The sequence below is a fragment of the Stegostoma tigrinum genome, chromosome 47 (genome assembly GCF_030684315.1).
Source record: "Stegostoma tigrinum isolate sSteTig4 chromosome 47, sSteTig4.hap1, whole genome shotgun sequence".
NCBI classification, from domain to species: Eukaryota; Metazoa; Chordata; class Chondrichthyes; order Orectolobiformes; family Stegostomatidae; genus Stegostoma; species Stegostoma tigrinum.
In genome coordinates, this window is record NC_081400.1 from 8,764,615 (window position 1) to 8,908,793 (window position 144,179).

The window sequence follows — 144,179 nt, forward strand, 5'->3', positions numbered from 1 at the left end:
ACAGTCTTACTGCTCTAAGAACTCTGCTCTAGGATGACTTAGTACCTATGTTTTTGTGAAGAAAAACTAATCAATAGCCAGCTATCAGTAAGACATAAATGAGAAAACCCTCACCCTACTCACTATTCTAGATATGCAAAAAAAGTAAGATTTATGTTTGACAAGACTTAAATAAACACTCAGTTGATTCCCAGCTCTGAGTAGTTCCAAATAGGAGTTCCCCCCAAGGTTAGCTGTGAATTTCACTGTTTTTGTTGTTCTCAGATCAAACTTTGTTTTCCAGAGCTGCTTGTAACTTCACAGTCAGTCAGCAGTGACAGAATTTTTTTTGATGATCTCTTTTGATGTTTCATGTTCCATAGAGGAGTAAACCAAATGCCCTTTTCTGACAATCCACAATGGTTTTAGATATTGAGTTGCAGATTTTTAATAAATTCAAATTCTGTTATCAGGCTGGTGTTCAAACCCCTTTCCCAGAACATCACCTGATACTGGCTCAGTGATATTACCACCATACCATCACGTCTCCCAATCAAAAGCAGAAAGATAGAATGGTAACAAAAACATAAATCGCTGGGAATAAAATTCAACGGGTCTAGCAGCATCTGTAGAGAGAAAACAGAGTTAATGTTTCAGGTCCAGCGACCGTTCTTCAGAACTCATTTTTCAAAGCTGGATGCAACTTGAGTTGGAATCCATGTGGGGTGAGCCTGAGCAAGAGGTAGTCACTGAGGAATGTCACGTGGCCATTGAAGTGAATTTTGGCAAATAGCTTGTCAAAAGCCAGGAGTGGCAACTAAAGTAATGATAGTGAACAAGATAAAAGATTAGAATAGAGATTCTGTGGGAGAGAAAAGCAGATCTTCAAGATGGGCATACCTGGAAGATATGTGGTAGTGGGTTAAACACTAAAGCAAAAAAAAACAACTACAGATACTGAAAATCAAAATCAAAAACATTTCTAAGAAGGAAGAAAGAATTAATTTGCTTTCTATTGTCTGAAAAGTAACTGGCAAGCTGTAATACATGTCTGTGTACAGCAGGATACAGGGAGTAGTCATTTGATGCCTTTATCAACCAAATGACAGGTGAAACTGAACTATTGATAATCTGCTCAGTGACATGGAGTGCAATTTATCTTAAAATACGCACATTTTTCTTCCTCAGTTGTGGATTTAGATCATAGTGACCCGTGTGAAGATCATGTTGTCCTGGAGCAGCCCTGGAGGAGTAAGAATTGTAAAGATACGGAATGCTCCGGAATGCTGATGTGTGATACCTATACTAATTATGGATGGTACAGATTTAAGAGGTAATTGACAATGCCAAAACCTGTTACCCATCCAAATTTCCCTTGAAAAAGTCAAAGTGACCTGTCTTTTTGAATGGTGTAGTTATTCTAGGCTGCTTTGGCACTATGGCTTAGCAGGGGCACATCAAACAACCACTGAGAAGTCCACCATATCACGAGGTGTTTGGAGTCACAGACGAGTCAATTTTACAGAATAAATGGTCTTGCTTCCACTAGCTGCTGTGGTGGATCTCAAACCCTGTCCTTCAAGCATTTCATAGATCTTTACATTAATACCTCAGTGAGATTTCTTATGAATCTGTCTCCTTCACAATTACTGCACCCCCTCCCTGCCAGTCTTCCTATCACTTAATACATGCCATGCATCAAGGGTCTGACTCCGATTCTTGTTTCAGTTCTGGCGGATGGAAAATGTCAGAGACTGTAATTCCAACACATCGCTGTTCTGCGTATTCCTCTGCTTGGTTACAAGGTATGTTTAGATGCTGTAATATCAGACTTGCACTTTTCATGTTGCTTCCATCTGTCACTAATTATAAACCTCATTTCAGGTTCTCATCCAGACAGAGTTGATGGAGAAGTGACAAGGACAATTTGTATTCACTGGAATGGAAACCCCTGCTATTGGGTGCATGAGATAAAGGTCAAAAACTGTGCCAGTTTTTTCGTTTACGAGTTAAAGTCATTATTCTACTGTGCTGCTTATTGCACAGGTAAATTGTGTATTTAAAATTGTCTGGAATGTTGACATTGGATATTCCTAACCACTGACAATATTAAGAATCAAACTTTTCACCTTTTTTGAGCCTAAATACTGACACGAATGTGAAATATTTAAAACAAATTGAACTATTCGCTGAAGCTTTAGGGCACTGGGGGTTTGTGGTTTTGTTATTGGTGTCCAACTTTGTAAAAATGTTATCCAGTTAAAATAGAATCAGACTAACAGATTGAAGAGTTAAAATTTCAGAGCTTAAGAATTAAGATAGAAAATGTATATAATAAATAGCTGTCGGTTTTTAGACATCTTTTTATTACAGTTAAATGCATCAGATCTTGAAAGTGATAGTAATTGAAATCTACTTTTGGACTGATGAGTACAAATGGGTTTCTGGTACTGTGTTACACCCAGGTGTGCTTATAATGCATATTATTTAGTCTTTAGTCAGTGGCAGTTCCACGAAAATGTAAAAATGTTTGAGTGTTGTAATCTTTGGCAAATCTTTTGGGAATATGTTGAAAAGCTGCAATCTAAGAAATCAAAAATACGTTGCTGGAATAATGCAATGGTAACAGTAATTAATGTTTACACCAAAAGTCAACATTCAGAATTGTAACTTAAGATTTTCTCAAAATTTACTTTTGTTTCTTATTATAGTTTAAATAAGTTTGCAGATGACATCAAAATTGGTGGAGCAGTGGACAGTGAAGAAGGTTATCTCAGAGTACAATGGGATCTTGATCAGATGGTCGAGGAATGGCAGATGCAGTTTAATTTAGGTAAATGTGAGGTGTTGCATTTTTGTAGGTAAATCAGGGCAGAACTTATACACTTAATGGTAAAGTTCTAGGGAGTGTTGCCGAATGAAGAGACTTGAGGTGCATTGGTTAGGTTACTTTTGGAATATTGCATTTAGTTATGGTCTCCCTGCCAAAGGGAAAAGTAGTATTAAATTTCAAAGGGTCAGAAAAGATTTACAAAGATGTTGCTGGGGTTGAAGGTTTAAAGATATGGGAAAAGCTTGAATAGGCTGGGGCTATTTCCCTGGTCTGTCAGAGGCTGAGTAGTGACCTTTCAGAGGTTTATAAAATCATGAGGGGCACGGATAGTGTGAATTACGAACAAGGTTTTTTTTCTCAGAGTGGAGGAGTCCAAAGCTAGAGGGCATAGGTTTAAGGTAAGAGGGGACAGATTTAAAAGGAACCTGAGGGACAAACTTTTCATGTGCTGTACAATGCTGAGTCTATCAGTTTATATCTCTTGTCCAGGAAGATGGCATGAAAATTTTGTTTTCAATGATTATAGGAGTTTGGATTCCTTAGACAAAAGACATTCAAAGTGAGATATTCTTAAAAGAAAGGCAATGAATGCTCAGTCTTGTCTGGTTAATATGCTTCTAGCAATCTCATAGGCTGTAGGTACCATGCCCAACCTTTATGACAAACAAATCAATGATTTTAGCATGATCAACAGCTGTCCAATCTCAGACCAATGTCTAGGGGAGAGGAACTAGTAAGATGGTTAATGTTGAGAGTCACACTGCTGAAATAGGTGAAATATGTAAAAAGCGTGAGTAAGTGGTTTGAAGAAAGGTAAGATCAAGAAGAAAGTGAAGGAGAGATAATGATGCCGGTGAGAACGTTCCGAAATCAGTAGCCACAGGGGATGGGAAGTGGAATATTCAGGAGAAGGAAGTAGTTTTTTCCTTCTAGTTCACTTGCGTCATTAGCTAGGCCAACATTTATTTCCCATCCCTAATTACCAGAGGCAGTGAAGAGTCCACCACATTGCTGTTGTTCTGGAGTCACATGTAAGGTAAACAAGTAAGGATGACAGATTTTCTTCCCTAAAGAATATTTGTGAAGCAGATGGATCTTTCCGACAATCAACAATCACTTCATGGTCATCTTTAGACTCTTGATTCCATATTTTTATTGAATTCAAATTCCATCACTTGCCATGACAAAATTTGACCGCAGTTTCCAAAAGCATTAGGTGAGTTTTGGATGAATAGTGTGGCGATAATACAACTTGGCCATTGCCTCCCCATCAAGGTGAAGTTGATAATGGAAAGTGAATGACATGGAGTGAGCAGTGAAAATGATGGAGACACATGTGGAGGACTGAGAAACATATAATGAAAGAGAGAATGTGATAGTTCAATATTTATACTGGTATGTCCACTAAGAGTGGGCCTGAGTCAGTCATTAAAATGTTATCATGTGGATGCTAAGGGAAGGGGATACAGTGAATGCTGGTGGGTTAATAGCATGGTCAAAAGATCTGGAATGTAATGATGTGTTGCGCAGTATTCACTGAAGGATCTGAACATCTGTAATACTGGACCATTCGCTGAAATCTCTTGCCAAACAAAGGATGTTCTGAACTCATCCTTATGCAGCAATTTTGTGTGTTGACTTATTTTGATTGTGATTCCAGAAACTTGTAGAATAATAGATTTCAATGGGATTGAATGTTTGAAGACAATTCGGACAGGATGACTGAATAAGAGTGAGATGCACTGACTGAGGAAAGTGGGATACAGTGACTGATGGAAGTGGGTTCTACTTGCTGACAACCGTTGGATGCATTGCAAGTGAGGCTTAGAATGTAGTGACTGAGAAGATAATAATTTATAGATGGAGGCATTCTGGATGAGGTGTCAAAGGGTAGGAAGATGTATTAAGAGCATGACCTAGAGACTAAATAGTGATATGCAGAAACAAAGGGGAGTCATTTGTAAAGATCAAACCAGATGCAATTTGGCCAGAGTGGAGTGAGAGCAGATACTTTCAGCTAAATCTCCCTCAGAATAGTGGGATGTATTCAAGAAGGAAATATGAAGAGCACCGGACCAACGTGATCCGATAAACGAAAAGATTGAGACTATCAAATCCTGGGAGCCCTGAATACTGAGGAAAATACTGCATTAGATTAAGAGAAAAGAAGGATTAGGGCAGATACCAAGAGTTCAAATCAGAACAAGCCCTAAAGGGGTTTAGAATGTGCATGATGAAACTTAAAAGAGTGGAGTAAGGATGTTGACAGGTGAAGTGAGGAAAAGTCCTAAATTATTTTAGCAGGTACATTCTTAATTGCAAAAGAGCACAATGGAAACATCGGGGCCCAAGACAGATCGTGGTGGTAATTTCTACTTGGAGCCAGAGAATATAGATAGGGTTCTGAATGAATATTTTGTGTCAGCATTCACAAATGAAAGGGACCAGATAAATTTCAAAATCAGGAAGAATGTCTGTGACACAATTGAAGAAATTAGCAATTACAGAAAAGAGATTCTGAGTGTTCTGGCAAGCTTAAAAGTAGATAAATCTCCAGACCGGATGAAATATATGTTGTTGAATAAGGCAAGGCAGAGCTGGTACTGCTTGCAAAAATGTTCACTTTCTCTTGGGTCACAATTCTTATCTTACACTCCAGTGTAAAAGGTCTCAGCCTATCCAGCCTCTCTGGTAATGCAAACCTTCCAATCTCAGCAACATCCAGTAAATCTCTTCTGTGCTCTCTCCAGCTTAATAATCTCCTTCCTATGACAAGGACCAGAACTGCATACAGTACCCCAGAAGAGACCTCAGCAACATCCTGTACAGCCTCCACATAACACCCCAGCACCTATACTCAGGGGTCTGAGCAATGAAGGCAAGTGCGTTCAACACATTCTTAACCACCCTATCTGTATGTGAGGCAAACTTCGAAGAATAAGAACATGAATCCCTAAGTTTTTCTGTTCTGCAACACTGTATCTGTATGTGAGGCAAACTTCGAAGAATAGGGAACATGAATCCCTAAGTTTTTCTGTTCTGCAACACTGCACAAGACCCTATTTTTCATTGTATAAGTTCTGCACTTGTATATTTTACCAAAATGCAATACCTTGCATTCATCCAAATTAAACTCCATCTGCCACTCTTCAGCTCATTGACCCAGTTGATCAAGATCTTTTTGTAATCAGAGATAACCTACTTCACTGTTTTGGTGTCATTCACAAATTTACTAACCATGAATTCCATATTGTCATCTACACCCTTTGTATAAATGACAAACAGAAGTGGACTCAGCATTGACCTCTGTGGAACAATGTTGGTTACAGGCCTCCTGTCCGAAAAAACAATTCTTCACCATCGGTCTCTGTCTCCGGCTGTTAAGCCAATTTTATATCCAGTTGGCAAGCTTACCCTGGATCCCAAGTGATCTAACCATACCAGTTCGTCTACCATATGGAATCTTGTCTCAACCTTTTCTAAAGCCCAAGTAAACAATATTTACCAATCTTCCCTCAGGTTTTAGGTTCCCATAGCACGTACTCCTAGACCTTGGAATGTCCCATCTGCAACATTTGGTCAAGTTCAACTCGGTAGGCCAGAAGACTAGCACATTTTAGGGAGATGAAAGAGCGACTTTCATCAGTTGATGGTTGTCCTGGTGCAGTTGATGTTTGCCTTGGTGTGAGTCCTGGGGAACAGACTGTAGAGTACAGTTCTGCATCATGGAGCTACTCAGGACGAATCTCGGCAAAAGCCACTAATTCTGTTTCCAGCCCTTCATTGCAAAGGTACATTCCTGAAGGAGATGTGTGACAATCTCTCCACCAGTGAAAACACTTTAAGGACAATGTATGGTGGTGCTTAGAGACCAGATGTGCGTAATGCATCAGATAGGTAGCACCCTTTTCATCTCAAGGCAAACTATGTCTTAATGATTCTTGGAAAGCTCTGGCAATGAAGCATTCTGTCAAATGACTTGGAGAGTTTGCCCAGGGAACCAGATGACTTGATTCACCTTTTCCTTTTCCCACAGAGTCTTGAGGAATTATGTGCTGACCCTCTCCCTGATTGACTTGTGGTAAAAGGGTTTCCTTTTGAGAATTTTTCACAAGGAACAGGTGATATAGAAGAATCTGACTGCCTGGAAAGTTCTGCAGCATCAAACTCTGACCCAATCTTTGCAACACTGAGGACAGGTATGGAGTGACACTTGTTTGCATATCAATGGTCTGCACACAGCATCATGCAACCACACACAAAAGTGCCAGCAAGATGACGGCCATGTCCAGTACATCGTTCCCCCTGATTTATTCCAGCTTGAGACATGGTGTACCTGTGGACGTGGTCCATTTTTGATCTTGAGATGAAGTGGAAGATATCTTGAGTGATTGCAATTTTGCAGGGTCAGCAAGTGGGCTAGACCTGCACCAGATGAAGCAACATCAACAGTACTTTAGACCTGATGGCCAGGTTTTCACACACAATAGAAAGGAAGTGGTGTCCTCATCTGCCCAGCTTCAGCCTCACCTTGGCAATATGCACCTCCCATGTTTTTGTGGCCACTCCCAACTAAATTCCCACCACCTCCAGATAATCTGCCCTGACAGCAAAGGAGATAAAGGATCATTTGGTCTAGTTTTCAAAGAACATAGCCTTCCTGTTGCTTAAATTTAACTTGCCTCCTGAGGCCAGTTCAAACTGGTCGCAAATGCTCACACGCCTGAGCACTGACAGTGGGTCCGGACAGAAGACAATGACAGCATTCATGTACAGGGATGCTTTGTCCTGTAAGCCTTCGCTGCCTGGAATAGTTACTCCTTTCAGGCTCGAATCCTTCCTCATGGACTTGGCAGAAAGTTCCACACAGCAGACAAATAAGGCAGGAGCAAATGAGCACTACCTCGCATGACACTAGATCTGACCAGAAAGCCCTCTGATTCCCAATTCTTGATGTTGGTGTTGAGCAATTAGATCTAATTGTGTATTCCTTACCCAAAAGCCATTTTGTAGAGCAGATCCCTGATGTGGGTTGCAATATCCTGTCAAAGTCCTTCTCCTGGTATAGGCTGATAAGGCAGGCTTCCACACCTCTGTTCTGGAAATAGGCAATTAAATCCCTGAGGAGAGTGATTCTCTCAGCGATCTTCCAGCATGGTTCAGCGCAGGTTTTGTCATTGTGAATCACTGATCCCGGAATAAACCTGACCTGGTTGGCAATGAGAAATAATGGGAACTGCAGACGCTGGAAAATCCGAGATAACAAAGTGTGGAGCTGGATGAACACAGCAGGCCAAGCAGCATCTTAGGAGCGCAATAGCTGACGTTTTGGGCCTGGACTCTTCTGATGAAGGGTCTAGACCCAAAACGTCAGCTTTTGTGCTCCTAAGATGCTGCCTGGCCTGCTGTGTTCATCCAGCTCACACTTTGTTATCTCTGGTTGGCAATGACCTTGGACAGAATTTTGTACTCTGGTTTCAGCAGTGAGAATGGTTGCCAATTTCTAATTTCCTTCCTGTCCATCAGAAAGGCAATAATACCTTTCTGCATGGATTCACACACACTGCCTGCCAGAACTGTGCAATCTAACACATGCAGCACATCCTGGCTCTTCAAATCCAACAGAGCTGAATACAGCTCTGGGAGTTTATTCCTCTCAAGGCACTTGAGGGCCTGAGTCAGCTCATGCTGGGAGAACAGCTGATCCATTGCCAATGTGCTGCAACCTAAGATCTCTGGTAGGGAGGCCATACTGTCAGTTGGTTTTGTGTCATACAGTCTGACATAAAAGGATTTGTTGGTACTCAGGATTTCACACTGAGATGACATTTCCAAGCCATCTTATTTTGGCTGCTGATCACTAAGCTCTCCCTGTGTACCATCTGGAAGGAGAAACCTGAGCATATCTCATCTTGTTCCGCTAGCAGATCCTGGACTGGAAGATTATCTTGGAAGCCATGGAGCCAAAGAGCAAGATTTGGCTCTTCACATTCTGGAGATCCTCCTCAACATCAAACCCCATTGTCTATAGCAGGAGTTGGTTCTGCATACTTTTCTGGAGTTCAGATAGATTTCCTTTGAATACTGTCATTGTCTTCCCTTCTTGACACCTTTGAGGATGAGAAACCTCTTGATATTCCTCTTGACTGTTTCCCTTTGGTCTAGTAAAGACTCAAAGAGGGGTTTCATGGTTCTCCAACATTTTTCATCCCTTTTGAGTTCGTCAATGCTTTCTAGGGTCCACAATTTCATTTAAAACTTCCGCATTCCCTTGTTTATGGTCCCGTAGGTGACAGTCAGCCAGCAAAATGGAGCAAAGTTGGAGCAGAAAACCAGCTTCACATCGGTGGATCTGACCAAGAATGCCTGGACACAAACAGGAAATGTATCCTTAGCTGGGCAGACCCACCTGACTGTGACCAGGTGTATCTATGCCGCACTCTGTCTGCAGGAGTGCTGAAGGTGTCATGCAGATTTAGCATCTTCCATCAGGATGTGGTTTCCAGGTTGTTGTCATCCCCTCTGAATCAACCACCACATCAATGATGAGTCTGACGTCTCTGGCCTGGGCATTGCCAGTACTTCATGCCCAATGACCCAGGTTTATCCACAATGGAGATGGAGAGGTGCTCCCATATACCCTTGCCTCACTTCAGCGATAAGCTCCTCCCAAATTTTTACGCACTCTCTGGCCCCTCTGAACCATATACCCAGCACCTTCAGGTAATCTATCCTAACAGTGAAGGGGATAAGGAATCAGTTGGCCCAGTTCCCAAGGAGCATAGCCTTGCTCTAGTTTTAATTTAACTTGCCTCCTGAGGCCAGTTCAGAGAGAGTCTGCTTCAGTGATGAGGCTGATCCTTGAGGCAGCTCCTACGCGTCTTTGGTGATGTGGTAGTCTGGCCTGGGACTCTAATGCCCCAAGATTTGGTGGCTTTGGTGTCAGATTTCTGCAGCAGTGAAAAATGTGGTTCTTGTCTTCTCCTTGACTTTGGAAACCGATGAGCCGTAGTGTAATCAAAAATGGACTTTGTCTTTAATTTTTTAGACATAATTTCTGTTATTAATATAAGTGCTGGTGTATGGTGACTTAAACCCTGTTCACTGAATTTTTTCTAACCTTCAAGTGCCAATAAGTTACTATTATGTTCTATTCTATTCTATATTCTTTAGTCACACATTCAATTGCACTACGCTCCCATTTCTGGCCTCATTAGCATATGTACTCCTGAGATTGGAATCTAAGTCCCTAAATTCCCTTTCCAGCACCTCATATCTCTTGTTGCTTATGACGTCTGTGCTAATGTGGACCTCATTCTCTGGCTGCTCACCCTCCCTGTTCCCTGCCCATTCAGAGACATCCTTGCCCCTGGCACCAGGGAGGCAATACACCATTCTGGAGTCTCACTGGCAGCCACAGAAGCACTTTTCTGTGTCTCCGACTGCAGAGACACCTATCTCTGCCACTCGCCTACATTTCAACCCTCCCTGCTGTACATCAGAGTCAGTGGCGGCGCCACTGACCTGACTGCATCTGTTCTTTTTCCCTGAAAGGCCATCGCTCTGAAAATGGTTGACTTGATTAAGTGGGGAATAGCCACAGAGTACTCCCATACTGTCTGCCCACCCTTCCAGGCTGTCACCTATCAAAGTGGCTGAACCTTTAATGTAATGACATCCCTGAAACTCCCATCTATAAAACTTTCTGCTTCCTGTATGCTCTTCAGTGAGTCCAACTAGTACTCCAACTGATCCATGGAGTCTGAGAGAAGCTGTAAGAAAACACACTTCCTGACTTGGGCGCAAGAGATAGTAGGAACTACCGATGCTGGAGAATCTGAGATAAGGATGCTACTTGGCCTGCTGTGTTCACCCAGCTTCACACCGTGTTATCTCCTCACTTTGGCTTTTAGGATGTACTCTCTAAGAAGATTAGATATAGTATATAAGGGGTGTAATGTCAATATTGATACTCAGGAAGGACAGACGAGTGTAAATTATGGACACTGCTATAAATAAAATGAAGCAACAGAAGGGTATCATGGCCAGTTAAATGCTGGATGTGTTATGCAGTAAATTTGGAAGTGTGGTTTTGATGGAATTGCACAGAAAACATTAAATAAGCAAAATGTCTGTGGATAGAGATTGATAGTGACTCAGAAAATGTAACTTAGTCTCTGAGAGAAGTGAGAAATAGACTTTGAGAGGAATGTGGTAGAATAGCTGAGAAGAGTGGTGGCAGGACTGGATGAGTTTCAGTGTCTGAAAGGCAGGGAATGAAATGATTTGAAAATATTCAATGTAGTGCCAGCATACACTTCATTGAGACAGAGTAGATGTCTTTTGATTTTCAGTGGTACAGCACAATAACGAGCGGTTCAAGAAGGCAGTTCACCACCAGATTCTCAAAGGCAACCAAGGATGGGCAATAAAAGCCGATACAAAGAGCGCGGCCCACATCCGACGAGAGAATTAAAAAAAAACATTGATAATTCCTGAACTGGGCATTTAACCAGTTGAGTTGGTGTCAACTCTAAAATATTTCTTCTGTGTTTCACTTTTGCTTTAGATCCAGACTCAGCACCAAGTGTTTTGCCTGCGGAACAATCAACCTGGCAATCTATTGAGCAGTCGTCACTTGTGCCAACAGGCACCACAACAACAGGTATACATCCAACTGGATTCATTTATTAAATTCAGTATCTGTGAGCGATGGCACACGGTCAACAATCGGTATGGGAGGGAGTGACTGACCAGAATGGCTAGCCATTGAAGGAGTTGGAGTTATTGAGTCATGATTCCAAGATGCAATGAAATTTAGGAGTATTTCAGCAATGTGGATTCTCAACTGAGTCACTTGTTTGGAGAAGTGCAGAAAATGTCACTGCATCGAGGAATGTCAGAAGGCATTTCATAGCCTGAGTGCCATAAGCGCATTGTTAGGCAGCACAAATGTGCAAAGGCATTCAAGGTGGTTATCAATGCAAGTGATTTGTGTGTCAGTGCTGCACGTTTGGAAGAAAATGATGAAGGGAAGAAAGACCTTTGGGTATTTTTTTCAGAGACAAATGAATGATCATCAGCAAAATATTTGCGGACATAAAAGGCGAATAACATTGCATCATTTATGTTGCCAGTAATGCGTTTGGGACAATTGTATAGACTGATCATAGTCCCATCAATACTTTGGGAGAATTTAAGGATGAAAATTACACACTATTCAGATGGAGCTTATTATTGCAGCCATTCATATTGTAAATTATACACATGGCAGGGTGACAGCATGTAAATGCCAATGCGTTATCGTATTTTAATGAAAGACAGAGGCATTCAGTAACATGACAAGAAAGGGCTGTAACGGACTATAATAGTGATTGTTTGCATTCATAAAGCCAGTAAAATGTAGATGCACTGTCCTAATAGAATTAGCTCCATTTTTTAAACCCTTTTGTGTTTTTCTATGTATGCCAATGGTTCATTATTCAAGGCGGGGAGGGGAGTTGAGGAAATACTGTGATTTCAAGAGGTGTTATTTGTTCTGATTTTAATTTGAAGAGAGGTTGAAAGACAGAGGTGAAATCCTGTCTGTTTGAATCCAATAAACAGCTTGTGAGGCCTTGAGGTTTATTTTCAAAGTTGGAATGTTAAAGGCAGCAAGAGAACCGATTATTGAGTTTGAGTTTTTCAGTCGCCGTTGCAGGGGTCTTGAATTTGAGGTTTTTAAGCTGCAGAACACATCACCCACTACTCTCTGTCTGAGTTTTCTCTGGACATTTTTCCTCCTGGACTGGAGAATTGCGTGTGAGACAATCAATTTTACTGAATTTGCCTTTGCTAAGCATGTGTTTCTGGGATGTTAGTATATTAGAACAGTTACTGTTTAGCAGTTAAATAATTTATTGTTCTGTCAAGTTTGCAGCAGGTAAGTTACCCCAATTCCTCCTTTAATTGGTTGTAATTTAAATATAGGATATGAATGAATTTGCATCAAAACTAGAGTTTTGACGAATTGAATTGCGTACAGAATGGAATGCCTGGCACTTGTCCTGAAAATAAGAAAATGTTTGGGACGAGGCTATCTTCTTAGTCTATTTTGAAGGTTCTGGTCAGGTAAATCTAAATCGAGGGTGAGAATAATTCAGAAAATGCAACTTAGATGCTCAGAAATTGTGAATATTCACTTCAAGACAAGTGCATTGTAATAGCTGAGAAGAGTAATAAGAGGAATGTGAGAGTTGCAATGAGTGAAAAATGGGGAATGTACTGATGTACAGATGTTGAATTTAGTGCCAGGATACAGCCCATTGAGGCAGAGGGGGATAGCTTTACCTGATAAGACGTGCAGAGCACAATGACATCAGCGTTTCAAGAAGACAGCAACCATCACCTTCTCATAAAGCATCAAAGAATGGGCAATAAAAGTTGTTTCAGCCAGCACTGCCCACATGCCATGAGAGAATTTACAAAAATGTAGAATGATGTTTAATACTTCCTGAAGCAGATATATAACGAGTTGAGTTGATCTCAGATCTAAAACGTCAACTTCTGTGTTACTACTTCAATTCAGATTCAGACTCATCACCAACTAATTTTCCTGCGGAACAATCAACCTGGGAATCTTTTGAGCAGTCGTCACTTGTGCCCACAGGCACCGTAACAACAGGTACACATCCAACTGGAATCACTTATTAAATTCAGTATCTGTGAGCGATGGAACACGGTCAACAAGAGGTAGGGGAGGGAGTGACTGACTGGAATGGCTAGCCATTCAATGAGTTGGAATTATTGAGTCATGATTCCTTGATGCAATGAAATTTAGGAATATTTCAGCAATGTGGATTTTCAACTGAGTCACTTGTTTTGATGAGTGCAGAAAGTGTCACTGCACAGAGGAATGCCAGAAAGCATTCCACAGCCTGAGTGCCATAAGCCCATTGTTAGGGAGCACTAATGTGCAAAGGCATTCAAGGTGGTTATCGCTGCGAGTGATGTGAGTGTCAGTGCTGCACGCTTGATAAAAAATGATGAGGGGAAGAAAGACCTTTGGATATTTTTTTCAGAGACAGTTGAATAATCATCAGAAAAAATATTTGATGATATAGAATGAGATTAAATTTTCACATTTATTTTGCCAGTAATGGGATTGGGACAATTGTACATCCTGATCATAGTCCCTTAAATATTTTGGGAGAATTTATGATGAAAGTTACAAACTATTCAGGTTAAACTTATTATTGTAGCCATTCAGTTTGAAAATTATACACATGGCAGGATGACAACACGTAAATGCCAATGTGTTATGGTGACTTTAATGAAAGAAGACGGACACATTCGGTAACAAGACAAGAAAGGGCGACAATGGACTGTAATAGTGATTTTTGGCATACTTAAAGTCATTGCAATGTATAGGTACTGTAGTGTACGAATAGAATTAACTCAATTTTTTAAACACTTCTCTGTTTTTCTATTGATGTCAATGGTTCATTTTTCAAGGTGGGGAGGGGAGTTGTGGCAATACTGTGACTTCAAGAGGTGTAATTTGTCCCGTTCTTTCTTTGACGAGAGGTTGAAAGACAGAGGTGAAATCCTGTCTGTTTGAATCCAATAAACAGCTCGTGAGGCCTTGAGGTTTCTTTTCAAAGTTGGAATGTTAAAGGCAGCGAGAGAACCGAATGTTCAGTTTGAGTTTTTCAGTCGCTGTTGCTGGTGCCTTGATTTTCAGGTTTGGAGTTGCAGCACACATCTCCCCACTAATGTCTGTCTGAGCTTTCTCTTGACAAATTTCCTCCTGCTCTGGAGAATTGTCTGTGAGACCATCAATTTTACTGAAATTGCCTGTGCTAAGCGTGTGTTTCGGGCATGTTAGTATATTCGTGTAATTACTGTTTAGAAGTTAAATAATTTATTATACTGTGAGGCTGGATGAACACAGCAGGCCCGGCAGCATCTCAGGAGCACAAAAGCTGACGTTTCGGGCCCAGATCCTTCATCAGACAGGGGGATGGGGTGAGGGTTCTGGAATAAATAGGGACAGAGGGGGAGGCGGACCGAGGATGGAGAGAAAAGAAGATAGGTAGAGAGGAGAGTATAGGTGGGGAGGTAGGGAGGGGATAGGTCAGTCCAGGGAAGACGGGCTAGCCAAGGAGGTGGGAAGAGGTTAGTAGGTAGGAGATGGAGGTGCGGCTTGGCGAGGGAGGAAGGGATGGGTGAGAGGAAGAACAGGTTAGGGAGGCAGAGACAGGTTGGACTGGTTTTGGGATGCAGTGGGTGGAGGGGAAGAGCTGGGCTGGTTGTGTGGTGCAGTGGGGGAAGGGGACGAACTGGGCTGGTTTTGGGATGCGGTGGGGGAAGGGGAGATTTTGAAGATGGTGAAGTCCACATTGATACCATTGGGCTGCAGGGTTCCCGTTGCAGGAACAGCAACACATATTCCGCTTGGGAACCCTGCAGCCCAATGGTATCAATGTGGACTTCACCATCTTCAAAATCTCCCCTTCCCCCACCGCAACTCAAAACCAGCCCAGTTTGTCCCCTCCCCCCACTGCACCACACAACCAGCTCAGCTCTTCCCCTCCACCCACTGCATCCCAAAACCAGTCCAACCTGTCTCTGCCTCCCTAACCTGTTCTTCTTCTCACCCATCCCTTCCTCCCACCCCAAGCCGCACCTCCATCTCCTAAATACTAACCTCATCCCACCTCCATGACCTGTCCGTCATCCCTGGACTGACCTATCCCCTCCCTACCTCCCCACCTATACTCTCCTCTCCACCTATCTTCTTTTCTCTCCATCTTCAGTCCGCCTCCCCCTCTCTCCCTATTTATTCCAGGACCCTCACCCCATCCCTCTCTCTGATGAAGGGTCTAGGCCCGAAACGTCAGCTTTTGTGCTCCTGAGATGCTGCTGGGCCTGCTGTGTTTATCCAGCCTCACATTTTATTGTCTCAGATTCTCCAGCATCTGCAGTTCCCATTATCACTAAATTATTATTCTGTCAAGTTTTCCAGATGTTATGTTATCCCAATTCCTCCTTTCGTTTTTTGAAATTTAAATATCGGCAAAAAATGAATTTTGCACCATGACTGGTGTTTTGACAAACGAATTGCATGCAGAATGCAATGCCTGGCACTTGTCTTGAAATCATGTTCGGGGCTATCTTTTTAATCTATTTTGAGGGGATCTTATCTGGACCATCACAGTAGAGGGTGATAATGACTCAGAAAATGCAATTTAGTCGCTCAGATAATTGGAATATAGACTTCAAGACAAATGCTGTGTAATAGCTGAGAAGACTGACCAGAGGAATCGGAGAATGTAGTGTTGAACTTAGTGCTAGGATACAGTCACTGAGGCGGAGTGGGAATGCTTTCCCCGATTCCAAATGGTAGAGCACAATGACATCAACAAATCTTGAAGACAGCAAACATCACCTTCTCATAGGCCAGAAAGAATGGGCAATAAAAATTGGTTCAGCCAGCACTGCCCACGTGCAATGAAAGAATTTACAAAAATATAGAATGATGTTTAGTATTTCCTGAAGCAGCTACTTAACGAGTTGAGTTGATCTCGACTCTCAACTGTCACTTCTGTGTTTCGACTTCAATTCAGGTGAAGACTCATCCCCAACTAATTTGCCTGCGGAACAATCAACCTGGGACTCTTTTGAGCAGTCGTCACTTGTGCCCACAGGCACCATCCAGTCCAACTGGATTCATTTATTAAATTCAGTATCTGTGAGCGATGGCACACGGTCAACAATCGGTATGGGAGGGAGTGACTGACCAGAACGGCTAGCCATTGAAGGAGTTGGAGCTATTGAGTCATGATTCCTTGATGCAATGAAATATAGGATTATTTCAGCAGTGTGGATTCTCAACTGAGGCACTTGTTTGGATGAGTGCAGAAAGTGTCACTGCACAGAGGACTGTCAGAAGGCATGTTGCAGACTGAGTGCCATCAACCCGTTGTTAGGGAGCACTAATGTGCAGCACCATTCAAGGAGGTCATTGGTGCGAGTGATATGAGCGTCAGTGCTACAAACATGGACGAAAATCATGAGGGAAAGAAAGTCCTTTGGGTAATTTTTTCACAGACAGTTGAATAATCATCAGAAAAAATATTTGAGGTTTTAGAATGAGACTAAAATTTCACTTTTCGCTAGCCAGGAAGGATTTGGGGAAATTGTATATAGTGATCATTGTCTGTTAAATATTTTGGGAGAATTTAAGTACGAAAATTACAGACTATTCAGACGGAGCTTATTATTGCAGACATTCAATTTGAAAATTTTCACATGGCAGGATGACAGCACGTAAATGCCAATGCGTGATGGTGACTTTAATGAAAGAAGACGGAAGTATTCGGTAACAAGACAAGAAAGGGCTGTAATGAACTGTAATAGTGATTTTTTGCATTCTTAAAGTCAATGCAATGTATATGTACTGCCCTGTCCTAATAGAATTAACTCAATTTTTAAATCCTTTTGTGTTTTCTATGTATGTCAATGGAACATTTTTCAAGGTGGGGAGGGGAGTTGTGGCAATTCTGTGTATTCAAGAGGTGTAATTTGTCCCGTTCTTTCTTTGAAGAGAGGTTGAAAGACAGAGGTGAAATCCTGTCTATTTGAATCCAATAAACAGGTCGTGAGGTCTTGAGGTTTATTTTCAAAGTTGGAATGTTAGAGGCAGCAAGAGAACCGAATATTCAGTTTGAGTTTTTCAGTCGCCGTTGCTGGGGCCTATAATCTGAGATTTGAAGCTGTCGCACACATCTCCCCACTACTCTTCTGTCTGAGTTTTCTCTTGAGATTTTTTCTCCTGGACTGGGGAATTGCATATGACACAATGAATTTTACTGAATTTGCCTTTGCAAAAGAACAGGTTAGGGAGGCAGAGACAGGTTGGACTGGTTTTGGGATGCAGTGGGTGGAGGGGAAGAGCTGGGCTGGTTGTGTTGTGCAGTGGGGGGAGGAGACGAACTGGGCTGGCTTTGGGATGCGGTGGGGGAAGGAGAGATTTTGAAGCTGGTGAAGTCCACATTGATACCATTGGGCTGCAGGGTTCCCGTTGCAGGAACAGCAACTCATATTCCGCTTGGGAACCCTGCAGCCCAATGGTATCAATGTGGACTTCACCAGCTTCAAAATCTCCCCTCACCTGTTCTTCTTCTCACCCATCGCTTCCTCCCACCCCAAGCCGCACCTCCATCTCCTACCTACTAACCTCATCCCACCTCCTTGACCTGTCCGTCATCCCTGGACTGACCTATCCCCTCCCTACCTCCCCACCTATACTCTCCTCTCCACCTATCTTCTTTTCTCTCCATCTCGAGTCCGCCGCCCCCTCACGCTATTTATTCCAGGACCCTCACTCCATCTCCCTCTCTGATGAAGGGTATAGGCCCGAAACATCAGATTTTGTGCTCCTGAGATGCTGCTGGGCCTGCTGTGTTTATCCAGCCTCACATTTTATTATCTCTGATTCTCCAGCATCTGCAGCTACCATTATCACTAATTTATTATTCTGTCAAGTTTTCCAGAAGTTATGTTATCCCAATTCCTCCTTTCTTTGTTTGAAATTTAAATATCGGCAAAAAACGAACTTTGCACCATGACTGGTGTTTTGACAATTGAATTGCATGCAGAATGGAATGCCTGGCACTTGTCTTGAAATCAGCGTCTAGGCTATCTTTTTAACCTATTTTGAGGGGATCTTGTCTGGACCATCACAGTAGAGGGTGATAATGACTCAGAAAATGCAACTTGGTCGCTCAGATAATTGGAACATAGACTTCAAGGCAAATGCTGTGTAATAGCTGAGAAGAGTGATTGGAGGAATCGAGGAATGTAGTGTTGAATTTAGTGTTAGTATACAGTCATTGAGGCGGAGCGGGAATGCTTTCCCTGATTCCAAATGGTAGAGCACAATGACATCAACAAATCTTGAAGACAGCAAACATCACCTTCTCATAGGCCAGAAAGAATGGGCAATAAAAATTGGTTCAGCCAGCCCTGTCCACGTGCAATGAGAGAATTTACCAAAATAAAGAATGATGTTTAGGATTTCCTGAAGCAGCTACTTAACGGGTTGAGTTGATCTCGACTCTAAAATGTCACTTCCATGTTTCGACTTCAATTCAGGTGAAGACTCATCCCCAACTGTTTTGCCTGAGGAACAATCAACCTGGCAATCTATTGAGGAGTCGTCACTTGTGCCCACAGGCACCACAACAACAGGTATACATCCAACTGGATTCATTTATTAAATTCATTATCTGTCAGTGATGGTACACGGTCAACAAGAGGTAGGGGAGGGAGTGACTGACCAGAATGACTAGCCATGGAAGGATTTGGAGTTTCTGAGTCATGATTCCTTGATGCAATAAAATATAGGATTATTTCAGCACTGTGGATTCTCAACTGAGTCACTTATTTGGATGAGTGCAGAAAGTGTCACTGCACAGAGGAGTGTCAGAAGACATTTCACAGCCTGAGTGCCATTAGCCCGTTGTTAGGGAGCCCTAATATGCAACACCATTCAAGGAGGTTATTTGTGCGAGTGATATGAGCATCAGTGCTACAAAAATGGACGAAAATCATGAGGGAAAGAATGTCCTTTGGGTAATTTTTTCACAGACAGTTGAATAATCATCAGAAAAAATATTTGAGGTTTTAGAATGAGACTAAAACTTCACTTTTCGCTAGCCAGGAAGGATTTGGGGCAATTGTATATAGTGATCATTGTCTGTTAAATATTTTGGGAGAATTTAAGTATGAAAATTACAGACCATTCAGATGGAGCTTATTATTGCAGACATTCAATTTGAAAATTTTCACATGGCAGGATGACAGCACGTAAATGCCAATGCGTGATGGTGACTTTAATGAAAGAAGACGGAGGTATTCGGTAACCAGACAAGAAAGGGCTGTAATGGACTGCAATAGTGATTTTTTGCATTCTTAAAGTCAATGCAATGTATATGTACTGCCCTGTCCTAATAGAATTAACTCAATTTTTAAATCCTTTTGTGTTTTCTATGTATGTCAGTGGTACAATTTTCAAGATTGGGAGGCGAGTTGTGGCAATACTGTGTATTCAAGAGGTGTAATTTGTCCCGTTCTTTCTTTGAAGAGAGGTTGAAAGACAGAGGTGAAATCCTGTCTATTTGAATCCAGTAAACAGGTCGTGAAGTCTTGAGGTTTATTTTCAAAGTTGGAATGTTAGAGGCAGCAAGAGAACCGAATATTCAGTTTGAGTTTTTCAGTCGCCGTTGGACTGATATAGGCAGGGGCCTATAATCTGACGTTTGAAGCTGTCGCACACATCTCCCCACTACACTTCTGTCTGAGTTTTCTCTTGAGATTTTTCCTCCTGGACTCGGGAATTGCATATGAGACAATGAATTTTACTGAATTTGCCTTTGCTAAGCATATGTTTCTGGGATGTTAGTATATTAGAATAGTTACTGTTTGGCAGTTAAACAATTTATTATTCTGTCAAGTTTTCCAGAAGTTATGTTATCCCAATTCCTCCTTTCTTTGTTTGAAATTTAAATATCGGCAAAAAACGAACTTTGCACCATGACTGGTGTTTTGACAATTGAATTGCATGCAGAATGGAATGCCTGGCACTTGTCTTGAAATCAGCGTCTAGGCTATCTTTTTAACCTATTTTGAGGGGATCTTGTCTGGACCATCACAGTAGAGGGTGATAATGACTCAGAAAATGCAACTTGGTCGCTCAGATAATTAGAATATAGACTTCAAGGTAAATGCTGTGTAATAGCTGAGAAGAGTGATGAGAGGAATCGGGGAATGTAGTGTTGAATTTAGTGTTAGTATACAGTCATTGAGGCGGAGCGGGAATGCTTTCCCCGATTCCAAATGGTAGAGCACAATGACATCAACAAATCTTGAAGACAGCAAACGTCACCTTCTCATAGGCCAGAAAGAATGGGCAATAAAAATGGGTTCAGCCAGCACTGCCCACGTGCCATGAGAGAATTTACAAAAATAAAGAATGATGTTTAATATTTCCTGAAGCAGATATTTAACGAGTTGAGTTGATCTCAGATCTAAAGTGTCAAGTTCTGTGTTTCTACTTCAATTCAGATTCCGACTCATCACCAACTGATTTGCCTGCGGAACAATCAACCTGGGAATCTATTGAGCAGTCGTCACTTGTGCCCACAGGCACCACAACAACAGGTATACATCCAACTGGATTCATTTATTAAATTCAGTATCTGTGAGTGATGGTACACAGTCAACAAGAGGTAGGGGAGGGAGTGACTGACTGGAATGGCTAGCCATTGAAGGAGTTGGAATTATTGAGTCATGATTCCTTGATGCAATGAAATATAGGAGTATTTCAGCAATGTGGATTCTCAACTGAGTCAGTTGTTTTGATGAGTGCAGAAAGTGTCACTGCACAGAGGAATGCCAGAAAGCATTCCACAGCCTGAGTGCCATAAGCCCATTGTTAGGGAGCACTAATGTGCAAAGGCATTCAAGGTGGTTATCGCTGCGAGTGACGTGAGTGTCAGTGCTGCACACTTGATAAAAAATGATGAGGGGAAGAAAGACCTTTGGATATTTTTTTCAGAGACAGTTGAATAATCATCAGAAAAAATATTTGATGATATAGAATGAGACTAAAATTTCACATTTATTTTGCCAGTAATGGGATTGGGACAATTGTACATCCTGATCATAGTCCCTTAAATATTTTGGGAGAATTTATGATGAAAGTTACAAACTATTCAGGTTAAACTTATTATTGTAGCCATTCAATTTGAAAATTAAACACATGGCAGGATGACACCACGTAAATGCCAATGTTTTATGGTGATTTTAATGAAAGAAGACGGAGACATTCGGTAACAAGACAAGAAAGGGTGACAATGGACTGTAATCGTGATTTTTGGCATTCTTAAAGTCATTGCAATGTATAGGTACTGTAGTGTACGAATGGAATTAACTCAATGTTTTAAACTTTTTTCTGTTTTTCTATTTATGGCAATGGTTTATTTTTCAAGGTGGGGAGGGGAGTTGTGGCAATACTGTGACTTCAAGAGGTGTAATTCAAGGGAGTAGTCACCTCGTTAGGGGTTTACTACAGGCCCCCCAATAGCAGCAGGGAGATTGTAGAAAGCATAGGTCGACAGATTTTGGAAAAGTGTGGACGCAGTAGGGTTGTTGTAATGGGTGACTTTAACTTTCCTAATATTGATTGGAACCTCCTTCGAGCAGAAGATTTGAATGGAGCTGTTTTTGTAAGGTGTGTTCAGGAGGGTTTCCTAACGCAGTACGTTGACAGGCCGACGAGGGGAGAGGCCATTCTAGACTTGGTGCTCGGAAACGAGCCGGGGCAGGTATCAGATCTTGTGGTGGGAGAGCATTTTGGTGATAGTGACCATAACACTCTCTCATTCTACATAGCTATGGAGAAGGAGAGGATTAGGCAGAATGGGAGGATATTTAATTGGGGAAGAGGAAACTATGATGCGATTAGACACGAGTTAGGAAGCATGGACTGGGAGCAGTTGTTCCATGGTAAGGGAACTATAGACATGTGGAGATGGTTTAAGGAACAGTTGTTGGGAGTGATGAGTAAATATGTCCCTCTGAGACAGGCAAGACGGGGTAAGATAAAGGAACCTTGGATGACGAGAGCGGTGGAGCTTCTAGTGAAAAGGAAGAAGGTAGCTTACATAAGGTGGAGGAAGCTAGGGTCAAGTTCAGCTAGAGAGGATTACATGCAGGCAAGGAAGGAGCTCAAAAATGGTCTGAGGAGAGACAGGAGGGGGCACGAGAAAGGCTTGGCAGAAGGAATCCGGGAAAACACAAAGGCATTTTACATTTACGTGAGGAATAAGAGAATGGTCAAAGAAAGAGTAGGGCCGATCAGGGATAGCATAGGGAACTTGTGTGTGGAGCCTGAGGAGGTAGGGGAAGCCCTAAATGAGTTTTTTGCTTCTGTCTTTACGAAAGAAACGACCTGTGTAGTGAATGAAACCTTTGAAGAGCAGGTGTGCATGCTGGAATGGATAGAGATAGAGGAAGCTGATGTACTGAAAATTTTGTCAAACATTAAGATTGACAAGTCGCCAGGCCCGGATCAGATTTGTCCTCGGCTGCTTTGGGAAGCGAGAAATGCAATTGCTTCGCCACTTGCGAAGATCTTTGCATCCTCTCTCTCCACTGGAGTCGTACCTGAGGACTGGAGAGAGGCAAATGTAATTCCTCTCTTCAAGAAAGGAAATAGGGAAATCCCCGGCAATTATAGACCGGTAAGTCTCACGTCTGTCGTCTGCAAGGTGTTAGAAAGGATTCTGAGGGATAAGATTTATGACCATCTGGAAGAGCATGGCTTGATCAAATACAGTCAACACGGCTTTGTGAGGGGTAGGTCATGCCTTACAAACCTTATCGAGTTTTTTGAGGATGTGACTAGTAAGGTTGATGAGGGTCAAGCTGTGGATGTGGTGTATATGGACTTCAGTAAGGCATTTGATAAGGTTCCCCATGGAAGGCTCATTCAGAAGGTCAGGAGGAATGGGATACAGGGGAACTTAGCTGCTTGGATACAGAATTGGCTGGCCAACAGAAGACAGCGAGTGGTAGTAGAAGGAAAATATTCTGCCTGGAAGTCAGTGGTGAGTGGGGTTCCACAGGGCTCTGTCCTTGGGCCTCTACTGTTTGTAATTTTTATTAATGACTTGGACGAGGGAATTGAAGGATGGGTCAGCAAGTTTGCAGACGACACAAAGGTCGGAGGTGTCGTTGACAGTGTAGAGGGCTGTTGTAGGCTGCAGCGGGACATTGACAGGATGCAGAGATGGGCTGAGAGGTGGCAGATGGAGTTCAACCTGGATAAATGCGAGGTGATGCATTTTGGAAGGTCGAATTTGAAAGCTGAGTACAGGATTAAGGATAGGATTCTTGGCAGCGTGGAGGAACAGAGGGATCTTGGTGTGCAGATACATAGATCCCTTAAAATGGCCACCCAAGTGGACAGGGTTGTTAAGAAAGCATATGGTGTTTTGGCTTTCATTAACAGGGGGATTGAGTTTAAGAGTCGTGAGATCTTGTTGCAGCTCTATAAAACTTTGGTTAGACCGCACTTGGAATACTGCGTCCAGTTCTGGGCGCCCTATTATAGGAAAGATGTGGATGCTTTGGAGAGGGTTCAGAGGAGGTTTACCAGGATGCTGCCTGGACTGGAGGGCTTATCTTATGAAGAGAGGTTGACTGAGCTCGGTCTCTTTTCATTGGAGAAAAGGAGGAGGAGAGGGGACCTAATTGAGGCATACAAGATAATGAGAGGCATAGATAGAGTCGATAGCCAGAGACTATTTCCCAGGGCAGAAATGGCTAGCACGAGGGGTCATAGTTTTAAGCTGGTTGGTGGAAAGTATAGAGGGGATGTCAGAGGCAGGTTCTTTACGCAGAGAGTTGTGAGAGCATGGAATGCGTTGCCAGCAGCAGTTGTGGAAGCAAGGTCATTGGGGTCATTTAAGAGACTGCTGGACATGCATATGGTCACAGAAATTTGAGGGTGCATCCATGAGGATCAATGGTCGGCACAACATTGTGGGCTGAAGGGCCTGTTCTGTGCTGTACTGTTCTATGTTCTATGTTCTAATTTGTCCCATTCTTTCTTTGACGAGAGGTTGAAAGACAGAGGTGAAATCCTGTCCGTTTGAATCCAACAAAGAGCTCATGAGGCCTTGAGGTTTCTTTTCAAAGTTGGAATGTTAAAGGCAGCGAGAGAACCGAATGTTCAGTTTGAGTCTTTCAGTTACTGTTGCTTGGAGCTTGATTTTCAGGTTTGGAGCTGCAGCACACATCTCCCCACTAATGTCTGTCTGAGTTTTCTCTTGAGATTTTTCCTCCTGGACTCGGGAATTGCATATGAGACAATGAATTTTACTGAATTTGCCTTTGCTAAGCATATGTTTCTGGGATGTTAGTATATTAGAATAGTTACTGTTTGGCAGTTAAACAATTTATTATTCTGTCAAGTTTTCCAGAAGTTATGTTATCCCAATTCCTCCTTTCTTTGTTTGAAATTTAAATATCGGCAAAAAACGAACTTTGCACCATGACTGGTGTTTTGACAATTGAATTGCATGCAGAATGGAATGCCTGGCACTTGTCTTGAAATCAGCGTCTAGGCTATCTTTTTAACCTATTTTGAGGGGATCTTGTCTGGACCATCACAGTAGAGGGTGATAATGACTCAGAAAATGCAACTTGGTCGCTCAGATAATTAGAATATAGACTTCAAGGTAAATGCTGTGTAATAGCTGAGAAGAGTGATGAGAGGAATCGGGGAATGTAGTGTTGAATTTAGTGTTAGTATACAGTCATTGAGGCGGAGCGGGAATGCTTTCCCCGATTCCAAATGGTAGAGCACAATGACATCAACAAATCTTGAAGACAGCAAGCGTCACCTTCACATAGGCCAGAAAGAATGGGCAATAAAAATTGGTTCAGCCAGCACTGCCCACGTGCCATGAGAGAATTTACAAAAATAAAGAATGATGTTTAATATTTCCTGAAGCAGATATTTAACGAGTTGAGTTGATCTCAGATCTAAAGTGTCAAGTTCTGTGTTTCTACTTCAATTCAGATTCCGACTCATCACCAACTGATTTGCCTGCGGAACAATCAACCTGGGAATCTTTTGAGCAATCGTCAATTATGCCCACAGGCACCACAACAACAGGTATACATCCAACTGGATTCATTTATTAAATTCAATATCTGTGAGTGATGGTACACGGTCAACAAGAGGTAGGGGAGGGAGTGACTGACTGGAATGGCTAGCCATTGAAGGAGTTGGAATTATTGAGTCATGATTCCTTGATGCAATGAAATATAGGAGTATTTCAGCAATGTGGATTCTCAACTGAGTCACTTGTTTTGATGAGTGCAGAAAGTGTCACTGCACAGAGGAATGCCAGAAAGCATTCCACAGCCTGAGTGCCATAAGCCCATTGTTAGGGAGCACTAATGTGCAAAGGCATTCAAGGTGGTTATCGCTGCGAGTGATGTGAGTGTCAGTGCTGCACACTTGATAAAAAATGATGAGGGGAAGAAAGACCTTTGGATATTTTTTTCAGAGACAGTTGAATAATCATCAGAAAAAATATTTGATGATATAGAATGAGACTAAAATTTCACATTTATTTTGCCAGTCATGGGATTGGGACAATTGTACATCCTGATCATAGTCCCTTAAATATTTTGGGTAATTTATGATGAAAGTTACAAACTATTCAGGTTAAACTTATTATTGTAGCCATTCAATTTGAAAATTATACACATGGCAGGATGACACCACGTAAATGCCAATGTGTTATGGTGATTTTAATGAAAGAAGACGGAGACATTTGGTAACAAGACAAGAAAGGGTGACAATGGACTGTAATAGTGATTTTTGGCATTCTTAAAGTCATTGCAATGTATAGGTACTGTAGTGTACGAATGGAATTAACTCAATGTTTTAAACTTTTTTCTGTTTTTCTATTTATGGCAATGGTTCATTTTTCAAGGTGGGGAGGGGAGTTGTGGCAATACTGTGACTTCAAGAGGTGTAATTTGTCCCATTCTTTCTTTGACGAGAGGTTGAAAGACAGAGGTGAAATCCTGTCCGTTTGAATCCAACAAAGAGCTCATGAGGCCTTGAGGTTTCTTTTCAAAGTTGGAATGTTAAAGGCAGCGAGAGAACCGAATGTTCAGTTTGAGTCTTTCAGTTACTGTTGCTTGGAGCTTGATTTTCAGGTTTGGAGCTGCAGCACACATCTCCCCACTAATGTCTGTCTGAGCTTTCTCTTGACAATTTTCCTCCTGGCCTGGACAATTGTATGTGCGACCCTCAATTTTACTGAAATTGCCTGTGCTAAGCGTGTGTTTTGGGGATGTTAGAATATTCGTGTAGTTACTGTTTAGAAGTTAAATAATGTACTGTTCTGTCAAGTTTTCCAGCAGTAAAGTTATCCCAATTCCTCCTTTCTTTGCTTGTTATTTAAGTGTAGGATATGAACTCATATTTCATCATGACTGTGTTTTGACTAATCGAATTACATGCAGAATGGAATGACTGGCACTTGTCCTGAAATTTAAAAAATGCTCAGGACTAGGCTATCTTCTTAGTCTATTTTGAAGGTTCTGGTCAGGTTGATCAAAATCAAGGGTCATAATGACACAGAAAATGCAACTTAGTTGGTCAGAAATTGTGGATATTCGCGTGAAGACAAGTGCATTGTAACAGCTGAGAAGAGTAATCAGAGGAATGTGAGAGGTGCAATGAGTGAAAAATGGGGAATGCAGTGATTTACGGGTGTTGAATGTAGTGCTAGGATACAGTCCTTTGAGGTAGAGTATGATTGATTCCCCTGATTCCAAATGATAGAGCACAATGACATCAGCGTTTCCAGAAGACAGGAAACATCACCTTCTCATACGCAACAAAGAATGGGCAATAAAAGCTGATTCAGCCAGCACTGTCCACGTGCCATGAGAGAATTTACAAAAATGTAGAATGATGTTTAATATTTCCTGAAGCAGCTACTTAACGGGTTGAGTTGATCTCGACTCTAAAATGTCACTTCCGTGTTTCGACTTCAATTCAGGTGAAGACTCATCCCCAACTAATTTGCCTGAGGAACAATCAACCTGGCAATCTATTGAGCAGTCGTCACTTGTGCCCACAGGCACCACAACAACAGGTATACATCGAACTGGATTCATTTATTAAATTCAGTATCTGTGAGTGATGGTACACGGTCAACAATCGGTATGGGAGGGAGTGACTGACCAGAACGGCTAGCCATGGAAGGATTTGGAGTTTCTGAGTCATGATTCCTTGATGCAATAAAATACAGGTGTATTTCAGCAGTGTGGATTCTCAACTGAGTCACTTGTTTGGATGAGTGCAGAAAGTGTCACTGCACAGAGGAGTGTCAGAAGACATTTCACAGCCTGAGTGCCATTAGCCCGTTGTTAGGGAGCCCTAATATGCAACACCATTCAAGGAGGTTATTTGTGCGAGTAATCTGAACATCAGTGCTACAAAAATGGACGAAAATCATGAGGGAAAGAAAGACCTTTGGGTAATTTTTTCACAGACAGTTGAATAATCATCAGAAAAAATATTTGAGGTTTTAGAATGAGACTAAAATTTCACTTTTCGCTAGCCAGGAAGGATTTGGGGCAATTGTATATAGTGATCATTGTCTGTTAAATATTTTGGGATTAAGTATGAAAATTACAGACCATTCAGATGGAGCTTATTATTGCAGACATTCAATTTGAAAATTTTCACATGGCAGGATGACAGCACGTAAATGCCAATGCGTGATGGTGACTTTAATGAAAGAAGACGGAGGTATTCGGTAACCAGACAAGAAAGGGCTGTAATGGACTGTAACAGTGATTTTTTGCATTCTTAAAGTCAATGTAATGTATATGTACTGCCCTGTCCTAATAGAATTAACTCAATTTTTAAATCCTTTTGTGTTTTCTATGTATGTCAGTGGTACAATTTTCAAGATTGGGAGGCGAGTTGTGGCAATACTGTGTATTCAAGAGGTGTAATTTGTCCCGTTCTTTCTTTGAAGAGAGGTTGAAAGACAGAGGTGAAATCCTGTCTATTTGAATCCAGTAAACAGGTCGTGAAGTCTTGAGGTTTATTTTCAAAGTTGGAATGTTAGAGGCAGCAAGAGAACCGAATATTCAGTTTGAGTTTTTCAGTCGCCGTTGGACTGATATAGGCAGGGGCCTATAATCTGACATTTGAAGCTGTCGCACACATCTCCCCACTACACTTCTGTCTGAGTTTTCTCTTGAGATTTTTCCTCCTGGACTCGGGAATTGCATATGAGACAATGAATTTTACTGAATTTGCCTTTGCTAAGCATATGTTTCTGGGATGTTAGTATGTTAGAATAGTTACTGTTTGGCAGTTAAACAATTTATTATTCTGTCAAGTTTTCCAGAAATTATGTTATCCCAATTCCTCCTTTCTTTGTTTGAAATTTAAATATCGGCAAAAAACGAACTTTGCACCATGACTGGTGTTTTGACAATTGAATTGCATGCAGAATGGAATGCCTGGCACTTGTCTTGAAATCAGCGTCTAGGCTATCTTTTTAACCTATTTTGAGGGGATCTTGTCTGGACCATCACAGTAGAGGGTGATAATGACTCAGAAAATGCAACTTGGTCGCTCAGATAATTGGAATATAGACTTCAAGGTAAATGCTGTGTAATAGCTGAGAAGAGTGATGAGAGGAATCGGGGAATGTAGTGTTGAATTTAGTGTTAGTATACAGTCATTGAGGCGGAGCGGGAATGCTTTCCCCGATTCCAAATGGTAGAGCACAATGACATCAACAAATCTTGAAGACAGCAAACGTCACCTTCTCATAGGCCAGAAAGAATGGGCAATAAAAATGGGTTCAGCCAGCACTGCCCACATGCCATGAGAGAATTTACAAAAATAAAGAATGATGTTCAATATTTCCTGAAGCAGATATTTAACGAGTTGAGTTGATCTCAGATCTAAAGTGTCAAGTTCTGTGTTTCTACTTCAATTCAGATTCCGACTCATCACCAACTGATTTGCCTGCGGAACAATCAACCTGGGAATCTTTTGAGCAATCGTCAATTGTGCCCACAGGCACCACAACAACAGGTATACATCCAACTGGATTCATTTATTAAATTCAATATCTGTGAGTGATGGCACACGGTCAACAAGAGGTAGGGGAGGGAGTGACTGACTGGAATGGCTAGCCATTGAAGGAGTTGGAATTATTGAGTCATGATTCCTTGATGCAATGAAATATAGGAGTATTTCAGCAATGTGGATTCTCAACTGAGTCACTTGTTTTGATGAGTGCAGAAAGTGTCACTGCACAGAGGAATGCCAGAAAGCATTCCACAGCCTGAGTGCCATAAGCCCATTGTTAGGGAGCACTAATGTGCAAAGGCATTCAAGGTGGTTATCGCTGCGAGTGACGTGAGTGTCAGTGCTGCACACTTGATAAAAAAATGATGAGGGGAAGAAAGACCTTTGGATATTTTTTTCAGAGACAGTTGAATAATCATCAGAAAAAATATTTGATGATATAGAATGAGACTAAAATTTCACATTTATTTTGCCAGTAATGGGATTGGGACAATGGTACATCCTGATCATAGTCCCTTAAATATTTTGGGAGAATTTATGATGAAAGTTACAAACTATTCAGGTTAAACTTATTATTGTAGCCATTCAATTTGAAAATTATACACATGGCAGGATGACACCACGTAAATGCCAATGTGTTATGGTGATTTTAATGAAAGAAGACGGAGACATTCGGTAACAAGACAAGAAAGGGTGACAATGGACTGTAATCGTGATTTTTGGCATTCTTAAAGTCATTGCAATGTATAGGTACTGTAGTGTACGAATGGAATTAACTCAATGTTTTAAACTTTTTTCTGTTTTTCTATTTATGGCAATGGTTCATTTTTCAAGGTGGGGAGGGGAGTTGTGGCAATACTGTGACTTCAAGAGGTGTAATTTGTCCCATTCTTTCTTTGACGAGAGGTTGAAAGACAGAGGTGAAATCCTGTCCGTTTGAATCCAACAAAGAGCTCATGAGGCCTTGAGGTTTCTTTTCAAAGTTGGAATGTTAAAGGCAGCGAGAGAACCGAATGTTCAGTTTGAGTCTTTCAGTTACTGTTGCTTGGAGCTTGATTTTCAGGTTTGGAGCTGCAGCACACATCTCCCCACTAATGTCTGTCTGAGTTTTCTCTTGAGATTTTTCCTCCTGGACTCGGGAATTGCATATGAGACAATGAATTTTACTGAATTTGCCTTTGCTAAGCATATGTTTCTGGGATGTTAGTATATTAGAATAGTTACTGTTTGGCAGTTAAACAATTTATTATTCTGTCAAGTTTTCCAGAAGTTATGTTATCCCAATTCCTCCTTTCTTTGTTTGAAATTTAAATATCGGCAAAAAACGAACTTTGCACCATGACTGGTGTTTTGACAATTGAATTGCATGCAGAATGGAATGCCTGGCAATTGTCTTGAAATCAGCGTCTAGGCTATCTTTTTAACCTATTTTGAGGGGATCTTGTATGGACCATCACAGTAGAGGGTGATAATGACTCAGAAAATGCAACTTGGTCGCTCAGATAATTGGAATATAGACTTCAAGGTAAATGCTGTGTAATAGCTGAGAAGAGTGATGAGAGGAATCGGGGAATGTAGTATTGAATTTAGTGTTAGTATACAGTCATTGAGGCGGAGCGGGAATGCTTTCCCCGATTCCAAATGGTAGAGCACAATGACATCAACAAATCTTGAAGACAGCAAACGTCACCTTCTCATAGGCTAGAAAGAATGGGCAATAAAAATTGGTTCAGCCAGCACTGCCCACGTGCCATGAGAGAATTTACAAAAATAAAGAATGATGTTTAATATTTCCTGAAGCAGATATTTAACGAGTTGAGTTGATCTCAGATCTAAAGTGTCAAGTTCTGTGTTTCTACTTCAATTCAGATTCCGACTCATCACCAACTGATTTGCCTGCGGAACAATCAACCTGGGAATCTTTTGAGCAATCGTCAATTGTGCCCACAGGCACCACAACAACAGGTATACATCCAACTGGATTCATTTATTAAATTCAGTATCTGTGAGTGATGGTACACAGTCAACATGAGGTAGGGGAGGGAGTGACTGACTGGAACGGCTAGCCATTGAAGGAGTTGGAATTATTGAGTCATGATTCCTTGATGCAATGAAATATAGGAGTATTTCAGCAATGTGGATTCTCAACTGAGTCACTTGTTTTGATGAGTGCAGAAAGTGTCACTGCACAGAGGAATGCCAGAAAGCATTCCACAGCCTGAGTGCCATAAGCCCATTGTTAGGGAGCACTAATGTGCAAAGGCATTCAAGGTGGTTATCGCTGCGAGTGACGTGAGTGTCAGTGCTGCACACTTGATAAAAAATGATGAGGGGAAGAAAGACCTTTGGATATTTTTTTCAGAGACAGTTGAATAATCATCAGAAAAAATATTTGATGATATAGAATGAGACTAAAATTTCACATTTATTTTGCCAGTAATGGGATTGGGACAATGGTACATCCTGATCATAGTCCCTTAAATATTTTGGGAGAATTTATGATGAAAGTTACAAACTATTCAGGTTAAACTTATTATTGTAGCCATTCAATTTGAAAATTATACACATGGCAGGATGACAGCACGTAAATGCCAATGCGTGATGGTGACTTTAATGAAAGAAGACGGAGGTATTCGGTAACCAGACAAGAAAGGGCTGTAATGGACTGTAACAGTGATTTTTTGCATTCTTAAAGTCAATGCAATGTATATGTACTGCCCTGTCCTAATAGAATTAACTCAATTTTTAAATCCTTTTGTGTTTTCTATGTATGTCAGTGGTACAATTTTCAAGATTGGGAGGCGAGTTGTGGCAATACTGTGTATTCAAGAGGTGTAATTTGTCCCGTTCTTTCTTTGAAGAGAGGTTGAAAGACAGAGGTGAAATCCTGTCCGTTTGAATCCAACAAAGAGCTCATGAGGCCTTGAGGTTTCTTTTCAAAGTTGGAATGTTAAAGGCAGCGAGAGAACCGAATGTTCAGTTTGAGTCTTTCAGTTACTGTTGCTTGGAGCTTGATTTTCAGGTTTGGAGCTGCAGCACACATCTCCCCACTAATGTCTGTCTGAGTTTTCTCTTGAGATTTTTCCTCCTGGACTCGGGAATTGCATATGAGACAATGAATTTTACTGAATTTGCCTTTGCTAAGAATATGTTTCTGGGATGTTAGTATGTTAGAATAGTTACTGTTTGGCAGTTAAACAATTTATTATTCTGTCAAGTTTTCCAGAAGTTATGTTATCCCAATTCCTCCTTTCTTTGTTTGAAATTTAAATATCGGCAAAAAACGAACTTTGCACCATGACTGGTGTTTTGACAATTGAATTGCATGCAGAATGGAATGCCTGGCACTTGTCTTGAAATCAGCGTCTAGGCTATCTTTTTAACCTATTTTGAGGGGATCTTGTCTGGACCATCACAGTAGAGGGTGATAATGACTCAGAAAATGCAACTTGGTCGCTCAGATAATTGGAACATAGACTTCAAGGTAAATGCTGTGTAATAGCTGAGAAGAGTGATGAGAGGAATCGGGGAATGTAGTGTTGAATTTAGTGTTAGTATACAGTCATTGAGGCGGAGCGGGAATGCTTTCCCCGATTCCAAATGGTAGAGCACAATGACATCAACAAATCTTGAAGACAGCAAACGTCACCTTCTCATAGGCCAGAAAGAATGGGCAATAAAAATGGGTTCAGCCAGCACTGCCCACGTGCCATGAGAGAATTTACAAAAATAAAGAATGATGTTTAATATTTCCTGAAGCAGATATTTAACGAGTTGAGTTGATCTCAGATCTAGAGTGTCAAGTTCTGTGTTTCTACTTCAATTCAGATTCCGACTCATCACCAACTGATTTGCCTGCGGAACAATCAACCTGGGAATCTTTTGAGCAATCGTCAATTGTGCCCACAGGCACCACAACAACAGGTATACATCCAACTGGATTCATTTATTAAATTCAGTATCTGTGAGTGATGGTACACAGTCAACAAGAGGTAGGGGAGGGAGTGACTGACTGGAATGGCTAGCCATTGAAGGAGTTGGAATTATTGAGTCATGATTCCTTGATGCAATGAAATATAGGAGTATTTCAGCAATGTGGATTCTCAACTGAGTCACTTGTTTTGATGAGTGCAGAAAGTGTCACTGCACAGAGGAATGCCAGAAAGCATTCCACAGCCTGAGTGCCATAAGCCCATTGTTAGGGAGCACTAATGTGCAAAGGCATTCAAGGTGGTTATCGCTGCGAGTGACGTGAGTGTCAGTGCTGCACACTTGATAAAAAAATGATGAGGGGAAGAAAGACCTTTGGATATTTTTTTCAGAGACAGTTGAATAATCATCAGAAAAAATATTTGATGATATAGAATGAGACTAAAATTTCACATTTATTTTGCCAGTAATGGGATTGGGACAATGGTACATCCTGATCATAGTCCCTTAAATATTTTGGGAGAATTTATGATGAAAGTTACAAACTATTCAGGTTAAACTTATTATTGTAGCCATTCAATTTGAAAATTATACACATGGCAGGATGACACCACGTAAATGCCAATGTGTTATGGTGATTTTAATGAAAGAAGACGGAGACATTCGGTAACAAGACAAGAAAGGGTGACAATGGACTGTAATAGTGATTTTTGGTATTCTTAAAGTCATTGCAATGTATAGCTACTCTAGTGTACAAATGGAATTAACTCAATGTTTTAAACTTTTTTCTGTTTTTCTATTTATGGCAATGGTTCATTTTTCAAGGTGGGGAGGGGAGTTGTGGCAATACTGTGACTTCAAGAGGTGTAATTTGTCCCATTCTTTCTTTGACGAGAGGTTGAAAGACAGAGGTGAAATCCTGTCCGTTTGAATCCAACAAAGAGCTCATGAGGCCTTGAGGTTTCTTTTCAAAGTTGGAATGTTAAAGGCAGCGAGAGAACCGAATGTTCAGTTTGAGTCTTTCAGTTACTGTTGCTTGGAGCTTGATTTTCAGGTTTGGAGCTGCAGCACACATCTCCCCACTAATGTCTGTCTGAGCTTTCTCTTGACAATTTTCCTCCTGGCCTGGACAATTGTATGTGCGACCCTCAATTTTACTGAAATTGCCTGTGCTAAGCGTGTGTTTTGGGGATGTTAGAATATTCGTGTAGTTACTGTTTAGAAGTTAAATAATGTACTGTTCTGTCAAGTTTTCCAGCAGTAAAGTTATCCCAATTCCTCCTTTCTTTGCTTGTTATTTAAGTGTAGGATATGAACTCATATTTCATCATGACTGTGTTTTGACTAATCGAATTACATGCAGAATGGAATGACTGGCACTTGTCCTGAAATTAAAAAAATGCTCAGGACTAGGCTATCTTCTTAGTCTATTTTGAAGGTTCTGGTCAGGTTGATCAAAATCAAGGGTCATAATGACACAGAAAATGCAACTTAGTTGGTCAGAAATTGTGGATATTCACGTGAAGACAAGTGCATTGTAACAGCTGAGAAGAGTAATCAGAGGAATGTGAGAGGTGCAATGAGTGAAAAATGGGGAATGCAGTGATTTACGGGTGTTGAATGTAGTGCTAGGATACAGTCCTTTGAGGTAGAGTATGATTGATTCCCCTGATTCCAAATGATAGAGCACAATGACATCAGCGTTTCCAGAAGACAGGAAACATCACCTTCTCATACGCAACAAAGAATGGGCAATAAAAGCTGATTCAGCCAGCACTGTCCACGTGCCATGAGAGAATTTACAAAAATGTAGAATGATGTTTAATATTTCCTGAAGCAGCTACTTAACGGGTTGAGTTGATCTCGACTCTAAAATGTCACTTCCGTGTTTCGACTTCAATTCAGGTGAAGACTCATCCCCAACTAATTTGCCTGAGGAACAATCAACCTGGGAATCTTTTGAGCAATCGTCACTTGTGCCCACAGGCACCACAACAACAGGTATACATCCAACTGGATTCATTTATTAAATTCAGTATCTGTGAGTGATGGTACACGGTCAACAAGAGGTATGGGAGGGAGTGACTGACCAGAACGGCTAGCCATGGAAGGAGTTGGAGTTATTGAGTCATGATTCCTTGATGCAATGAAATATAGGATTATTTCAGCAGTGTGGATTCTCAACTGAGTCACTTGTTTGGATGAGTGCAGAAAGTGTCACTGCACAGAGGAGTGTCAGAAGACATTTCACAGCCTGAGTGCCATTAGCCCGTTGTTAGGGAGCCCTAATATGCAACACCATTCAAGGAGGTTATTTGTGCGAGTAATATGAGCATCAGTGCTACAAAAATGGACGAAAATCATGAGGGAAAGAATGTCCTTTGGGTAATTTTTTCACAGACAGTTGAATAATCATCAGAAAAATATTTGAGGTTTTAGAATGAGACTAAAATTTCACTTTTCGCTAGCCAGGAAGGATTTGGGGCAATTGTATATAGTGATCATTGTCTGTTAAATATTTTGGGAGAATTTAAGTATGAAAATTACAGACCATTCAGATGGAGCTTATTATTGCAGACATTCAATTTGAAAATTTTCACATGGCAGGATGACAGCACGTAAATGCCAATGCGTGATGGTGACTTTAATGAAAGAAGACGGAGGTATTCGGTAACCAGACAAGAAAGGGCTGTAATGGACTGTAATAGTGATTTATTGCATTCTTAAAGTCAATACAATGTATATGTACTGCCCTGTCCTAATAGAATTAACTCAATTTTTAAATCCTTTTGTGTTTTCTATGTATGTCAGTGGTACAATTTTCAAGATTGGGAGGGGAGTTGTGGCAATACTGTGTATTCAAGAGGTGTAATTTGTCCCGTTCTTTCTTTGAAGAGAGGTTGAAAGACAGAGGTGAAATCCTGTCTATCTGAATCCAGTAAACAGGTCGTGAAGTCTTGAGGTTTATTTTCAAAGTTGGAATGTTAGAGGCAGCAAGAGAACCGAATATTCAGTTTGAGTTTTTCAGTCGCCGTTGGACTGATATTGGCTGGGGCCTATAATCTGACATTTGAAGCTGTCGCACACATCTCCCCACGACACTTCTGTCTGAGTTTTCTCTTGAGAATTTTCCTCCTGGACTCGGGAATTGCATATGAGACAATGAATTTTACTGAATTTGCCTTTGCTAAGCATATGTTTCTGGGATGTTAGTATATTAGAATAGTTACTGTTTGGCAGTTAAACAATTTATTATTCTGTCAAGTTTTCCAGAAGTTATGTTATCCCAATTCCTCCTTTCTTTGTTTGAAATTTAAATATCGGCAAAAAACGAACTTTGCACCATGACTGGTGTTTTGACAATTGAATTGCATGCAGAATGGAATGCCTGGCACTTGTCTTGAAATCAGCGTCTAGGCTATCTTTTTAACCTATTTTGAGGGGATCTTGTCTGGACCATCACAGTAGAGGGTGATAATGACTCAGAAAATGCAACTTGGTCGCTCAGACAATTGGAACATAGACTTCAAGGCAAATGCTGTGTAATAGCTGAGAAGAGCGATGAGAGGAATCGGGGAATGTAGTGTTGAATTTAGTGCTCGTATACAGTCATTGAGGCGGAGCGGGAATGCTTTCCCCGATTCCAAATGGTAGAGCACAATGACATCAACAAATCTGGAAGACAGCAAACATCACCTTCTCATAGGCCAGAAAGAATGGGCAATAAAAATTGGTTCAGCCAGCACTGCCCACGTGCCATGAGAGAATTTACAAAAATGTAGAATGATGTTTAGTATTTCCTGAAGCAGCTACTTACCCGGTTGAGTTGATCTCGACTCTAAAATGTCACTTCTGTGTTTCGACTTCAATTCAGGTGAAGACTCATCCCCAACTAATTTGCCTGAGGAACAATCAACCTGGCAATCTATTGAGCAATCGTCACTTGTGCCCACAGGCACCACAACAACAGGTATACATCCAACTGGATTCATTTATTAAATTCAGTATCTGTGAGTGATGGTACACGGTCAACAAGAGGTAGGGGAGGGAGTGACTGACTGGAATGGCTAGCCATTGAAGGAGTTGGAGTTATTGAGTCATGATTCCATGATGCAATGAAACACAGGATTATTTCAGCAGTGTGGATTCTCAACTTAGTCACTTGTTTGGATGAGTGCAGGAAGTGTCACTCCACAGAGGAGTGTCAGAAGGCAAGTCACAGACTGAGTGCCATCAGCCCGTTGTTAGGGAGCTCTAATGTGCAAAACCATTCAAGGAGGTTATCGATGTGAGTGATATGAGCATCAGTGCGACAAACTTCAACGAAAATGATGAGGGGAAGAAAGTCCTTTGGGTAATTTTTTCAGAGACAGTTGAACAATCATCAGAAAAATTGTTTGAGGATATAGAGTGAGACAAAAATTTCACATTTATGAAGCCATTGATGTGTTTGGAACAATTGCATATACTGATCATAGTCCCTTAAATATTTTGAGAGAATTTAAGGATGAAAATTACAGACTATTCAGATGGAGCTTATTATTGCAGCCATTCAATTTGAAAATTTTCACCTGGCAGGATGACAGCACGTAACTGCCAATGCATTATCGTGACTTGAATGAAAGAAGAGGGAGGTATTCTGTAACAAGACAAGAAAGGGCTGTAACGGACTCCAATAGTGTATATTTGCAATCTTAAAGTCAACACAATGTATATGTACTATACTGTACTAATAGAATTAGCTCAATTTTTTAAACCTTTTTGTGTTATTCTATGTATGCCAATGGTTCATTTTTCAAAGTTGGGAGGAGAGTTGTGGCAATAATGTGTCTTCAAGAGGTGTAATTTTTCCCATGCTTTCTTTGAAGAGAGGTTGACAGACCGAGGTGAAATCCTGTCTGTTTGAATCCAATAAACAGCTCGTAAGGTCTTGAAGTTTATTTTCAAGACCCTATACAGACAACAAATAAAACGAACGTCATCTACAAAATACCTTGCAAGAACTGTGACAAACACTACATTGGACAAACTGGCAGAAAGCTAGCCACCAGGATACATGAACATCAACTAGCCACAAACCGACATGGCCCACTATCACTCGTATCCTTACATACAGATAAGGAAGGACACCACTTTGATTGGGTCAACACATCCATCCTAGGACAAGCCAAACAGAGACATGCACGAGAATTCCTAGAAGCATGGCATTCCAAACGGAACTCCATCAACAAACACATTGATTTGGAACTAATCTACCATCCCCTGAGAAAAAGAACAGGAAATGACATCACCAACCCAAGGAAACCTAACCAGATAAGTAGAAAGCGGGACATAACACCAGCGCTTCGTCGGAGGCTCACTGATGATGTACCTAGAATGGTGACGAAACGTCTGAAAACTAACCTCCCAACTCAGTGAGCAAACGCACATCCAGAACCTCAACCTGAGCTACAAATCTTCTCAAAACTCATTTATCTTCAAAGTTGGAATGTTAAAGGCAGCGAGAGAACCGAATGTTCAGTTTGAGTTTTTCAGTCGCTGTTGCTGGTGCCTTGATTTTCAGGTTTGGAGCTGCAGCATACATCTCCCCACTAATGTCTGTCTGAGCTTTCTCTTGACAAATTTCCTTCTGGTCTGGAGAATTGTTTGTGAGACCATCAATTTTAGTGAAATTGCCTGTGTTAAGCATGTGTTTCGGGGATGTTAGTATATTCGTGTAGTTACTGTTTAGACGTTAAATAATATATTATTCTGTCAAGTTTTCCAGAAGTTATGTTATCCCAATTCCTCTTTTCTTTGTTTGAAATTTAAATATCGGCAAAAAATGAATTTCGCACCATGACTGGTGTTTTGACAATCGAATTGCATGCAGAATGGAATGCCTGGCACTTGTCTTGAAATCAGGGCTATCTTTTTAATCTATTTTGAGCGGTTCTTGTCTGGACCATCAAAGTCGAGGGCGATAATGACTCAGAAAATGCAACTTAGTCGCTCAGATAATTGGAACATAGACTTCAAGACAAATGTCATGTAATAGCTGAGAAGAGTAATGAGAGGAATCGGGGAATGTAGTGTTGAATTTAGTGTTAGGATACAGTCATTGAGGCGGAGTGGGAATGCTTTCCCTGATTCCAAATGGTAGAGCACAATGACATCATCAAGTCTTGAAGACAGCAAACATCACCTTCTAGGCCAGAAAGAATGGGCAATAAAAATTGGTTCAGCCAGCACTGCCCACGTGCCATGAGAGAATTTACAAAAATATAGAATGATGTTTAGTATTTCCTGAAGCAGCTACTTAACGAGTTAATCTCGACTCTAAAATGTCACTTCTGTGTTTCTACTTCAATTCAGGTGAAGACTCATCACCAACTAATTTACCTGAGGAACAATCAACCTGGCAATCTATTGAGCAGTCGTCACTAGTGCCAACAGGCACCACAACAACAGGTATACATCCAACTGGATTCATTTATTAAATTCAGTATCTGTGAGTGATGGTACACGGTCAACAATCGGTAGGGGAGGGAGTGACTGACTGGAATGGCTAGCCATTGAAGGAGTTGGAGTTATTGAGTCATAATTCCTTGATACAATAAAATACAGGTGTATTTCAGCAGTGGCGTTTCTCAACTGAGTCACTTGTTTGCATGAGTGCAGAAAGTGTCACTGCACAGAGGAGTGTCAGAAGGCATTTCACAGCCTGAGTGCCGTAAGCCCGTTGTTCGGCACCCCTAATGTGCAACACCATTCAAGGAGGTTATCGATGCGAGTGATATGGGCGTCAGTGCTCCAAACATGGACGAAAATGGTGAGGGGAAGAAAGTCCTTTGGGTAATTTTTTCAGAGACAGTTGAATAATCATCAGAAAAAGTATTTGCAGTTGTAAAATGAGACTAAAATTTCACATTTATGAAGCCAGGAAGGATTTGGGGGATTGTATATGGTGATCATTGTCCGTTGAATATTTTGGGAGAATTTAAGTATGAAAATTACAGACTATTCAGATGGAGCTTATTATTGCAGCCATTCAATTTGAAAATTTTCACATGGCAGGATGACAGCACGTAAATGCCAATGCGTGATGGTGACTTTAATGAAAGAAGACGGAAGTATTCAGTAACAAGACAAGAAAGGGCTGTAATGGACTGTAATAGTGATTTTTTGCATTCTTAAAGTCAATGCAATGTATATGTACTGTACTGTACTAATAGAATTAACTCAATTTTTAAATCCTTTTGTGTTATTCTAAGTATGTCAAGGTGGGGGGGGAGTTTTGACAATATTGTGTCTTCAAGAGGTGTAATTTGTCCCGTTCTTTCTTTGAAGAGAGGTTGAAAGACAGAGGTGAAGTCCTGTCTATTTGATTCCAATAAACAGGTCGTGAGGGCTTGAGGTTTATTTTCAAAGTTGAAATGTTAGAGGCAGCAAGAGAACCGAATATTCAGTTTGAGTTTTTCACTCGCCATTGCAGGGGCCTATAATTTGAGGTTTGAAGCTGGAGCACACATCTCCCCACTATTCTCTGTCTGAGTTTTCTCTTGACGTTTTTCCTCCTGGACTGGAGAATTGCATGTGAGACAATGAATTTCACTGAATTTGCCTTTGCTAAGCATATGTTTCTGGGATGTTAGTATATTAGTATATTAGGATAGTTACTATCCCCTAGACAGGATCTTGTCTGGACCATCACAGTAGAGGGTGATAATGACTCAGAAAATGCAACTTAGTCGCTCAGATAATTGGAACATAGACTTCAAGACACATGCCATGTAATACCTGAGAAAAGTGATCAAAGGAATCTGGGAAGGTGTTGAATTTAGTTCTCAGATATTGACATTGAGGCATAGTGGGAATTCTTTGCCTGAATCCAAAACATAGACCTCAATGACATCAACAAATCTAGAAGACAGCAAACATCACCTTCTCATAGGCAACAAAGAATGGGCAATAAAAGCTGGTTCAACCAGCACTGCCCATGTGCCATGAGAGAATTTATGAAAATACAGAATGATGTTTAATATTTCCTTAACGAGTTGAGTTGATCTCAAATCTAAGGTGCCTCTTCTTTGTTTCTACTTCAATTCAGATTCAGACTCAGTACCAACTAATTTACCTGCAGAACAATCAACCTGGCAATCTATTGAGCAGTCGTCACTTGTGCCCACAGGCACCACAACAACAGGTATACATCGAACTGGATTCATTTATTAAATTCAATATCTGTGAGTGATGGTACACAGTCAACAAGAGGTATGGGAGGGAGTGACTAATTAGAATGGCTAGCCATTGAAGGAGTTGAAGTTATTGCCTCATCATTCCATGATACAATGAAATTTGGAGTAGTACAGCAGTGTGGATTCTCAACTGAGTCACTTGTTTAGATAAGTGCAGAAAGTGCCACTGTACAGAGGAATGTCAGAAGGCATTTCACAGCCTGAGTGCCATAAGCCCAATGTTAGCCAGGCCTAATGTGCAAAGCCATTCAAGGTGGTTATCGCTGCGAGTGATGTGAGTGTCAGTGCTGCACACTTGGAAGAAAATGATGAGGGAACAAAAGACCTTTTGGGTATTTTTTTCAGAGACAATTGAATAATCATCAGAAAAAGTGTTTGAGTATATAGAATGAGACTAAAATTTCACCTTTTGTTGCCAGTAATGGATTTGGGACAATTGTACATCCTGATCATGGTCCCTTAAATATTTTGGGAGAATTTAAGGATGAAAGTTACAGACTATTCAGGTTAAACTTATTATTGTAACCATTCAGTTTAAAAATTATATACATGGCAGGATGACAGCACGTAAATGCCAATGCGTGATGGTGACTTTAATGAAAGAAGATGGAGACGTTCAGTAAAAAGATGAAAAAGGGCTGTAATGGACTGTAATAGTGATTGTTTGCATTCTTAAAGTCAATGCAATTATATGTACTCTACTGTACTAACAGAATTAATTCCACTTTTTAAACCCTTTGTGTTATTCTATGTATGCCAATGGATCATTTTTCAAGGTAGGGAGAGGAGTTGTGGCAACACTGTGTCTTCAAGAGGTGTAATTTGTCCCGTTCTTTCTTTGAAGAGAGATTGAAAGACAGAGGTGAAATCCTGTCTATTTGAATCCAATAAACAGTTCGTGAGGCCTTGAGGTTTATTTTCAAAGTTGGAATGTTAAAGGCAGCAAGAGAACCGAATGTTCAGTTTGAGTTTTTCAGCCACTGTTGCTGGGGTCTTGAATTTGAGGTTTGAAGGTGCAGCACACATCTCCCCACTACTGTCTGTCTGAGTTTTCTCTTGACATTTTTTGTCCTGGACTTGAGAATTGCATGTGAGACAATCAATTTTACTGAATTTGCCTGTGCTAAGCATTTGTTTATGGGATGCTAGTACATGAGATTAGTTAATGTTTAGCAGTTAAATAATTTATTATTCTGTCAGGTTTTCCAGCAATTAGGTTATCCCAATTCCTCCGTTCTTTGGTTGTAATTTAAGTATAGGATATGAATGAATATTGCATCATGACTGGTGTTTTGACGAATCGAATTGCATGCAGAATGGAATGCCTGGCACTTGTCTTGAAAATAAGTAAAAATGAGGGCCTGGGCTATCTTTTAAATATATTTTGAGCGGTTGTTGTCTGGACCATCAAAGTAGAGGGTGATAATGACTCAGAAAATGCAACTTAGTCACTGAGATAATTGGAATATAGGCTTCAAGACAAATGTCGTCGATAGCCAGAGACTTTTCCCCAGGGCAGGATTGACTGCCACGAGGGGTCATAGTTTTAAGGTGGTAGGAGGAAGGTATAGAGGAGAAGTCAGAGGGAAGTCCTTCACCCAGAGAGTTGTGAGTGCATGGAATACTTTACCAGTGATAGTCGTGGAAGCAGAGTCATTAGTGACATTTAAGCGACTGCTGGACATGCACATGGACAGCAGTGAATTGAGGGGAATGTAGGTTAGGTTATTTTATTTTTGGATTAGGATTATTCCACGGCACAACATCGTGGGCCGAAGGGCCTGTACTGATACAGACATTGAGGCGGAGGGGAATGCATTCCCTGATTCCAAATGATAGAGCACAATGACATCAGCGTTTCCAGAAGACAGGAAACATCACCTTCTCATAGGCAACAAAGAATGGGCAATAAAAGGTGGTTCAGCCAGCACTGCCCACGTGCCATGAGAGAATTTACAAAAATACAGAATGATGTTTAATATTTCCTGAAGCAGACACTTGACGCGTTGAGTTGATCTCGACTCTAAAATGTCACTTCTGTGTTTCGACTTCAATTCAGGTGAAGACTCATCCCCAACTAATTTACCTGCGGAACAATCAACCTGGCAATCTATTGAGCAGTCGTCACTTGTGCCCACAGGCACCACAACGACAGGTATACGTCCAACTGGATTCATTTATTAAATTCATTATCTGTGAGTGATGGTACACGGTCAACAAGAGGTAGGGGAGGGAGTGACTGACTGGAATGGCTAGCCATGGAAGGAGTTGGAGTTTCTGAGTCATGATTCCTTGATGCAATGAAATATAGGAGTATTTCAGCAGTGTGGATTCTCAACTGAGTCACTTGTTTGGATGAATGCAGAAAGGCTCACTGCACAGTGGCCAACTGAAGTGTCAGAAAGCAGTTCACAGCCTGATTGCCATAAGCTCAGTATTAGCCAGCCCTGATGTGCAAAGCCATTAAAGGTGGTTATCAGTGAGAGTGATGTAAGTGTCAGTGTTGCACACTTGGACGAAAATGATGAGGGGAAGAAAGACCTTTGTGTATTTTTTTCAGAGACTGTTGAAAAATCATCAGAAACAATATTTGAGGATACAGATTGAGACTGAAATTTCACATTTATGTTTTTGGGGCAATTGCATATACTGATCATAGTCCCTTAAATATTTTGGGAGAAATTAAGGATGAAAATTACAGACGATTCAGATGGAGCTTATTATTGCAGCCATTCAATTCGAAAATTTTCACATGACAGGATGACAGCACGTAAATGCCAGTGCATTACTGTGACTTTAATGAAAGAAGACGGAGACATTCGGTAACAAGACAAGGAAGGGCTGTAATGGACTCCAGTAGTGTATATTTGCAATCTTAAAGTCAACGCAATGTATATGTACTGTACTGTACTCATAGAATTAACTCCACTTTTTAAACCCTTTTGTGTTTTCTATGTATGTCAATGGTTCATTTTTCAATGTGGGGAGCAGGGTTCTAGAACATATAACATAGAATGTTACAGCGCAGTGCAGGCCCTTCAGCCCTCGATATTGTGCTGACTTGTGGAACCAAATTGAAGCCCATCTAACCGACACTATTCCATTATCATCTACATGTTTATCCAATGACCTATTAAATTCCCTTCAACTTGGCGAGCCTACTGCTCTTGCATGCACGTCCTTACTACTCTCTGAGTAAAGAACCTACCTCTGACATCTGTCCGATATCTATCACGCCTCAATTTAAAGCTACGTCCCCTTGTGCTAGCCATCTCCATCCGAGGAAAAAGGCTCTCACTGTCCACCCTATCTCATCCTCTGATCATCGTGTTTGTCTCTATTATGTCGCCTCTTAACATTCTTCTTCTCTGTAATGAAAACAGCCTCATGTCCCTTAGCCTTTCCTCATAAGCCTTTCCTCCATACCAGGCAACACCCTGGTAAATCTCCTCTGCACACTTTCCAAAGCTTCCACATCCTTCCTATAATGCGGTGACCAGAGCTGTACGCAATACTCCAAGTGTGGCCACACCAGAGTTATGTACGGCTGCAACATGACCTCATAACTCCGAAACTCAGTCCCTCTATCAATAAAACCTAACACACTGTAGGCCTTCTTAACAATCCTATCAACCTGGGTGGCAACTTTCAGGGATCTATGTGCATGGACACTGAGATCTCTATGCTTATCCACATTGTGTCAATACTGTGACTTTCAGAGGTGTAATTTGTCCCGTTCTTTCTTTGAAGAGCGGTTGAAAGACAGAGGTGAAATCCAGTGTATTGGAATGCAATAACCAGCTCGTGAGGCCTTGAGGTTTATTTTCAAAGTTGGAATGTTAAAGGCAGAAAGAGAACTGAATGTTCAGTTTCAGTTTTTCAGTCACCGTTGCTGGGGCCATGAATTTAAGGTTTGAAGGTGCAGCACACGTCTCCCCACTACTGTCTGTCTGAGTCTTCTCTTGACATTTTTCGTCCTGGACTTGAAAATTGCGTGTGAGACAATCAATTTTACTGAATTTGCCTTTGCTAAGCATGTGTTTCTGGGATGCTAGTATGTTAGAATAATTACTGTTTAGCAGTTAAATAATTTATTATTCTGTCAAGTTTTCCAGAAGTTATTCCAATTCTTCCTTTCTTTGTTTGTAATTTAAATATAGGAAAAAAAATGAATTTTGCACCAAGACTGGTGTTTTGAGAATCGAATCGAATGCAGAATGGAATGGCTTGCACTTGTTTTGAAAATAAGGAAAAATGAGGGTCTGGGCTATCTTTTTAATCTATTTTGAGCGGTTCTTGTCTGGACCATCAAAGGAGAGAGTGATAATGACTCAGAAAATGCAGCTTAGTCGCTCAGATAAGTGGAATATAGACTTCTAGACAAATGCCATGTAATAGCTGAGAAGAGTGATCAGAGGAATCGGGGAATGTAGTGATTAAGAGGTGTTGAATGTAGTGCTAGCATACAGTCAGTGAGGCGGAGTGGGAATGCTTTCCCTGAATCCAAATGGTAGAGCATAATGACATCAACAAATCTAGAAGACAGCAAACATTTTTCGGGAGGAGAGCGAGAGCGAGCCATAGAGAGCACCAGGAGGCTGCCGGGAAGGTAAGGGTTTTTCTTCCCACTTTAAAAAGCTTACCTCGAGCGGGAGCGGTCTTCATTTTCGGGAGGAGAGCGAGAGCGAGACAGAGAGAGCACCGGGAGGCTGCCGGGAAGGTAAGGGTTTTTTTTCCCACTTTATAAAGCTTACCTCGAGCAGGAGCAGTCTTCATTTTCGGGAGGAGAGCGAGAGCGAGACAGAGAGAGCACCGGGAGGCTGCCGGGAAGGTAAGGGTTTTTTTTCCCACTTTATAAAGCTTACCTCGAGCAGGAGCAGTCTTCATTTTCGGGAGGAGAGCGAGAGCGAGACAGAGAGAGCACCGGGAGGCTGCCGGGAAGGTAAGGGTTTTTTTTCCCACTTTAAAAAGCTTACCTCAAGCGGGAGCAGTCTTCATTTATTTGGGCAGCGGCTAAACCCGAGACACTACATGTGTAGTGCCTCCCACCCGCCCTCCTCCTCTAACCAAACAAAAAACTCGATGGTGTGTAGATAAGGTGAGGCTTTTTATATTTCACGTTTCTTTATACATATCGTGTGCTTGCCACAAACTTTTTGGTTCCTTTTTCATTTATCTAAATTAAGTTTAATAATGTCAGGAGATCTCACACCCGTGTTGTGCTCCTCTTGCTCAATGTGGGAGCTCAGGGACAGGGCTGATGTCCCTGACTCCTTCGCGTGCAGGAAGTGTGTCTAGCTGCAGCTCTTGTTAGACTGCATGACGGCTCTGGAAGCTGCGGATGGACTCACTTTGGAGCATACGTGATGCTGAGGCGTCGTGGATAGCACGTTTAGCAAGTTGGTCACACCGCAGATTAGGATTGCTGAGGGAGAAAGCGAATGGGTGACCAAAAGGCAGAGGAAGGCAGTGCAGGTGTCCACTGCAGTCATCTCCCTCCAGAACAGGTATTCCGTTTTAGATACTGTTGGGGGAGATGGCTCACCAGGAGAAGGCAACAGTAGCCAGGTTCATGGCACCGTGGCTGGCTCTGCTGTACAGAAGGGCGGGAAAAAGAGTGGAAGGGCGATAGTCATTGGGGCTTCAATTGTAAGGTGAGTAGATAGGGGGTTCTGCGGTCGAAAACGAGATTCCCGAATGGTATGTTGCCTCCCAGGTGCACGAGTCAGAGATGTCTCCGTTCGGCTGCAGAACGTTCTGAAGGGGGAGGGTGAACAGCCAGTTGTCATGGTGCATATAGGTACCAACAATATAGGCAGAAAATGGGATGAGGTCCTGCAAGCAGAATTTAGGGAGTTAGGAATCAAGTTAAATAGTAGGACCTCAAAGGTAGTAATCTCAGGATTGCTACCAGTGTCACGTGCTAGTCAGAGCAGAAATGAAATAATAGCCAGGATGAATGTGTGGCTTGAGAGATGGTGTAGGAGGGAGGGGTTCAGATTTTTGGGACATTGGAACCAGTTCTGGGGAAGGTGAGACTATTACAAATTGGACAGTCTACACCTGAGCCGGACTGGAACCAACATCCTTAGGGTGCTTTTGCTAATGCTGTGGGGGAGGGTTTAAACTAATGTGGCAGGGGGATGGGAACCAAATATTGGACAGAAAAGAGGTAGTAACGAAAGACTGTAGGGAACTAGATAATGGAGTCAGTAAGACTAAAGGGAACAGTAGTCGGGGAGCAGATGATGAACACAAAGGGACAGGTGGTCTGAGGTGCATTTGTTTTAATGCGAGAAGTGTAGTAGATAAGGCAGATGAGCTTACGGCTTTAATCGGTACCTGGAAGTATGATGTTATTGCTATTACTGAGACTTGGTTGAGGGAAGGGCATGACTGGCAACTAATTGTCCCAGGATATCGATGCTTCAGGCAGGATAGAGAGGGAGGGAAAAGGGGTGGAGGAGTTGCAGTACTGGTCAAAGACGATATCACAGATGTACTGAAGGAGGGCCCCATGGAGGACTCAAGCAGTGAGGCGGTATGGGTAGAGCTCAGAAATAGGAAGGGCGCAGTAACAATGTTGGGGCTGTACTACAGGCCTCCCCACAGTGAGCGTGAGATAGAGGTACAAATATGTAAACAGATAGTGGAAAGGTGTAGGAGAAACAGGGTGGTGGTGATGGGAGATTTCAATTTTCCCAACATTGACTGGGATTCACTCAGTGTTAGGGGTCAAGATGGAGCAGAATTTGTAAGGTGTGTCCAGGAGGGTTTTCTAGAGCAGTATGTATGTAGTCCAACTCGGGAAGGGGCCATACTAGACCTGGTGTTGGGGGATGAACCCGGCCAGGTGGTTGAAATCACAGTAGGGCACTACTTTGGAAATAGCGACCACAATTCCGTAAGTTTTACAATACTCATGGATAAGGATGGGAGTGGTCCTAAAGGAAGAGTTCTAAACTGGGGGAAGGCTAACTCTACCAAGATTTGGCAGGATCTGAGGAAAGTAGATTGGGAGAAACTGTTTGAAGGTAAATCCACATTTGATATGTGGGAGGCTTTTAAGGAGAGGTTGATTAGCGTGCAGGAGAGACATGTTCCTGTGAAAATGAGGAATAGAAATGGCAAGATTAAGGAACCATGGATGACAGGTGAAATTGTGAGACTAGCCAAGAGGAAAGAGGAAGCATACATGAGGTCTAGGTGACTGAAGACAGACAAAGATTTGCAAGAATATCGGGAATGTAGAGCGAATCTGAAACGAGGGATTAAGAGGGCTAAGAGAAGACATGAGATATTGCTGGCAAATATGGTTAAGGAAAATCCCAAAGCCTTTTATTCATATATAAAGAGCACGAGGGTAATTAGAGAAAGGATTGGCCCACTTAAGGACAAAGAAGGAAAGTTATGCGCTGAGCCAGAGAAAATGTGTGACATTCTTAATGAGTACTTTGCAACAGTATTCACCAAGGAGAGGGACATGACAGATGTTGAGGTTTGGGATAGAAGTTTGCTTACTCTAGGTCAAGTTGACATAAGGAAGGAGGAAGTGTTGGGTCTCCTAAAAGACATTAAGGTGGACGAGTCCTCAGATCCGGATGGTGTCTATCCCAGGTTACTGAGGGAAGCGAGAGAGGAAATAGCTGGGGCCTTAACAGATATCTTTGCAGCATCCTTAGACACGGGTGATGTCCCGGAGGACTGGAGACTTGCTAATGTTGTCCCCTTGTTTTAAGAAGGGTAGCAAGGATAATCCAGGTAATTATCGACCGGTGAGCCTGACGTCAGTGGTAGGGAAGCTACTGGAGAAGATACTGAGGGATAGGATCTATTCCCATTTGGAAGAAAATGGGCTTAACAGTGATAGGCAACATGGTTTTGTGCAGGGAAGGTCATGTCTTACCAACTTAATAGAATTCTTTGAGGACGTGACAAAGTTGATCGATGAGGGAAAGGCTGTCGATGTCATATGCATGGACTTCAGTAAGGCATTTGATAAGGTTCCCCATGGCAGGCTGATGGAGAAAGTGAAGTCACATGGGGTCCAGGTGAGCTAGCTAAATGGATAAAAAAAAACTGGCTAGGCAACAGGAGACAGAGAGTAGTAGTAGAAGGGAGTTTCTCAAATTCGAGACCTGTGACCAGTGATGTTCTGCAGGGATCTGTGCTGGGACCACTGTTGTTTGTGATATATGTCAATGATTTGGAGGAAGGTGTAGGTGGTCTGATCAGCAAGTTTGCAGATGACACGAAGATTGGTGGAGTAGCAGATAGTGAAGGGGACTGTCAGAGATTACAATAGAATCCAGATAGACTGGAGAGTTGCGCAGATAAATGGCAGATGGAGTTCAATCTGGGCAAAGGTGAGGTGATGCATTTTGGAAGATCAAATTCAAGGTCAAACTATACAGTAAATGGAAAAGTTCTAGGGAAAATTGATGAACAGGGAGATCTGGATGTTCAGGTCCATTGTTCCCTGAAGGTGATAATGCAGGTCAATAGGGCGGTCAAGAAGGCATATGGCATGCTTTCCTTCATTGGACGAGGTATTGAGTACAAGAGTTGGCAGGCCATGTTGCAGTTGTATAGGACACTGGTTCGGCCACATTTGGAGTACTGTGTACAGTTCTGGTCGCCACATTACCAAAAGGATGTGGACGCTTTGGAGAGGGTGCAGAGGAGGTCCACCAGGATGTAGCCTGGTATAGAGGGTGCTAGCTATGAAGAGAGGTTGAGTAGGTTAGGATTATTTTCATGAGAAAGATGAAAATTGAGGAGGGACCTGATTGAGGTCTACAAAATCATGAGGGGTAAAGACAGGGTGGATAGCAAGAAGCTTTTTGCCGGAGTGGGGGACTCAATTACTCAGGGTCATGAGTTCAAAGTGAGAAGAGGAAAGTTTAAGGGAGATATGCGTGGAAAGTTCATAACAGAGTGTGGTGGGTGCCAGGAATGCGTTGCCAGCGGAGGTGGTAGACGCAGACACGTTAGCATCTTTGAAGATATATTTGGACAGGTACGTGGATGGGCAGGGAGCAAATGGACATAGACCCTGAGAAAATAGATGACAGGTTAGACAGAGAATCTTGATCGGCGCAGGCTTGGAGGGCCGAAGGACCTGTCCCTGTGCTGTAATTTTCTTTGTTCTTTGTTCAAACATCACCTTCTCATAGGCAACAAAAGATGGGCAATAAAAACTGGTTCAACCAGCACTGCCCACGTGCCCTGAGAGAATTTACAAAAATATAAAATGATGTTTAATACTTCCTGAAGCAGATATTTAACGAGTTGAGTTGATCTCAGATCTAAAATGTCTCTTCTGTGTTTCTTCTTCAATTCCGGTTCAGACTCATCACCCACTAATTTTCCTGCACAACAATCAACCTGGCAATCTATTGAGCAGTCGTCACTTGTGCCAACAGGCACCACAACAACAGGTACACATCCAACTGGATTCATTTATTAAATTCAGTATCTGTGAGCGATGGTACACAGTCAACAAGAGGTAGGGGAGGGAGTGACTGACCAGAATGGCTAGCCATGGAAGGAGTTGGAGTTTCTGAGTCATGATTCCTTGATGCAATGAACTACAGGAGTATTTCAGCAGTGTGGATTCTCAACTGAGTCACTTGTTTGGAAAAATACAGAAAGTGTCACTGCACAGAGGAGTGTCAGAAGACATTTCACAGCCTGAGTGCCACAAGCCGATTGGTAGGGAGCCCTAATGTGCAAAGGCATTCAAGGTGGTTACCGATGCGAGTGATATGAGTGTCAGTGCTGCACACTTGGACGAAAATGATGAGGGGAACAAAGACCGTTAGGTATTATTTTCAGAGACAGTTGAATAATCATCAGAAAAAATATTTGAGGATACAGAGTGAGACTAAAATTTCACATTTATGAAGCCAGTAATGGCTTTGGGCCAATGTATATACTGATCATAGTCCCTTAAATATTTTGGGATAAATTAAGGATGAAAATTACAGACTACTCAGACGGAGCTTATTATTGCAGCCATTCAATTTGAAAATTATACACATGGCAGGATGGCAGAACATAAATGCCAATGCGTTATCGTGACATTAATGAAAGAAGACGGAGGTATTCGGTAAAAAGACAAGAAAGGGCTGTAATGGACTGTACTAGTGTTTGGTTGCATTCTTAACATCAATGCAATGTATATGTACTGTACTGTACTGTATTAATAGAATTAACTCCATTTTTAAGCCCTTTGTGGCTTTCTTTTTACGTCAATGGTTCATTTTTCAAGGTGGGGAGGGAATTTGTGGCAATACTGTGATTTCAAGAGGTGTGCTTTGTCCTGATTTTTCTTTGAAGAGAGTTTGAAAGACAGAGGTGAAATCCTGTCTGTTGGAGTCCAATAAACAGCTCATGTGGTCTTGATGTTTATTTTCAAAGTTGGATTTTTAAAGACAGCAAGAGAATCGAATGTTCAGTTTGAGTTTTTCAGCCGCCGTTACTGGAGCCTTGATTTTGAGGTTTGAAGTTGCAGCACAAATCTCCCCACTTCTGACTGTCTGAGTTTTCTCTGGACGTGTTTCCTGCTGGACTGGAGAATTGCATGTGAGACAATCGATTTTACTGAATTTGCCTTTGCTAAACATGTGTTTCTGGGATGTTAGTACATTAGAACAGTTACTGTTTAGCAGTTAAATAATTTATTATTCGACCACTTTTTCCAGAAGTTAAGTTATTCCAATTCCTCCTTTCTTTGTTTGTAAATTACATATAGGAAATGAATGAATTTTGCACCAACACTGGTGTTTTGACAATCGAATTGCATGCAGAATGGAATGCCTGGCACTTGTCTTGAAGTTAGGGTCTGGGCTATCTTTTTAATCTATTATGAGCTGGTCTTGTCTGGACCATCAAAGTCGAGGGTGATAATGTCTCAGAAAATGCAACTTAGTTGCTCAGATAATTGGAATATCGACTTCAAGACAAATGCCGTGAAATAGCTGAGAAGAGTGATGAGAGGAATCGGGTAATGTAGTGTTGAATTTAGTGCTAGGACACAGTCATTGAGGCGAAATGGGAATGCTTACCCCGATTCCAAATGGTAGAGCACAATGACATCAACAAATCTTGAAGATAGCAAACATCACCTTCTCATAGGCAAACAAGAATGGGCAATAAAATTTGATTCAGCCAGCACTGCCCATGTGCCACGTGGGAATTTACAAAAATACGGAATGATGTTTAATATTTCTGAAGCAGACACTTAATGAGTTGAGTTGATCTAACATGTCTCTTTTGTGTTTCTACTTCAATTCAGGTTCAGACTCTGCACCAACTAATTTTCCTGCGGAACAATCAACCTGGCAATCTTTTGAGCAGTCGTCACTTGTGCCCACAGGCACCACAACAACAGGTATACATCCAACTGGATTCATTTATTAAATTCATTATCTGTGAGTGATGGTACACGGTCAACAAGAGGTAGGGGAGGGAGTGACTGACCAGAATGGCTAGCCATTGAAGGAGTTGGAGTTATTGAGTCATGAATCCTTGATGCAATGAAATATAGGAGTATACCAGCAGTGTGGATTCTCAACCGAGTCTCTTGGTTGGAGAAGTGCAGAAAATGTCACTGCATCGAGGAATTTCAGAAGGCATTTCACAGCCTGAGTGCCATAAGTCCAGTGTCAGCCAGCCCTACTGTGCAAAGGCATTCAAGGTGGCTACCAATCAGAGTGATGTGTGAGTCAGTGCTGCACGCTTGGATGAAAGTGATGAGGTTTTTTTTAAAATCAATTGAATAATGACCAAATAAAATATTTGAGGATACAGAGTGAGACTAAAATTTCACATTTATGAAGCCAGTAATGGGTTTGGATCAATTGTATATCCTGATCATAGTCCCTTAAGTATTTTGGGAGAATTTAAGGATAAAAGTTACAGACAATTCAGGTTAAACTAATGATTGTGGCCATTCAGTTTGAAAATTATACACATGGCAGGATGACAGCATGTAAATGCCAGTGCGTTATGGTGACTCGCATGAAAGAAGACGGTGACATTCGGTAAAAAGACGAAAAAGGGCTGTAATGGACTGTAATTGTGATTGTTTGCATTCCAAAGGTCAACGCAATGTAGATATACTGTACTGTAATAATAGAAATAACTCCAATTTTTAAACCCTTTTGAGTTTTTCTATGTATGTCAATGGTTCATATTTCAAGGTGGGGAGGAGAGTTGTGGCAATACTGTGACTTCAAGAGTTGTCATTTGTCCCGATCTTTCTTTGAAGAGACAATGAAAGACAGAGGTGAAACGTGTCTATTTGAATGCAGTAAACAGCTCGTGAGGTCTTGAAGTTTATTTTCAAAGTTGGAATGTTAAAGACAGCAAGAGAACCGAATGTTCAGTTTTAGTTTTTCAGTTGCCGTTGCTGGGGCCTTAAATTTGTGGCTTGAAGCTGCAGCACACATCTCTGCACTACTGTCTGCTTGAGTTTTCACTTGACATTTTTCCTATTGGACTGGAGAATTGCATGTGAGACAATGAATTTTACTGAATTTGCCTGTGTTCAATATGTGTTTCTGTGATGCCAGTATATTAGAATAGTTACTATTTAGCAGTTAAATATTTTATTATTCTATCAAGTTTTCTAGAAGTAATGTTACTTTGTTTGTTTGTAATTTAAGTATTGGATATGAATGAATATTGCATCATGACTGGTGTTTTGACAAATCGAATTGCATGCAGAATGGAATGCCTGGCACTTGTCCTGAAAGTACGAAAATGTTCGGGACTAGGCAGTGTTCTTAATCTATTTTGAGAGGTGCTGGTCAGGTTGTTCAAAACAAGGGTAATAATGACTCGGAAAATGCAACTTATTCGCTCAGAAATTGTGAATATTCACTTTAAGACAAGTGCATTGTAAAAGCTGAGAAGAGTAATCAGAGGAATGTAAGAGTTGCAATGATTGAAAACTGGAGAATGTGGTGACTTCCAGATGTTGAGTGCAGTATCAGGATACAGCCCATTGAGGCGGAGTGGGAATGCTTTCCCTGATTCCAAATGATCGAGCACAATGACATCAACAAATCTAGAAGACAACAAACATCACCTTCTCATGCGCAACAATGAATCGGCAATTAAAGCTGTTTCAACCAGAACTGCCCACGTGCCATGAGAGAGTTCACAAAAATACAGAATGATGTTTAATATTTCCTGAAGCAGACACTTAACGAGTTGAGTTGATCTTGACTCTAAACTGTCACTTCTGTGTTTCTACTTCAATTCAGGTGAAGACTCAGCACCAAGTAATTTGCCTGCGGAACAATCAACCTGGGAATCTTTTGAGCAATCGTCAATTATGCCCACAGGCACCACAACAACAGGTATACATCCAACTGGATTCATTTATTAAATTCAGTATCTGTGAGTGATGGTACACAGTCAACAAGAGGTAGGGGAGGGAGTGACTGACCAGAATGGCTAGCCATTGAAGGAGTTGGAGTTATTGAGTCATGATTCCTTGATGCAATGAAATATAGGAGTATTTCAGCAGCGTGGATTCTCAACTGAGTCACTTGTTTGGAGAAGTGCAGCAAGTGTCACTGCACAGTGGAGTGTCAGAAGACATTTCACAGCCTGAGTGCCACAAGCCGATTGGTGGGGAGCCCTACTGTGCAAAGGCATTCAAGATGGTGCAGCACACATCTCCCCACTGTGTTCATCCAGCCTCACATTTTATTATCTTGGAATTCTCCAGCATCTGCAGTTCCCATTATCTCCCCACTTCTGATTGTCTGAGTTTTCTCTGGACATGTTTCCTGCTGGACTGGAGAATTGCATGTGAGACAATCGATTTTACTGAATTTGCCTTTGCTAAACATGTGTTTCTGGGATGTTCGTACATTAGAACAGTTACTGTTTAGCAGTTAAATAATTTATTACTCTACCATTTTTTCCAGAAGTTAAGTTATTCCAATTCCTTCTTTCTTTGTTTGTAAATTAAATGTAGGATATCAATGAATTTTGCACCAAGACTGGTGTTTTGACAATCGAATTGCATGCAGAATGGAATGCCTGGCACTTGTCTTGAAATCAGGGTCTGGGCTATCTTTTTAATCTATTTTGAGTGGTTCTTGTCTGGACCATCAAAGAAGTGGTTGATAATGTCTCAGAAAATGCAACTTAGTTGCTCAGATAATTGGAATATAGACTTCAAGACAAATGCCGTGTAATAGCTGAGAAGAGTGATGAGAGGAATCGGGTAATGTAATGTTGAATTTAGTGCTAGGACACAGTCATTGAGGCCGAGTGGGAATGCTTTCCCTGATTCCAAATGGTGCAGCACAATGAGATTAACAAATCCAGAAGACAGCAAACATCACCTTCTCATTGCCAGACAAGAATAGGCAATAATATTTGATTCAGCCAGCACTGCCCTTGTGCCATGAGAGAATTTACAAAAATACAGAATGATGTTTAATATTTCCTGAAGCAGACACTTAATGAGTTGAGTTGATCTCAAATCTAACATGTCTCTTTTGTGTTTCTACTTCAATTCAGGTTCAGACTCTGCACCAACTAATTTGCCTGCGGGACAATCAACCTGGCAATCTTTTGAGGTGTCGTCACTTATGCCCACAGGCGCTAAAACAACAGGTTTGCATCCATTTGGATTGATCTATTAAATTCCATAACTGTGAGTATTGGCTCACGGTCAACAATACGTATAGAAGAGAGTGACAACTTAGAATGGCGAGCCATTGAAGGAGTTGGAGCTATTGAGTCATGATTCCTTGATGCAATGAACTATAGGAGCATTTCAGCAGTGTGGATTCTCAACTGAGTCACTTGTTTTGATGAGTGCAGAAAGTGTCACTGCACAGAGGAGTGTCAGAAGGCATTTCACAGCCTGAGTGCCATTAGCCCGTTGTTAGGGAGCCCTAATATGCAACACCATTCAAGGAGGTTATTTGTGCGAGTGATATGAGTGTCAGTGCTGCACACTTGGAAGAAGATGATGAGGGAACAAAAGACCTTTAGGTATTTTTTTCAGAGACAATTGAATAATCATCAGAAAAAGTGTTTGAGGATATAGAATGAGACTAAAATTTCACCTTTTGTTGCCAGTAATGGATTTGGGACAATTGTACATCCTGATCATAGTCCCTTAAATATTTTGGGAGAATTTAAGGATAAAAGTTACAGACTATTTAGGTTAAACTTATTATTGTAGCCATTCAGATTGAAAATTATACACATGGCAGGATGACAGCACGTAAATGCCAATGCGTTATCGTGACATTAATGAAAGAAGATGGAGACATTCAGTAAAAAGACAAGAAAGGGCTGTAATGGACTGTATTAGTGATTGTTTGCATTCTTAAAGTCAATGCAATGTACATGTACTGTTCTGTACTAATGGAATTAGCTCCATTTTTAAACCCTTTTGTGTTATTCTATGTATGCCAATGGTTCATTTTTCAACGTGGTGAGGACAGTTGTGGCAATCCTGTGTATTCAAGAGGTGTAATTTGTCCCAATCGTTCTTTGAAGAGAGGTTGAAAGACAGAGGTGAAATTCTGTCTATTTGATTCCACTAAACAGCTCGTGAGGTCTTGAGGTTTATTTTCAAAGTTGGAATGTTAAAGGCAGCAAGAGAACCGAATGTTCAGTTTGAGTTTTTCAGTCGCCGTTGCTGGGGCCTTGAATTTGAGGTTTGATGGTGCAGCACACATCTCCCCACTACTGTCTGTCTGAGTTTTCTCTTGACATTTTTCGTCCTGGACTAGAGAATTGCATGTGTGACAATCAATTTTACTGAATTTGCCTTTGCTAAACATGTGCTTCCAGGATGTCAGTATATTAGAATAGTTACTGTTTAGCAGTTAAATAATTTATTATTCTGTCAAGCTTTCCAGCCGTTAAGTTCTCCAAATTACTCCTTTCTTTGGTTGTAAGTTAAATATCGGATATGAATGAATTTTGCATCATCACTGGTGGTTTGACGAATCAAATTGCATGGAGAATGAAAAGCCTGCCACTTGTCTTGAAAATATGAAAATGTTTGGATCTAGGCTATCTTCTTAATTTGTTTTGAGAGGTTCTGGTCTCGTCCCTGAAAATGGAGGGTGATAATGACTCAGAAAATGCAACTTTGTCGCTCAGGAGAGTGGGATATAGACGTCTAGACAAATGCCGTGAAATATCTGAGAAGAGTGATAAGAGGAATGCCAGAGTTGCAATGATTGAAAGACGGGGAATGTAGTGATTTACAGGGGTTGCATTTTGTGCTAGGACACATTCCATTGAGGCAGAGTGGGATTGCTTTCCCTGAATCCCAGTGATTGAGCACAATGACATCAGCAGTTCAACAAGATAGAAACCATCACCTTCTCATAGGTGACAAGAATGGGCAATAAAAGCTGGTTCAGCCAGCACTGCCAATTGTGCCATGAGAGAGTTTACAAAAATATAGAATGATGTTTAATTTTCCTGAAGTAGCTCGGGTTCAGTTGATGTCAAATGTAACATGTCTGTTCTGTCTTTCTGCTTCAATTCAGGTCCAGACTCAGCAGCAACAAATTTGCCTGAGGAACATTCAACATGGCAATCTTTCGAGCAGTCATCACTTGTGCCCACAGGCACCACAACAACAGGTACACATCCAACTGGATTCATTTATTAAATTCAATATCTGTGAGTGATGGCACACGGTCAACAAGAGGTAGGGGAGGAAGTGATTGACGAGCATGGGCAGACATTGAAGGAGTTGGATTTATTGAGTCATGATTCCTTGATGGAAAGAAATATAGGAGTATTTCAGCAGTGTGGATTCTCAACTGAGTCACGTGTTTGGAGAAGTGCAGAAAGTATCACTGCACAGAGGAATGTTTGAAGGCATTTCACAGCCTGAGTGCCATAAACCCAGTGTTAGCCTGCCCTGATGTGCAAAGCCATTCAAGATGGTTATCGATGCGAGTGATGTCAGAGTCAGTACTGCGCGCTTGGAAGAAAATGATGAGGGGAAGGAAGACCTTTGGGTTTTTTTTCAGAGTCAATTTAATATTCATCAGCAATAATATTTGAGGTTGTAGAAGGAAATTAACATCTCAACATTTACATTGCTAGTAATGGGTTTGGGACAATTGTCTGTCTGATCATGGTCCTTTCAATATTTTGGGAGAATTTAAGGATGAAAATTACAGACTATTCAGATGGAGCTTATTATTGCAGCCATTCATTTTGAAAATTATGTACATGGCAGGGTGACAGCACATAAATGCCAATGCGTTATGGTGACTCTAATGAAAGAGGACGGAGGCATTCGGTAACTAGACAAGAAAGGGCTGTAATGGACTGTAATTGAGATTGTTTGCATTCTTAAAGTCAATGCAATGTATATGTACTGTACTGTACTAATAGTATTATCTCCAATTTTAAAACCTTTTGTGTTATTCTATGTATGTCAATGGTTCATTTTTCAAGGTGGGGAGGGGAGCTGTGGCAATACTCTGAGTTTAAGAGGTGTAATTTGTCCCGTTCTTTCTTAGAAGAGAGTTTGAAAGACAGGGTGTAATCCTGTCCATTTGAATCCAATAAACAGCTCGTGAGGCCTTGAGGTTTATTTTCAAAGTTGGAACGTTGAAGGCAGCACTACAACCGAATGTTCATTTTGAGTTTTTCAGTTGCTGTTTCAGGGGCCTTGAATTTGAGGTTTGAAGCTGCAGCACACATCTCCCCACTACTGTCTGCTTGAGTTTTCTCTTGACATTTTTCCTCCTGTATGTGAGACAATCAATTTTACTGAAATTGCCTGTGCTAAGCATGTATTTCTAGGATGTTAGTACATTAGAATACTTACTGTTTAGCAGTTAAATAATTTATTATTCAGTCAAGATTTCCAGCAGTTACGTTCTCCAAATTACTCCTTTCTTTGGTTATAATTTAAATATCGGATATGAATGAATTTTGCATCAAGTCTGGTGGTTTGACGAATCAAATTGCATGGAGAATGGAATGCCTGGCACTTGTCTTGAAACCAAGAAAAAGTTAGAGTTGAGGCTAACTTCTTCATTTATTTTGAGATGTTCTGGTCAGGTCCATCAAAATAGAGGGAGATAATGAGACAGAAAATGCCACTTAGTCACTCAGTAAATGTGGCTGTGGACTTTAAGACTAATGCCGTGTCCTCGTTGAGAAGAGTGGTCAGAGGAATGTGAGAGTTGCAATGACTGAAAGACGGGAATGTAGTGATTTGCAGGTGTTGAATTTAGTGCTAGGACACAGTCCATTGAGGCAGAGTGGGATTCCTTTCCCTGATTCCCACTGATAGAGCACAATGACATCAGCGGTTCTAGAAGACAGAAACCATCACATTCACGTAGGCGACAAAGAATGGGCAAAAATAGCTGGTTCAGCTAGCACTGCCCACATGACATGAGAGAGTTTACAAAAATATAAAATGATGTTCCTGAAGCAGATATTTAACGAGTTGCGTTGATCTCAGATCTAAAATGTCTCTTCTGTGTTTCTTCTTCAATTCCGGTTCAGACTCATCACCCACTAATTTTCCTGCACAACAATCAACCTGGGAATCTATTGAGCAGTCGTCACTTGTGCCCACAGGCACCACAACAACAGGTACACATCCAACTGGATTCATTTATTAAATTCAGTATCTGTGAGTGATGGTACACAGTCAACAAGAGGTAGGGGAGGGAGTGACTGACTGGAATGGCTAGCCATTGAAGGAGTTGGAATTATTGAGTCATGATTCCTTGATGCAATGAAATTTAGGAGTATTGCAGCAGTGTGGATTCTCAACTGAGTCACTTGTTTGGATGAATGCAGAAAGGCTCACTGCACAGTGGCCAACTGGAGTGTCAGAAAGCAGTTCACAGTCTGATTGCCATAAGCTCAGTATTAGCCAGCCCTGATGTGCAAAGCCATTAAAGGTGGTTATCAGTGCGAGTGACGTGAGTGTCAGTGCTGCACACTTGGAGGAAAATGATGAGGGGAAGAAAGACCTTTGTGTTTTTTTTCAGAGATAAATTAAAAATAATCATCAAAAATACTTGACGACATAGAATGAAACAAAAATTTCACATTTATGTTCTCAGTAGTGGGTTTGGGACAAGTGTACATCCTGATCATAGTCCCTTAAATATTTTGGGAGAATTTAAGAATGACAGTTACAGACTATTCAGGTTAAACTTATTTCTGAAGCCATTCAGTTTGAAAATTATGTACATGGCAGGGTGACCGCACATAAATGCCAATGTGTTGTGGTGAGTTTAATGAAAGAAGACGGAGACATTCGGTAAAAAGACAAGAAAGGGCTGTACTGGACTGTAAACGTGAATTTTTCCATTCTTAAAGTCAATGCAATGTATATGTACTGTACTGCAATAATAGAATTAGCTCCATTTTTTAAACCTTTTAGTATTATTCTATGTATGTCATTGATTCATTTTACAAGGCGGAGAGGGGTGTTGTGGCAATACGGTGTCTTCAAGAGGTGTAATTTGTCCCGTTCTTTCTTTGAAGAGAGGTTGAAAGACAGAGGAGATATCGTGTCTATTTGAATTCAATAAACAGTTCATGGGGCCTTGAGGTTTATTTTCAAAGTTGGAATGTTAAAGGCAGTGAGAGAACCGAATGTTCAGTTTGAGTTTTTCAGTCGCTGTTGCTGGGGCCTTGAATTTTAGGTTCGAAGCTGCAGCACACATCTCCCCACTACTGTCTGTCTGAGTTTTCTCTGGACATCTTTCCTCCTGGACTGGAGAATTGCATGTGAGACAATCAATTTTACTGAATTTGCTTTTACTAAACATGTGCTTCTGGCATGTTAGTATATTAGAATATTTACTGTTTAGCAGTTAAATAATTTATTGTTCTACCACTTTTTCCAGAAGTTATGTTATCCCAATTCTTCCTTTCTTTGTTTGTAATTTAAGTATAGGATATGAATTTATATTGCATCATGACTGGTGTTTTGACGAATCGAATTGCATGCAGAATGAAATGCCTGGCACTTGTCCTGAAAGTACGAAAATGTTCGGGACTACGCAGTCTTCTTAATCTATTTTGAGAGGTGCTGCTCAGGTTGTTCAAAATAGAGGGTAATAATGACTCAGAAAATGCAATTTATTTGCTCAGAAATTGTGAATATTCACTTTAAGACAAGTGCATTGTAAAAGCTGAGAAGAGTAATCAGAGGAATGTAAGAGTAGCAATGATTGAAAAATGGGGAATGTAGTGATTTCCAGATGTTGAGTGCAGTATCAGGATACAGCCCATTGAGGCGGAGTGGGAATGTTTTCCCTGATTCCAAATGGTAGAGCACAATGACATCAACAAATCTAGAAGACAGCAAACATCACCTTCTTATAGGCAACAATGAATCAACAATAAAAGCTGTTTCAACCAGAACTGCCCACGTGCCATGAAAGAATTTACAAAAATACAGAACGATGTTTCATATTTCCTGAAGCAGACACTTAACAATTTGAGTTGATCTCAAATCTAACATATCTGTTCTGTGTTTCTTCTACCATTCAGTTCCAGACTCAGCACCAAGTAATTTGCCTGAGGAACAATCAACCTGGCAATCTTTTGAGGAGTCGTCACTTATGCCCACAGGCACCATAACAACAGGTATACATCCAACTGGATTCATTTATTAAATTCATTATCTGTGAGTGATGGTACATGGTCAACAATAGGTATAGGAGAGAGTGACTAATTAGAATGCCTAACCATTGATGGAGTTGGAGTTATTGAGTCTTCATTCCTTGATGCAATGAACTATAGGAGCATTTCAGCAGTGTGGATTCTCAACTGAGTCACTTGTTCAGATAAGTGCAGAAAGTGTCACTGCACAGAGGAATGTCACAAGGCACTTCACAGCCTGAGTGCCATAAGCCTAGTGTTAGCCAGGCCTAATGTGAAAAGGCATTCAAGGTGGTCATCAATATGAGTGATGTGAGTGTCAGTACTGCACGCTTGGAAGAAGATGATGAGGGGACGAAAGACCTTTGGGTTTTGTTTTCAGAGACAATTGAATAATCATCAGAAAAAATATTTGAGGAGATAGAATGAGGCTAAACTTTTGCATTTATGTTGCCAGTAATGGATTTGGGACAATTGTACATGATCATAGTCCCTTAAGTATGTTGGGAGAATTAAAGGATGAAAGTTACAGACTATTCAAGTTAAACCTATTATTGTAACCATTCAGTTTGAAAATTATACACATGGCAGGATGACAGCACATAAATGCCAGTGCGTTATGGTGACTCGCATGAAAGAAGACGGCGACATTCGGTAAAAAGACGAAAAAGGGCTGTAATGGACTGTAATTGTGATTGTTTGCATTCTTAAAGTCAACGCAATGTATATATACTGTACTGTAATAATAGAATTAACTCCACTTTTTAAACCATTTTGTGTTATTCTATGTATACCAATGGTTCATTGTTCAACATGGGGAGGGGAGTTGTGGCAATACTGTGATTTCAAGATGTGTAATTTTTCCTGATCTTTCTTTGAAGAGAGATTGAAAGACAGAGGTGAAATTCTGTCTATTTGCTTCCAATAAACAGCTCGTGAAGCCTTGAGGGTTATTTTCAAAGTTGCAATGTTAAAGGCAGCAAGAGAACCGAATGTTCAGTTTGAGTTTTTCAGTCGCCGTTGCTGGGGCCTTGAATTTGAGGTTTGAAGCTGCAGCCCACATCTCCCCACTACTGTCGGTCTGAGTTTTCTCTTGACATGTTTCCTCCTGGACTGGAGAATTGTGTGTGAGACAATCAATTTTACTGAATTTGCCTTTGCTAAACATGTGCTTCTGGGATGTTAGTATGTTAGAATAGTTACTGTTTAGCAGTTAAATAATTTATTATTCTGTCAAGCTTTCCAGCAGTTAAGTTCTCCCAATTCCTCCTTTCTTTGGTTGTAAGTTAAATATCAGATATGAATGAATTTTGCATCAAACCTGGACGTTTGACGAATCAAATTGCATGGAGAATGGAACGCCTGGCACTTGTCTTAAAAATTTGGAAATGTTAGTGTCTAGGCTATCTTCTTGATCTATTTTGAGAGGTTCTGGTCTGGTCCACGAAAATGGAGGGTGATAATGACTCAGAAAATGCCACTTAGTCGCTCAGGAGAGTGGGGTATAGACTTCTCGACAAATGCCGTGAAATAGTTGAGAAGAGTGGTCAGAGGAATGTGAGAGTTGCCATGACTGAAAGACGGGGAATGTAGTGATTTGCAGGTGTTGAATTTAGTGCTAGGACACAGTCCATTGAGGCAGAGTGGGATTGCTTTCCCTGATTCCCAGTGATAGAGCACAATGACATCAGTGGTTCAAGAAGACAGAAACCATCACGTTCACATAGGCAACAGAGAATGGGCAAAAATAGCTGGTTCAGCTAGCACTGCCCACGTGACATGAGAGAGTTTACAAAAATATAAAATGATGTTTAATACTTCCTGAAGCAGATATTTAACGAGTTGAGTTGATCTCAGATCTAAAATGTCTCTTCTGTGTTTCTTCTTCAATTCCGGTTCAGACTCATCACCCACTAATTTTCCTGCACAACAATCAACCTGGCAATCTATTGAGCAGTCGTCACTTGTGCCAACAGGCACCACAACAACAGGTATACATCCAACTGGATTCATTTATTAAATTCAGTATCTGTGAGTGATGGTACACAGTCAACAAGAGGTAGGGGAGGGAGTGACTGACCAGAATGGCTAGCCATTGAAGGAGTTGGAGTTATTGAGCCATGATTCCTTGATGCAATGAAATATAGGAAATTGCAGCAGTGTGGATTCTCAACTGAGTCACTTGTTTGGATGAATGCAGAAAGGCTCACTGCACAGTGGCCAACTGGAGTGTCAGAAAGCAGTTCACAGCCTGATTGCCATAAGCTCAGTATTAGCCAGCCCTGATGTGCAAAGCCATTAAAGGTGGTTATCAGTGCGAGTGACGTGAGTGTCAGTGCTGCACACTTGGAGGAAAATGATGAGGGGAAGAAAGACCTTTGTGTTTTTTTTTCAGAGACTGTTGAAAAATCATCATCAAAAATATTTCAGGTCATAGAATGAAACTAAAATTTCACATTTATGTTCTCAGTAGTGGGCTTGGGGCAATTGTATAGACTGATCGTAGTCCCTTAAATATTTTGGGATAAATTAAGGATGAAAATTACAGACTATTCAGATGGAGCTTATTGTTGCAACCATTCAATTTGAAAATTATACACATGGCAGGATGACAGCACGTAAATGTCAATTCGTTTTCGTGACTTTAATGAAAGAGGATGGAGGCATCGGGTAACAAGACAAGAAAGGGCTTTAATGGACTGTAATAGTGAATGTTTGCATTCTTAAAGTCCATGCAATATATATGTACTGTACTAATAGAATTATCTCCATTTTTAAGCCCTTTTGTGTTATTCTATGAATGTCAATGGTTCATTTTTCAAGGTGGGGAGGGGAGTTGTGGCAATACTGTGTCTTCAAGAGGTGTAATTTGTCCCGATCTTTCTTTGATGAGAGCTTGAAAGACAGAGGTGAAATCCAGTCTATTTGAGTCGAGTAAAGAGCTCGTGAGGCCTTGAGGTTTATTTTCCAAGAGGGAATGTTAAAGGCAGCAAGAGAACCGAATATTCAGTTTGTGTTTTTCAGTTGCCGTTGCTGGGGCCTTGAATTTGAGGTTTGAAGCTGCAGCATACATCTCCCCACTACTGTCTGTCTGGGTTTTCTCTTGACATTTTTTCCTCCTGGTCCAGAGAATTGCATGTGAGACTATCAATTTTACTGAAATTGCCTGTGCTCAGCATGTGTTTCTGGGATGTTAGTATGTTCGAATAGTTACTGTTTAGCCGTTATGTAATTTATTATTCTGTCAAGCTTTCCAGCAGTTAAGTTCTCCAAATTACTCCTTTCTTTGCTTGTAATTTAAATATAGGATATGAATGAATGTTGCATCATGACTGGTGGTTTGACAATTCAAATTGTATGGAGAATGGAACGCCTGGCACTTGTCTTTAAAATAACAAAATGTTCATGTTGAGGCTATCTTCTTTATCTATTGTGAGAGGTTCTGGTCAGTTCCATAAGTGAGGGTGATAATGACACAGAAAATGCAACTTCGTCGCTCAGATAAGTGGAACATAGACTTTAAGACAAATGATGTGAAATAGCTGAGAAGAGTGATCAGAGGAATTTGAGAGTTGCAATGACTGAAAGATGGGGAATGTAGTGATTTACAGATGTTGAATTTAGTGCTCGGATACAGTCCATTGAGGCAGAGTAGGATTGCTTTCCCTGATTCCAAGTGGTAGAGCACAATGACATCAGCAGTTGTTCTCGACTCTGAAATGACACTTCTGTGTTTCTACTTCAATTCAGGTCCAGACTCAGAACCAACTAATTTGGCTGAAGAACAGTCAACCTGGCAATCTTTTGAGCAGTCGTCACTTTTTCCCACAGGAACGAAAACCTCAGGTATACATCCAGTTGGACTAATTTATTAAATTCACTATGTGTGTGTAATGCTAGAGAGTTAACAACAGGGCTGAGAAGTAGTGACTTACAAGAAAGATTAGTTACGGAATGAGTTTGACTTGTTGAGTAATGATTCCTCAATGCAGTAAAGTTCGGGAGTGACGAAATAATTGTTCAATGATTGCTGGGCCTGATGTACATTACTGATGTGTAATACCTTGAATGAACAGTGTAATTGTAATCAATAAAGAGATTGTGATTCATGTTTTTATTTCCCTTTTGCTGTTTCCCACTTCATTCTAGCTTGCTTTTTTTTTTCTTTTCCTTTTAACCAACCTGTTCAAATGAGTTAGGATATATTTCAGCAGCAGGTCGGAGTTAATGCTCTGTTTTCCAGGTTCAAGATATGGGCACCATACTACTATCCCATCTCTATATTGTTGTATGTGTGCTATATTCATCCATTGTTGTTATAGTTTCTTGCTATTCTTCCACCTCCTGATTGATGTTTAAGTTTTTCTGATCAACTTGAGAATTGCTTACTTCTAACATGTTGGATTTTCCTGTTAAAAATGTAAATGATTTGTAATAAGTTGATGCACCTCTTACAAACGGATGTTCAGATTGATTCAATGTGTGCTAACAGATCAACCAGGATGTGAGTGATTTTCGTATGAATTAGTTAATGGGCCAATTATCCTAATTCTTGAATACTAGCAAATTTTTTTTTATCCTGTCAGCCTCTGACACTAAGTTGGAATCAATTAGATCTCCATCCACCCTAGAGAAAATGCCTGACTCTCAGATCACTACTGAAGATGGTAAGAGCTGTAGCCATTTTAAGGGAAAAGCTAAACTTAATCTTTACTTTTCTTCATGTAAAATAAAGCTGCAGTTATATATCTTGAAACAGATGTGTAATTGTTAATCTTGCATGAACATCTATAGCTCCCAGTCTGTCCAGTTATTTGTCTTCCTCCTGACTGTTCAGTTCACAGAATTGTCATGGTGAAGAATACCATTGGCTCATCTTGTTTGCACCATTTTTTTGTTCATTCTGACATGATGGCAATCCTCAGACTTTTCCCCACCACGGGGTACAGTGTTTTCATTCTAATACTTACCTGACACCCTCTTAAATACAGCAATCAAAACTGCCTCCATGCAGTCAGTGCAGTTCAGGACCTCGGCACTATGCAAAAGAATATTTCTCATGTCACAATTTCACCTTTTTGCAAAACATTTTATGACTGTATCCTTTGGTTCTTGACTCTTTACAAATAGTTTCTTTTTCACAACTCTTTTGACATCCCTCATGTATTTACTCAAACTTTACCTCAGCTTTCACCTTCCAAAGAACTACTCCAATCTGGAGCTGTATCTCACACAGTTAATTTGTTAGCCCTTGGGCCAGATTCAAACCCACCTCCCTGCCTAGGCTCCCAAGACAATCCCACGATGCCACCACTTGCTCAGCCAAACAATCCCAATGATTTATTAAATTTAAATCACAGACTAGTCCATACATAGAACATAGAACATAGAACAGTACAGCACAGAACAGGCCCTTCAGCCCACGATGTTGTGCCAACCATTGATCCTCATGTATGCACCCTCAAATTTCTATGACCATATGCATGTCCAGCAGTCTCTTAAATGACCCCAATGACCTTGCTTCCACAACTGCTGCTGGCAACGCATTCCATGCTCTCACAACTCTCTGTGTAAAGAACGCGCCTCTGACATCCCCTCTATACTTTCCTTCAACCAGCTTAAAACTATGACCCCTCGTGTTAGCCATTTCTGCCTTGGGAAATAGACTCTGGCTATCAACTCTATCTATGCCTCTCATTATCTTGTTTTCCCTCAATTAGGTCCCCTCTCCTCCTCCTTTTCTCCAATGAAAAAAGTCAGAGGTCAGTCAACCTCTCTTCATAAGATAAGCCCCTCCAGTCCAAGCAGCATCCTGGTAAACCTCCTCTGAACCCTCTCCAAAGCATTCACATCTTTCCTACAATAGGGCGACCAGAACTGGACACAGTATTCCAAGTGCGGTCTAACCAAAGTTTTATAGAGCTGCAACAAGATCTCACGACTCTTAAACTCAATCCCCCTGTTAATGAAAACCAAAACACCATATGCTTTCTTATCAACCCTGTCCACTTGGGTGGCCATTTTAAGGGATCTATGTATCTGCACACCAAGATTCCTCTGTTCCTCCACACTGCCAAGAATCCTATCCTTAATCCTGTACTCAGCTTTCAAATTCGACCTTCCAAAATGCATCACCTCGCAATTATCCAGGTTGAACTCCATGTTTTTTTTTCCCGGTTACCTGTGACCAGTACATATGAAGTGATTGCGTTAGAAGGTTTGTACTTCAAACTTATGTCTTCTATTTGTACATGGTTTCCATATCCTTTCCAGTTTATATTTTAACCAATTGGTCTTTGTTTATGACTGTTGCTGTACATGCCTCTCTATTTCTCAGTTTTTTTTTCTTGCTCTCTAAAATGATTCCCTGTCTTTGTACTCCTCTTTTGTTCTACGTCTTTATAATATCTGTCCCCCTCTTTGTCATCATCTCCCTCTATCTGTCTGCTTCTGTCTTTGCTTTAACATTATTTCATTTGATTACTGACGTTCTCCTTCACCCTGCTATCTCATCTTCTCTGCCATTCCCTGTTTTATTCTTGCTCTCATTTTCTCTCTCTCTGTCCCTGTCTTTATCTCTATTGACCATAGAACTATAGAATCCCTACGGTGTGGAAATAGGCCCTTCAGCCCAACAACTCCACACAAACCCTCAGAGGATCCCACCAGACCCATCCGCCTATAACCTACCTAATCTATGCATCCCTGAACACTACAGACAATTTAACATGGCCAATCCACTAGCCTGCACATCTTTGGACTGTGGGAGGAAACCGGAGCACCCAGAGGAAACCCACGCAGATGTAGGGAGAACGTGCAAACTCCATGCAGTCGCCCAAGGGAGGAATTGAACTAAGGTCCCTGATGCTGTGAGGCAGCAGCTAACCACTGAGCCATCATGCCACCCCATTTTTCTAATTTTGGTATTTATCATTGTATCCCTGTCCCCTGCTGTACTTTTTGCCTGATTCTGATGGCTAAAAGGGGCGTGAGAAATGATAATATAAGGATTTAAAACAATTGAAAAGAGGAAAACAAGGAATACAGAAGAAGAGAATACATGAAGCAATAAAAGTTTTATAAGGGGGGAGAATGAAATGAAGCTGAGATTTAGAGGATTATAATGCATATGTGGAGAATATGGAAGAAAAAGATCAATATAAAATAAGCAAAGGTGCATGTATTGGATGTATCCAGGTATTAAATTGAAACATACCGTGCTGTGCTAACTCTGGGTGTTTTTGACATCTTCATGTTGTGAATTTCATGTTTAGATATTCAATACATTTGCATTAATGTGAGGATCATCTCCGAGATGGAACTTGAAGAAACAACAGCAAAGAGAATTGCTGTGGAGACGGTGAGAGAGAGCATTGAATTAAGGGTAATCACAGCAGACCCTAGGTCAACTTTCTGATTATCTGGATTTACTAATTTCACAAGTTTGGAAGATGACAACCAATGAATTGAATATTTGCAGAGCCAATTTCTTTATTACTCTGGAATGTATCAGGCTCTGAGGACACTCTTTAACCCCATTAATTTCCCCAGTATAATTTTTTTATGAATATTGATTTCCTTCCTTTCCGCCCTCTTTCTAGACCCTTGGTTGCCTAACTTTTCTGAGAGACATTTCTGCCATGTCTCTGTTCCTCATTATAATGTCCCCAGTTTCTGACTCAAAGGACCTTCATTTGTCATTGACAATCCTTTTCTGTTCACATATCTGCATAAGTGATTTGGAGTAAAACATAGCTGGTCTAATTCGTAAGTTTGCAGAGAGACAAAGATTGGTGGAGTTGTGTATAGTGAGGAGGATGGTCAGAGAATAGATCAGTTGGAGACATGAGCAGAAAAGTGGCATATGGAGTTTAATCTGGACAAGTGAAGGAATGCATTTTGGAAGGTCAAGTACAGATGGAAATTATACAGTGAATGGCAAAACCCTTAGGAGTATTGATATACGGAGAGATCTGGATGTGCAGGTCCACAGATCAGAGAACATGGTAATGCAGGTAGTTAAGGTAGTAAAAAGGCTTCTGACATTCTTGCCTTCATTGGAATGGGCATTGAGTATAAGGTTAGACAAGTTATGCTGCATCTTAATGGAAATTCAGTTGGGCCACACTTCAAATAATTCATATATTTCTGGTCACCACACCATCTAAAGGATATGGATGCTTTGGAGAGGGTTTTACCAGGATGTTGCCTGGTCTAGGGGTGATTTTAGCTACAAAGGAAGGTCAGATAGACTGAGTTTGTTTTCGCTGGAATGCAGGAGGTTGAGGGGTGACCTGATAGAAGTTCATAAGATTGTGAATGTCATAGATAGAGTGGTAGCATGACACATTTTCCCCAAGGGTAAAGGGGTCAATTACTAGGGGACACAGATTAAAGGTGCAAGGGGGAAGTTTGAAAGAGATGCACAAGGCAAGTTTTTCACAAGGGTTGTGAGTGCCTGGAATGCACGCCAGAGGAGGTGGTGGAAGCAGACACAATAGCAGCATTCAAGAAGCACCTGGACAAATACATTTATAGAAAGAGAATAGAGGGATATGGAACCTGTAAGTGAAGACTGTCTTAGTATGAAAGGGCAACATGCATCGGCACAGGCGGGCTGAAGGTCCTGTTCCTGTGCTGTATTGTTCTTTGTTCCTTGTATTTGTAGAAGCTCAATGTCTATGCTTTTCTGCACAATTTTACTCTCATTCTCTATTTTCTCCCTCCAGACAAAACTTTTTGTCCTCTTTTGCTAAATTCTGAATTTGAATCATTGCCCCATTTACTGTCAAACACTTTAGTAATGTTCCCTAAGCCACCCTGTCAATTCACAATCATATATTCATCGTTCCCTTTGTTTTTGATTCAGGATCCTTGTTTCAGATTTAACTATTTCACTCATTTAATGTTCACTCGTCCTCAAAGATACCACACAATACGTTTGTTCATCATCCCTTTCTTATTGCACAGTACCCACTCTAGCCTCAGAGATAATGGGAACTGCAGATGCTGGAGAATTCCAAGATAATAAAATGTGAGGCTGGATGAACACAGCAGGCCAAGCAGCATCTCAGGAGCACAAAAGCTGACGTTTCGGGCCTAGACCCTTCATCAGAGCTCTGATGAAGGGTCTAGGCCCGAAACGTCAGCTTTTGTGCTCCTGAGATGCTGCTTGGCCTGCTGTGTTCATCCAGCCTCACATTTTATTACCCACTCTAGCCTGCTTGGTTATTGAGTGTACCGATATTAAGGAGAGTTCATCCTGCCATTTTGCTGTTCATGTACTCCGATGGTTAGTTTCCTTCCTGTCTGTCCAATGTAATACTTGTGGCAGTCGTTGCATGGTATTTTGTAAACCATGTTGGTTCTGCATGTTGTGGGAATGGGGCCTTTAATCCTGCAAGTGTTTGTCGTAGAGTGGCTGTGGGCTTGTGACCCACCGTGATTCTGAGTGGTCTGAGGACTATTGGTCTAAAAAAAGTCATATAGCCTCAAGGAAATCCTAAACAACAACAGAAATTGCGAGAAAACTCAACCGGTCCAGTAGCATCAGTGGAGATAAAGCAGAGATAACATTTTGATCCTGTTTCTTCTTCACTGGACCTAAAACATTAACTCTGCTTTCTCTCTACAGATGTTGACAGACCTGTTGAGTTATCCTGGCAATTTCTGTTGTAGTTTCTGAGTTCCAGCATCTGCAGTTTTTTTTTAATCCAAAGAATTCTCCTTGTCATTAGCATCATCAATTTGATTTGTCAATCTAAATGTAAATTCAAGTCACCCATGATTACATTTATACCCTCATTGCTTGATTCCCTGATTAATGTTCTGGCAAAGGTCTGTACCTCGGGTTGTGGGTGAGGTTGTTGACTTGCTCACTGAGCTGGCTTGTTTTCGTTCAGATCATCCTAGGTGACATCATCAGTGGAGCCTCCAATGTTATTCTACTCTGCTTGGAATTTATACTGTCTGGTCCATTATGTTGAGGCGTGTCATTTCTGGTTTCGATCTGTATGGGTTTATATATGGAGTACATTTCTTTATGTTTGTTGATTGCATCACAAGTAGAGAACAAAGCCTCTAGGAATTTCTGTGCATGTCTCTGTTTGACTTGGGCCACTATGGTTACCTTGTCCGAGTTAAACTGATAGTCTTCATTGTCTGAGTGTACAATATTAAGGAAAGTTTGTTGTATTGTTTTGCTGCTAGACGATGTTCATGTATTCTGATCGCTAGTTTCCTTCCTGTTTGTCTGATGTAATGTTTGTGGCAGTCATCGCATGGTAGTTTGTAAACCACATTGTTTCTGCATGTTGTGGGAATGGGGTATTTAATCCTTGTGATTGTGTTTGTCCAGAATGGCTGTGGGCTTGTGTGCTACCATGATTCCTAGTGGTCTTAAGAGTCTTGTCCATTCCGATATGTTCTTGATGTAGGGTAGTGTGGCCAGTGTGTTAAAGCATCCTGTTTCTTTCCATTGTTGTCTGTTTAGTAGGCATCTGCAGATGATGCAACAAATTAGAAGAGATCGACCACCTCATCAACAGCATATTCACAGGGATTAAAATCACAAGGGAAGAAAAAAACGACAATCAATTTCCATTTTTGCATGTTAAAGTTGAGTGTATGACCAAAGGGGAGTTCCAAACCTCAGTATACAGAAAAGTAACCCACACTGATCAAATCCTCAACTTTCACAGCAACTGCCCCAATGCCCACAAACAAAGTTGCATTTGGACATTATTTAAATGGACCAGGACACACGACAACACTCCAGAACAATGAACGAAAGAGCACATGTCCAAAATCCTCGTTCTGAATGGACAGCCCCACAACTTGATCCACAGATACCGACTAAACAGACAACAACAGAAGGACACTGTATGCCCCAATACATTCTCCACACTGCCCTACATTGAGAACATATTGGAACTGACAACAAGACTCCTAAGACCACTCAGAATCACGGTGGCTCACAAGCCCACAGCCACTCTACGACAAACACTTGCAGGATTAAAGGCCCCATTCCCACAACATGCAGAACCAACATGGTTTACAAAATACCATGCAATGACTGCCACAAATATTACATTGGACAGACAGGAAGGAAACTAACCATCGAAGTATATGAACAGCAAAATGGCAGGATGAACTCTCCTTAATATCGGTACACTCGAAAAATGAAGTGCCAGCGATAGGGTTAGGTCCAACCTCTCCCCCGCAGAACGGGCAGCCCTCCGCTCCCTCCGCTCCAACCCCAACCTCACCATCAAACCCGCAGACAAGGGTGGCGCAGTGGTAGTATGGCGTACTGACCTCTACATCGCCGAGGCCAGACGCCAACTCTCCGACACCACCTCCTACCGCCTCCTCGATCATGACCCCACACCCGAGCACCAAACCATCATCTCCAACACCATTCATGACCTCATCACCTCAGGGGACCTCCCACCCACAGCCTCCAACCTCATTGTTCCCCAACCCCGCACGGCCCGTTTCTATCTCCTTCCCAAAATTCACAAACCTGCCTGCCCCGGTCGACCCATCGTCTCAGCCTGCTCCTGCCCCACCGAACTCATCTCCACCTATCTGGACTCCATTTTCTCCCCTTTGGTCCAGGAACTCCCCACCTATGTCCGTGACACCACCCACGCCCTCCACCTCCTCCAGGACTTCCAATTCCCTGGCCCCCAACACCTCATATTCACCATGGACGTCCAGTCCCTGTACACCTGCATTCCGCATGAAGATGGCCTCAAGGCCCTCCGCTTCTTCCTGTCCCGCAGGCCCGACCAGGCCCCCTCCACCGACACTCTCATCCGCCTAGCGGAACTCGTCCTCGCACTCAACAACTTCTCTTTTGGCTCCTCCCACTTCCTACAGACTAAGGGGGTGGCCATGGGCACCCGCATGGGCCCCAGCTATGCCTGCCTCTTTGTAGGTTACGTGGAACAGTCCATCTTCCGCACCTACACAGGCCCCAAACCCCACCTCTTCCGCCGGTACATTGATGACTGTATCGGCGCCGCCTCTTGCTCCCCAGAGGAGCTCGAACAGTTCATCCACTTCACCAACACCTTCCACCCCAACCTTCAGTTCACCTGGGCCATCTCCAGCACATCCCTCACCTTCCTGGACCTCTCAGTCTCCATCTCAGGCAACCAGCTTGTAACTGATGTCCATTTCAAGCCCACCGACTCCCACAGCTACCTAGAATACACCTCCTCCCACCAACCCTCCTGCAAAAATTCCATCCCCTATTCCCAATTCCTCCGCCTCCGCCGCATCTGCTCCCACGATAAGACATTCCACTCCCGCACATCCCAGATGTCCAAGTTCTTTAAGGACCGCAACTTTCCCCCCACGGTGATTGAGAACGCCCTTGACCGCGTCTCCCGCATCTCCCGCGACACATCCCTCACACCCCGCCCCCGCCACAACCGCCCCAAGAGGATCCCCCTCGTTCTCACACACCACCCTACCAACCTCCGGATACAACGCATTATCCTCCGACACTTCCGCCATTTACAATCCGACCCCACCACCCAAGACATTTTTCCATCCCCTCTCCTGTCTGCTTTCCGGAGAGACCACTCTCTCCGTGACTCCCTTGTTCGCTCCACACTGCCCTCCAACCCCACCACACCCGGCACCTTCCCCTGCAACCGCAGGAAATGCTACACTTGTCCCCACACCTCCTCCCTCACCCCCATCCCAGGCCCCAAGATGACATTCCACATTAAGCAGAGGTTCACCTGCACATCTGCCAATGTGGTATACTGCATCCACTGTACCCGGTGCGGCTTCCTCTACATTGGGGAAACCAAGCGGAGGCTTGGGGACCGCTTTGCAGAACACCTCCGCTCAGTTCGCAACAAACAACTGCACCTCCCAGTCGCAAACCATTTCCACTCTCCCTCCCATTCTCTTGATGACATGTCCATCATGGGCCTCCTGCACTGCCACAATGATGCCACCCGAAGGTTGCAGGAACAGCAACTCATATTCCGCCTGGGAACCCTGCAGCCATATGGTATCAATGTGGACTTCACCAGTTTCAAAATCTCCCCTTCGCCCACTGCATCCCCAAACCAGCCCAGTTCATCCCCTCCCCCCACTGCACCACACAACCAGCCCAGCTCTTCCCCCCCACCCACTGCATCCCAAAACCAGTCCAACCTGTCTCTGCCTCCCTAACCGGTTCTTCCTCTCACCCATCCCTTCCTCCCACCCCAAGCCGCACCCCCAGCTACCTACTAACCTCATCCCACCTCCTTGACCTGTCCGTCTTCCCTGGACTGACCTATCCCCTCCCTACCTCCCCACCTACACCCTCTCCACCTATCTTCTTTACTCTCCATCTTCGGTCCGCCTCCCCCTCTCTCCCTATTTATTCCAGTTCCCTCCCCCCATCCCCCTCTCTGATGAAGGGTCTAGGCCCGAAACGTCAGCTTTTGTGCTCCTGAGATGCTGCTTGGCCTGCTGTGTTCATCCAGCCTCACATTTTATTATCTTGCCATCAGTTTAACTGGGTCAAGGTAACCATAGTGGCCCAAGCCAAAAATAGACACGCATGGGAATTTCTCGAGGCTTGGTTCTCCAACTGTAATGCCATCAACAAGTACATAGAATTGGACCCCGTATACCAACCCATACAGATCAACACCAGAAGTAATACCACTCCCTATAACAAGACAGAACAAATTCCGAGCAGAGTAGAATAACCACACTTCATCGGAGACTGCATTGATGATGACACCTAGCATGGTGACGAAACATCTGAACGAAAACAAGCCAGCTCAGCGAGCAAGTCAACAACATCATGATACCCTGATTTCATTTTGATTACTCCCCTTCATATCAAGAGTTTAGAGAATAAGAAAACTCAATTGGTATAAAAGCTGATTTCAATGGGGCATGAATGGAGTTTGGCAGGATTGAGAGGTTGACTGGAAAATTATGTAACTAAGTAGTGGGTTATTTTCTAAAAGGAGATGGATCTGTACATTTGAAGTATATTACCTCAACTGGGAAAGGTAAGGCAAACAATTCCAGACCTCCCAGATTGACAACAGAGCGAGAAATTAAGGCAAGAAAACATCTGCATTCATAGAATCATAAAATTTTACTATACAGAAGAAAGACATTAAACCCATCATGTCTGTAGCAGCTCCTGAAAGAGATATTCAAGTAGTATTGCGTGCAGTTCTGGAATTCATATTAGAGGAGAGGTGTGATAACACTGTAGAGTGTACAGAAGAGATTTACCAGGATGTTAGGAACAAAAACAAAATTGCTGGAGGGGCTCAGCAGGTCTGGCAGCATTTGTGAAGGTAAAAACAGAGTTGACGTTTCGGGTCCAGTGACTCTGTTCTCTGTTAACTCTGTTTTTGCCTTCACAGATGCTGCCAGACCTGCTGAGCCCCTCCAGCAATCTTGTTTTTGTTCCTGATTTACAGCATCTGCAATCCTTTCTATTTTTATTTACCGGAATGTTGCCTTGGCTGGAGAGTTTTAGTTACCAAGAATGACTGTTGTTTTTTCTTGAAGAAGACGGAGTGAGGATAATACAGTGTGGAGCTGGAAGAACACAGCAGGAAAGCTAACGTTTCGAGTTCATAGAATCATAGAATCCCTGCAGTGTGGAAACAGGCCCTTCGGCCCAACAAGTCCACACTCCCCCTAGGAACATCCCACCCAGACGCATCCCCCTATAATCCACAAACCCCTGAACACTACAGGCAATTTAGCATGGCCAATCCACCTAGCCTGCAAGTCTTTGGACTTTGGGAGGAAACCAGAGCACCTGGAGGAAACCAATGCAGACATGGGGAGAATGTGCAAACTTCATACAGAAGAAGAGTCCCAACCCAAAACATCAACTTTCCTACTCCTCTGATGCTGCTTGACCTGCTGTGTTCCTCCAACTCCAGACTGTGTTATCTCAGACTCCAGCATCGGCAGCTCTGACTATCTCAGACTAAGTGAGGAGATGTTTGACATGTGTAAAATTATGAACAGTGATATTTAAAGTAAGATGCAGGAGGTTTTGAGGGATTTAGGGAAATTTGTTTTCAGCCAGGGTAGTGGAAATCTGGAAGGGTGGTAGGGACAGAAACCCTCATAACATTTCAGAAGTATTTAGAAGTGCACTTATGAAGTCAAAGTATGCAAGACCATAGGCCAAATGCTGGGAAAGAGGATAGCAGCTGCTGTGATGGTAGCCAAAGTGCAAGGGATTAAAGCAGGCTGGGAGGCAAGAGTTGACATGAGCCATGACTAACCACTCAAAGCACTTCCTAATTATGGAAGTCAGAGCCACTGGGCTATAGTCATTGAGGCACTCTGCATGAATTTTCTTTGAGACCGGGACTGTGGTGATTGTCTTAAAGCAGATAGGGACTTCAGACCGTAGTAAGGAAAGGTTAAAGATGTCCGTGAATACTCATACCAGCTGGTACATAAAGGATCTGAGTCCCACAGCCAAGGACTCCATCTGAGCCAGTCGCATTCCATGGGTCACGGTCAAAAAGGCTGATCCTATGTCTGCAGTGATGACTAAGGGAGTAGGGAGTAGAGGCTATCAGGGCAGCTGACACTGTTTCACTGACCTTGAACAGGATTAGAAAATGTCTACCAAGGATAAAAATGATATAGACCACCGGGATCATACAGCAACAGTTTCATGAATGAGCCAATTGTGGAAGCTGTGCCATCTGCTTCTTTTATCTCAATGGTGGCCTGTTGTCACTAAATTAGTAATTCAAAGGCCGAGATAGTGCCCTGGAGGCCAGGATTTGAATCACACGTTGGTAGAATCTGAATAATAAAAGGTTCATGACAAAGGTGGGCTGAATGCCTCCTTATGGGTCTTAACTCTTTTGTATTTCCATGTAGTTGTGATGCAACACTCATCCTGTCCTCTGTTTGTGATCTAGGTGCAAAGGATGGTCAACAAACAGGCAGGTACAGAGACAAAATTGGAACTGGAAAATGTTCATTGCTCAGCGGACAATAATCCGGAAGCCTGAAAGCAACAAGTGTGTTCACGAGTACCAGATACCTGTAACTCAGTTGCCATACATCTTAACGTTTTGTTCCACAATGATTTGCCCTCATCTGCGCATTTTTCAACACAATAGAACTGTTGGCAGAAGGTCAATCAATAACTAGAAATGTATTCATGTTATAATGCTATTAATTTTCCTTAATTCAGCAAATGTGTATAAGCTTAATGCATTTTTATTTTATTTTAAAGTCCTGGTATAATTAATGACTTCTTGTTAGCTGAAACCAGATTGACATCACAATTCTAGCCCTTGTCAGGATTAAGTGCTCACAAATTAATGAGAGAGCTTCATTACAGAATTTCAGTTCCCTACATTCAGAAAACTGCTTTCACATATAAAAAGGGCATATCATCATTGAAAGGGTGTTTCTGTAAAATTGGGGTATTACTTAAAGATGAAATTTACAGAACTAAGAATATATCCAACAACCTCATCCACGACCTGAGCTGCAGATCTTTGCCACCTTTAAATACTCATAACAATATGATGGTAGAATAGTAGTTACAAGAAAGAAATGATAGACAATTACAAAGGAAGTGAATTCTAACAAAGTCCTGAGTTCAAAGCTGGATGAACTCTGCTCGATCTAACCACCATGTCACATTCTTTTGTCCTGATACTGATCTATCAAGCTATTCTCTGACATCCAGTATTCCCCAATATTGAGACTTTTCAAGTATGTGCCTTTACACTTTGATATATTATCAATTCAGTATACTCATCTCCATCCCTGCAGCAGTTTGAAGCTGTCACACACGCATACACCAACACTGAGACCTGCCCACTTCCACCTGCATAATATCATTCAACTGTCAATTTTGTAAACCTCATCCTTGTTTGCAAAACTCCATGTCCTTCGTATGTCTATATTCCTTCCTATTTCAATATTTTTGAATTTAAACATTGGCTACCTGGTGCCTGGGACCTACTTTCTTTTTGTTTGTAAACTTCTCCACTTCATTCCCATTTTATACAACGATCTCTTTCATCAAATCTGAGGCAATTCATCATAATATTCAATTCACCAATCCAATTGGATCAGCACAGATGTGGTGGGCTGAAGGGCCTGTTCCTGCGCTGTACTGCTTTATGTTCAGTGAGAGCTTCCCCAGAGTGAGTTCCATTCCTGAAGAAGCCAAACATTACATGTTGAAGCCTTCACTCTAAACAATCGATTTACATCTAATTCATTGGCAATGAATCTATCAAGTAAGAATGCAAAAGTACACAAGGCACAAAGACAAACCACATTTAATGCACTTTTGTATAAGGAAAAATTTAGCTCAGAAAGGCATTAGTGAATTAGCAAGCTGTAATGAAGATTCCAAATGCAAGGATTTGATGCAAGGTCTGAACCTCAAGCATGAGGAGGTATAAAGGAGGCACAGAAAATCATTTTTTTGAAATGTTGTGCTTATGTGTGATAGCTTCAGACAGCTGCTCAATAAATCTAATCCTTAGTAATCTGGATTTTGTTTTTGTATTTAGAAATTATTGGGTTTGTTGGAATATTTATATCAATTGCTTATGCAGTGCTTTTTCTTTTCCCATAAGGATGGCAGACTGTAAACTGAAACATGAGAGGATTTGCTAGATGTGACACGACTGCAAATTGTTGGCCTTTCGCAGATTGCCAGCATGGTGCTACTCTAAAAAACATTCTGGTCAATAAGTACAACTCTTAAAAATAATTGAAATCAATAGGTGACATGCAGCCCATTCCATACTGCACTTTGAAGTTTCCATCACATATAGACAGAGTGGTTGAAAAGGCATTTGATATGCTTGCCTTCATTGCTTAGTCCTTTAAGTATTGGAATTGGGAAGTCATGTTGAGGTTGTACAGGACATTAGTGAGACCTCCTTTAGAATACTGTGAACAGTTCTGGGCTCCCAGTTACAAGAAGAATATTACCAAATTGGAGAGGCTCAGAAGAGATTTACCAGGATGTTGCTGGGTATGGAAGGTTTGAGCTATAATGAAAGGCTGGAGAGCCTGGAGTTCTTCAATGGATCATAGGAGGTTGAGAGGCAACCTTGGAAGTTTATAAAATAATTAGGTGTATAGATGGAGTTAATGGTAGTTTTCTTTTCCCTAGGATGAGGGCTTTCAAGACTAGGGGGCACATTTTTTAAGGTGAGATGAGAGAGATTTGAAAAAGACCTGAGGGACAAATGTTGACACTGTTCACATGCGGAATGAACTTCCTGAGGAAGTGGTGGATTTGGGTACAATTATAATGTTTTAAAGACATTCGGATAAGTACATGAGCAGGAAAGGTTTGGGAGGGTTATGGGCCAAGAGCACACAGGTGGAACCAGTTTAGTTTGGGATTGTATTTGGCATGGACTGGTTGGACCAGAGGGTCTGTTTCTGTGCTGTATGTCTCTACAACTCCACGGTCAATTATATAGTGGCTGATTGCATCTTATCATTTAGCCACCATGTGTCCTTGCTTATCAAATACATCTCCTCCACATTTTGCATGATCCGGGCCAACAGCAGCACTGCATGTGCTCTTGCTTCTGGGCACACCATGCATTCATCAGGCCATGTGCAGTACACAGGTAGCTCCAGGCACTAAGAGATTCCACATCTGCTCCAGGCTCAGTTAGCATTCTGCATGCTGCAGGTTCTGGACTGGACGAGACATTCACCAGGATCATAGTGACATTGCACATGCACCAGACCTTGGGCTGTACTACATATGCTCCAGTGCCAGTGCAGGGCTAGGTCACATGATTCATTTCACAGGTCCTGGTTATTCTTTCGCATGCTCCTGGGTCAGGATGGCACTGCAAGCTGCAGAACTGTGGTTACATCATGTATTCCCCAGGCCCTAGGTAGCGTTGTCCTGCCCATGTGTTTGCGTGGTGCCTTGTAAACTCCAGGGTCAGGTCATTTCTAAGCATTGACCATAACCTGGGCAACAGTGCGCAAGCTCTGGGCCCAATCTGGCACTGTGTATGCTTCTGGAATTGGGAAAAATCACATTTGCTCCATGACTGCGGTAGTACCATTAATGCTCCAGTGCTGGGGTGATACAGCACAAGCTCCAGCCACTGGACATACCATGAATGCCCAAGAAGTCAGGTGGTACTGGGGTCGTACAGCACATGTTTCAAGTTATGGACATACCACCAACCTCCAGTGTCAGGAGGTTACGGTATATTCACCAGGTGGTATGCATGCTCTGTGAAGGTTGTCATTCACTCGTTGCACTTTGGATTGCTGGGTGTTGGATGATTCACCTTGACTCAAATTAACTATTGAATCTACACTGTGCCTGCTTTCTGAGGTGGAAGTTAAAGATCTTGCAAATCTATTGTAAAGAAGAGTTGCAACCTTATCCCTACATATTTGCAAATCCAGAGCCAAAAGATTAGATGCTGGACACTGGAATTGGGAGTTAGATTATTCAACCAGCAGAGGCATGATGGGTTGAATGGCCTCTTTCAGTGCTATAAAATGTCAGTGGTCTGAAATATCAATTAAATCCTCTAAATCAACACCACGATAGCAAATAGTTACGTTTTAGTTTGAGGTTGCTGGGTATCATATGAAATAAATAGTGGGCATGTGACAAATATTTTCTACTGATTGTAAAATGCTTTGGAACATCCCATGCAACCTTCTCAATATGGCGAATCTACAGAGTCTCAAACTCTTCACTGCACCCAGCGCCCATCCTCGACTGCCTAACACAATAGTCTTCCAGAACTTTCCTACCACTTCCGAATCCAACAGTGTGTCCTTTCGTTAAAGGAAAGAATGCGAACCCACCCTCCCTGCCTTGGCAACCCCGTCTTAACGACAGTTGACCACACCCATCCCCAATCGCCCCACCACCGGCAAATAAAATTAAAACCGGCCACTTCTCCGCGCCGCCCCCATCCCCCCCCTACCAAAACCACCTCACATTTAAATTCTTCAGCACATAAAGCAACTCCGACCACGCAAGCTGTGAATAAAAACGAATTAATTCCACACCAGCTTAAGCCATCAGTCTGGGGTGGCATGGTTAGCACTGCTGCCTCGCAGTGCCAGGGACTCGGGTTCAATTCCACCCTTGGGCGACTGTCTGTGCGGAGTTTGCACTTTACGTGGATTGCTAAATGACTGTAATCTGGGGCCATCCTCTATATGCAAAATAGCAGGTAAACTCAGTTGAACCAAAACCTTGTGGTGGGCTGGGATGTGTATCTGCAGATTTGCAGCCCACCCTTGCAATATAAATGAGGCATATGCACGCCATTAGCTGAGGGCCGAATTCCCTAAATTTCAGAAATTTCAATCCTGTCATTTATAGTATGGGACAAAATCGCAAAAAACCCACCACAGCAGCATCTCAAAGGTAACAAAGTGTGAAGCTGGATGAACGCAGCAGGCCAAGCTGTTTTGAGATGCAGTGGGGGGAGGGGAGATTTTGAAGCTTGTGAAGTCCACATTGATACCATTGGGCTGCAGGGTTCCCAAGCAACTCATATTCCGCTTGGGAACCCTGCAGCCCAATGGTATCAATGTGGACTTCACTAGCTTCAAAATCTCCCCTCCCCCCACTGCATCCCAAATCCAGCCCAGCCTGTCTCCGCTTCCCTAACCTGTTCTTCCTCTCACCCATCCCTTCCTCCCACCTCAAGCTGCACCTCCATTTCCTACCTACTAACCTCATCCCGCCTCCTTGACCTGTCTGCCTTCCCTGGACTGACCTGTCCCCTCCCTACCTCCCCACCTATACTCTCCTCTCCACCTATCTTCTTTTCTCTCCATCTTCGGTCCGCCTCCCCCTCTCCCCTATTTATTCCAGTTCCATCTCCCCATCCCCCTTTTCTGATGAAGGGTCTAGGCCCGAAACATCAGCTTTTGTGCTCCTGAGATGCTGCTTGGCCTGCTGTGTTCATCCAGCTCCACACTTTGTAATCTTGGATTCTCCAGCATCTGCAGTTCCCATTATCGCTGATAGCAACTCAAAGGTGTTTTTGCTGTAGCAGACGAATCTCAATCTGGTAACACCCTCCCACAGTTTACTGTCAAAAATGAATAATGTGCTGGTATCTATTGCCCATTGCTTCTGCCTCCCACTTTCCTGCACCTTCAGGCACACCAGTCTTTACCTCCCATGAGACATAAACGCACGCATTCCGGCAACATCATCTTGAAAAACACCAAACTGGAACACTTGGTGGACTGGTATATCCTATTTATACAGAACAGACAGGGACAATTTGGGGCTTTCCTTCCTCATACCTTTCCATCATATAAATACATAAGTCTACAGAGAGAAAAAAATACTTTCTCATTAAACTGCTTGATAAACTAAATATCTCTTCTTTTTGTCGTGAAATGTTGAAGTGTTTAAAATCATAAGACCATAAGACATAGGAGCAGAAATTAGACCATTCAAACATGGCTGATAAGTTCCTCAACCCCATTCTTCCATTTTCTCCCCATAACCCATGATCCCATTGATAATCAAGAACCTATCTATCTCAGTCTTCAATATACTCAATGACCTGGCCACTGCAGTGGCAGTGAATTCCATAGTTTCACCACTCTCTGGCTGAAGAAGTTTCTCCTAATCTCCGTTCTAAAATGTCTTCTCTTTACTTTAAGGCTGTGCCCTCGGGTCCTAATCACTCCAAGCAATGGAAGCAACTTCCCAACATCCACTCTGTCCAGGCCATTCAGTATTCTGTAAGTTTTAATTAGGTCCCCCCTCAACCTTCTAAACTCCAATGAATATCATCCCAGAGCCCTCAAATATTCCTCATTTGTTAAGCTTTCCATTCATTGTGTTAGGTTCATTTTCTGAGATCCTCACGGACTTGATGCAATGACAAGACACTGACCTGTTTAGAAAAACACAAATCCTTTATTACAAAGCAAGTACAAGCTGTGGAGGATCACTGTACTCAACCCCACACAGCGTGCAGAGTCTCGTAAGCAATTCTCCCCAAGCAGCGCACAGTCCCCGCTTTTTATACCTTATCAAGCGCATAAGACATAAATCAGTTTTACATCTTACAATGGCAGGAAACATGAAACAATCACTACATCGAACAATGACATGATACAAAAACAATTAGTACATCGAAAACATAAAGAGAGCAGGATATAGCATCGGTGATTTCCAGGTATCAGGTACACATACTTGGCCGACTGGGGTTACCCAAAGGCCTGAGGACACAGACTGCAAACATCCATGCGCCTTCCAAATATCCTTTTCAGAAGCAGGGGCATCCCCCTGCAAGTGCTGAACAGTGACTATATCTGGCATGCCCGTCTTGTCTGAAGGAGGCGTGTGATTTACCGCCTGCTTGTTCATTTTGGGCACAACAAAAGTGTGATCTGCAGCAGCCAGATTAGCCCGAGCGTTGCCCTGAGTAACTACAGAATCATTGGAGGCATGGGCAGCGTATTTGATAATAGCCAATTGTTAGAACATAGAACATAGAACATAGAACAGTACAGCACAGAACAGGCCCTTCAGCCCACGATGTTGTGCCGCCATTAGGGAGGAGGATTGCCTGGAGAAGGTTTTTAACATACAGAGAATTCTGGATGGGTGCACCTGAGGACGCTAAAAACCCACACTGAGACCACAACTAGCCAAAGTTGTGGGATCCTCCAAAGGCAGAGCGAGAGTCGGTGTAAATATTCGCTGACCTCCCTGCAGGCACGGGTGAGGGCAAAAAGTTCTGCTTTCTGAGCTGACACTGGGGGCTCAAATGCCGCTGATTCTAAAGTGGAGGTGGCATCGTCAATCACATATCCAGAGGTGGGTGTACCCAAGTGGGATATGGAGGAACTGCCATCAACAAACAGGATAAGGCCCAGAGAAGGAAGTGGGGCATCAGTAAGGTCCGGGCGGGGAGAGGTTAGAAATCTGTTCTATGTAAGCAGTAATGTGGGGGTTCTAAAAACTCATCTGGGGACGGGTGGATCACTCAAAAACGCGGCTGGGTTAATAGTGGAGCAGAAAGAGAATGTCAACAGGCGATTGTTAGGGACTTTGAAGCGGCTTAAACGTGCCTGGGTAAGGTGTTGAGTCGGGTGAGAGGTGAGGAGGCCTTTAACGGCATGTGAGGTATAGACTGTAGGAGGCTAGTGGAGAGTAACATTAGAGGCTGCAGTGACTAAAGAATAAATCGCGGGAAGAATCTGGGAATAAGGGGGTAAGCCCTGAGCTACAGAGTCCAGGCGGGTAGAGTAGTAGGCAACCGGTTGTTTGCAATCGCCGTGAGTCTGTGTCAATACCCCAGTAGCGCGCCCATCCAGAACATTAATACAACGCTGGAAAGGTCTGTCATATAAAGATCTTCCCAATGCCAGGCAGCAGCAAGGGCTGTTTATAAGTCTGTAAAGGCTGACTTTTGTTCATTAGAGAGGGCGAAGGTTTTTGTGGCTTTACAAGAAGCCAAAGGGGTCAGGAGTTTGGTAAGTAAAGTTACTTTAGGGAGCCATGGTCAACAATAGTTTACTAATCCTAAAAAAGCCCTCATTTGTTTAGGGGTGGTGGGAGAGGGGGCCATAGGAATAGGCGCAATGCGCTCAGGAGTGAGCGCTCGTTCTGAGGCAGAATTCCTAGGAACTGTACCTGCCGTTGGTTACGCTTAATCTTTTCAGTGGGCACGACATATCCCCAAGCGTGGAGAGCATTCAAAAGCCAGTTAGTGTCAGCAACATTAGAGGATTCTGATGGACTGGCTAAAAGCAAATCGTCAAGGTATTGGATACCCGTGGAGCCGTCCAAGAGTTGGAGATCTTGCAGCTGGCGGTGTAAGACCTGGTGTCCCCTCACCTCACACTGACCGTGAACACCGGCTGTAGGGCTAAGTCCTTGGGATTTCTGGCGCACAGCTTGATCCAGCGGTCACACCCAGAAGTGGCGGTGTAAGACCTGGAAAAATAGGGTGGGCGAGAGGACGAACCCTTGGGGGAGGCGAGTCCACGTATACTGCTGGCCCTTAAAGGTAAAAGCAAACAGATACCGAGACATGCATGTTGTAAAACCACAACGGTGAAAACACACGCATCTGAGGGGATGTTACTAAGGATACTGGCAGGATTAGGGACAATTGGATGTAAAGGTTGGACTACCTTATTTATTTGTCTGAGGTCCTGGACTAGTCTCCATTCCTGGCAACCAGATTTAGGGAGAGGTGGAATAGGAGTGTTGCAAGGCAATTGATAAGGGACCAATATACCTTGTTGGAGGAACGAATCAATCAGGGAGATTATTCCTTCCACTGCCTCAGGTTTGAGGGGGTACTGAGGTATCAAGGCTAAGGGTACTCCCAGGATGACCTGTATTTTTATGGAGGTGACCAGAGTATATCCTACCTCGTGTGGAAGCAGAGCACAGGTCTGAAGAAGGCACCTCAGAGGGGCTATGATGAGGGTGGTGGTGACGTAATGGCCCAAAGACAATAAAAGGATTGCTATAATATGTAATGTGATCATCAGCCAACTGCTGTGAAGAACCCTTCACTTCTGGGTGTGACCGCTGGATCAAGCTGTGCGCCAGAAATCCCAAGGACTTAGCCCTACAGCCGGTGTTCACGGTCAGTGTGAGGTGAGGGGACACCAGACCCGATTGGTGCCATAGTTGGGGTGGCATCTCCACCAGAAACACTGATCCTTCCTTTCCCTCAATATACCCTATAATAGTAACAGATAAACTTGATCCTAGATAGGGGGCGTAGATAGCAGCCAATTCACGGGAAGCACCTGTAGGGTCATAGCACAAGGTAACATGAGAGCTAGGGATCTGCAGAGGAGGGGTGAAATCTCGAGGGGATAAGTCAGTTGTCCACCATCGTGGCCATTGATGAACACAATACTGTCGCTTAATTGGGTCACTTTTTACGCTAATGCCCTTGTTGAGACAGAGAATTTCAATTTGAAGAAGGCACAACAAATCTCTCCCCGCTAAATTAACTACCAAATCGAGGGTCTGGGCAAATTGAATAACACAGGTTTGAGGGCCAAATTGAACTGTCAATGGTTCTGTTAAAGGATACGTGCTTTCCTGCCCAGTAAATCCACTAAGGCTTACTGAGGTGGGTGAGAGTTTAAACCCATATCACTGTATACATGAAGCATCCATCGTAGATGTCGTGGCCCCAGTATCAATGATAAAGGGAACCACTACACCTTGTACAGTTAGATTAACAATTGGTTCATCCTCCAGATCTCTAGTTAAAATGGGCAGATTATGGGGCAGAGATAATCAGGCTGAAAAAGGATTATTAGTGGAAATAGGTTGCCTTCTTCCTTGGGGTCTCCCTTGAGGTTGATTCTGGGGACAAGCCCTCATCCAGTGATCCCGACTGCCACAGTTAAAACATCGCTCAGCAGAGCGGGGTGTTCCGCGTTGCGGCAGAAGGGCACTGAGTCTACGGAACGGGGGAGCGAGTGCATATGGCGCTCCATAGTGAGGACCAGTAGGACCATGTGGATGGGTGACATAACCGTTACCGTAATTGTCGACCCGACCAGGAACATTGTCCTGGGGTCTTGTTTGATATGTCCTCGCTAATTCAAAGTCCGACACTGGGGGGCTGGGCTCCTGGACCTGGGTGGGCGCAGGGGAAACTACACCATGTCATAGTTGACCCTGGTCAGTTTGGATTCCTTGGCAATGTTCCAGTAATAAGTTAAGGCCCTTCTCATCTGGGGAAGGGTATTACCTGGCCAATCCATGTTATTAGTAAGAATAGCCACAGCCTCAGGTCTACACTGTGCAAAAGAGCATTGAAATGTGGTGAGGGATTCCCTGCAATGTAGGCAGTGTCGCCAGAATTGGTGGCATAGGTGGAGCAGAAACGGTCCCAGAAATCAGGGCCATCCTCCCCAGGTTTGGGTTTGCACTCTAGCACTTTGGTAACGTCTACCTGCTGCTCCAAGGTTTGCTTGAGTGAATCTTTAATGGTTTGTAGCCGAAGACCTTCAGCCACGAGACCTGTAAAAGCATTCCAGTCTTGCAGAGCTGGGTCTCCTCGGTCGCTTTTCCACCAAGTACATTCACTCGGCATAAGAGCCATGCAGCACAGGCTAAAGAGGTCTTGTGGGGGTGGCTTGGTACATTTGAATAATGCCCAGGATGTAATCTATAAAGTCTTCTGGATTAGTCCCTTGGCATAATTCAACACATTTCTTGTGACTTCCAAGGGGTGTAGACCTGCATTGTATTTTGACCCCCACCTGTGGTGGGTTCGGGTGAGGGACCGTGCAATTAGTAAATTGCCGATTTCTCTTACAGGGGTTCTTCTTTAGGTGATAGTTTTCCTAGGGTCCCTCCTAAACCCTGTCCTCAGATTCACTGTCCTCCGCTTGTGAATCAGGACTACCATACTCTTCACTACTTGTAGAATTGCTAGGGAACATTAAACAGGCCGTAGAGGATCGAGAAACTTACATGCGGGGTTTACGTTTTACGGGCTTCCCCTGTGGGTTTTAAAAGAATCCTGCCGTCCCTCCTTTTGTCCACTAACGGTCTGTTCTGTATTCTGTTTCCTGTTTGTCTGTTTAGCTTTAGACCTAGTATAACAGGAAATAGGGTCTGTACAAGCCACAAGTTTGCCAGGAGATTCATGTGGGCTGATTACTGAGAGGCTTGGAGATTCTATAGGAGGTTTAATTTGGTCAGCCTACAGTGGCGATGATAGGGCTAAGGGTGATTGCTGGGACTGATGGCAGTTTTGGGGTGCCTGAAGATGTAGGTTGGCCAAGGACGGATGGGTTGTTGAGGGGGTATTGGTCCCGATGGGGCAGAGGGATGCCTTCCCCAGTCCTCCTCGTCTTGCTCATCTGTATCATTAATTTGGAACAATATTGGCATGCCAGATATGTCAGGAGGTACCTCCAATTTTTTGTTTTCTGTCAACGCGGCCTGCCGCTCTAGTCCCCGTTCTTTGTCTTGTCTTTCCCTTTTCTAGCCTTTCTTGTTTAACCCTTTCATGTTTATTCATCTCATGATCCTCACACTGCAGTTTTAAAACTTCCCAAGGCTTAGATTAGATTCCCTACTGCGTGGAAACAGGCCCTTTGGCCCAACAAGTCCACACTGCCCCTTGAAGCATCCCACCCAGACCCATCCCCCTATAACTCACACACCCCTGAACACTACAGGCAATTTAGCATGGCCAATCCACCTAGTCAGCACATTTTTAGACTGTGGGAGGAAACGGAGCACCCAGAGGAAACCCATGCAGACACGGGGAGAACATGCAAGCTCCACACAGACAGTTGCCCTAGGCCGGAATCGAACCTGGGTCCCTGGCACTGTGCGGCTGCAGTGCTAACCACTAAGCCACCGTGCCACCCTTATTATCACAGGCACTGATCCCTCTCCTACGTGCATTATCCACCCAACTGGCCAGTTTTGATTTCTCAGTCAGCTCCTCAGCTCTCTTTCTTCAGGATGACATTTGCATTTCCATTTGCTTCACGAATTACATGTCCGTAGTGCCTCTTCTGCTTTAGTACATAGATCTGTATCCCACATTCCCCCTAATGGCCAATTCTCATTTCCCACTTTTTTGTTCGGGTAAGCTGACAGACATCTGTACCGTACGTCATTTTCGGGGTCACCCTGGCGTAACCGATAGAAAGGGGTTCCGAAACCCGACTTCTCTAATGTTTGTCCCATTTTTAGCGCTTTTACCTTTTACTTTTTCTGTATATTACACCAGTGTCCTTAGTCTCAACACCCACATCAGGGTCCTGACCTTCATGTAGGGGATCTCCCCTCCTAACAACCGGTCTCAGGCAGGGTGGTTGAGACAGACAGACACTGTAACTATCCCATACCTACGTCTGAACACTTATTCTACTTTACCAATCTTGTACTAACCCGCCCGACTTACTTAGTCAATTTTACCTGACCTGGGGACTCTAACCCCGGCCACCAGGGAACCCTAACCTCCCAGATTTTTCCAGTTATTTTACCTGGGGACTCTAACCCCGGCCACCATTTTTCACCATTCACCTGACCAGGGACTCTAACCCCGGCCACCAGGGGACTCTAACCCCCCGGATTTTTTCTTTACTCACCTGGGGACTCGAGCCTCCAGGCATTAGGATTTAGCAGTGTTCAAGACTGTGAGTCGTCTCGGGGTTCCGTCAGTACAGAGCCACGCAGGGATGAGGGGTCGCACGGGTGGCAAGTTAGTGAGAGAGACCAAGGTGAATCGTATCTTGTGGGCCCATCCGTCTCACTCCACCGACACTCGAACGATCACATATTCAGCCCTCCACGTAAGTCTGCTGTACATGTTGGAACCCTGCTCATTGCGCCTAATGTTAGGTTCATTTTCAGAGACCCTCACGGACTTGATGCAATATCAAGGCAATGACCTTTTTAGACAAACACAAATCCTTTATTACAAAGCAAGTACAAGCTGTGGAGGATCACTGTACTCAAGCCGGCACAGTGTGCAGAGTCTAGTAAGCGATTCTCCCCAAGCAGCGGACAGTCCCCGCTTTTTATCTAGTGCATAATACATAAAGCAACTTTACATCAGAAAAGCTGACATTTCACATTTCTGAAGAAGGCTCTAGGCCTGAAATTTCAGCTTTCTTACTCCCCTGTTTCAAAACAATGATTTTACAGTTTGGTTTCACATTTTTGATGGGCTGAAAGTGACAGAAATTCAGCGAATTGAAACTCATCCGCAGTAACTGTAGATAATACTTGCTTTTTCTTATTACTATGCTCCTGACATAACTCTTCCAGTATTATGTTAGTCCTGACATAGACGTTTGTTTTAATTTGCAAAAAACTTAGGTCCACCAATTGTATTCTCAACATTCCTGTCTGGGATTAATAATAACTTGTAATTCTAAGACAATTTCATTAATTCAAATGTTTTCTTAGGAATGCTGCTTAGCGTATGTGATTTCATCAAAAGACGCCCCAGCATTTTGGAGCTTGATACATGCTTCTCTCTCAAAGGACCTTCCAGTGCAGAATGAAGCTGTAATTGTCTACTGTAAGACTTCTGGGTAACTTCCTCGGAATTTCAGTAACTACCCTTGGCTTGGGATTGTGGGAATTGTAGTTTTATTTTAAACAAATTGTTAACTCCTTCCTCAAAGGCAAACCATTACGTTTAACTGAGAATTCAAGGAACTCAAACTTGCAGTAAATGTTATTAAAATGCAGATATATATGTTTCATCAGAACATGAGCTTTGAGATTACCATCATATGCTGAAATGCCCTAGAATTCTTGACTGTGAAGTTTTCATCATGAGTTATGATAAGAATATAATGTAGTCACTCACTTCAATGTGTTCATGTATGTTGTAGAGAATCCTTGTACTACTAGAGCTATTGTAGATATAATTGAGAATTTTGGCATGAAATCCAGCAAACAAGTAAAGAGTAAAAAAAATACAAATTGAAGACCCCAAAACCATCAAGATCTGGCTTTGAGATGATATTTCATATTGATTTATTACACTGAATTAAATCAACTACTGATATTGGAAAGTCATTTTGCTTCAGTGAGGTTAGTGAGATTGTATTTGCATCCAGTTTTGGTCTCCTTACTTGAGGAGGGATGTAGTTTTAGCTGCACTGGAGAGAGTCAGAGGAGATTGACCATTTTGATTGCAGAGGTGAGGGCTTGTCTTATGGAGGGAAATTTAGCTTTTTAGGCTAATACTGTCTGGGGTCTAGAAGAATGAGAGAAGATATAACTAAGGTACAACAAACTTTGTTTTATCAGGCACCTTATCAACGCACACCATTGATAAACTGGCAATACATCAAGCCATAATCTATCACAATATCTGAGAATTTATGCTGCAAATAAAGTATAACGTGATATGTATACCCCTGCATTACATTTCTATTACTTACTATGTTTTTAAATTGATTTTAGGAGGTGTCTTGATGTTTTTACATAGACTATTTGAGGGTTTTTGATGTCTCAAAGCTTTGAAAAACTGCTATTATGTGACCTTTCGATTGCCTAGATTATTTATCAACCAGCATGCTTCCTGACTCCATAATAGAAGATTGCGGTTATATAAGATGCTAAAGGGGATTGACAAAGTAGATGTAGAGAGGATGTTTCCTGATCTGGGGAATCTAGAATAAGAGGTTCAAATTTTTGGGGAAAAATGTAACTGATTTAAAAAGGAAATGAGGAGAAATTGATTCTCTCACAGGATTGTGAATCAGTGGAATTCACTGATCCAGGTGCAGTAGATGCTGGGATGTTGAGTAATTTTAAGAAGAAGAAAGATTTTTATTGAGTAATGGTTTGAAGGGCTTTGGGGACAGGCAAAAAGTAATGCTGAGCCCAAGATGAGATTAACTATGATTGTATCAAATCGCAGAGGAGGGTCGGGGGGCTGAAATTTCTATTTCTGCTCCTAGCTCTTATGCACTCTTCATGTTGTTGAGGCAGTTTATGCATTGATGTGGAAAATATTTAAATTATTGCTATCAAAAGGAATGACAATTTACTGAAGGGAATGTAGGTTTGAAGGGCAAATATCGTTTTACTACCATCGGAACATATTGCCAATTTAAAATGTTAATGGTTAAAGTTTGACTCTGGCTGGTTAGAATTCCCACAATCTGGAAAGATGGCTTAGAATTCATTCTGCACCAGATCTAAATTGGAGGCAAGCATAAGGTCCTTTTCATGACAAAACAATTGTTTCCCAGTATGTTAGATATTGAATGTTCTGAAAACATCTTCAGCAAGTATAGACAGAAGAGATTTATGTAAGAGGTCAAAGGAGTAGCATGCTGGGTGAATAATGGATAAGAAGAGCTGTTGGCAAAGGTATTTGGATAACATATGATTTAGCTGTAGAATAGCATGAACCAAGTGTGTAGAGTGATACATGAATGAGGGTGGAATGAGCCAGTTTTGTGATGGATCAAGGTGCCAGAGGAACAAAGGATATTGTGCCAGCTCAGCAAGTAATAGTAGGAAGCCAGGTAGATGGGTGAAGTGTTACAGGGGCAAATAACTGGGAAAGGGACGGTGATGACTTGGTTAGCACAGTGGCACAGGGATTAACACTGCTTCCTCACAACACCAGGGACTCAGGTTTGATTCGAGCCTTGAGCATCCATATGGGGCTTGGACATTCTCCTCATGTCTGCATGCATTCCCTCCTGGTGCTCCAGTTCCTCCCACAATTTAAAAGATGTGGGTGATAAGTTGATTGGACATGCTAAAAATTGCCCTAAAGTGTCCAGAGATGTTCAGGTTATGTATGTTAGTCGTGGTAAAACCCCAAGGTGGGGTTATGGGGATGGAATTAGATTTAGATAGGATGCTGTTGAGAAGGTTGATACAGATTCAATGGGCTGAATGGCTTCTTGCTGCACTGTAGGGATTATAAGATTCTATCACTCCTAAATGGAAAAATATAGCAGACGGGCGAGATAGCCAAGCAACAGTTAACGATTATGCTAAATTAGTTGCTAGCCTGAGAAGACTCGGTATATAACTTGATGTTGGTGAATATGGAGGGTAACTTCTGATTAAACTTCTCAGAAAATTCCCTGGTAGAATTTCTCAGGTTCTGGTGTGAATCTTTCAGGTAATTTCAACATCGAACATTCAGGGAAGAGAAGATCTGAGCCAAAATGTGCATGTGTGAGGGAGACTGAAAGAGAGAAGAAGAAGAAGGAGAGGGTGGTGTCAAATTATTACTGATTGTTTCTATATGTAGATAATATCAAACCACTCATTGATGTCCAAAACTGGCAGAAATAAAGGAACGTCGGGGGAATTTCCAATTTGTAGTTGAGTTTCTACTAGTGTTGTTAATTTCATATCCTTAAATGCATCTGGAGTAAGTTCATTTATGGAATAGTTTGAGAATAAATATTGAATTCTTGGACTGTCGGCACTTCTTTCTGTTGCTGAGTTCTGATCATCTGAATCGTTTATTAGATACTTGAATAATTAACGTGACTGGATATTTTACTGTAGCCTTGAGTTGCTGCCTGAACTTGGACTGAGTTGCTGCATAGATAAATGTGTTTGTGCAGCAACTCACATTGCGCAGTGTGAAACCAACTTGTTGAAAGATGAACAAAGAATCAGTGTAATGTCTGCGGTCTATTCCTGAAATGTTATAGTATAAGAACTCCAAAACATATGTTAACCAGAGTAGAATGAAGCAACCGGATATTGTGAAGAGCAATATCATTGATTTCTTCCTGCTGTCCCTCTCTGGGTCCCTGGGATTGTCTCCGTTCCTCTGACTTTTCAGTCCCTTGCGGACACGACTGGACACTAAAATGTGTCTGACCGTCAGTCCATTAAGCAACAAGATGAAAGTGAACATCATCAATGGGGTTAAAGTTGTATCAAACCATTTAAATCCAACCCATGCAGGGTCAGTATAATAACTTGACTTAGTCACACAAAGGAAAGGCACGTTGTTGATTCTTAAGTAAGGCTTATATCCAAAATAGAAGGGAATATTTTTTAAACAGAGAAGAATGCTGGTTGTTGCTAAAACCACAACAGCAGTTATATCAGTGCAATATTTACTCCTCAGCTTCTGGCAACAAATGGCAATACAGCGATCAAAAGAGAAAGTGATGGTGAACCAGACAGAACAGTCTATAGTCACATGTGTCATAACAAAGATGATGCGGCATACAATAGTGATGTCCAGGAATGAAAATGGAAAGTAATAATATTTTATTCTCCTCAGTATGACTTCAGTGATAATGTCCATTAGATCTGCTGCTGCCATGGCCACCAGGTAGCGCGTGGTGCATCGCGAGAGGCCACACTTTCCCTGTGACAGGATTAGAATACCCACTAAATTAACTGTAAGAGAAATGAAATGAGACCGAAATGTAGGAAGCAGCTGTAAGAACTAAATGTGATTTAAAATAAAATGGTTAGGATTGGATTTAAATTTTTCATATCTTAACACGGCTAATTTGCTTCCAAACTGATCAGTGAAAATACAGAACTGGGCAGCCCCAAAAAACTTGGTCATTATTTCAAATCTGGAATTCAACCCAGATAAATGTTGGATGATGCAGGACAAACAAGCAAAAAGCAATACATGTGAATGGTAAGAAGCCTGGGCAACACTAAAGATTAGAGGGACCATTGAGAACATGTACACCAGTTTCTTCAGGTATCAGGGCATTATATAAAGTAGTTAAGAAGGCATGTGGTATACTTACCTTTATTTGCTCAGCAAAGGATTTCATGGCAGGGAGGTTATGATGGAACTCCATAAAATGTGATTGTATGCTGTTCTGGAATCCACATTATGGAGGGATGTGATAACACTGGAAGGGTGCAGAGAAGATTTGCCAACGTGATGCCTCGGCTGGAGCGTTTCAATTACAAAGAGTGATTGGACACACTGGAGTTGATTTCCTTAGAGCAGATGAGACTGGGGTGGTGGGGGGAGGGATGGAATATGATTGAAAAAAAATAAAGTTGAGATGCATAAGTAGGGAACACAGGAAGAAAAATTTCCCCTTAGGGTCAATAACCAGGGGGCATAATTTTAAGGTAAGAGTCAGAATGTTTAAAGGAGATAAAAACACTTGCACCCACAGGGTGGTGGAAATCCGAAATGCTCAATTGCAAAGTGGTGTGGTGGCTCAGTGGCTTGCACTGCTGCTTCATAGCACCAGGGGCCTGAGTTCGATTTCATCTTCAGGTGACTGTCTGTGTGGAGATTGCATGTGGCCTTCATGGGTTTCCTCCAGGTGCTCCAGTTTCCTCCCAAAGCTCAAAGATGTACGGGTTAGATGGATTGGCCATGCTAAGTTGCCCATAGTCTCCAGCGATTTGCATGCTAGCTGGATTGGCTATGGGAAGTGCAGTGTTTTAGTTAGGGGGTGGTTCTGGGTGGAGTGTTCTTCAGAGGGTTGGTGCGGACTTGTTGGGCCAAATGGCTTGCTTCCACACTGTAGTGATTCTATTCTATTAAAGATGGTGGAGGTAAAACCCCCCATATCATTTCAAGAATTATTTAGACATGCACTTGTGATGACAGGGCATACAACGCTGTGGTCAAGTGCTGGAAAATGGGAGTACAATTGTTAAAAGGTTGCCTTTGACTGGAAAAATTGGGATACAGAGACTTTTCCAATGCTTAGAATCTCTGTGACTCTGTAAATGAGGTGACTAGGCACTCAGTGAAACTAGTTTACAAACTTAACACTGACTGCATTGCTTGAGAGATCCTAAAAATCAAGAGGTGAAGTGAAATGAAATACCTTTCATAGAAATGAATTGTCATTAAATAAAGCTGATGATAGACTGATGGGTAATATACAGGGGCTCTGAAATCCAAGGTTTCTGCACTCCACAAGAGAATGCAAAGGACAATAAGTCATTCGCCAACCCCCTTACGAATATCAATGTTCAATTTATCAAGAAAAATAATAAAATATTAGCACTATTCTCAATAGGTTTGAAACTGATGTCACCAGTGAAACGATTAACGGTATAAACATCTCATTGCAATTACTAGTAAGTAGAAAAAAACCAAATCTTGATAGTAGCAATTTAAAGGGGCAGCAGAATAAAAGAAAAATAAATACATCACTGGAGATTAACTGAACTAAGGAATACCTGCCTTTTGGGAAGAGCACAGTAGCGATACACTGAAAAACTCTTTTAGTTCCCATTTAATCCATTAGATTAACATCAGATAAACTAAAGAAGATGAAACTCTGTTCATCAGAATATCTGATGGAATGATCCCAAAATAAATGTTGCAAAGGAAGGAAATCTACAGGAGCTGGGAATGCTCAGGGAAAGCTACATAGAAAGTATTGTTTCAGAGATAATAGGAACTGCAGATGCTGGAGAATCTGAGATAACAAGGTGTAGAGCTGGATGAACACAGCTGGCTGAGGAGCAGAAAGTCTGATGTTTCGGGCCTAGACCCTTCTTCAGAAATTCCAGCTTTACACCTTGTTATCTTAGAAAGTATTGTTGCCCGAGAATAGCTTATGAGAAAGAAATCCCTCAAGAATCAGATAAGCCCTTCAAAATATTTGGAGTAAGTAAGTAAGTAAACTGTGAAGGTGAAAAGCGGGGATTTAGCATGAATACAACACTGAGACGTACACACAGAGACACAGGCAAATAGTTGGAATAAATATATGAGAAGAAACTAGTGTAGTGAAGATGGAAATTCATACATTTGTTTCTTTAGAATGTGATAGATTGATAGATGTAACAGAGAAGTCAGAAGTAGAATAGAGATGCAGATATAGAATTTCCTCAAACTGAAAGCACATTACAAGCCAAGGCAAGAAACTGGGATAGAGAACCTGATGTTTGCACAGAAACATAGGGAACACAACTAACAGAAGGTGTGCTGTGGCAGAAGTGGACATTTTGGGAAAGAGGAGTTTGATTTGATAATTGCGCAGGTAGTTAGAGGAAAAGGTAATATATTATCCATTTATGAATTAAAAGAAAAACACCTTCCTAACAAAAGGAAAAACGTTATCCCTTCTCAAATCTTATATTCATAAAACACCAAGGTAACACTGTGGGATGGAGTGAACAGTTAGATCGCACAAAGCTTCAGATGGAGAACTGCTCTTTTATAGTCTCATAAGTGACCGTGCCTCTGTGCAAATCTTCAGAGACAAAAACTCCTAATAACGTGTGGTTCTTTGGGTTGGTGTAGTTCCACAGCTGGTGACATGTTTTCAGGATCTGAAAAGTCAGATCTTCGAAGGAATGCATGATCACTAGAGGCAGTCATAGTTGGTTTACACTGAAGTAAACATCTACAATGAACTGTATTCGAACTGATAGTTTCCCACTTCCAATTGTCTTTGTATATACCTGAACAAACACCACTCAATATTCAACTAAATCCACAAGTTAGTATTTTATGAGACACGTAATCTACAAACAGTGGTGTGTTTTATGTTAAGCGGAATGAAATGAAAGCTACTTTGAGCTGAGAAATGATATCATTATTTAGATTCTTAAAGAACAATCGCCATTAGTCAACAAATAACCCAGAGAGAAAGTAAAAAGGAACCAATTTCAAAATGATGTGTCTCTTACCAGGAACACCAGTAACAGCAATGATCATATCGCCTATTTTAGAGACAGTTGAAAATGGCATATACATTTTCTATATGACACAAGCCATAACTTTGTGCTATCGGCAATCTGTCTGTGGTAATTGACTGAAGTGAACATTTTCCAACCGTTAATTTATATTTGACAAGATCTCCACAGGGACTCTGCTGTGGCAGCATACTTTGCTGATTCCAGTCTTTTGAACAAATAGATTACAGCATAGTCCCACTGCAATTTTATATTTTCATCTCTGAAGCAGAAGTGGAAACTCCTCAAGATTTTCAATTCTCATCAAGTTAATTACCAGCAAAGCTGGATGTGTTTTAACACTGGAGATGGTTCACTATGTATCAACAGGTTTGTAGAGTCATAGACTCATAGAGATTTATAGCATAAAGAAAACAGCCACTTTAAAGCAAATGCATTGAAGAGACTATAGAAGTGATGTACTGGAATGTTCAGATTTAGGAAACTTCAGCAAAGCGGATAAATTGAAGTAAGTGGGACAGTTGTCCCTGGAGAGAAGAAGGTTGAGAAAAGGTTTGACTGAGATGTTCAAAATCACTTGACTGTGCTCAGGACATATTGACTAGTTTATGTATTAAACACACTTTACCCAAGTGCTCTCGTATTTTAATCCTATTTTGCAGCTCTTGGCCCAATCTTGTATGCATTTGCATCACAAGTGTACATTTAAATGCTTCTTCAATATTTTAGGATTTCTGCTTCTGCCACCCTTACAAGCAGTGAGTTCCAGACCCCTCAACCTTTGCTGGTCAAAAACATTTTCCTTCACTTCTCTTAAGCTTCGAACCCCTTGCCTTAAACCTATGTCCCCAGTCATTGATCCCTCCATCAAGGAGTAAATTTTCTTCTTGTCTATGTCCCTCACAATTTTATATGTCTCGATCATGTCCACTCTCAAATCCCATCTGCGTTACAGAAAACAACCACAGTCTGTCCAAATTGTCTTCATACCTGAAACTCTCCAGCCTAGGCAATATCTTGGCAAATCTCCTCTGCAGCCTCTCCTAGAATGTCCTAAAATCTCCCTTCTATGACTGAATCGTTTCAATATACTTTGATAATTCATAGATTTAATCACTTAGGTGGAGTATTGTGTGCAGTTTTGAGCACCACATTAAAAGAAATGCAATGAAGAGACTGTAGAAGTGATGTACTGGAATGATTCAAATTTAAGAAACTTCAGCAAAGAGGATGAATTGAAGTAAGTGGGACAGTTCTCCCTGGAGAGAAGAAGGTTGAGAGGAGTTTTGACTGAGATGTTCAAAATCACTTGACTGTGCTCAGGACATATTGACTAGTTTATGTATTAAACACACTTTACCCAAGTGCTCTCGTTGGTGAAGTGGACAAAGGGACATGGAATTTAGCTCGTGGTCAGCTTGATTCTATTGACAAAATAAACACTGTGAGCAAACTCTTTAACTCAACTGTCTCTCTTTCTCTGGAGCTCTGTTGAGTCTTCACTGGGATGGGGGGGGGGTTGTTGGTATGGGGGGAGGGTGGAGAGGTGATGTGTTCTTCCAACCCTTGCCCTAATATTCCAGAATGTTCTGTAGCCTTTGGTCAATAGAATCACCATTCACTGTTACCATGCTGAGAGGTGTAATGTGTGCAGACTCTGACAGTCAAGATGCCAAAATGTCTGGTCAACACTTCTCCAATACATAATCCTCGGCCTGGTTGCAACTGGTTCCTCTAAACCTTTCGACCTGCCTGATTTCTCTGGCTGTGGATTGATTTACAATGTCCAATTTTGGCCCAGTGGTTGCTTGTACATGCACTCAACATATCTATATCCCTTTGTAGATTCCTCATATCCTTATCATATCACCATCCCCTGTAAGTTCTTCGGCAAGTCACTCATTATCCTGAATTAGCAACATATCAGCTGTCCTTATGTTGCTGGGTCAAATTCCTGGAATTCCCTCAGTAAAAGCATAGTAGGTCTATCTACAGCATATGTATTTCAGCAGTTTAAGGAGGCAGCTTAACATCACCATCTCAAGGCCATCTCAGGACAAGAGACTAGTCCAGTCCACAGGTGAATAAAAAACAATTGCTGTCCCACCTATTCTTTACATCATCAGATTTGGAAACATTCTACCTCCTCCCTGCAAGCTATTTGCATTATATATAACTGAAGCAGCACTCCACCAGTCACATATTTCCAACTGAAAAAGATCCATTAATTCCAACTCTCTGTCTTCTGTGCATTAACCAATTCTCGCCGTGATAATATGCCAATACCGTGAGGTCTTAACTCATATCGCAACCTTTTATGTATCCTCAACGAGTGCCTTCTGGAAATTCAATACGCTACATCAACCAGTTCCCTTTTATCAATTTTACTTATAATTTCCTCAAAGGAGTCTAGAAAATTTATCAAACATGTTGGAGAAGGGGCAAGGTGAATGGGAGAAGCCAGGCATGAGCTCACTGTTGGACATAGGGCACCCAGGAAAGAGTTTGCAGTGGAGGAGCTCGAGACTGTGAGGTGATAGGACAGGGAGTAAAGAGCAATCATAGAATCCCTAGAGTGTGGAAACAGACCCTTCAGCCCAACAAGTCCACGCCAATGGTCAGAGAATCCCACCCAGACCCATCCCCCTTTAACCCTCCCCCCCCAATCTAGGCATCCCTGAACACTATGGGCAATTTAGTACGGCCAATCCACATAACCTGCACATCTTTGGGCTGTTGAAGGAAACCCATGCAGACATGGGGAGAATGTGAAAACTCCACACCGTCAATCACCCAAGAGTGGAATCAAACGCGGGTCGCGAGCAGCAATGTTAACTACTGAGCTACTGTGCTACCTATATGGCAGAGGAATGAGATCAGGTTCAGGGGTTTGGGAGGAGACAGGAGAGGGCTAGTGATAAGCTTGGTATTGAGCTAATGCGGGGTGTCATGTGACAGCCTGCAGCTTGGTAATCCAGGAGGAGGTAGGAAAGTTCTCAGAGGACCTGGCAGTTGGGATTTACTCGCATTTGGATAAATATGAACTTATTAGTGATTGGCAGCATGAATTTGTGTGGGAAGGTTGTATCTCACAAACCTGATAGATTTTTTTTGAGGAAGTGACAAAGATGATTGATGAGGGCAGGGTGGTAGACATTGTATACATGGTCTTTAGAAAAGCCTTTGACAAGGTCCTTGATGGCAGGTTGATACAAAAGGTGAAGTCCCATGGAATCAGTGGTGAGCTGGTAAGGTGAATAGCAAAGTATTAAATGTGTCCATCGGGGTCCAGCAATCTCCTCTTGTATCTCCCAAAGCAGCCTGTGATACATCTTTTCAGGCTCTGGGGATTTATGCACCCTTATGCCTACTACCTCCTCCTCATTAATCTTAACATGGCTTAGAATCTGACCATCTCATGTGAAATTTCCAGCTACAATGCAATTGTAGCTCCATTGTGAATGCAGATGAGAAATACTCATTTAAGGTCTCACCCACGTCCTCTGGCTATCAGCACAGATTGCCTCTTTGATCTCTGAGAGATCCCAATCTTTTCCTGTCTAATCCTCTTGCTTTTAAGGGATTTACAAAATGCCATGCGGTTTTGAACAATCTTACCTGTCAAAGATATTTCATGACCCTTCTTTGGTCTTCCTAATTTTTCATTAGCATCTTCTTCCCCTTTCTGTGCTCCTGAAGGGCCTCCTGTGTTTTTAATGAATCATATCTTTCTGATACTTCCATCATATTCTTTACCAAACTCTCAATGTCTCTTGACATGCAGGGTAGCCTGGATTTGCTAATTTTGCCCTTCACTCAGGAAAATGCAAGCCCTGAATTCTCACTATTCTACTTTGAAAAGATTCAATTTTCCAAAAGTAGAAAGCTGCTGATCCCAGTCTGTTTGCCTGACCCTGTCTAATGATATTGAAATTGAAATTGACCTATTCCCAATTTAGGCACTTAACTTCTAAGTTAATCAATGCCATACACTTTTTGAAAAGCAAAAGAACTGTTGTTTATTCATTAATGGATGATTAGATTAGATTCACTACAGTGTGGAAACTGGCCCTTTGGCCCAACAAGTCCACACTGCCCCTTGAAGCATCCTACCCAGACCCATCCCCCTATAGCCCACATACCCCTGAAAGCTATGGGCAATTTAGCATGGCCAATCCACCTAGCCTGCACATCTTTGGACTGTGAGAAGAAACCGGAGCACCCAGAGGAAACCCACTCAGACATGGGGAGAATGTGCAAACTCCGCACAGACAGTTACTCAAGGCGGGAATCGAACCCGGGTCCCTGACGCTGTGAGGCTGCAGTGCTAACCACTGAGCCACCGTGCTGCCCTCGGGCATGAGGCCATCACTTGGTTGGAACCATTTATTGCTCATCCCTAATTGCCCAGAAGACAGTTCAGAATAAACCACATTGCTGTGGTTCTGGAGTCACATGTAGGCCAAACAAGGTAGGGATGGCTGTGTCCTTCCCTAAAGGACATTAGTGAACCAGATGGGTTTTTTTCATAGTCATCACTAATTACAGATGTTTTTATTGAATTCAAATTCCACCATCTGCTGTGGCAAGATTCAAACTCATGTCTCCAGAATGCCGTCTGGGTCTTTGGTTTAATTGCCCAGTGATAATTCTAGTAGGCCATCACCTCCCTTGTGGTGGGGCGTGTTTGAAAGAGACCCTGTAAGCTTACAAAGCAAGGGGCTTTCGTTGAATTGCACGGCAGCTCTTTGGATAATAATACCTGAACATGTCTGTGCTCTTATCATGCTCCTTCAGGGATTACAGAATAGGGACAATGTGACTATGACGGAATGTCAGCCTTTCGGTAAGTCTGTGTGTTCTAATGTTCTCAAGCTCACCAAAGCTGCAGGAGCAAAGAAGCAATGCCAGAAATTGTGAAAATGATTGTAAAGTCAATCAGTCACAATGAAGTATTTGTGAACAGACAAAAAGAACCCCAATGGCAATAGAAAGGACAGAGTATATATCATAGAAAACAACAGTACATAATGTCAAAAGGGAAATAAATAGTAAAAAGGCAATATTAATAGTTCTTTACTTCAATATGTGTAGTATTCAAAACAGAACAGATGAATCAATGACACAAATTCAGGCTAATGTGTATGATCTTATAGCTATGATGAGGACGAGGAGATTTTAAACTGGGAAATAAATTTTCTTCTTTAACTTTTTGAACGGACAAGCAGGAAGTAATGGGTGGTGGAGTAGTCTTGATGGCACAGGATGCATGAAGTAGGATAGCAAGAAATGATCTTGGATCGGAAGATGCAGAGTCTATGTGGGTAGAGATAAGAAATAGCAAGTTTAATAGTAGTCTAAGGTTCCCCTTAGCTATGTGGTAGAGCAAAGAGTAAATTGGAAGATAATTAAGGTATGTAACCGAAGCAGTACATTAATCATGGTATAACAAGGTGTAGGCTAGATAAACACAGGCGGCCAAGCAGCAGCAGAGGAGCAAGAAAGCTGACGTTTTGGGTCTAAGCCCGTCTTCAGAATATCATGGGTAAGTTTAATTTTTTTTCCCTTATTCATTCACAGGATGAGGGTGTCGCTAGCTAGGGCAGCTTTAATTGCCCAGCGAGCAGTTAATAGTCAATGACATTGCTGCAGGTCTGAAGTGACATCTAGTCCAGGCCAGGTAAGGATAACACTTTCCTTCTTTTACAGACAGTCGTGAACCAGAATAGGTTTTTCTGACAACTGGCATTCGAGTCATGGTCATCATTAGACCCTTAAATTCAGGTCAGTTTGTTTCTATTTGCCTTTTAATGTTTACAGATGCTTTCAGTCAGTGTGAGTGTGCACAATGTGTTTTTGCATGAGCTTACTAATGTTTACATATGGTTTCTGATTCAATTTAATGTTACCAAATTTAATGTGTGTGCCTTTTATTATTGCCAGGCTGTTTTCTGTTTGTGTTATAATTTGTAATGTGTTTCCATGAGTCTGTTTATAGACTACTCCTATTCATGTTTACAGTGTGAATTGGGTGGTGGTAACAGGTTAATTATGGTCATCTATTAAGGTTTATATTCTCTTCTGTAAATCTGCTGATGTTTAACAAGGCTTTCCATGACTGCATGTAAACATTAACTCAATGCCCCTTTAAATTTGATCCCATTCAAAGGACTTGGTGGTCATTTTTATTTCAAGTTTTAATTGATAATTTCTTGAAGAAATTCAAACTTTTTTTGCTGGGAGGGCCAGTTACACAATATTCACATAGGTTCATTGAATTTTCCGGTCCACAGGAATGTACATTACTCCATTTGAATAGGTCACCTCCACTTAGGGATTTGATCTGCTTCGTTGTTGTAGCAAATAAACCATATATCATGTTAGACAAATGTTCTAGAGTTCTTTGATGATATATTGAGCAGAGTTCATGAAGGAGGCACGATGGGTGTAGCCTATTTGGTTTTCCAGTCGGCATTTGATAAGTATGACATAAAATGTCATTGCTTAAGATAGAAGCTCATGGTATTTGGGATTAAGTAAAAGTAAAACAACACAGATAAGTGGAAAACTGAAATGAAGATAAAACCTTCTGGAGAAACTCAGCTAGTCGGGCAGCATTTGTGTGGAGATAAACAGAGTTAATATTTCTAGATCAATATGACTCTTTGTTAGACAGAATTTGTTTCCAAAGACGGGTCATACTGGACTCAAAATGTTAACTTGGTTTCTCTCTCCAAAGATGCTGCCAGACTTGCTGAGTTTCTTCAGGAATGTCCATTTTTATCGCGAAGTGAGTTAACTCACTGAAGACAGAGTCCTCCACAAGACCTTAGTTGGAGTACTGTGTACAGTTGCCAATGCCACATTATATGAAAGATACAAATACATGGAGGAGAATGCAGATGCAATTTACTAGAATAGTTCCAGGTATGAGAAACTTCACTTGTGAAGATAGATTGAATAAGTTGGGACTGTTCTCCTTGAAGAGAAGAATGCTGAGAGGAGATCTGATTGAGCTTCCAAAATCATGAGTGGGTTGGTCAGAATAGAAAGGGAGAAGTTGTTTCTGCTTGATGTGTGGTGATGGAAGGTGATGGCCTATTAAAATTATTGTTAGACTATTAATCGAGAAATTCAGCTAATGTTCTGGGGATCTGAATCCCAGCAGAGCAGATGATGAAATTTGAATTCAATAAAAATAGTCTGTAATTCAGAATCTACTGATGACTATGAAATCATTGTTGCTTACTGCAAAATCCCATCCACTAATGTTCTTCGAGGAAGAAAATCTGCCATCCTTACGTAGTCTGGACTATGCGTGACTCCAGACCCATAGCAATGTGGTTGACTCTCAACTACCAACTGAAATAGCCTAGAAAATCATTCCGTTGTAACATTAACTACAAAGTCTCAACAAAGGAATAAAACATGACAGACTGAGATAACAATGCGTAGAGCTGGATGAACACTGCAGGCCAGGCAGCGTCAGAGGAGCAGGAAAGCTGATGTTTCGGTCATAGACCGTTCCTCAGAAATGGGGGAGGGGAAGGGGATTCTGAAATAAATAGGGAGAAAGAGGGAGGCGGATAGAAGATGGAGAAAGGAGAAGATAAGTGGAAAGGAGACAGACAGACAGTTTCTGAGGAAGGGTCACCGGACCCAAAATGTTAAGTCTGTTTTCTCCTTCACAGATGCCGCCAGATCTGCTGAGCTTTTCCAGCAACTTTGTTTTTGTTCCTGATTTACAGCATCCACAGCTCTGAAGAAGTGTCTATACCCAAAATGTCAGCCTTCCAGCTCCTCTGATGCTGCTTGGCCTGCTGTGTTCATCCAGCTCTACACCTTGTTATCTCAGATTCTCCAGCATCTGCAGTTCCTACCATCTCTGAAACAATGTAGAAAATCACCCAGGTTTATTATGTATGCAAAAGGTAGGGCAAATGAAACTGGCTAAATACTGCCCCATCAGTCTACTCTAGATTGCCAAGGAAGTGATGGAAATTGTCATCAACAGTGCTATGAAGCATCGCTTGCTTAGCAATAACCTGCTCAGTGATGCCCAGGTTGGGTTCCATGACGGCCACTCAGCTCCTGACCTCATTACAGCCTTGGTTCAAACATGGACAAAAGCACTGAATTCCTGTGGTGACATGAGGGCAGCATCCTTTGACATAAAAGCTGTGAAATTAATCCATTTTACCACCATCTTACCATGTTCCTTGCATTAAAATGTAAATTTAGCTTTCAGAAATCCTATCAGCGTTATCATGCCCATGTCTTCTCTGCCTACCGGATTGTCTTTGCATTCCTTCTATATCTGATTGGATCTTGCTCCCTATTTTATATCTACTCTGTGCCTCATCCCCTTGGCAAATTAATTTAAAACTTCTTCAACAGCACAAGCAAACCTTGCAGCAAGGATATTGGCCCCATTTTGTTCAGGTACAACTCGTCCAGTTTGTACAGGTCCCACCTACCCCAGAAACTGTCACAGTGAATCAAAACCTGAAACCCTCCAACATGATCATCTGACCTATCTTCCAATTCCTATTCTCAGTAGCGCGTGGCACTAGAAGTAATCTGGAGATTACTACAACCATAGTAGTCATCCTCTCTAATCTGCTACCTAACTCTCTAAATTTTTGTCACAGTGTCATTGGTACCAACATGTACCATGACTGCTGGCTGTTCACCTTCCCATTTCAGATTGTCCTGCAATCACTCTGAGGCTTTCCTGACCTGGCACCAGAGAGGCAACATACCTTTGGAGAATTGCGTTTGTTTCCACAGAGCTGCCTGTCAGTTTCTCTTACAATCAAATCCCCTGTTACTAAAGTTCTCGGAGTACCTTTTCTTCCCTGTTGTGCAGCAGAGCTAACTGTGGTGACACAAACTTAGCTATTGTCACTTTCCCCTCAGATGCCAGCCCCCACCCCGCCAGGATCCTACAGCATATCTATTTGAGAAGGGAAAGACCACAAGGCATTCCTGCACTTCCTTCCCCTGCTTACTATTGTTTCTGCTGGTCATCATCTTATTGGAGATGCTCATTTCCTGGCACTTGTGTGGCATGCATGTTTCTTGCCACTTGCCCAGATCTTGTTGCATTTCAATCTAGGCCCGAAACGTCGGCTTTCCTGCTCCTCTGATGCTGCTTGGCCTGCTGTGTTCATCCAGCTCTACACCTTGTTATCTCACTCTCATTACCCAATCTGTTATCTTCGTCCAAAACTCCATGACCCCTTCTAACACCCAATTACACTCCATTATGCCCCCCTATTACTCTAACCACCTACAATTCTTCCATTTTACCCTCATTACACCCCAATTACCCCAAGAGGTATGTGATAGTGCTAGAGAGTATGCAAAGTACATTTGCCAGACTATTCCCTGAGCTGGTGAGTTTCAGTTATGAAGAAAATTGGACATACTAAGATTGATTCCCTCAAGGCAGCGAGAGCTGAGAGGGAACACGGTTGAGATGTATAAAATTATGGAGTGAGGTTCCGGTGTTGGACTGTGGTGAATAAGGTCAGGAATCAGACGACACCAGGGTATAGTTCAACAGGTTTATTGAAAACTCAAGCTTTCAGAGCTTCAGTCTTCCTTCAGGTGTTCATGAGAGAGGTAGTATAGACACAGAATTTATAAGTAAAAGATCAAAGGTTCACAACATTGATGAGGATGTACTCAACAAACCTAAGATGCTATTAAATCTTTGATCAGTTAGAAGGTTTGAATTGATTAGTATGTATAGGTAAATCCCTGAATTCCGTTCAAGTTACAGCCCTGAGATAATTAAAGGTTTTATCAGTGTGAAGAAGCGATAACATTGTAGGTCAGATAATGCATGTTAGGTTTGTGGCCTTGTTTAGAATCTGTTTGCGTCTTAATTTGAAGTCAGTCCAGTTTTATTTCTAAAGTAGGAATTTATAAAACACAATAATGACTGGCTGTCTATAAATTGTGTGCTTTTTCAACAAAATGTCTGCAAACTCACGTGTGTGTGTGTGTGTGTGTGTGTGTGTGTGTGTGTGTGTGTGTGTGTGTGTGTGTGAGAGAGAGAGAGAGAGAGAGAGAGAGAGAGAGAGAGAGGGAGCAGAAGCTGATAGCCAAGTTCAGTGCCCATGAGGATGGCATCAACCGGGATCTTGGGTTCATGTCTCTCTCTCTCTCTCTCACACACACACACAAAAAAAAACTATGGAATGAAATTGTAATTATAGATACATTTTATTTTGTTGAAAAAACACAGTTTATGGACAATCAGTCAATATGGCATTTTATAAATTCCTACCTTAGCAATAAAAACAGCCTGACATCAAACTAAAACATAAACAGATTCTAAACTAGGTCTCACACTTAACATGCATTGTCTGATCTACAATGTCACCTCTTCTTTACACTGATAAAACCTTTAGTTCTCTCAGGATTGTGACTTGAAAGGAATTCAGGGATTTACATATACATACTAATCAATTACAGCCTTCTAACTGATTAAAGATTTAACAGTATTTTAGGTTTGTTTAGTACATCCTCACGAATGGTGTGAACCTTTGATTTTTTACTTATAAATTCTGGGTCTGATACTGCCTGTCTCACTAACACCTGAAAGAGGACTGAGGCTCCGAAACCTTGTGTTTTCAAATAAATCTGTCCATCTATAATCTGCTGACGTGATTTCTAACATTATGAAGGGCATAGATAAGGTAGATAGGAGGAAGTCTTTCCCTCTTAATGGAGGGATAAATGACCAGGGTATACAGATTTAAGGTAGGGTGCAAAAGATAGAATCATACAATCTCTACAGTGGGGAAGCAGGCCATTCAGCCCATCAAGTCACACTGACCCTTCAAAGAGCTTCCCACCCAGACCCACCCCATCCCATCCCATCCCTGTAACCCTGTGTTTCCCCTGGCCAATCCGCTTAAACTGCACACCCCTGGATGTTATGGACAATTTAGCATGGCCAAACCACATAGCCAGCATATCTTTGGACTGTGGCAGGAAACCAGAGCAGTTGGAGAAAACCCACCTAGACAGGTGGAGAATGTGCAAACTCCAAACAGTCACCTGAGGCTATAATCAGACCTGGGTGTGGGTCCCTTGTGTTTAAGGCAGCAATGCTAACTAGTGAACCACCGTGCCACCCAAGGTTTAGAGGAGATGTGAGGAAAAACCTTTTCAGCCAGATTGGGGTGAATCCGGTTCACCACCTGTAAAGGTTAAAGGCAGAAGAGGTCATAAAATTTAAGCAGTATTTATGATGCAGCATTTGTGATGCCAAGGCCAGGGGCTTAGTATAGGGTTAGAATAGGTAGGTGGTTGTTTTTGACCAGCAAGGGCACAATAGGCTAAATGTCATTTTTCTTTGCTGTAGATCTCAGTGCTTTATAATCATTCACTTGCCCTATTACCTGACACTCCCACTCCTCCTCTTATGACACCACAATTCGTACCCACCACTCCTTCTATTCACCTTAACCTCTCCACTCCCTTTTCACCCCTTTCTCCCTCTCCCACTCCCCTCAGGAGGTGAGAATCTTCTTCATGTCCTTCACTGTGAAATGTTACACATTTAATCTGGCTTGAATCACTCACTCAGCAACCGAGGGTTACGGTAGCTCCATTCAGTAAGTTGCTCTGGAGACTGAGTTGCTTTCAAAGTTACATGAGTCCTTTGATGGGATGTTTGATCTGTGATTTCTGTGTTTGTGGACTATCAGATAGTGTTTGTTAAACTAGCACAGTGTTGTAGCACTTCGAAACACAAGGTTTAAACAGGAATTATCAGAAAGCTCTGTCTTGGTGACGAGATTTGTTTCTAGGTCTTTGGAGGGAAATACAAGATTTCCCAGGGAGCTTATATGGTGATTGATTGATTTTATTATCACGTGTACAGAAAAATGGTGAAATGCTTTATTCACAAGTGGTATAGGCAGATCACAGCAAGCAAAGAATGTACAGATCAAAAAGACTTAGAGGCATCCAGGCTGCATTGCAGGTAACATTTTTTGAGGCTAGAGTCCATTCAACCGTCTGATAATGGTCAGAAAGAAGATGTTTCCTGAGCCTGCTTCTATGTGTGTTCAGGCTTCTGTATCTTCTGATTGACAAAAGAGGTTGTAGAAGGTCATGACCAGAATGCAATGCGTCTTTGATGATATTGGCCGCCTTTCTGCAGCAGTGAGCCATGTAAATAGAGTCCATGGATGGAAGGTTGACTTCCATGACGGCCTAGGCTGTGCACACAACCTTCTATAGTTGTTATGGTCCTGGGAAGAGCAATTGTGCATTTGCACAGTGTGTTTTCAATTGTGCGTTTGTAGAAATTGTTGAGGGACCTTATAGACATGCCACATTTCCTGAGCCACCTGAGGAAGAATAGGCATTATTGTGCCTTCTCGACTGAAGACCTCTGCTCTTCCTGAATGTGACAATGATTTGGGCTGAAGAATAAAGTGGGCAGAATCTTACAGCCACTGAGCAACATTGGCCTTGATGAGGAAGTTGGGAAAATAAGTTGAGATCAGCAGTACGGAGATTTGCAATGTCAATTGCAACATGTCCCATTTTCCAACCAGACCTTGATTCTCTTTCATGAGCAGTGAGGGGCTTTTATGCAGATATTTGCAGTCCTGCCTGGTTGTTACGCACTTTCCTATTCTCTCATCTGATGGGTGAAAATTGAACAGTGACAATGCTGAAAACTAAATTAGGAGTGAATACCTGGCCTCTTGCTCCTCTGCTCACCATCATAGACACCAGACACCAACATTTTAGGGTGAGCTCCATGGGCCGTGACCACAAGCACCCTCCTCGTCCATGGACATTGATATTGGAAATGTTCCAGCCTCACCATACCGAACTGGCACATCTCTGGTCCATTTACAACACAGTCCACACTGTGCACACAGGTCCAGGCACTCAACTCATTGATTAGATCAGGCTCGAACTTAGAGTGGATCACGTGCTCTCTTACTTTATGGCAGCGTGTTATGTTAATCTCACACCCCGTACCATGTACCAGCAACCTATCTATAGGAGTCAATGACTAGTATTATTATCTCAGCTGTTGATGTTCTGGGGACCCATGTTCAAATAGTGGAATTTGAATTTAATATAAAGTATCTTGAATTAAGAATATATTTGTTTTTATCATTATCATTGTCGATTGTTGCATAAAATTGATACGGTTTACTAATGCCCTTGAGGGAGGAGAATCTGACATCCTCATTTGGTCTGGCCTACATGTGACTCCAGACCCACAGCAATGTGGTTGACTCTCAGTTTCCAGTTGAAATGGCCTAGTGTGCATCTGTCCATGACAGTATCCATAAGAGTGACCACTGCACAATCCTGTCTTCACATTGAGAATACACTCCATCCTGTTAAGACGCGCAATCACCATGCTAAATGGGACAGACTTCAAACAGATCTAGTGATTCAAGCCCGAACATCCATGAAGTACCCTGGCTAACCAACAGTAGCAAAATTCTGCTCTAACACAGTCTGCAACCTCATGGCCTAGCACATCCCCCATTCAACCATTGCCACCAAGCCAAGGAATCAAACCTGGTTTAATGTAGATTGCAGGAGGGCATACTAGGTGCAGCACCAGACACACCAACCTGGTAAAGCTACCAAACAGGACTACTTTCATGCCAAGTTACATAAGCAGCAAGTGATAGACAGACCTAAGCAATCCCACGCTGACAGATCAGATTTAAGCTCTGCAGGCTTGCCACATCCAGTCACAAATGGAGGTGAACAATTAAATAACTCACTGGAGGAGGAGGCTCCACAGAAGTCCCCATTCTCAATGTTGGGGGAACCCAGAACATCAGTGCAAAAGATAAGGCTGAAGCAATTGCTGCAATCTTCAGTCAGAAGTGTTAAGTGGATGATCCATTTGGCCAACTCCAGTGGTATGCAGCATTACAGACGCCATCTTGAGCCAATTTTATTCACTCCACATGATATCAATAAATAGGAGGCACTGGATGCTGCAAAGACCATGGGCCATGATGACATTCTGGCAATAGTACCAAGGATTGTGCTCCAAGAACTTGCTTCTTTGTTTACCAAGCTGTTCTAGTACAATTACAACATTGGTATCTACATGAAAATATGAAAAATTGACCAGCTATCTTCTGTACACAAAAGCAGGACAAATACAACCTGGCCAATCACCGCCCCATCAATCTACTCTCAATCATCAATGATGTGAAGAAAGGTGCCAACAAAAGTGCTACCAAGCAGCACCTGTTCAGCAGTAATCTGCTCAATGATGTCAAGTTTGGACCACTCAGCTCCTGACCTCATGACAACTTTGATTTAAACATGGATTAAATGGCTGAATTCCAGAGGTGAAGTGAGATATCTTGACAGTAGGGACCCATTTAATCAAGTGTGACACAAAGGACCCCGAACAAAACTGGAATCAGTGGGAGGTTAGGGGAAAATGCTCCCCTTGTTTGAGTCATAGCTGGTACACAGGAATATATTTGCGGTTGTTGGAAGTCAATCGTCTCAGTCCCAGGATATCACTGCATGAGTTCCTCAGGGTAGTGTCCTAAGCCTAACCGTCTTCAGCTGCTTCATCAATGACCTTTCCTGTATCATAAGGTCAGAAGCATGACTCTTGACTCCGCAGATGTTTTTCTTCAGAAAAAAATGGCATACTTAGAAGACACTTCACAGTGGGGTTAAAATTGTTTCAGAGATAGTAGGAACTGCAGATGCTGGAGAATCTGAGATAACAAGGTGTACAGCTGGATGAACACAGCAGGCCAAGCAGCATCAGAGGAGTGGGAAAGCTGACGTTTTGGGCCTAGACCTGCTTGGCCTGCTGCGTTCATCCAGCTCTACACCTTGTTATCTCAGATTCTCCAGCATCGCAGTTCCTACTATCTCAGGTAAAGAGGGTGACTGGGGTATGATGCAAGTGATAGAGGGGCTGATTGAGGGCTATGCGATGCTGGAGACAGCAAAGGGTGTCATTTGGGGATTCTGGAGGGGGTAATAGTGTGTAATCGGGTGGATGGAGAGGGTAATGGTCAGCATAATGGGGGTATAATAGTGGTGATCGAGGGGTTATGAGATGTAATATGGGTGAAGTAGTAAATGGAGGGGTAATTGAGGTGACAGGGGTAATAGGGGTGATGCGTGAGGGGGTGATGGGCTTAAGGGCATAATGCAGAGGTTAATGTTTATTGCAGGTGATGGAGGGGGTTAACGGTATAATTATGGTAAGGGGTCTGCTGGGTTATGGATAATGTGGTGAGAGGGTGTTACAGAGATGAGGATAACAGGAGTTATGGGATGGTGGGTGTTAGGGAGTGCTGGCCAGAATGGAGCAGATCCTTTCAGTGGGTGCTTGTATTGAGGGTAATTGGGGGAGTTGGCAGTGGGGGACAAATCTTCTCAATAATAATGGGTGTTAATGGAGCAGTGGTAGCAGAGAGGAGCAGTTCCTTTACGGTAATGGGGATAATTGAGGTGTGGGGCTTTGGGGATGATTGAGTTATTGTTGTCACATGCACCAAGATATCATGAAAAGTGTTGCTTTGTGTGCTGTAAAGGCAGATCTTACCGTACAGAGTGCATCAAGATAAAAGAGTAGAGTGCAAAATACAGCATTACACCTCCAGAGAAGGTGCGAAGAGAGACAGGTCAGAAGTAACATTTGAGAGGTTCATTCAAAAGTTCAATTGGGAGTGATGGCAGTGGGAAAGGATCACCTTGCTAACTGGGGATGCGAGGGGGTTGTTGTAGAGGCTAGGGGGGTTCTGGGCAATGAGGGCTGGTGAATCCTGTCGGTATTGGGCATGTAAGGAGGACTGATGAGCAGTGAGGAAGCAGATCCTTTCAGTTGTGTGAGAGTAATGGAGCGGTGTTGTGGAGATGAAAGGGGAAAATGGAGGAGTGGATCCTCTTGGTAAGGGGGTAATTGGGGTATCAGGAGTGACGGTGGTAATGGAAGGTTTCCTGTCTAGTGAGGAGGTGGATCCTCTCGGTTGTGGGAGGGTAATGGAAGGTGTTATGGTGGTGAAGGGATTGGAGGGATTGGGGATTATGTGGGTGTGATGGGAGTGGAAATTCTCAGTAATGGGGACAATGGTGTGACTGGAGTAATGGGAGAGTTCCTGCATAGTGAGGGGGCGGATCCTCTTGGTTATGGGGGTATTTGGGGGGGTAATGGCGGTGTTTGAGGTCTTCTTGGTAACATGTATGGTATTTGTGGGTTGATGGAAGAATTCCTGTGTAGTGAGGCGGCATACCCTCACAGTAATGGTGGTAATTAGGGAGTAATTGCATTAACAGAAGGGTTCCTGTGCAGTGATGGGGTGGTGTATCCTCTCGGTAATGGGGTAATTGGCATGTGATGGGGGGAATGGAAAGGTTCCTGTGCAGTGAGCCAGACGGATCCACGCTGTAATGGGGTAATTGGGTATAATAAGTTAATTAGGGTGTAATGGGGGTAATTGCGGTAATGGAAGAGTTCCAGTGCAGTGAGGGGTGCAGCAGATCCTCTTTGGATTGGGGGCAATTACAGTGTAACTGCAGTAATATAAGTGTTCCTGTGCAGTGACGATGTGGTGAATCTCTCAGTAATGGGGTAATTTGTGTGTGATGGTGGGTAAGGGAATGGTTCTTGTGCAGTGAGGGGATGGATCCTCTTGATAATGGGGTAATTAGGGTGTAATGGGGGTAATTGTCGTAATGGAAGAGTTCCTGTGCAGCGACGGGGTGGTGTATCTCTCGGTAATGGGGTATTTGGCATGTAATGGTGAGTAAGGGAATGGTTCTTGTGCAGTGAGGGGGTGGATCCTCTCGGTATGGGATATAATGAGGTAATTAGGGTGTAATGAGGTAATTGCAGTAATGGAAGGGTTCCTATGCAGTGAGGGGGTAATTAGTGTGTAACTGCAGTAATGTAAGGCGTCCTGTGGTGAGGGGCCGGATCGTCTTGGTAATGGGGTAATTGGGTATAATGGGGTAATTAGGGTGTAATGAGGTAATTGCAGTAATGGAAGGGTTCCTGTGCAGTGAGCGGGTGGGCGGAACCTCTCGGTAATTAGGGTGTAACAGCGGTAACGTAAGCGTTCCTGTGCAGCGAGGGGGTGGTGTATCCTCTCGGTAATGAGGCTAATTCGGGTGCGATGGGGGTAACGGAAACGTTCCAGTGCAGCGAGGGGGTGGTCAGCGGCGGGAACGGGATGTGGGCGGGGCCTTCAGCCTGGGCCAATCCGGGGACGGCGAGTACGAGAGGCTTCCGGCCTAGGCCGGAAGTTCTTAGTTAGTCGCGTGGATTCGAATGAGAGAGGGATAGAGGTAAGAGCACTGCAGTAGAGAAGTACATTGTACTCTAATTGGGGGGGGGGGGGGGGGTCTGTTGAATGGTACAGCAGGCTCGAGAGACTGAATGGTCTGTTTCTGCTGATTTGCAGGTTTGTATAACTTCCGTAGCACCGTGGTGTCCTGTGCCTTCATACCTATACTGCCCTATGCCGTTTGCAGTTCAGCTGAAGCTCAGCAGAGTTGAGTGCAGCCGTGGACTGGGCCAGCACTGAAGGTCAGCAAATAAAGAGCGTGCAGTGTGAGGAAGGCAGGTAAAAGTTCAGGGCCACAGCTGAGTCGCATTGTAATGCTGGGGCAGAGCTGCTCTTGCTGTTGTGTATACATTGGCCGCTGCAAACACGAGGTTATGGGGGGTGGCAAACGGACTGATGCTCGAGTGAAAATCGAAAGAACTGCGGGTGTTACAAATCAGGGAACAATACCAGAAGTTGCTGGGAAAGCTCAGCAGGTCTGGCAGCATCTGTGAGGGAGAAACTCAGTTAATGTTTTTTGGGTCTGGTGACCCTCAGGAAGGGTCAGAGGAAGGATAACTGGATCTCAAAAAAAATTAACTCTTGATTCTCCTTCACAAATGCTGCCAGACCTGCTGAGCTTTTCCAGCGACTTGTGGTTTAGTTCCTGGTGTGCAAGTAATTTTGAGTATGATAGAGTAATCTGGTGGTTGACAGTAGGGAGGTATACCTGCTTGGCCTTGTGGACAGATCAGTGGCAACTGCAATTTAACACTAAGTATCTTTTGAAAAGATAAGTACTGAATGAATGGCAGGACATTAGGAAGTTCAGAGGAGCAAAGAGATCTTGGGGTTCTTGTCCACAGATCTCTGAAGGCAGCAGAACAGGTTAATATGATAGTTAGGAAGGCATGTAGGAAACTTGTCTCTCAGTTGTACATAAACTATAAGAGGAGAGGTTATATTGGAGCTGCATGTTTTGGCTGTAGTCTGGTGATTGTGACACAAGGATGTGATTGCACTGGCTGTGCAGAGTGGAGATTCACAGTCTGCAGGGCTAGAGCCTTTTAGCTGCAAAGAGAGTCTGGATAAGCTTGGATTATTTTATTTGGTAAAACAAAGCTGAAGGGGATCTGTTTGAGATGAAAATTGAGGGTATGGACAGGGTGGGTAGGTAGCAGCTGTTCCCTGAATTGAAGGATCAATAACAACAAGTGTTTAAATCTTTCACTTTGAAATTGCAGAGGGAATCTGAGGAAAATGTTTTCACCAGTTGACTGGTTGGTTGGAACCTAGAATGCTGCTGCATGTGAAGTGATTGAAACAGGAAAACTCTCCCAAACTTTTTTAAGAAAAAAAGTACTTAGGTGAACACTTGAAATATTATAACATCCAAGGCTATGGGCAGTGTTGAAACATGGGAATTATGCAGAGTAGTCTTTATTTCGATCGGCTAAAGGGCTTCTTCTAAACTGTATCATTCTACATTTGACGTATTGCTCAAGGAATGTGATGAATGTTGAAGAGTTCTTACAATTCAATTTTCAGATGCTGTTTGCTCTGAGCTGTAATTAATTCCTCCTGACACTGGGCTACTTCAGTCTCGTGCTGTCAATTGCTAGAACACTGCTAAATACAACTTCTGTTCACTTTAGGAGTTGCATTCGCAGGACCTAGTGTCTCTAGACAGATTCTGCCTCAAACTCTGTCTCTCATCTGATTCTTGGTGAAGCCTTTACCTATTCTCGTGCTTCACTTCAGGGCTATAAGTACCTGCCTTTCCTTCCCCCATCCCTCTTTCTCCCCTGCCCTGACACTTCGTGTGCACCTCTGCCCCCTCCCTCCCATCCTGTCCAGTGCCCCTTCCCCCACCCCGCCTTGTCATCCTGTTCCTTCCATTCCCCTCCGTCAGCTGTGGGCTGACACGTCTCTGTCTCTTTCTCTCTTTCCCTGCCCATCCCGCTCTCCACCCCACTTCCCCATTGTGTCCTTTCTGTGGGAGTTGTATTATTCTGTAACCTGCTATATTGGCTCATTCACAGTGCCTTCGTTGATTCTTGTTGCTCTGTTTCTTCAGATGGCTGTGCTTCATTTCTATGAGTGTCCAACTGAGCTGCCACCTGTCGACCTGGAGATCCTTCAATCTGGAAACCCTCACGTGGGAAGGATTGAGTACATCAACTGGGAACTGTGCTTCAATGTAAACTGGACAGGTCAGAGTCATAATGTACTTATGCTGGGCAAGGATGGGTGTAAAGGTTAGTCTGGGCCAGTGGTTGCACCTGGATAACTATTCAGAAGTAGTAGAATGCATGAAATGAAATTGTCGCTCATCCGTGAGCTATCTCCTGTAGATGTTGATTTGATCTGCATGTCTAGTATGTTTTTGTTTTTTAAAAAAAAATCAGTAATTTGAAATGAATTATTCTAATCTGTGAGCTTATCTGGGCAGCGTAGTTTACTGAAAGACTTAGAATGGTTTGGAAATTCCGTGAGGTTTCCCTGCGCAGGTTAGTATCTTGCTGACTACAGTTTCTCAAATTGTAGATTTGGTGGTTGAGTGGTTCCCACTGTTGCTGGCTCACAGTGCCAGAGGTCAGAGGTCCAAGTTCAATTCCCCCCCTCTAACGGCAATGTCTGTGTTAAGTTTACACACTTTCCTTGTGTCTGTGTGGGTTTCCTCCAGGTTCTCTAGTTTTCTTCCACAGTCTAAAGACGTGCAGGCTGGGTGGCCATGCAAAACTGCCCCTAGTGTTGAGGGATGTGTACCACCTAAGATCGTGAGAATGATACCAGAACTTCCGGATATAAATTATAGATTATCCAAATTAGGCCTGTTTTCTTTCAAATTTGCATTGAGAAAATCTGATACCTTCAAAATATGAACAGGAACACAGGATAGTTCATAACTTTTTTCCACTTGTTTGGGGTTCTAGAACTTGGAACATAGTCTAAAGATTAGACCCAGACTTTTCAGGAGAAATATTATGAATCACTTGTACACACAAAGATGCTAGATGCTAGGAAATCTCTTCCACAAATGACCCTTAATGTTAGACTGGTTGTTAATTTTAAATACTAAAGTTGCTGTCAGTCATACAGCACAGAAACTGACCCTTAGGTGGTACTCCATCCAAGGCCAATACATTCATAGAATCCATAGAAGCCCTACGGTGTGGAAACAGGCCCTTCAGCCCAACAAGTCCACAGTGACACAGACCCTCACCACCCCACCCAGACCCATTTCCCTAAACCCACCTAATCTACACATCCCTCAACACTAGGGGCAGTTTTGCATGGCCACCCATGCAACGACTCCATGCTGAACATAATCCCAAACTAACCTAGTCCCACCTTGCCTATATTCCTAAAACCTTTCATGTGCTTATCTAAACGTCTTTTACATGTTGTAACTGTGTCCACACTCACCACTTCCTCAAGGAGGTTATTCCACAAATGGGCCACCCTCTGGCTCAAAAAAATTGCCCCTCCTGTCTTTTTTTTTTACATCTTTCTCCTCACACTTTAAATATGTGCCGCACAGTGTATCTCCCATTTCCCGGGAGTCGACACAAAGATGATGTCAATGATCTCCAAAGGGCCATACCCTCCCTCTGGTTATCATCTTAGTCTTTATATACTTGTAGAATCTCCTTTTATATTGGCAGCTAAGGTTAGTTCAATTTCATAACCCCTCTCTGCTTTTCTGATTTCATTCATAATGTCCCAATACTCTTTCTATGTTGATTTGAGATTCATCTGAATCTAGATTGTTTAACAAAATTTATCTAAAGTATCCAGGAAAATGGAGTTAGGCCACAGATCAACCATTATCTCATTGAATGTCAGAACAAGTTTGAGTGACTGAATGAATGACCACCTCCTGTTCCTTTGTTTCTTTTGCTCCCTTAATCTTCTGGCCTGTATAGACAAAACAGAACCCCCTGTGCTGTTCTATAACACGATAGCTGCGTTCTAGAACAACATTGTGTTGTAGAAAATCATGCTATATAAACAATGGGACAAGCGGGGTTAGGGACACAAAGAACAAGTTATTTTTCAAAATTCTTCTTCACTTGTGACTTCATTCCTGTAGCTTCAGTTACAATGACAGTTTACCAGACAGGTTATGTGCAAAGAAGCAATAGACTTAAGAACCTGACCTTCCGTTTGCAATGAAGTGACAGCTGGGCTTTAAGTAGAGTTCTGCTACTGGAAATCCCAACAATGGTCAGTACTGTATGATAGTACTAGTATGATCCAAAAGACGTGAGCAGTGCAAAATTGTGTGAGAGTGCTCACAGCCAGCATCCCTCCGTGAAACTTGCCTGAAATTGACACATCGGCAATTCTTAGTAAAATTCCAAACTCCATTTTAAATGCTCATCTGACCTAGCATTCCTTCGGCACAAACTTCTGGATAGGTTTTCTGATCAGTTAAGCAGAGGAATCTGACCTTTCTTTCCTATGCAGTCAATTGGCATTGAAGTTAATTGTCGGATTAAAACGTGCTGTAAACCTGAGTGACGTTATATTCAAAATAATCCTGGAAAAGAGCAATCTGTACTTGATGCAATTGCTAAAATAAGTTTGCATTTTACAAATACCGTTCCCCTATTCATTGCATTATAGCCAACTCGTGTTGCTAGAGCGCACGTTGTAGGAGAACCCCTTTACAGCCCAGAAACAGGACCTTCAGCCCCTCTTGACGTGCCAAAAATAATGCCAAATGAAACTAATCCCTTGTGCCTGCCCTTGGTTCATATCCCTCCGTTCCTTTTATATTCATATGCTTATCTAAAAGTACCCTAAATGCCCGTATCATACCTGCCTCAACCACCACCCTTGGCAGTGCGTTCCAGACTCCCACCACTTTTTTTTTTAAAAATAAACTTACCCCTCGCATCTTCTTTGGAATTTTCCCTCTCACTGTAAATATAGGGTTCGATCTTTCCCATCCACTTTGGATTTTCTTTCCCAGTGAGACTGATCCCTGGAGATTTTCACCCAGCTCAACCCTGAGGTCTGTTAATGTCTGCTGTCCTTTCTTACAGGTGCTGCACTCCCCAGTCCACAGGACGGACAGAAGCTTGCCTGGATTCTGCAATCCCCTTTCAGCTCTAAGACCATTTCTACAGAGCCCTTCCTGAGAGAGTGTGATGGGGACCTGCTTGTGGAGATTGGGCCAAGGTGAGTCTGGAAGCAGAGGTCAGTTGTTGGGTGTGCTTGGAATTTGTGAAGGAGGAGGCACGCTGGTCCAGCTGGGCAACTCTGAACAGCAGAGGCCCCCTATCCTTCAACTGGGGGCTGATTTCCCTGAAGCTCAGGATGATGGCTGACTTGGGAGTGTGATGAGGCATGAGAAAACCTTGGCAGATAGGATCAAGGAAAACTCCAAGGCTTTTTACGTGGATGTGAGGAATAAGAGAATTTTCAGAAAAAGAATCAGCCCAATTAAGGATTGGAAAAGGAATTTGTTCACGGCGCCTAAAGAGTTGGGAGAGGTCCCTAATGAATACTTTTCTTTGGTATTCGTAACTGAGAGGGACCTAGTTTTAGGAGAGGACAGTGTGAAACAGGCTGGTAGGCTAGAGGAGGCCGATGTTAGTAAGGAAGATATGCTGGGAATTTTGAGGAATTTGAAGATAGATAAGTACCCTGGGCCTGATGGGATTTATCCAAGGATTCTATGGGAAGCAAGGGAAGAGGTCGCAGAGCCTTTGGCGATGATCTTTTTGTCCTCACTGTCCACGGGTATAGTGCCAGAAGATTGGAGAGTGGCAGACATCATTCCCATGTTCAAAAAGGGGAACAGGGATCATTTCGGAAATTACAGGCCAGTTAGTCTTCACTGGTGGGCAAATTATTGGAAAGGGCTCTGAGAGATAGGATTTATATTCACTTGGAAAGGTGCGGTTTGATTCGTGATAGTCAGCATGGATTTTTGAAGGGTAGATCATGCCTCAAACCTTATTCAATTCTTTTGAAGAGGTGACCAAACATGTGGATGAAGGTAGAGGAGTGGATGTGGTATACATGGATTCAAGTAAGGCATTTGATAATATTCCCCATGGTAGGCTTTTGCAGAAAGTAAGGAACCATGGACAGAGGAAAATTTGGCAGATAGTCTTCTAATGGTCAGCCATTTCTGAATCTAAAAGGTTGTAGTGGACAGAAGATATTCAGCTTAGTACGAGTGGTGTACCACAATGATTTGTTTAGATCCTCTTCTATTTGTGATTTTTCTAATGATTTGGAGGAGAAGTGGAAGGGTGGATTTGTAAGTTCGCGGATGATATGAAGATGGGTCGAGTTGTGGATAGTGCAGAAGGCTATTCTAAGTTACATTGATGGGATGGGCTGAGAAGTGACAGATGGAGTTTAATCCTAAAAATTGTGAGGTGATTCACTTTGGAAGGACAAACTTGAAAGCAGAATGCAGGGTTAACGGAAAGATTCTTGGCAGTTTGAAAGATCAGAGAGATCTTGGGGTTCATGTCCACAGTTCCCTGATAGCTGCCACCCAGGTGGATAGAATTGTTAAAAAGTTGTATGGTGTGTTAGCTTTTATTAATGGAAGGATTTGAGTTTGTGTCCAGTTGTGGTTACCTCATTACCGAAAAGATGTGGAAGCATTGGAATGGTGCAGAGGAGATTTACCAGGGTGTTTCCTGGAATGGAGGGAAGGCCTTACAAGGAAAGGTTGAGAGCGCTAGGGCTTTTCTCTGTAGACAACTTGGGATGAGAGGTGACTTGATAGAGGTGTACAAAATGATCAGAGGTGTATAGATAGTGGACAGCCAGAGACATTTTCCAAGGGTGGAGGTAGCCATAAAGAGGCAGCATAGTTTTAAAGTGAGTGGAAGTGAATTTCGGGAACGCGTCAGAAGTAGGTTCTTTACTTGGTGATAGGGGCATGGAGCGCATTGCTGAAGAAGGTAGTAGAGTCGGCCTCGTTAGAAGCATTTAAGCAGCTATTAGACAGGCATATGGATGATAGTATTAGGTAGAGCTGGAGGTTAGACAGACCTTTAGATTTAGGGTAAACATTCGGCACAACGTTGTGGGCCGCAGGGCCTGTGCTGTTCTATGTAGGGAATCAGCGGTTTCTGTGGTCTCTCAAGGCCCCTGGCAGTTTTGTATCTCGGCCTTTGCACGTGAGACAGTTTGTAAATTTCCCATATTTCAGACTGAACTTCTCGACAGCCTGGTCGACCAATGCAGTGTCAATCTGCAAGTCCATTGGTTTGACAGCGGTGGACCGCATCGAGTGCTCCTGCCGGTATCTCCTGAAGGTGAGAGAATTGAGACCTGAGGGATGTGGTGATGGTGAAGCGGCAATGACAGTATGCAGTAACCAGAAGGTCGAAGCTAATTGAAACATGAGTTCAAATGCTCATCAGTTCATAAGATAGAAGGGCAGAGTTAGGCCGTTCGGCCCATTGGAGTCTGCTCCGCCATTCTATCATGGCTGATATGCTCCTTGTTCCCATTTTCCTGCCTTCTCCCCATAACCCTTCAACTACTGACCAATTAAAACTCTGTCTACCTTCTCCTTAAATTTACTCACTGTCCACCATTCACTGCACTTTAGGGTGGCAAATTTTGCAGAATTTGAGAGAAGTAGTTTCTCAACTGTTTTTTAAATTTGCTGCCTGTTATTCTAAGACTATGATCCTTGTCCTAGAATGCCCCACAAGAGGAAGCATGGGCTCATGTCTATTTCATCTGTACCTTTTTATCATATTCAATACCTCAATTTGATCTCCCCTCATTCTTCTAAATTCCAGGAATATAGGCCTAAATTGTTCAATCTCTCTTCATACAACAAGCCCCTCATATCTGGGATCAATCTTGTGAACCTTCTCTGAACTGCCTCCAATGCCACTACCCCCTTTAAATCAGGGGACCAAAACTATCTAATACTCTAGATGCAGTCTCATCAATGCCCTGTATAGTTGCAACAATACTTCCTTACCCTTTTTATTCTAGTCCTTTAGCTCCATTCGCTTTCTTGCTTATCTGCTGTACCTACATGTTTTCTGTGACTCATGAACAAAGACACTTCGGGGTGCAGCAGTGCAGAGGAATCTAAGTGTCTCCTCATTTAGGAAAATGGGAAGGTGACCTATTATTTAAACAAACTACAAGGTCTCACACTTATCCATGTTAAACTCAACTGCCATATTTTGGCCCAGTCTCCTAATCTATCTACATCCATTTGTAAGATTCTTATTTCATTACTTGTCAGTTTATGCATTTCAGCTTTTCACGTGAGTCAAATGGATTCTTTCCTCCACTACTACCCTGAATATTTCAGCTATGTCCTCCACTGAGTATTGTATTGGGCTCTGGATGATTTGTGGTTACGATTGTTCATTGAAAATGGTCGTTCTTTCTAAGCTGAGTCAATGTTCCTTTTTAAGTGTCAGTGGTCAAGGATCATCAACAAGAGGGCCTTAACAAGCTGTAGTTGTCTTAAATAACAAGATATAGTTTACTGTATATTAGCAATAGATATGCTACCACAGAGGCTGGTGAAATTTCAATTTGAATAAATCTGGAATTGAAAACTAGTCTCAGTAATAGTGACTGTGAAGCTATCATCAATTGTATTATGCTTCACTAGGAATTCAGGTGCCGTTTTTCCTGGAATCATCACAAAAATTAGTTTAAAAAGTGCACAGATTTCTCTAAATTACCATCTTTCAGACCCAGGTTGACAGGAAGCAGATTTTGTACGTAACAAGAATAATGACTTATTACAGCTAATTAGCCTGTAGCGAAACAAAGGTAAACAATTACAAGCTGTCAGCACATAACCCAACTAGTTAAAATTGTAACCACCTCGTAAACTCCTTGTTGCACACACCAACAATGAAAACGAAACGTGCTGCAGGTTAAGGAAAACTTAAAAAGTAGTTCAGTGGTCCCTGTTGACAGGATCTGCTGACATGGTACTTCATAGAATCCCTACTGTGGGTAAGCAGGCCATTTGGCCCATGGTGTCCATGCTGACCCTCCAAAGAGCATCACACCCAGACCCATGCCCCTATTCTATCCCTGTAACTCTGCATTTTCCATGGCCAATCCACCTAGCCTGCAGATCTTGGACAATATGGGCAATTTAGCAAGGCCAATCTACCTGTCTTCAATATCTTTGGACTGTGGGAGGAGACCGGAACATCCAGAAGAAACTCCGCAGACGTGGGGAGAATGTGCAAGCTTTTGTGCTGCTCAGATGCTGTTTCTCAGTCTTCCTTACTGGATGCTTTCTCTGGTTTGCAGAAGGTGTACAGTGGCAGTTTCAGAGTTATGAGAAATCTATGATTTCTTTGAGTTACAGTTTACAGCAACTGTTAAAGGAAAATAAACCGGTTTGCCTCTGCATTTTCCTGCAGGGAACAGAAAAAGCTCCTGAGCCTCGAGAGATATGATGGCTTTTTGTGATGACATTCAGAGCCCTAAGCTGTTCAGCCACCTGGGAGCCAATCACATAGTTAATTGCAGGCAGAAGACCTTTTCCATCCATAACAGACCATTCAGCTATTTGTTGCTGCTAAATTTGTTTGTAATCCCTATACCCCCACTCCAGTTCATTTGCTGTTGGAACCAGCATCAGTGTAAATAGTGTTTGAAGTGAGTATCAGATTACTTGTTTTTCGAGATGTCCAGTTATCGTCAGCAATTTTTTGTTTTGAAAAGCTGGTCTCTTCCCATTTCAGTCCGCAAAAATGTAGAAAAATAAGAAGACACAGTTTTGATATGCCACTGATAAGGTGCATGTTCTTTCAGGAAATTATTCTGCCCTCTTTACCTACATGTGACTTCAGGCCCACAGCAATGTGGGCAACTCTTTCCTTCACCCTGAAATGGCCTAGCAAGCCACTCACTTCAAGGGCAATTAGGAAAGGACAACAAACCTTGCCAGTGACATCCACATCCCTGGAGAGACCAAAAAAACACCAAACAGTAGTCCTGCTGGTCGGTCAGGCTAGTGTCTCCTAAACACACAGGATAACCAGATTCATACTCCTCCTTCTTACTGTTCTGTTCACTTCAATCTCTGGGATGATAGATTTGTCAGATGAGGAGAGATTGGGTCAAGTAGACCTGTATTAACGAGTTTAGGATAATGAGAGGGGATCTTGTTTAAAAAGTATAATTTCTGACAGGATAGACTATACTGAGATGGTTTTCCTGGGTGTGGTGTGTCCAGAACAAGGGGCAAGGTTTCAGGATACAGGGCAAATCATTTTAGACTGAGTGGAGGAGAAATTTCTTCACTAGGAGTGTAGTGAACCTGTGAGATTCTCGACAACAGAAGACAGTGGAGGTGAAATCATAGTTGTAGAAATCTATAAGCATAGGACTTAGAACAGGACTGCATGGGGACAGGCCCTTCAGCCCACCATTTCATGCTGACAATAATGCCATTCTAAACTAATCCTATCTACCTGTACATGGTCTGTTTCCCTCTATTCCCTTCCCTTTCATGTCCCTGTTTAAATGCCTCTTAAATGTTGCTATTATATCTGTTTCTATTATCTCCCCTGACGATGCGTTCCAGGCACCTGACACCTCACATGTCTTTAAACTTTACAACATAAAACTGAAAGAATTGCGGATGCTGTAAATCGGGAACAGAAACAGAACTTGCTGGAAAATCTCAGCAGGTCTGGAGCATCAGTGGGGGTGGAAAATCAGAGGGTCTGGTGACCCTTCCTCAGAACATTGAACCTTATCTCTCCCCTTAAATCTATGTTGCTGAGTACTTGACACTTCTACTTTGGGTAAAAGTCTCTGTCTACCTTATCCATGCCTCTCAATTTTGTTGGGTTGTCCCTCAGCCTCCGATGCTCTAGTGAAAATAGTCCAACTTTGTCTGACCTCTCATGCCTAATTTGCTCCAATCCAGGCAACATTCTTGTAAACCTATTGTACTCTTTCCAAAACCTTCACATCCTTCCTATAGTGTGGCAACCAGAACTACAAGTGTGCTTGACTCGAGTGTTATACAACTGCCACTGACTTGCCAATTATTACACTCGGTGCCCTAACCACAGACAAGTGTGCAGTACACCACCTTTACCACCTTATCCACTTGTTCCTGTGCAAATGTTCCTGAGGTTCCTACCACTTACTGTATTTTCCTGTTGCATTTAACCTTTCCAAATGCGTCACCTCACATTTGATAAGATTAAACTACATTTGCCACTTCTCCACCCAACTTTCCAACTAACCTCTATCCTGTGACAATCTTCCTTACTGTCCACAATTCCACTAATTGTTATTCGCACATGTACTTCTTAGTTAACCTGCATTTTAATCCAAATTATGCATACATATTACAAACAGCAGAGGGCCTAGCACTGAATCTTGTGGAAAACTACTAGTAACAAACAAGTGCTAGTGATCACAGCGGGTCACAGATCTCTAGTCAGAAAAACACACCTCCATGTGTCTAGGCCCGAAACGTCAGCTTTTGAGCTCCTCAGATGCTGCTTGCCCTGCTGTGTTCATCCAGCTGCACACTTTGTTATCTCCGCAAGTATCTTTTGTGTTCTATGACCAAACCAGTTTTATGTTCAAGTTGTCAACTCATCTTGGATCCTGTGTGATTATTTTTTTTTTTACCCGCTGCAGCCCTTCAGCCCATCATGTCTCTGCTGGTTTAAAAATAACCACCTGATTATACCATTTTCCACTGGTTAGCCCATAGCCTTGCATACTTTGGTGCACATTTAAATATTTCTTAAATATTGCTGATGCATCTGTCTCTACCACCTTTGCAGGCAGTGAGCTCCAGATTCCTACTACCCTCTGGGTGAAAAAGGTTTTGCATTGCATCTCCTTTTTGTCCCTTGCCTAAAATCACTGCCCCCAGTTATTGATCACTCCATCAAAGTGAAAACTTCATTTATGCTCCTCATTTATATACATCTGCTCTAAGGAAAACAACCACAGTCTGTCCAACTGAAAAACTCCAGCCCAGGTAGCATCCTCGTAAGACATCTGCACACTCTCCAGTGTGTGCTCATCCCTCCAATAATGTGAACTTCAGACCTACGGACAATACTTGCAATGTAGACTGTTAGCAAGTTGAGATCACAGAATGCAGGGAGACCTAACTCTTAGGATACAGAACTGGCTGAAAGTTAGAGGACAGAGGGTGATGGTGGGATGTTGCTTTTCAGACTGGAGGCCTGCAAACAGCAATGTGTCACAAGGATCATGCTGGGTCCTGCGTTTCATTATGATATGGATACGGCTAGTAAATTTGCAGATGACTCTGAAATTGGAGGTGAAATGGACAGCTAAGAGGGTTACCTCAGTACAGCAGGATCTTGATCATGTGGGCCAATGGGCCAAGGAGTAGCTAATGGGGTTTAATTGAGATAAATGAGGTGTTGCATTTTGCAAATGCAAATCAGGGCAGGACTTGTACAACTTAATGGTAAGGTTCTACTGAACAAAGACATTGGGGTGCAGGTTCATAATTCCTCGAAAGTGGAGTCGCAGGTAGGTGAATAGCGAAGAAGACGTTTGGTATGCTTCCCATTATTGGTCGGTGCATTAAGTTTGGGATTCTCCTAATTTTATTCGGGGAATTATGATTTCCTGTAATTCACGTTGCTGGGGAGGGGAGTCAAAAAGGGAGGTGGCATGGTGGCTCGGTGGGTAGCACTGCTGCCTCCTGGCTCCAGGGACCTGGGTTTGATTCCACCCACGGGCGACTGTCTGCGTGGAGTTTGCACGTTCTCCCCATGTCTGCATAGGTTTCCTCCAGGGGTTCGGTTTCCTTCCACAGTCCAAAGATGTGCAGGCTAGGTGATTGACCGTGCTTAAATTGCCCGTAGAATTCAGGAGTATGTAGATTAGCTGGGTTATAGGGGATGGGTCTGGGTGGGATGCACTGAGGGTCAGTGTGGACTTGTTGGGCTGAAGGGCCTGTTTTCACATTGTAGGGATTCTATATTCTATATATAAAGAGTTGGGAGGTCATTTTGTGGCTGTACAAGCTATTTCTTTGGCCACTTTTGGAGTATTGTGTGTAATTCTGGTCTCCCTCCTCTATAGAAAGGATACTGTAAAACTTGTAAGGATTCAGAAAGATTTAAAAGATGTTGCCAGAGTTGGAGAGGTTGAGCTATGGGGAAAGGCTAAATAGGCTGGGGCAATTTTCCCTGGAGCTGAGGGGTGACTTTATAGAGCTTTATAAAATCATTAGGGGCATGGAAAGACTAAATAGACAAGGTCTTTTCCCTGGGGTTGAGCAAACGGGAGGCATAGGTTTAAGGTGCAAGAGGGATGTTTTAAAAGGGATTTAAGGCGCAACTTTTTTTACACAGGGTGCTATGGAATGAGCTGCCAGAGGAAGTGGTGGAGGCGAGTACAATTACAACATTTAAAGGACTCCTGAATAGGAATGAGTAGGAAGGAATTAGAGGTATATGGGCTAAATGTTGGCAGAAATGACCAGATTTATAAGGGATATCTGGTCAGCATGGATGAGTTGGTCTGAAGGGTTGGTTTCTGTGCTCTACATATCCATGACTCCAAATGTGCCTAACTAACGTTATATACGGTTCCAGCATCACTGCTCTACTCCTAAACTGTATGCCGCAATTAATAAAGGCCAAGTAGCACATATGTCATCTTAACCACTTTATCCACCCGTCCCAGAACCATTAAAGGCCTGGTTGACTAGCACACAAAGATCCTTTTTGAGGAAGGGTCACCACACCCGAAATGTTAACTGATTTTTTTTCTTCACAGATGCTGCCAGACTTGCTGAGCTTTTCTAGCAACTGTCCCCAGTTGTACCTGACTTACTGCATCCACAGCTCTTTTGTTTTTATTAAGATCTTTATGATCCTCATGCTTCCCAGGGGCCTACCATTCAACTTCTATTCCATTTCTCACTGTTCAGCCCATTCTGACCTGCCCATCTTTATCCTCTTCTGGCCAAATGACTGATTTAAAGTCAAGAAAGTCGATAGGCTTTTAGACACTAAAGGTCATGAGGAATATGGGTAACTGGGAATCTGGCTTTGGGATAGACGATAAACAATGATTTGTATTGAATGATGAAGTGGATTCAATGGTCTGCTTTATTTTCTTTGTTTCTAAGGTGAGCTTTCATTATTAGTACTTAACCATCTGTTACCATCTTCACACCCCCACCCCAATCCTCATCTTTTTCTCAATGTTAATTGCTAAAGCTGCTGCCACTGTTACAGGTCCGGGAGGCTGAGCAGGGAACCGCAGCCCAGTGTGAGCTGCTGGCTGCTTTCTATGATCGGATGACTGAGTGCATTTATGAACACCCCATTGAGAGTTTCTGCGTGTCAGTACGACCTGCACCTGTGTATGAAGTAGATGTGGTGAACGGAGGAAAGAGTGCACTGCAGAAGGCAAATCAGGAACTGGGTGAGCACTGAGTGAATTTGGGTCATTGGGGAGGGGGAGAAAATGCCTCCTTGGAGGAGGGCTAACGGAACACTAGGTCAGAGATAGGGCATATGGGATCAATAAGGGATGGGTATGCAATGGACTCTCGGGTTTCTGGGAGGAAGGGCTTGGGTGGGGTCCCTGGGTTCACTGAAGCCAAGTTATGGGGAGAACTGGATGACGGCGTGGGCACAGTTGGGGACAGTGGTGTTGTCATATTACCACAAGGCTAGAAATGCACAGCCACAACAGAAATTGTAGGAAAAACTTAGCAGGTTTGGCAGCAGCTGCAGAGAGAAGTCAGTTAACATTTCAGGTCAAGTGATCCTTTCACAGGTTGGGGCCTGTGGATTTCTCTCTTCAAACACTTTGGGGACAGGATTAAAATGTCGGACATTTCATATGAAAGGAAGAAAAACATAAAAATGTAGCAAGTTATCTTAGAGGGAAATAAAGTGAGTGTTAATCCCCTCAGGTGTTAATGGTGAGTAATAATAAAAATGAAGAAATGAAAAAAAATGAAGTGAACACGTTATCCTCCTTTTGGAACTGAAATCTGATTCTCTTCTGCATATGCTGCCAGACCTGAATTTCTCCAGCCTTTTCTGCTTTTATTTCACATTTCCAGCATTTGGAATACTTTCCTTTTTATATGTTTTGAATGTTTTGCGTTTGTCTTTTCAGTAGAGAATACACAAAGCACCACAGTAATAGCTTTCAGTCAGAGGTGGAAAGCAGAGAGCAACTTCATGAAATTGCAGTCAAGGGGAAAGTGTATTTATGGAGCTGTGGCCTAAAGTTCTGATGGACTTCATCCAAGAGTCTTTACAACTTGATTAGTTTGTCTCTTTTTTTGGGTTGTGCTGGTGCTAATGTTTCAAAATCCCTTCTATTCAGGAAAGGTTATATCAGACTAGAAACTAGCAGATGTAACGCATGTATTTATGAAGGGGTAGGGAGGCAGAAAATAGCTATTTAGCTTGACATCTGTCTTGGGGTGTGTCCGGGTATCAATGTGGACTTCACAAGCTTCAAAATCTCTCCTTCCCCCCCCACTGCATCCCAAAACCAGCCCAGCCTGTCTCCGCTTCCCTAACCTGTTCTTCCTCTCACCCATCTCCTCCTCCCACCTCAAGCCACACCTCCACTTCCTACCCACCACCTCGTCCCGCCTCCTTGACCTGTCCGTCTTCCCTGGACTGACCTATCCCCTCCCTACCTCCTCACCTATACTCTCCTCTCTACCTATCATCTTTTCTCTCCATCTTTAGTCCGCCTCCCCCTCTCTCCCTATTTAACCCAGTTCCCTCTCTCCATCCCCCTCTCTGAAGGGTCTAGGCCCGAAACGTCAGCTTTTGTGCTCCTGAGACGCTGCTTAGCCTGCTGTGTTCACCCAGCTCCACACTTTATCTGTCTTGGGGAATGTATTTGAATCGCTTAATAAAGGTGTTTATAGCTGTGCACTGAGACCTCATTGACAATTGCCAAAAATCAGCAAGATTTTGTGAAAAGGTATCGTACGATGTAACTTTCTAAGCTTCATTTGAAGGAGTAGCATGGTCTGGATAAATATGGGAGACTGCAAAGGTACTGGATTGAAGACATTTGATAAGTGCTGTTTCCAAAGTTCTTGCAGAAAATAAAAGCAATCCAGAATGCTCTGGGAACACAAGTTCAAATATCAGTGTGGCATAAGTAGATCTTCGTTTTATTCTTCCTGCCAAGTGAACAACTTCACATTTTCCAATGTTATGCACCCATAGCCAGATGATTATTTTTTTAATCCACTCACTCAACCCACCTTTCTTTTTAAATTCATTTACCATTCACCACCTGCCACTGGTTAGTGTCAAGGACAGGTTCTGTCACTGACTTGCAGATATGGGACTTTGACTGTTTCTTTTTCTTCACAGACCTGAATTTTTCCAGCTGCTACAGTATTCTGCGTTTCACTTAAATTGTTTACTTTTTATTTTTATCCTTCAGCAAAGCTACTTGCGATCTCCCTTTGATGGATTTAAAGAGTCTTGGAGCACGCAACAGGCCTTTCAGCCCTTCAAATCTGTGTTGACTTAATTTCATTTATCAGCACTTGTCAACAGCATTCAGAACTGATTTATTTCAAGTGCAAGATTCCTCCGATCCTCTGCATGAAAGTAACTTTCCTCATCCATTCTAAACCTTCTCAGGCTGTGATTCAAAATGCCCTGCCACTGGTACCCCCATCCATTGTCCAGATTCATGCTAAAAGATAAATCCACTGCTTTGGAGTTAAAATAGCTCTAGATGCATTTTCGGAACTCTGCTCCCTCTAAACGTTTTCGATTGAATTGACCGCGTTATTATTTTTATGGTAATTAAAATCACCTACTTCTGCCAGCTTATTCCTGTACTTCTCAGATTGCTTATGTATTTGTTGTTCTGTCTCCTTCAGGCTCTTTGGGGGTGAATTATAAATTTACGTAATTCTGACCCAAGTGTGGCCCAGGTTCTCTATTTGACCTCATTTAATGATCCTTTGACAACCACAATGTGGACAATCATTCTTCCTGAAATTGATATTGAGATCTTCTCTCCTCCTTTCTTTCCATCGCTATCTGATCTAAGAATCCTGCAACCAGGAATGTTGAGCTGTCATTTCTATTCTTCATGCTGTAATAATTACAACACCCTCTTATCAGTCGACACTCAGTCCGATTAGCTTACTCTATACAAGCTCAGGTCTCCAAGGACACACAAAAACATACGACCATTGCTGCCAGCCCACTTGAGGTGAACACCGACTGGCCTGTGCAGCTGTCTTCCTAGAACCAGTTGCAGTGTTTCAAGAATACCTCCCTTGTGGCATCTCTCCAGTGAGACATTCATCTGCTCTGTCCTTTTTATCCTGCGCTCCTTGGGGTATGGCACTGAGTGCAGTAGAAATTCAGAATTTTTGCTTTTGTGTTTTCGGCTCTGTCAAATCTGCATGTGTTAGTGATTGCATACATCATGATTTCTGTGCCCTTGTCCTGTCTCAATACAATAAGTCCTGTGAAATGCCCGATCAAGGATGGACACTCCTGGTTTCCTTGCTTTTCATGATGCCTAACAGACATTACAGTCTCTGGGTCTTAGGATCTTTCTGTGTAACCTATTTGCATTCCAAAGTTAAAACCAAAAGAACTGTGGATGCTGTAAATCGGGAACAAAAACAGAAGTGGCTAGAAAAGCTCAGCAGGTCTGGCAGTGTCTGTGAAGAAAAAAAATCCAAATTAACGTTTTGGGTCCAGTGACCCTTCCTCAGAACTGAGAACTCTGTTTTTCTTCATAGATGCTGCTAGACCTGCTGAGTTTTTCCAGCAATTTTGTGTTTTTGCGTTCCAAGGTTACTGGCTATACTCCTTTTGGACATGGCTCTGACTTGCTTGTCTCCTAAGGACCGCTTGAATTCTGTTGTTTGTTGTATTCTACTTACTATCTGTCAAATTCTATCACTCATAGAATTACACAGAATCCCTACAGTGTGGGAACAGGCCCTTCAGCCCAACAAGTCCACACCGACCCTTGGAGCATCCCACCCAGACCCATCCCCTAATAACTCCCTTAAGTTACACATTCCCTGAGTACTATGGACAATTTAGTACAGCCAGTCTACCTACCCTGCGCATCTTTGGACTGTGGGAGGAAACTGGAGCCCTGGAGGAAACCCTCGCAGACACAGGGAGAATGTGCAAATCCACACAGTCGCCTAAGGATGGATTTGAACCTGGGCACTGAGGCAGCAGTGGTAACAGCTGAGCTACCGTGCTGCCCCTTTGATGCCAGGCATCCCTTTAATGTTTTCCCTTAATGCTTTTATTGTATATCTCTATAATTATGAAATCTATTTTGTGACTATTTTAAAATTTTTTTAACTGAACCGGTTTTTTAATATCGTAAATAGTTTCAAAGAAACTATCAATTTCTGCAAGATTACTTTAGCTGCTGTTCTCATGACTCGATGATGCTTCACTAATGTTGTTCCCCTAATGGAATAATGTCCTTTCATTATTGAGACTGGAATTAATTACTTGTTTAATGATCCTTCAAGCTTTCTTTTTGAGTCACAATCCCACTATTTCATCTGTGTTTGTTACAAATCTTTGAATTATTTATTCATAAATATTTCCTTATCAAGGCTTTCTCAGGACTCCTTGTAACTTTTGTTCAGACAATGCTCCCTTTTGTCTGGAGTAACCTATCCTGAAAGGCAGTACTGTTTATCTGAAATACTCGAGCTGGCTTCTAATTCTCTCTTAATCAGTTTAACACCAGTTAGTCACCATTTGTATCTAAATGGTGAAGCAGGCTTTTTTAATTCTGGCCATTTCTTGTGTCATGTGGTAGCTCCAGCAGGTTCACAGGTCACCCCTCAGCCTTTGGCACTCCAGAGAAAACACAGCCTATTTAGCCTGTCTCGCTGAAACCCTTCAATCCTGGCAACATACTTGTAAACAATTTCTGTACCCTTTCAAGTTTATTTCCTGTAGCAGGAGGATCAGAATTGAGTGCACTATTCCAAAAGTGACCTATCAAAGTCCTGTACAGCTGCAACATGACCTTCCAACTTCTACACTCAATGCACTGACCAATAAAGGCAACCCTCCCAAATGCCGCCTTCACTACCATCTCCCTGTGACTCCACAGGATCTATGAACCTGCATGCCAGGGTCTCTCTCTTTTGCAACACTCCCCAGGACATTACTGTCAAGTGTAAGTCCTGTCCTGAATTGTCCTACCGAAATATAGCATCACATATCTGTCCTATGGATAGAGGCAGGCTGGTTAGATGAAGTGATCAGTCGCAAAAGAATTCAGTGGATAATTGTAGTGATGCACTTGGGCAGGACAAACAAAACCAGAGATAAAGTGGTTGTGTAGGCATATGGTATACTTGCCTCCATTAGTTGTGGCGTAGAGTTAATCTCCCTGCTCTTATACCAGAATTGTATAAAATGTTGATTAGTCCACAGCTAGAGTATTGTGTGCAGCTCTGAAATCTTATAAGAAGGATGTGATGGCAATAGAGAGGGTGCAGAGGAGATTTACTAGGATGCTGCCTGGGCTGGAGAGTTTGTTATAAAAGAGACATTGGGCAGACTTGGATTGCTTTCCTTAGAGCAGAGGAGATTGAGGGGGAAATGATTGACATAGAAAATTGTGAGGGGCATAGATGGTGTAGGTAGGAAAAACTTGCTGGTGGGATCAATGACTATGAGGCATAGATTTAAGGTACGAAGCAGAAGGATGCAAGGTAATGTAACAAAAAAAACCTTGGATGCGAACCTGGAAGTTGCTGCCTGTGGGGTGGTAGAGGCAGAAACATGTGTAAAGCTGAAGTACTTAAATATGCACTTGGGATGGTAAGGCATGCAAAGCTATGAGCCAAGTGTTAGAAAATGGGATTACAGTATTTAGGTGGCTGTTGGACTTGATGGGCTGAATACTGTTGAGTTTTGGGCCACTACTGTTGGCCATAATTATAAATGACCTGGATGAGGGCGGAGAAGGATGGGTCAGTAAATTTGTGGATGACACTAAAGTCGGTGGAGTTGTGGATCGTGCAGAAGGATGTTGCAGGTTACTGAGGGACATAGATAAGTTGCAGAGCTGGGCTGAGAGGTGGCAAATGAAGTTTAATGTGGATAAGCGTGAGATGATTCACTTTGGAAGGAGTAACAGGAATACAGAGTACTGGGCTAATGGTAAGATTCTTGGAAGTTTGTATGAGCAGAGATCTGTGCCCATGTGCATAGATCCCTGAAAGATGCCACCCATGTTGATAGGGTTGTTAAGAAGGTGTACGGTGTGTCAGGTTTTATTGGGAGAGGGATTGAGTTTCAGAGCCATGAGGTCATGTTGCAGCTGTACTAAAATCTGGTGCGGCCGCACTTGGAGTATTGCGTACAGTTCTGGATGCTGCATTATGGGAAGGATGTGGAACCTTTGGAAAGGGTGCAAAGGAGATTTACCAGGATGTTGCCTGGTATGGAGGGAAGGTCTTATGAGAAAAGGCTGGGGGACTTGAGAATGTTTTCATTAGAGAGAAGAAGATTAAGAGGCAACTTAATAGAGATGTACACGATGATCAGAGGATTAGATAGGGTCGACAGTGAGAGCCTTTTTCCTCAGATGGTAATGGATAGCATGAGGGAACAAAGCTTTAAATTGAGGGGTGACAGATATAGGACAGATGTCATAGGTAGGTTCTTTACTCAGGCTATTAAGGGCATGGAATGCACAGCTGCAACAGTAGTAGACTCACCAACTTTAAGGGCATTTAAATGGTCATTGGATGAACAAATGGATGATAATGGAATAGTGTAGGTTAGATGGGCTTCAGATTGGTTCACAAGTCGGTGCAACATTGAGGGCTGAAGGGCCTGTACTGCGCTGTAATGTTCTATGGTGTTTGTTCTAAGTCCTCTGACTCTAAACTTGGCTGAATGATAGAAACAGTGAGGAATGGTCAATGGATAACTTTCAGGCTGGAGAAAGGGAACTCACTACAAACCTAAAGATTGGATTGAGACCCTTGTATAGGCTTTCAGTCCCACTTTTTATAGACTATCAGGTATATCTAGATATCAATAACCCATGGCCTGTCTAATAAAGGGATGCTCCCAGATTTATTTCTTATGAAAACAAAAGACTGCAATAATTTTATCTATACAATGCTTACAGTCATGAATTAACCCTATTATGTGGGACCTGTCCGGATATGAGACCAAGACAGGTGGTCAGCCTTGCTCTTTCAACTCTCAGCTGTTCATCAATCAGCCTCTGTTCTACAATTTAGCTAACTTTTAGGCATGTACTCTTACATGCAAAGAAGCTGTACATTCAAAGTCTTGATTCTACTCCAGTGTTTGACCAATTGGACCACTGGCAAATATCACAAATATGTTATGTCCTCCCACATTGGTTTGACCAAGTCATTCATTAGGATTTGCTTGTATCTCCTTTGAAAGAGGTTTGTTGATTGCTTTTAATGAACTTTGACCTAATACTTTTGGCTTGTGCTTGCTGTTCACCACTTTTTTACATCTTTCAAACAACCTCAGAATTTTGCTTTGTAAGCATTATATTGACAATCTTCAATTTAGCTGATTAGTTTTTATTATATAGGTTTCACTGTGTCTGTTCTAAACTTTGTTTTTCTAGCGTTAACTGTGACAGTGCAGTTTATTTCTGCTGAGTTAAAATGCTTGATGTAAACTTGCATGTTCCAACATAGAAATACTTCAAAAATCAGTGACTTTTCTAATTATTAGGTCATGACCAGACTTCTTCTCATTTCATTTAACTTTATTTCAGCTAGCCCTGCAAATCTTAGGTTTATATCTGCACTTGTTTTTTTTTCTGATATGTGTAAATGATCAGGGTCTTGATGTGCAGGGGATGATTTCCAAGTTTGCAGATGATGTTAAACTTGGAAGATTTGCAAACCAAGAGGATAGTGTGCAACTCCAGAAGGACATTGACAGGTTGATGGAGTGGATGGATAGGTGGCAGAAGAGGTTCAGTATAGATAAGTAAGAGTTGATGGACTTCGGTCAGAGGAACACTGAACGTCTATATAAAATTGTACGTACAATTCTAAAAGAAGCTCAGGACAGTTGGCCAGAGCAGTAAATAAATCATTCAGTATTCTCAGCTTTTATTAATGGGAGTGTAGAGTACCCTAGATTGTGCAAGGCAATGATTTAAGAGGCTACCCCACCTATTGTGCTTGCTCCAGCTCTAAAACTTAGTGCAAATCTCCTGCCTTCCCCCAACAATAAACTTAGATGTCACCTGGACCAATGCGTACAGCTGCAGGTCCCACATTAAAGGAAAGATGTGTGTGTTGAAGAGTGCAAAAGTATATTTAAAAAAAAAAATAAAAGATGTACAGGATGTTGGTCAGGCCTGTTCTGCAGTACTGTGTTTAGTTGTGGTTGCCCTGAAGGATATGATCAACTGGAGAGGGGTCAGAAGAGATTTACTGGAATGTTGCCAGGAATGGAGGATTTGAGTTATAACTAGAGGCTGGGACTTCTTTCACTGAAGCATAGGAGGTTGAAAGGTGACCTTTTTAGAGTTTTATAAAATAACAGGTAATATAGACAAGGTGAATGGTAGGGGATTTCAAGACTAGGGGATATATTTTAAGCTGAGAGGAGAAAGATTTCCAAAAAAGAAGTGAAGCAGTTTTTTAAACACAGTAGTTTGTGTGTGGAATGACCTTGTGGGGGAAGTGGTGGATGCAGGGACAGTCATAATCTCTAAAAGAGATTTAGATAGGTACACGAATGGGTAGGACTAGTTTAGTTTGGGGTTGTAGTCCACATGGACTGTTGCACCAAAGGGGCTGTATGATGCTAAGTGATTTACAAGAACGGATTCAAAATGAGAAACTTCAGATGTGGGAATAAGTTAGAGATAGTGATACAGCATGGAAACAGGCCCTTTTGGCCCAAACTGGTCCACGGTGCCCACGCAGCTTCTTTGGTCAATATCCTTCTAAACTGTTCCCATCCATGTATCTATCCAAATGTTTTTAAATGTTGCTATTGTACCTGCCTCAACCACTTTCTCTGGCAGCCCATTCCAAATACGCACGCCCCTCAGGTCCTTCCGAACATACTTACCCCCTCACCTTCTAGTTTCCAAATCCCCTTCCCTGGGAAAAAGACTATATGCATTTGTCCTGTCAATGCTCCCCATGATTTTATGCATCTCCATAAGCTCACTGCTCATTCTCCTAAGTTCCAAGGAATAAAGCCCTATCCTGGCCAAACACTCCCAAGAACTCAGGCCTGTTAGTCCTGGCATCCGCGTAAATCATCTTTTGCACACTTTCCAATTTCACTGTCTTTCCTACAACAGAGTGACCAAAACTATACACACTATTCAAGCATGGCCTCAGCAATGACTTATTCAACTGTAACATAACGTACGACTCCTGTGCTCAATGTCTCGACCAATGAAGGCCAACATGCTAAATGCTGCCTTCACCATGCCCACTTGTGACGCCACTTTCAAAGAGCTATGTACTTGTACCGCGCAGTCCCTGTTCCACAAAACTTCTCAGAACCTTATTGTTTATTGTATAAGGCCTCCCTTGGTTTGATTTCCCAAAGTGCAACACCTCACTTTATCTGTAGATGTTAGGACTGTTCGCTCTGGAGAGAAGGCTGAGAGAAGATCTAATTGAAATTTACAAAATCATGGGTAGGATGAAGCTTTTCACACTTGTGAAGGGAATAAGAATGGGACAGCATAGATTTTAGTGATCTGCAAGAGATGCATGGGTGAGAAAAAATAACTGTTGCACATAGGGTGTTAGGGCAGGGAATGCACTGCTTGGCAACGTGATGGAGGCAGGCTCAATTGAAGCTTTGAGATGGATTTTTGGACAGTAATAGTATACAAAGATACGGGGGAAACGCAGGAGATCGGCACTAAGTGATAGAGCTGGAGCAAGTATGGTAGGCAGAGTAGCTTCCTGCGTCATCATAATTCTACGATTATCTAATTGGCATCACAAAAACAACATTACCCAGCGTCAAACCTGCGTTGATAAAAAGACCTGCTTGTTCCTTGACTATTGCTTTCCTACCCTTAGGACTGGTACAACTGAGTCAGCCATGGCGCCAGAGGTTTAGGCCTCATTGCATTCCACTGGAGGACCCATGATTTTCATCAGTTTCAGAACTGAATACTGGCTTAGGAGGGAGATGCTCAGAGGCTCTTGTTATGTGCCTGGTCCTCTTTGACTGTTTAGCAGATGCCCGCTTCCTCTTTGCTCACTCCTCCTTTCATCGGCTGGCCTGGCCCAGCCGCAAAAGTGATGTCGGCTGCACTGTCTTGCTCTTTTGGTTAACTGAGTTCAGCAACTGATCAGCTTCTTAGTTTGGAGCTTGCGTACCTCCTGCACGTGTAGATGTCCAGGAGATAAGAAAGGTAGAGTTTCCCCCATGGCACAGGCTGTGCAGTAGATAGGACTGGCATGTCTGTCACATGCTTATCTATTAGACAACCAATAACTGGCCAGAAATAAAGCAGCTGCTGTTGTGTGATATTCTGCGCACAACTTAATGAACTTCAAAGAAAAATATTATTAGGCAAACACATATGTTTACATGAAATGCACTCGTGGAGCAGCCTGCAGTAATACTGAATACTGAGCACTAGATTGTTGTGTTGTGACCCTTGACCTTTGATTGCTGAGGTAGGGCAGCAGTTCCTTAAGCCGCTTCTCCAGTTCTGTTTATTCCTGTTGCTTTTGCTCATTTTTTAAAATGTGAATTATTTGGCCTGTTTAGTGGAGACACAACTCAGAGCTAATGCAGACTGTCTCCCTTCCACAGGGTTAGCCTTTGATGCCTGGGACCTGGAATATTACACTGGTTTGTTCAGGAAAGTGGGTAGGAATCCCAGTAGTGTGGAGTGTTTCGACCTGGCACAGTCAAACAGGTGAGGTTGATTTGGCACACCCTATGGTCCACTTGATGTCCTTGCATAAAATTCAAACTAATCTGCCTGTCCCACTCTCTGCAATGTGAATCAGACCTCCAACTAATCCAACTGTCCCACTCTCCAATGTCTGTCAAACCACAAACTAATCCCATTGCCCCGTTCCAAAGGCCCACTCTTCGCCACATTAGTATCTCTCCTGCCCCGTGCACGCACACCTGGTTGCATTTGGTGATGCTACTGGTTTGTTTGCATCCAGTGAACACAGCCGGCATTGGTTCTTTAAGGGGCGTTTGACGATTGATGGTGAAACTAAACAGGAGAGTCTTTTTGACCTGATCATGAAGACGCAGGATTATAGCAACAAGAACAACATCATCAAGTTTTCGGACAACAGCAGGTTAGTCTCCTAAGTATTGCAGTAGAGGGGATATCAGATGGTATGATAAACAGGGAGAGGGAGGGGCCAGAGAGTCAGAAGAGTGAAGGGAACAAGGGGCACTGATGAGGACTGGACAACATCATTCGTGATCGGTACATAGTCTCATTGCCGCACTATTTTGAGCTGTTTGTGAAGATGACTGGGGTTTGATGGGGCTATTGGTGGAGGAAAACCAGATTACTGACACCAAGGCCGTTGATCCTTTTTTGTTTTGGTCAATGAAAACATGATTTTTTTTCCCCACCCTGCAGTGCGATCACCGGGAAAGTTGTGAAGTGTCTATATCCCAGCAATCAGTCACGGGCGAGCAAGGTGGAAAAATGTGAAAGAATGAGACATGTAATCTTCACTGCAGAAACACACAACTTCCCCACAGGTTTGTGTCCACATCTGTGATTCTCCGCCTGGTTGTCTTGCTGAAATGTGATTCCCTGTTAACTGGTTTGTCACTATCTCAGGTGTCGCTCCTTTCAGTGGTGCTACCACAGGGACTGGAGGTCGTATCCGTGACATACAGTGCACAGGTCGAGGAGCACATACCATTGCTGGAACTGCAGGCTACTGCTTTGGGAATCTTCTGTATCCAGGTAAATTTTGATTTGGGGGCCAGTGTCTGCCTAAAATGGTTCAACGAGCAGCATCGCTAAGAATGTTTAATTGTCCTACTGCAGTATTTTGGTGTCTGCCCAGTTTAGCAACTCTTGCCACCTGGATATCATGGTTAACACAGGATTAACTCATTCTGTTTGCAGGCTATGACCTGCCCTGGGAAGACCGGACATTTGCTTATCCTGGGAATTTTGCACGGCCTCTGGAGATAGCAATAGAGGCCAGTAATGGGGCATCCGATTACGGAAACAAATTCGGAGAGCCAGTCCTGGCAGGTGAGTCATGGTGGGCTGGTGAGTGAGTCCTCAGCAATCCGAGTAACTATAAAACTTACTGAGTTGTGCTCTAGAAGTTTGACCAAAGCCTTTTGTTTCATTTTTCAGGATTTGCACGGTCATTTGGGATGCTGCTTCCTAATCAGGAGAGGAGGGAATGGTTGAAACCAATTATGTTCAGCGCTGGGATTGGAGCCATTGAAGATCAGCACATCCACAAAGAGCAGCCAGATCCAGGTGGGTGCTGTTTGACCTCCCTAGAGTGGAGGAAAGGGGGAGGCAGATCTGCAGTAGTTTTTTGTGACTGCCCAGCGAGTGTTAGGGACAGTGCAGAGAATGTTTTACTCTGTATCTGACCCTGTGTTCAGGGAGTGTTTGATGGGGACAGTTTAGAGAAAGCTTTGCTCTCAGTTTAAAAGAGAAGAGGGGACTTTTCCCTGTGTCGAGCCGTATACTGTGCCAGTCCTGGGGGTATTTGGTGGGGCCAGTATGGAGGAAGCTGCACATTCAGTTTAAAAGTGTGGAGGCAGCTTTATATTTTCCAGCCTGTACTGGTAGTGTTCAGTAGTTATATTAAGTAGTAACATTTTTTTTTGCATCAGTTTACTTCCTGTCAATCATGGAATCATTTTCAGCCCATTGAGACAGCTTTAGCTGTACACTAAATCTGCACTAGTCCCTGTGCCAGTATCAGGCCCTTTAGCCTTGAATATTATGACATTTCAAGTGTTCATCAAGTACTTTTTGAAAGTTGTGATTACCCTCCTCAACCACTGTCGCAGGCAGTGCTTTCTAGGCCTCCATCACACTCTGAAAGATAATTTCATCAAATCGTCCTGCCACTCACCTTTAAAAGAATGCTTCTTGTTGACCCTCCAGCTAAGGCTAACGGTGAAAGGAATCATGCCCCTCATAATGGTACACATCTCTAATCAGCTTCCTCCTGCCCCTCCCCCAAATTTCTCTGCTGTAAAGAAAATAACCCGCGCTTATCCAGCCTCTCTCTTCATAGCCGCTGCATTCCTCTGCACCTGCTCCAGTGCAGTCCCATCTTTCCTATTGTGCAGAGACCAGAACAGCGCACAATACGCCAGCTGTGGCCTAACCAAAACCTGAAACATTCCAAACTAACCTTCCTGTTATAAACTGTGGCTTGACTGATAAGGGCAAGAGTCCTCTGTGCCACCTTAACTACCATAGTAATGTGCCCTGCCACCTCAGGGATTTATGGACAAGCACCTAACGATCCTTCTGATCCCCTGAGCTTCCTAGCATCCTACCATTCATTGAGTACACTCTTATCTTTCAAAATGCATCACATCACTGTTAAATTCCATCTGCCATTTATCTATCCATCTGTCTCCATCCGTTTATATCCTGCTGTAACCTCCTTCACTGTCAACTACACGACTGATCTTTGTGCCATCCTGAAATTGACTGATTATGAAACCTGACATTCTCATCAACAACATTTATGTATAAATCAGCAATAAGGCCCATCACCGATCCTGTCATCTGACATTTGACTCTGGCCTCCATTTAACAAAAACAGCCTTCTACCACTGGTAGAGAGGGATTTTAAAGAGAAGTCTTGAGTCCCATGTTCAGCACAGATCAAACTTTATTCAGAGCTCCATACCAATGCACCCTGGAAGACGTCACTGGAGATAGCCTCCAAGACACTTCCACCTCTCGCAGTCAAAATATGTTGATGTATCTGGACAAGTACATGGATGGGCAGGGAGCAAAGGAATACAGACCCTTGAAGGATAGGATCTATTCCCATTTGGAAGAAAATGGGCTTGTCAGTGATAGACAACATGGTTTTGTGCAGGGAAGGTCATGTCTTACCAACTTAATAGAATTCTTTGAAGACGTGACAAAGTTGATTGAGGGAAAGGCTGTAGATGTCATCTGCATAGGCTTCAGTAAGGTGCTTGATAAGGTTCCCCATGGCAGGCTGATGGAGAAAGTGAAGTCACATGGGGTCCAGGGTGTGCTAGCTAGATGGATTAAAAAAAACTGGCTAAGTAACAGGAGACAGGGAGTAGTAGTGGAAGGGGGTTTCTCAAATTAGAGACCTGTAGTCAGTGGTGTTCCACAGGGATCTATGCTGGGACCACAGTTGTTT

The 144,179-nt window shown here is 42.4% G+C and overlaps 2 protein-coding genes across 4 annotated transcripts in view; both read left to right on the forward strand.

The window, feature by feature from the left end:
* The first annotated feature begins 41,533 nt into the window (after positions 1-41,533).
* Positions 41,534-79,869, forward strand: LOC132207438 (mucin-2-like). Of its 3 annotated transcripts, none has more exons than XM_059642929.1 (13): positions 41,534-41,625; positions 52,100-52,264; positions 52,977-53,072; positions 54,952-55,047; positions 56,225-56,320; positions 58,225-58,320; positions 60,215-60,304; positions 62,225-62,320; positions 64,237-64,326; positions 66,086-66,181; positions 66,922-67,002; positions 69,610-69,695; positions 78,274-79,869. In XM_059642929.1, the coding sequence occupies exons 4-13, from the start codon at positions 55,023-55,025 to the stop codon at positions 78,364-78,366; spliced, it is 849 nt and encodes a 282-aa protein (XP_059498912.1). In that variant the 5' UTR covers positions 41,534-41,625; positions 52,100-52,264; positions 52,977-53,072; positions 54,952-55,022; the 3' UTR covers positions 78,367-79,869. The 3 variants fall into 3 exon arrangements, with proteins under 3 accessions (XP_059498912.1, XP_059498913.1, XP_059498914.1); XM_059642930.1 differs by lacking the exon at positions 41,534-41,625 and adding an exon at positions 51,049-51,117; XM_059642931.1 differs by lacking the exons at positions 41,534-41,625; positions 62,225-62,320; positions 64,237-64,326 and having other exon boundaries at positions 51,793-52,264.
* A 35,886-nt stretch (positions 79,870-115,755) lies between these two features.
* Positions 115,756-144,179, forward strand: part of pfas (phosphoribosylformylglycinamidine synthase) — a 72,782-nt gene continuing 44,358 nt past the window's right edge. The window contains exons 1-11 of the mRNA XM_059643074.1: positions 115,756-115,808; positions 117,864-117,999; positions 120,841-120,976; positions 122,976-123,081; positions 130,030-130,219; positions 140,617-140,722; positions 140,982-141,122; positions 141,416-141,540; positions 141,623-141,751; positions 141,917-142,048; positions 142,157-142,285. Of these exons, the coding sequence (XP_059499057.1) occupies positions 117,864-117,999; positions 120,841-120,976; positions 122,976-123,081; positions 130,030-130,219; positions 140,617-140,722; positions 140,982-141,122; positions 141,416-141,540; positions 141,623-141,751; positions 141,917-142,048; positions 142,157-142,285 (1,330 nt within the window). The 5' untranslated portion in view covers positions 115,756-115,808. The remainder of the gene's footprint in view (positions 115,809-117,863; positions 118,000-120,840; positions 120,977-122,975; positions 123,082-130,029; positions 130,220-140,616; positions 140,723-140,981; positions 141,123-141,415; positions 141,541-141,622; positions 141,752-141,916; positions 142,049-142,156; positions 142,286-144,179) is intronic.

Excerpts from the sequence above, each read along its gene's own strand:
- LOC132207438 (XM_059642929.1), top strand. The coding sequence starts at position 55,023 with ATGCCCACAGGCACCACAACAACAG. Across the intron at positions 58,321-60,214 it reads CACAGGCACCACAACAACAG|ACTCATCACCCACTAATTTT; the intron begins GTACACATCCAA and ends ATTCCGGTTCAG. Across the intron at positions 66,182-66,921 it reads CACAGGAACGAAAACCTCAG|CCTCTGACACTAAGTTGGAA; the intron begins GTATACATCCAG and ends TTATCCTGTCAG.